This window comes from Micrasema longulum, unplaced genomic scaffold (genome assembly GCF_059751315.1).
Source record: "Micrasema longulum isolate JH-2025_06_02 unplaced genomic scaffold, ASM5975131v1 h1tg000894l, whole genome shotgun sequence".
Lineage (NCBI taxonomy): Eukaryota > Metazoa > Arthropoda > Insecta > Trichoptera > Brachycentridae > Micrasema > Micrasema longulum.
In genome coordinates, this window is record NW_028278085.1 from 59,203 (window position 1) to 169,689 (window position 110,487).

General features: G+C 33.3%; 3 protein-coding genes across 8 annotated transcripts; 2 read left to right on the forward strand and 1 right to left on the reverse strand.

Moving 5' to 3' along the window:
- The first annotated feature begins 10,055 nt into the window (after positions 1–10,055).
- On the forward strand, positions 10,056–31,617 carry LOC148278322 (regulator of microtubule dynamics protein 2-like). The gene is made up of 9 exons (XM_088231583.1): positions 10,056–10,507; positions 14,446–14,527; positions 15,884–16,145; positions 17,458–17,686; positions 22,258–22,356; positions 23,107–23,222; positions 25,034–25,170; positions 27,648–27,744; positions 31,052–31,617. Exons 1-9 carry the CDS (start codon positions 10,390–10,392, stop codon positions 31,118–31,120), a joined length of 1,209 nt encoding a protein of 402 aa, XP_088087709.1. The 5' UTR covers positions 10,056–10,389; the 3' UTR covers positions 31,121–31,617.
- An 8,953-nt stretch (positions 31,618–40,570) lies between these two features.
- LOC148278323 (regulator of microtubule dynamics protein 1-like) lies at positions 40,571–50,264 on the forward strand. Of its 3 annotated transcripts, none has more exons than XM_088231587.1 (7): positions 40,571–40,704; positions 43,288–43,510; positions 43,750–43,845; positions 44,428–44,543; positions 45,937–46,067; positions 48,081–48,180; positions 50,186–50,264. In XM_088231587.1, the coding sequence occupies exons 2-7, from the start codon at positions 43,288–43,290 to the stop codon at positions 50,243–50,245; spliced, it is 726 nt and encodes a 241-aa protein (XP_088087713.1). In that variant the 5' UTR covers positions 40,571–40,704; the 3' UTR covers positions 50,246–50,264. The 3 variants fall into 3 exon arrangements, with proteins under 3 accessions (XP_088087713.1, XP_088087715.1, XP_088087714.1); XM_088231589.1 differs by lacking the exon at positions 40,571–40,704 and adding an exon at positions 41,634–41,825; XM_088231588.1 differs by lacking the exon at positions 40,571–40,704 and adding an exon at positions 42,996–43,067.
- A 2,552-nt stretch (positions 50,265–52,816) lies between these two features.
- FAM21 (Family with sequence similarity 21) lies at positions 52,817–79,563 on the reverse strand. 4 transcript variants are annotated; one of them, XM_088231579.1, is made up of 13 exons: positions 79,370–79,532; positions 78,619–78,697; positions 77,689–77,811; positions 76,701–76,798; positions 73,611–73,716; positions 73,300–73,472; positions 72,379–72,467; positions 70,508–70,707; positions 66,635–66,769; positions 64,765–65,736; positions 60,459–60,686; positions 54,866–58,079; positions 52,817–53,149 (listed from the first exon to the last, which is right to left on the reverse strand). In XM_088231579.1, the coding sequence occupies exons 2-13, from the start codon at positions 78,637–78,639 to the stop codon at positions 53,025–53,027; spliced, it is 5,484 nt and encodes a 1,827-aa protein (XP_088087705.1). In that variant the 5' UTR covers positions 78,640–78,697; positions 79,370–79,532; the 3' UTR covers positions 52,817–53,024. The 4 variants fall into 4 exon arrangements, with proteins under 4 accessions (XP_088087705.1, XP_088087704.1, XP_088087707.1 ...); XM_088231578.1 differs by having other exon boundaries at positions 60,459–60,689; XM_088231581.1 differs by lacking the exon at positions 78,619–78,697 and having other exon boundaries at positions 79,370–79,563.
- Positions 79,564–110,487: the final 30,924 nt, after the last annotated feature.

Below are 110,487 nucleotides of genomic sequence, written 5' to 3' on the forward strand. Positions count from 1 at the left end.
ATGTTCGTGTGTTTTAGAAAGAACCTATATAGGTATATGTTCCATGCACAAACAATTATTTCATTGATTTTTGCAATAAGATAAAAAATAAATTTCAATGACTCATTCAGGATTCTAATAGTGTTCTTGTTCACAAAAAAATGTATTCTTCATGTTTGTGTACCTACCGCATACCAATCATACCACCCTTAGAGTATATACATATACTTACTCTAAGATACTACCTACATTTGTATAACTTAACACTGGCAAAACATAATGTTTTTGTCCTCCAAAAAACTCTTTTAAAAAATGTCGCTGTTTATAGGAAACACTTTTATTAATGTTTTTATACAATACGTTTGATTTAGATGTACATCATATCAAATTATAAATTTTAAGAATCCTTTTTTGTGGTAGGCACTGCGGTTGGTGGCGGATAATTAAAAATCGAAACACGCCAGTTTGATATACAATAGGTACTTACTTGACAAAAATTGAGACAGTAAAAATTGTACACAAAATTGCATTTGGAAACATACAAGACGAATACATAACAGTAACCTGACATACACAAATATAATACTAGACAACAACACCACCACATTGAAAATCAAGGACAAATGCGGGACAGTCAAAAATACTCTACAATGGACATGACTTACCTGAGACTACCTACTTGACAAATTATACTAGAGACGGGACATAATATGACTTGACATATACACGGTTTTTCGAGGCCAGACCGCAAAACTTCAGAGAAACATTCCTCATGGTAAGCTTTAAAAAAATCCTAATAAAATTTTCCAAAAAGTAATTATATGAAATGAATGTTCTTATTTATGCGTTTATATATTTTTTCTCTACTTTATACTGCCCAGTACAGTAAAATATTTTTACAAGCAGTGACACGAAAATGTACCCAAACAAATATTTGCGTTCTTATGATTTACCCAAATATTTCATATTTAGGGCCATTTTAAACGAGTTGTAAATCGGTAGTCAGATGGCAGAAGGGACCATCTGTAATTTGCAAAAATGTTTAGGAGAGCTGAAATAAGACTAAATTTCAAGACTTCAATCCACAAACTAAAATATTTTAGTGTTATTTTTAATTAACAAATTACCATTCTAAATAATGCTGTTTTTATTATTTTTTTCCAAGCGTATTTACCGAAATATTTATTAAAACTTTTGAAAACTAAAACACAGAAAAAATACCGATGGTCCCTTCTGCCATCTGACTACCGAAATAACTAGACTAGTTGGAAAATGGGAATCAATTTGGGGTATAGTGGAATTCGAACCACGGATCTTTGAGCCGTGAGTCAAAGATACTAGGCACGGGACTACAACCTGATTTAAGTTAACGAGTTTAGTTTTTTCACCGGGGCTACATTCAACGAGATGTATATACTACCAAAAATTGGAGGTTCTCATTATTGGTATATAAATAAGTTTGTATTTTAATTTTAACAATCAACATTAGTTTTCGGTTGATCCCAATCAGATGCTTTCCTTAAATTTATTATAATTTCGACCCATATATTTATTTTCACTTGATTTCGGGGAATGCAAAAATAATATTAACTCACATTTATTGTATTTTTTAATCGTATTCCTATCAGTGTAGTCCTGTAAGCAAGGAGAGCTTCGCAATTGCGCCGCCAGGCGTAGTTTGACGTTTACAAAAAACAATATTTTGTCTGAATATTAATTGTTTTATGCTTTGATAATCACTCGTGAACAAATAAGGTACACAATCCTTTTTACAATGTGTATCCGAAAGGTTTTTACGCGCTTTCATGACACCAGCGGGCATTTTGGTTTCGATTTTAAACGTAACGCCTGGCTGGCGTTCGAAGATCAACTAATTACACGTTGGGCATGACTGAGCGTTTGGACACGGGTTAGGTGTCATCATTTTAAGAGCTCAGTGCTTGTCTATGTGTATTAATATGTCAATAGTATTAGACTATGTGGTTTATTGGTTTGTGGTTTTTATTTTGTCTTGTGTTGTTTTGTAGATTAGCTATATGTGTTGTTTTCAGTTACAATTTTTCATGTTATTCAAATGTATTTGTCTATGATTTGTATGATCATATTTTGGCCTCAATAAAAAATAAAAATACATTTTGACATTTTGATTGACAATATTATTTAGACTTGACCTAACGTGTTTTCTGAACGTGACGTACTAATTTGTAGTGATGCGGTGATGCGTATAACCGGTTACAATAATCGATTACTTCGTGGTGTTAAATGTATTTTGGTTACTGAATATTGGATTATATAAGTAATTTATTGTTTTTCTTTTTCGTGATTTTTATGAACTGGTCAAAATTTTGACAAAACAAAGAGATTCAGAACAGGGAAAAAAGACTGATTATTAATAAAATTTTGAGATAAAATAAGAGATAAACGTTAATAAGGGAACGTAAAATGAACTTATAATAATTTATAACTAGCAGGCAACAGTCGGCTATCGCCGAATGTTACATGCTAGGAGATTCAGCTCTTCGAGCCTCAACTTTACCGGCCCTGTGGGCCTCAGTTGATTAATAAGAATCTCGGGCACTGTGAAATTTCAACCTTTTGAGCCTCACATTTTTTTGATGTTAGGAGCAATCTAAATATAATCATAAACCAGGATGTGGTCCCGTGGCTAATGTCACGGACCCAGGGATCAGAGGTCCTAGTTTCGCACTCCGCTCTACCACAACTTGGTTCTCATTTTCTAATAAATAAATAGTTTGGATAAATCATAAGAATCCAAATATTTATTTTTAAAAAATAATAAAAGAAGAATAGTCGGTCACTCAAAATAACTCTTCCAAAACCACAGTTATAATTTTTCATATATTTTTTTTTATTAATAAACAAATAAAAATACAATATTACAACTAAATACATTTTTTTTACAATAATCAAATACATATATTTACATTAACGTTTCCCATTACGTAAAAGAAATAAACAATTCTTGTGTACATAATGGGGAGTGACGTCTCACAATAGATTACTTCATTTCAATCAATAGTATTTTTAAAATAACATACATAAATTACAAAAAAGATGTTAACGATGTTTTCAATCGTAAAGAAGAATTATAGATGTATTTTTTTACTTCTTTCTTAAATATATTATATTCCTGACTGTACTTTTTATTATCTTTGTTCATTTCATTAAAGAAAAATATTCCTCTGTAAGTATAATGATGTTGTGCAGTAGTTGTTTTTAATTTAGGAATTAAGATATTACCACATGATCTAGGTCGCGTACTTACGTTTTGAGACCTAGAAATACTACTATTTATTTTATATTTATGTATTTGAAGCAAACAATTATTTTTATATGGCAATTTTATATCTAAAACCTTAAATTTTTAAACAATTGAACAGTGAGAAAAGTAGACAGTTTTTTCAAATTAGTTTTTATAATTAATTTTTGTATTTTTCAACCGGTAAAATATTTGTTTTAAAAGCACCACCCCATCCGATTATTCCGTACTGTAATATGGATTGGGCGAATGCAAAGTAAATTGATTTTAATTTTTCCATGGTTAATATATTCCTTAATCTAATAAATACATATATAAGCTTTTTCATTCTATTTACAATACTATTTATTTGCTCCTTCCATTTTATATTTTTATCAATTATAATGCCTAAATATTTAATGCTATTTTTTTCAGTAATTTGAAGGCAATTATCATTATGAAACTGATATCTTTCATTGCATTTTGTTTTGTGTACACAAATATTTATAGGAGGTCTAATTTGTTCTTTGAATGTAAAAGTGATGTAATATGTTTTTTCAGTATTCAGAGACAAAATATTGTCATCAAACTATTCTTTTAATTTATTAATATCTTTATTTGATTTTAAATTTACTTCGTCCCATGAAGATACCCTCATAATGAGTACGGTATCATCAGCATATGAAATAATATCACCATTCATACTTTGTATATTAATGAACATATATAATAAATGTAATAGGTCCAATTACTGTTCCTTGAGGTATCCCAAAATCTCAACAAATTATTTTATTATTAAAAGTGTCATTAAGTTACACTGTCTGTTGACGTTATCTTAAGTAACTTTGAAACCAAGATAAAATATTTCCGCAAATACCAATTTGAATTAATTTACTAATTAGTCTATCATGAGATATATTGTCAATTGCTTTTATTAAGTCAATAAAAATACCTAACTTCTTTTTACCACCGTCGAGACTTTTATATATGATCGAAATTAATTTAGCTAAAGCATCTTGTGTGCTTGTATTTTCTTTAAAACCATACTGATGTGAATTAAGTAAATTGTTTTTCTGAAGGAAATTTGTAAGATGTTTTTTTAACAGATTTTTCTTTTTTTTGCTATATTAGAGGCAAAGGATATTGGTCGATAATTAGTAACGTTTATTGAGTCACCAGATTTGTATATTGGTATAACTATAGATTTTTTATAAATTGTGGGAAACAATCCTTTCTCTAAACTTTTGTTTATTATATAAGTAATAGGGTTATTATTTCTTTACAAATTTCTTTAATGGTCTTACGCTGATTCTATCATATCTTGGACTAGCGGACACTCTCAGACTTTTGATTATGCTTTCCACGTTTTTTCGCTAATTGATTCAAAATCGGAGAATTTATTATTAACTATTTGATTACTGTTATTTTTACTAGGAGGATTTTGAGATTTATTAATTTTGTTTGCTAAGTTTATACCCACATTAGAGAAATAGTCATTGAAAATGTCAGCACATTTTTTTGGATATTTTTCTACTTCAATCAGTTCTGAATTGTGAGAAACGTTTTTGATAGAAGATGTATTTTTTTTTTGGAATTAATATTGTTAATAACATTCCAAAAACATTTGTAATCATGTCCGGCTTCTACAATTTATTGTCGAAAATATTTCTCTTTAGTTTCCTGATTATCGAGGTAAGTTTATTTCTGTATATTTTGTAGTCAGTCATAATTTTATTATTATTTGGATAATTTGGTTGGTTTAAAAATCTTTGTTTGTTTTTTATTGACTTTACCAGTCCATATCCACGTTTGATAAATCTTTTCTAGCGTTTATGTATTAAACAGAATGTACAGTGCAGTTATTGATATGTGACAATAATGTTATTTCGAAGTTTTCTGAACAAGTATCAGGATCTGAGGAGTTGTAAATATCATTCCAATTTTCCGAAACATATTTTTTTATGGATAGAGCTCTCATTTTCTAATTTAAAATTATTATTTTTAGATACAAATATCCAAGTATTGATGATCAGCAATATCAGTTTTCCATAAAATGGATAATGCTTTTTCAGTCTCGTTAATATTTGTCCAGATATGATCAATACACGATGATTTTTGGCCGTTTATTTCCCTAGTATAGTTATTTTATAGTTAAATTGTTCATCATATTAATTATCATCTATTAATCATTTTTCACATTTATTCATCACATTAATATTAAAACGGCCGAAACCGGAAATATTACGTTCGTTCCTTTATAATATAATATATTTTCTAATTATTTCACGAAACTAAATATATGGGACCCGTGTGTTCGATATATTCCGTAGATTTAAATCTTATTTTTAGACAGTTGACTCAGATTTATTTCAGAAATACAGACACATTATACTTACAGTTTACAAAGACTACAACGCCACTGTTTTTATTGATAACTTTTGTTGTTGCATAGTAAGTATAGTCAGGAATACTATACTCAAGCGCGTTATAATCGCTCAGGTGGGCCTCTGTTAACACTATGAAGTCGGGTTTTATTTCTAATAAACTTAAATGACAAGAAATTCATCAAAATTATTTTGTATGCTTTTTATATTTTGATGCATAATTGAAAAGGAAGGGTCATTTTTTCTTCAAAATTACATTGCACTCTTCTGAATTCTCGCAGATAAATTCAAGAACTTCAGAATATTGGTCGATTTCGTTGGCTATAAATTCATCCATATTTTTTTTAAGTCTATTTTTTGTAATGCGATTTGGTGCATTTTATAACTAATTGTACATTTGTGACTGTTTGTTTCATGTTTTGTGTCCAATTTAGTGTCATTTTTACTGTTAGTTTTCGTACAATTGTGGCAACTCGGGTCCAAGTTTTTGTTGGTGCATTCTTTAGTTTTGTGTTTTTCGGCACAGAACATTCATCTAGGGTTGTTCATCAGCTGTTCACATTTTACTGCAGTATGTCCTAATCCTAGGCAGTGATAACATTGCATCAACGGATTGTAGTCCTCTACATGTGCTCAAATGAATCCAATGTTTAATCTTGCTTTACTTATCAAAGCTTTTCTCAGTTCCCGGTGGTTTCAATAATAACATTTTGTAAATGTTCATATTTACGGTTTTTGTTTTTCTACTTTACGATCATAGGGTTTTCTTCCTTTGTTTGATCGATTAACATTTTGATTTCCTTGTTTTGTTCTACAATGCTCTCGATTATTTCTTCGTTTGTAAGATTAGTATCTATTCCTCCCACTATTACGCACGGTCTTTTTTTCTGAATTTCTTTGGCGGTTAAGGTCCTTGTTTTATTTATGGCTTGTGTTAATTTTTCAATGTCACTTTTTTAGGCATGTGATAATAATCTTGTTGATAGATTTTTTTTACACTGCTTACTCCTATTCCTAATTTAGTGATATTATTTTTTTGGTAGATAATTTGTTTTATTTCTTCGGCCGAAGTTTGCTTATTTTTGTTTGTGATGATTGTTGCAAAGTTCGCCTCGAAAACGTTTTTTTTTTCATTTTTATTATCTTTTATTACAGATGCATATGTTTTTATTTCACCCGGTTTTATTTTAATATATTTTCTTTATTATTTTTGGCAACTCCTTCAAATTTCTCTGCATATTCTTCACATGTTTTTACATAATTATCACATTTTAATGCATGTTTCTCACATTTATTTATGTAGTCTTCATTTTGTAAGATTATTTTTTCTTGTAGTATGGTAATTTGTTTTTGATATTCTGTAATTTCTTTTATCCATAAATTCTGTAGATTGTTAACATATTTATCAATTTCTTTTTTAATTTCTGGTTGATTTTTTATTTTTGATGTTTCCAAGATTATTTTATCAATAACTTTTTGAGTTTCCATTTTTTTTTTCATATTAGAATTTTTTTATTTATATTTATGTTGGGTTAAACGGGTTAATATTTTCAAAAACTATGTTAGCTCTGTAACACTGAAACACTGTTCACAAGTCAAGTGTTGTGACAATATATTAAATATCCCGGTGGCCTCCGTGGCGTAGTGGTTAAGACGCTTGACTCACGCATGGAAGCTTTCGGGTTCGATTCCTGGTGAGAAAACATAAATTAAATGTGATTTTTCTCAAAAAACCAAATAATCCGTAGAGTACCAACTCGATCCTCTCAAGATCTACTGATTTTGTGTAAAAATATAATTTATTTTCACGTATCGTATTATCATCGCTAAGATTTTTAAAAGTTTTTAAATTTTGAAAATCCCCACCCACCGATACTTTGAAATTATACCACCCGCAACGTCACTAATTCTGGTAGTTGAGTGATCAAAACACACATCTGAATGGCGACGTTTATTATTCGAAAAATTGCACTGACTCGCAGACATTTTACGACATCTGTTCCGGACGCGCGGGCGAATTTATAAATATATTATTATCCAAGTATTATGTATGAAATAAAATGTATCATGTATTTGAAATAAGTATAGGGCCTCGGTGTATGTGATAAAGTCAAGTGCTGAATCCTCAAAAAAGACGAGAAGTTTCACTTTCGGATTCGGCCTTGACTACACCGAGGGAAAATATAGTATAGAAATAAAGTTAAATGTTAATATTGTGTTTTTGTGTATTCATGTCTGTATGTTGCTCGCCGCGCGGCGTACTGTCGACTAAACTCGTGCGCGGGTAGACGCCGCTATTTACGTGGCCGGCCGTCGGAACAGAGTGAGTGGGGGAGGCCGGGTGAGTGGTCGTCCGTACCCCCACTCCCCGACGGTGGCTCGCGTACACAGCGGCGACCGCGCGCTCGGGCGTCGGGCAGTGCGCCGCGAGGGCCTTATAATGGGTACACTAAAAAATAAACGTCATTTCGCTCAAGACAGTACTACTGTGTTTTACTCTCCGCCTCCTGCCCTCCGCTTCCCGCTGGACTTCGTTCTTCGCTGCTCCCTTCCGCCGTGACTGCCCTGACTGCGCTCGCCTCTTTGCACCAACAGGACGCGTTGGAAAGCCCTTTTCAGGGCTACTGAGGTTGACTTAGCAGTCAGTGCTTTCTCGGTGCGCCGGGCTCAGGCCCCCCATTTCCGCCGGGTGGGCCGATTGAACGGAACCAGGGAGACGAAGCCGCCACCCCCCCTGTTACGGGTCGGTTACAACATCATTTGACATGATCGTATTAGTTTGTAGGAATGACAGTTTGTTTTTGTTTCTGACATTTAAATGTCGAACAGTTATAATTTGTTCCTCAAACACCCAAAACGTCGAAAAACATGGCTACCCCGAAAATCAGAAATCTGTTTCAATCATGATCGCTCATGGTTGCCACAACTATAAAACAACGTTTTAATTTATTGGGTATTGCAAATACACGGTCACATAAACCTGTAACCTGTTTTGTTTTCATGCATTTTCGAGAAATTTCACTGTCCAATTAAATTCTCTAATTTTTGTGATCATGTAAGAAAACATTTTCATACCCGATTTCCCATAGCGCTGAAGTTCCCCATTGCTGCATCAAGTCAAATTAAAGAATTGAAAAACATCCGATCTCTATTCTGCTTTGAGTTTTCAGTTTATTTTTCTTATAAATCTTAGACAAAACGATATTATGATGTTTGTAATTTGAACTGACGGCCCCGATTGAAATGAAAAGTCATCGGGGTTTTCTTAAATGGTCTATAAAATAAAAACATTTTATGTAATTGGTTACCGAAGAACGCATCAAAATTAACTTCTGCGCCACTCATCGTTCAAACACATTAGTAACACCAAAAAACTACGCTTCTCCGCGCTACAAAAATGCTGACATTATATTACCAGTAGTTGGCCTGTTCACTTACCATTCTTGAGATTCTGAGTTCGATTCCTGGTAGGGTAGACGTGATGTATCGGTTTTTAATGTGATTATATGCTGCAATATTTCAATATTCCCAGACTGGCGATATTTAACGTCATTGCATTTTTTTTCAAAAGAAAGCATTAACCTCACATTTAAGAAAGAAACAACTTGATGGTTGATATGCAATAATGCTTTATATTGATATTTGTTTCTTTTCCATATGTTTTGGTTAAATTTTTATATTTATTTGGATATAATTTCAAACAAATTCTTTTAATTTAAAAAATATGTATATAATTGTTATCCAAGTATATATAGTTTCTTTTTACATCTAATTCTCTAAGAAAAAAAAAACCTACTGACAATTCGATTAAGTTTCTCGGTTGACCAGTTTTTTTTTTTTTTTTGTGTAAATAAAACATCTAATACATGATTTTTTTTTATAGGAGTTATAAAAAAAACTCTTTTGGGACGGTACATGAAAAAAAAACATTTTTGTGACAATACATAACATAATATATTTAAAAATAGTAAGAAAACATAATATTAGAAACATACAACACAGTTTTGTTGTAAACATTTATATTAATTACTCTTACTATCAAATAGATTCAAGTAATACATTTTCATTTCTACACTTTTTGATTTTGTTCGACTTTTGGATTTTTTAGTGCAATAGGCCGTTTATTAAATTACGAATGGCCAATATTTTCAACAAATTTTTTGCCGATCTTTGTTAAACGAAATTTAGAAACTTACATTAATTTATTTTGAGTTTCGTGTATTGTGGTTGTGAATATCATGATTAAATGAGTATTTTAAATTTGTTTTCTTTAATTTACATGTATATTATATTCAAATAATCGTTGTGGGCATGATTTACGATCGTGAAAATCGAAGCGATAACCGAATAACGTTATTTGGCATATTTACGTTATTCGACAACTCTTAACGATATGCGTTTTCTGTCAAATCGGAAGTCGGAATAAGATATCTGTAGTCTGTGGTCGGAATTTCAGAAATCAGCAGGAAAAATTAAACTACGTATTTCGCGTATTTCGTAACTAACTAGCCTTTAGCGCGGTATTATATTATATGCTTTATTTATATTAGCTTACTAAGCGTATAATAGTCCAACGGTCCAATGTTCACTACTTAATTTTCAAAATGCCTGCATTTCGCAATATAATGCCGCCAAAAACCGAATGCAATGTAACAAATCAGTAGATTTAGACCTAATTTCGTGGCGATTAGCTAAGTATTACGTGCGTAGATGTAATCCAAGGTGTCTACGAGTGTTGTGTTTCGTTTGAAATTGTGATACTTAAAGATGAGTCAGATTTTTAGTCCGGGACATTTCTTAGGAGCAGCTCTTGTGGGGCTCATTGGTGCGGCAGGGATGTTTTTGATTGAACAAATCTACAACAACAAAAGAAGAGTTATTTTAGGTAATGACTGTCAATATAATACATCAAAATTGCATCTGCATCATGCATATAATAATACATCATCCAAGGAAGAACATTATCAGAGATTTAGGAATAGTTTTAGATTCCAGGCTTGTGTTCGATATTCACATTAATGGAATTTTTAATCAAGTATACGAAATGCTAGGTTTTTTAATGCGAATGTCTTCAAAAACATTAAAACATTTATATTGCTATATAACACATATGTGAGAAGTCAGTTAGAATATGCTTCAATTATATGGAATCCCCAATATAAAATATATATAAACAACCTAGAAAGGACACAGAAGAAATTCATAAATTTAATAAAATATAAATTTCACTGTTCACCAAATTCAATTCAAACTCTGGAGTATAGAAGAGTGATTGCATATCAAATATTCCTGTTTAAACTAGTAAACAACGTCGTAGACTGCCCTTTACTTACAAGTTCTTTAGAATACCTTGTACCCAACAGAACAAGACTCCATACTACATTTAATTTGCCAGTACCTAGGACTAACTCAAGGAAAAACTACTTTTTCTTTAGAGCATGTCATTATTATAATATGCAGACATTTTTCATCTCTTCTATATGAAATATAGAAGATTCCTTATAGACAGTACAGCCGCTTAATTATACGATGTCAGTAATTATGTATGTATGTACTCATATGTTCATTATTATATTTTGTACCTTTTAAATTATTTTTATGTAACTTTTTTCTTTTCTTATTCTTTAAATTTATCTTATTTCTATTTATTTTATTTTTATTACTGTATATAAATATATATATTTTTATTTTATTTGCAACTTCTAATTGATATTTCTTAATTGTTAAATTGCTTTTATTTTGATACCGATAATGTACTTAATCAATAGCTTACACCACTGTGGAAAATTTATATTGACTGTTTTCACCATTTTCGTTTATATATATTCTTTTTTTCTGTATTCAAATATGTAAAAACTGTTGTTTTTTTCCCAAATAAAAACAAATAAATAAAAATGTTTTTAACACATTTTATAAGGGAATATGGGAGTCTAGATGTTATTCCGATGGTCCCTATGACTACTATCGAATCTGCATATTGCGAGGTTTACAGGAGAGCAAAATCAGCTTGATTGTGTTTTAAATAGCTATCAGATACTGTAGAATTGCGAAAAGAACTCTGCGTGGAAGTTCGATTTCTTCTTTCTTAATCAGAGGCATCCAATAAAAGAATTGTTATGTCTTGGATCCCTAGCCATTGTGGTATTCCCGGTAACGAGAGGGTGGTTAAAACCTAATGTAACAGAAAAGTCTTGGTTTTACAAAGTGATTCTAAGCAAATTTGAGACATCTTCCATATGCAGAATGCGTATTGGACACTGTTGTAATGGTTCTCACCTGTTCAGAATCCATGTCCGGGACTCTGCCATGTGCGAATGTCAGCTTGAGGAGGAAGATCTAAATCATGTTTTTTTGGATGCCCCATTAATGATTGTTATCCTGAGTTCCTATCCGACCTCTCCGATACCAACGCCCCGTTCCCTATTCATATTCTTACTCTCCTGTCCCCACCCAATAAACGTGTATTTAAAATTCGGTTATAAATGGTTTTAAGCTGTAAATAAGTTATATTATTATATGTATATATTAAATTAAATACTAACTTACTAATTTGAATATATTAAAATTACTCGTTTTTTTACATATTTGTAAATATGTAAAAAAACAAAAAAACTCGACACTGGACAGAACACCAGAGTTGAGAGGTGAAAAGGCCATTAAAAACGAAGAAGAAGAAATAGCTATCAGATGCTGTAGAATTGCCAAACATGTGTCTTGAACTAAGATTGGGGATATTGGAATCTATCTTGAACAAATGAATGTCCATAAGTATACCTAGGCTTACCATAATCATGGAGTTTCAAACCGGGACAGAAGTGAAAGATTGAACAGAATAGAGAAAAAAAAATGCACATGTCTTTTCCAAAAATTGTTTTATCAAATGCGCACAAAACAAAACAGGTTACAAAAACCGTTATACAGAAAATTTAACTATTTATTATACCATTCATATTTTTCGCTTTAGTGTACCTTATTCAGAACTTCGTCATTCTTTTGAATTTTTTCGTAAAAGTCATTGATGAAATTCCAAATTTTAGCTTGCAATGCAAAAGTGCTCGTACGGTGGTAGTGTTGAGGAGTGGACGAGGTTTGAAGAATACCTCGTCCTAGGAGGAGGTAAATTTAGAGTGGACTGCATTGTTGGGGAAGGAAAGTTGTGCAACTCCACTAACTCTGGAACCCTGGTGAAGCTGGCGGTCGTGAGGCGCTGGCACAGCTTGTATGGAGCTGGCGGTCTAAATGGACTCTGGCACAGCTTGCTCGATGAAAGAAAAAAACACTTTACTCGGAGAATGTTATTTGTATACTGCAATTTTAATGTTGTTGACGGCACTCACAGGTAGAATCATTGTTGCTTGGAGTGCGCTAGAAAATGGGAAGGACGGGTAGGTAGTCGCGTGCACAGAGTTTTCAACTAGGGTAGGCAGTAGAAAAAAAGTATGTTTTATATAATATAAGTACCTAATCAATCTTACCAAACAGTTTCCTTCACTACTCACATTAGTTTGAATCACTATGCTGTAAGTAGTTAATATTGAAATTACCTAAGCTACATCAAATATCCAAATAAATGCTAAATTTATATGATATATTTCTTATTTTTAATATAATTTATATAATATATTGCTACGAAATCCTTCTTTTGAATATTTTTATATTTTCATTTATTACGGTTGCTACACTTGAAACTAAATCATTTTGGGCTCTATTTGATATTCTCGTAAATGCACTGCTAGATAATTGCAAGTGATTTTCCAAGATACTGACATATTTAGCTAGCAAATCAATAAGTTCCAAAAATTACCTTTTTTTTTTTAAATGAGCGCATAACATAAATACTCTTGATTGTCTAATTTTATAACAGAAACCAATTTGAGGTTATTTATTTGACATGACTGTCTTTTATTAAATAATAATCTAAAAAAACGCTAGATGTCAGTAACGTATTCGTTTGTTCTTTCTAAAACAATGTACCTACCAACGTAAAAGCACTGCCTACTAGCTTACACATACACGCGTAATTACAACTGAAATAAAACCCACACATACACATATCGTCTCCGCATCGCGTTATGTTCATATGGAAGAAAAAGGCATTTGTAGTTCGTGCCTCCCGACCCAGGCCGATAGCGGCGCGCTGATCGGTACAATATATTACTTAACCGAATTATCTCTGACGTGTTTTTCAAATTTTAAAAATAGTTACTAATATTTTTGACATTATTTTTTGCTATTATTTTAATGAAATTCTAGTCGGGTAGGCACTGCTTATATGCCTTTATGGAACGCACGCCACTGCGGGTAGGTATATATGGATGGTCCGAACAGGTAGACTCCAGCATGTGGCCTCGATCATCTGACCAAATGTGTTTCATCATTGAAAAAACACCGTCAAAGGGTGCGAAAGTTCCCGGGAGGCACAAAATGTACTGCAGCATTTTTATTAGATTTGGTACATCGACGTGTTGCTCATGAAAATGTTTGAATAGTTAGATCCATTTTTTAACATACTCAATTTGGATAGTCGCTGACCGTTAACGGGGACAAAATACCGAACCGGCTGGGACGCCGGGACCAATACCTGAAACTGGTACAATCCCGGTCAAACCGGGACGTATGGCAAACCTACATTTACCCAAGAATGTTGTGGAAATTTTTGTTATTATAATTATTTATAGGCAGGCAGCCTTTGCTGATGCCCCTATATCTCGTGTACTGCTTTTTGTTCAAGTTTATTTATTTATTACAATACTGTCCTATTTACTATTGTACAGATGTAAACGGCTCTTTAGAAATACTAATTATTGTAATGTTGACTTCCAGCACAAGATTTGGCCCATCTGGACCACCAAGTAGCTTGTATGAGGAATGAATTAGAACATTTAAAAGAATTACAATCTCAGTGGTAAGTTTATTTCAATTTAACAATGTTTGAGTATGTCCAAATGCTTGCAGACTGGCTGGATTTCCTCCCTAGGGAGTTATTCATATTGAAATTTATTGCAACAGAGAGGGAAAACATTATTGAGAAGGGAATATAGACGTCTGGCATTTACAGGGCTTATGACCTGTCATTGGCTGGTTTAAGTGGCCAATTTACACACTGCAACATTCACCATTCTGCCCATGTTTAAACATCCACATTTCCTCAACTCTTCCATCTGTTGGCTTTTGTGAAGTAAAGGAGCTGAAACCTTTGTCATGTGGGTGAGATTCATCCAGCTGAACCAAATCACCTACTAGGCAACGCATGAAAACAATTTTTCCAATTTTTATACTTCTTCATTTACCAGGTAGTTAATTCAACAATGTTTGAGTATGTCCAAATGCTTGCAGACTGGCTGGATTTCCTCCCTAGGGAGTTACTCATATTTAAATTTATTGCCACAGAGAGCATGATAAAGGTTTCCCGCATGATAAAGGTTTCAGCTCCTTTACTTTACAAAAGTATGAACAGATGGAAGAGTTGAGGAAATGTGGATGTTTAAACTTGGACAGAATGGTGAATGTTACACAGTGTGTAAAGTGGCCACTTGAACCAGCCAATGACAGGTCATAAGATTATTTAAGCTTTCACATTGATTCAAAAAACATATTATTTATAAAATCTTATGATTATTTAAGCTTTATGATCCAAAAAACGTATTATTTATAAAATCTTATTGTAGCATTATTTTTCTTTTTCATTATAACCTAGCTAAATACTAGTCACTTTATGTTTATGTTAAATTATTCTCAATTTTAATTTGCTATATTTATATTTAGAACATAAGGTTTTCTCACTTCAATTTGTTATCTTTTATTTGTCATTTTATATTTGTATGTTTCTTTTTTACTTTTTTGCAGTTTTAAAAAATTTACTAATTTACTAATTGTTGTAATATTTAATAGTAAATTTAAAATTTACTATTAAATATTACAACCAATTTACTAATTTGTTGTAATATTTAGTTGAATTATATAGTTATATTTCATATTGTATATTACATAATGAATTGTTCACTGCTGTGATTATTTCTGTAAAACTTTTTATTGTAAAAGGTTCTTTGAACCGTCAATATATAAATAAATAAATAAAAAAGCCCTGTTAATGCCTAGACTTCCATATTCCCTTCTCTAAAGTGTTCTCCATCCCTGCTGTAATTTGGAAATCCATTATTCTGTCTACAAACATTTGGACGGACTCAAAATATTGGAATAAATAAACATGTTTAATAATTACAAAAAATGTGATAATACCAATAAGTTTTTTTTCTTCTAGCGTACAGAGGAAGAAAAATGGACAAGCAGTTAAACGACTGCACAGGCGCCAAGCTATCAAATCTTCCGGAGTGGTCAAGGACGCTATCGACGGGAAATCGTACACCAGCGATACGGACTATACAGAATACAACTCGGCTCTCGGGACGGACTACGATGTTTCTAGCGAAGAGTTCTATGAAATGTCCACCGACTCTGAGAACGAAGGGAGCAGACGAGGCAGTTCGACCAATGGAACCAAGAAGATAAGCAGAGAAGTGGAGGTAATTTTTTTTATATTTCGCGCATTTGATCGTTTCTGAGTCCGAACAGAATGAAGTATACCGCAGGTTCGAACCGTCTATATCAGGGGTGTCCAACCGGCAGTTTGCGGGCGCCTGGTGGCTCACGACCTATATTTTAGGCGCCCGTAAACAAAAATGGACAGAAGATACTTATATCGAATCGCAATGTTTATGTTGTAATTTTTTACTTTTAAAAATACATGTCTTAAATTTATGGCTAAAGAGTGTAAGTGTAGCCTTGTAAATTTTCAGGTAAGAACATTTTTTTCTATGATATCACAAACACGAACATGGCAATAATGCGTGCGTCAATCGTTTATCCGAAGCGTTTGTATTGCAAGTTGTGTAATTAGTAATTTTTTATTTAAATTTATTTCAATAGAGAGGGAAAACATTTTTGAGAAGGAAATATGGAAGTCTAGGCATTTACCGGGCTTACGACCTGTCATTGGCTGGCTTAAGTGGCAACCAGCCAATGACATGTCATAAGCCCTGTAAATGCCTAGACTTCCATATTCCCTTCTCAAAAATGTTTTCCCTCTCTGTTGAAATAAATTTAAACCTAGGTACTTGTTTATGGTTAAATTCCAAAACTTTTAATAATTAATTTTCAAATATAGAATTCTTTTTGCAAATGTCACTCTGCTCTTCTCTCCAACAGGGGTGCACCTAATTTAGGAATGCGATTTTCAAAAATGTATTGAATGTCAGTTGATATTATTTTAATATTACCAAAAATCCAGTAAAAATAAATAAATGGGTAAAAATTATAAGGAATTTAAGAAAATAATCTGTTTGGAATCCATAAAAACCAAACGTTTGTAAACATTAAAGAACTTTTTTTTATACAGAAAAAAATAACATCTTTCCAATTTTTTTGTATGTGCATTCTCGACGAATGCAACCCTGGTGAGCGAAGAAAAATACATTTAACTGTTTTTCTACTTAATAAATTGCAGTTTTTAAAAGCTATAAATATGTTCGTGGCAAAGATCTACATTTCACTGAAAACCGGACGTAAATCGGTCCAGTCCAATTCAGTCCATTTAGGACACACATACGAACATTGCCTTTTATATATATAGATGTATGTTTAGTTATTAAATAACCCTGAAGAGGGCAACGTGTTGTTGCCGGAACTAGTCAGTTGTGTCGACAAAAAAGTGGTTCATAAAACAAAGTTATTTTATTTGTCTCTCAAAAATTTTACAATGATCCATAAAGTTAGTGCTACAAATATCGACCAAAAAAACATGCTTACTGTAAATAACAGAAATTAATACATTTTTAGATCCTCTCTGCCTCGGATGCGTTTATATCTAATGGAACAGACGGCGACGTGAATCAGGCCTTCGGAATGTTGAAGGATTTAAAGTCGGAGTTGCGCTTGTCCGCGGACGGCGCAAAGGATGAGCTGCTTGCGGAAGTATTGTGGAGGATGGGCAAATGTTGCCAGAGGATGGCCAACGTCTGCGAGAAGAATTGCGACAGCATTGGGAAAAAAGAAATCGTACTGGAAGGTAACATTGCTGGAAAATTTTCCAAATAACCTATAACTAGTAAATAATAATAATCATTTTAAATGACGATTAGATGTTTAGTATAAAACGGCATTGTTCTATAGTTGTTCGCTTACTAACTAAACTTTGTGTAGATAAAAATAGCATAAAAATACAGGTGTTCTCTAAACCCTGTCACATCCGAAACCACGGTGATCAGTATGAGCAGGAGAAGTGAGGAGGGTGGAGGGGGAGTTAACAGCGCGGCCGTGCCCCCCTCGCTTCTCCCCTGCAGAAGCTACCAACCATTTGTTTCTTTTAATATTTTATTCGTCCTAAATATTTTTTTAAATATGCTAATGTGTCTTCTGGCCCATACCGATCATTGTGGTTTCGGATGTGACAGGGTTCAAAGAACACCTGTACATCTCTTTATTTTGTGTGGTTTTGGTAGCATTATTTCGAGTGATAATGAGGAATTCCAGCCCAACCCGGAATTGAATTTTAAAAATGTTTTCGTGTACACGTGAATATTTAAACATTTCGGAGTAGGATGAAATATCTCAAAAACGCACGCAAAAATAAATAAAAAATGTTAAAAATAGCATTCATTTTAAAATCGGAAACAATGACGTCACTCCTTATATCTACGTGTAGTATTTCCGGTTTCCGCTTTAAAGCCCCGGTTTGACGTTTTGACCATAGGAACGTTTTGACCATAGAAAAAAAGAGTATAATTTGACATTTCAACCAGAGATTATGTCAACTTTCTAGGTTTTTCTAAATCGAAACGTTCGTTAAAACAACCATAACATAGAAATGAGCAAATTACGATCAACTAAATGAAGTAATCAAAGCAATATTCCATAGATTCTTGTCAGGTCAGTGAAAGTAAGAATGCCCACCGTTTCATGACGTCACTACTGAAAAGTGACACACTGATTACAGTCATTTGGCGCGGTATTTGATAAATTTAACTTTAAAAAATCATATCTTTGTAAATAACGCACAAAAAAAATAAAAAAAATTGGCTTAGTAAAATAGTACGCTAATAGAATTTTTTTTTATTAGAAAACAGTGGAATTCCTCATTGCTTCTTTATTACATGTCCTTAGTCTGGCACCTAAAGCGTAAAGCTGATCATTAGTATGGTCCCCTCAATATAATGTATATATAAATCAAATTGAAAACATCCAAAAGAAATTTATAAGGAGCCTGGAATATCGTTTTGGCAACATTGAAAATGATTACGGCGCATCTTTGATCAATTTTAATATAGAATCACTACAAAAAAGGCGCCTTACATATGATTTAATTTTTCTTTTCAAAATTCTCAATAATATAGTTGATTCGCCGTATCTTTTACAAAATATTGGTTTCCGTTGTCCTCTTCGCTATACTAGATTAAATTCCCTTTTTTATGTACCAACTTGTAAAAACAATTATACCTCGAATTCATTCATTAGACGTACCTGTAGAAATTATAACGGACTCAGTATTGATGTAGACATTTCTAACTGCACGTTGCATTTGTACAGAAAATTTCTTCATGGGGTCGATTATTTGGGATAGTTGCTGAATGTGCATCTTGAGTGGTTTATGCTATGTATATGTGCCGCATGTAATGTATATGTTTGTGTATGTTTTATATGTGCGTTCATGTGTGTGCGTGGATGGCTCGGAGTGTACATTCGGTATTTTTATTTATTTTAATTTATTACCTCCATGGAAAACGCAAATGTCAACAATTATTCTTTTCTCACTTAAAATTCTTATTTATTTTTTACTTTTTTGTCACATTTAATGTTTATATCTTTTTAATTTATGAATACTTAATTGGTCTTTTTATGTTAAAAAATTGTTGTTTTCAATACTTATTTTGTATGACTGTATGTTTTCTGAATAAAATAAAATAAAATAAATATCACCTTCATGTAACAGATGATCGGTAAACTGTATTTAGTGTACCAATGCAGTGCCTTATGCACTATCTGGTGCGGACAGGAATATAAAAAAAGATGTGGCCGTCGTCAATGCATTGATGTCTTTTCAGATTGGATTGATCTTACCGCCGGTGTGCCACAAGGGGGGGCACTTTCTCCACTTTTATTTTCCCTTTTTATCAATCCAATAACAAAAACCTCCCCTGTTTGTACCATTTATATGCCGATGCTTTGCAATTGTATATTCATTTCGAACCCGTCGACGTTGTTGAAACACATAGAGTAATGTCACTTGCACTCGAGCATATCTCTTCTTGGACAAAAAAACATGGACTTCTCATAAATCCAACAAAAACCCAAATTGTACTTGTTGGTAGCAAACAAATGTATTCAGTTTCAATGCTTCAGAGCAGCGTTTATTTTATAATTTAAAAATACATAAAAGAATTTTTTACCCACTAAGTCTAAAGACTTTTCGGTGGGAAACATTTTTTTAATTTTTTTAATTTTTATGACAGGTTTAAATTACATTTTTTTTTTTTGTATTTTACAGATTTATTTATAAACAGGCACTATAAAGTATCAAGAAGATATTTCTTCAGTTCTTTTTTTTTCATTTGAAGATTTTTCATGTTGATGATGGTTTGTGGGAGATCATTGAACAATCTTGGAACAACGCAATTTAATGTTCGCTCTCCGAAGTAATTTGTAATTCGGGGAACAGACAGGGAGCCCTTAGTTTTTAATCTAGTGTTGTGAGTGTGGGAAACTCTTTTTTTATATTCCCGATCAACAAAGTGATTTACAATCAATTTGTAGTCACAAAGTTGTTTTACCGGCAGGACATTACAGAATTTAAAATATACACTTTCGCCCATATGTTTCGCCTCACGGATTATGCTATCCGGTACGATCCCCCTCAACAGTCTCACCTGAATATCATAAATTTTACCCACGCACACGCATTCAAAAGTGAATTTTTCCACACTTCCTCTTTTCTAAATAGATGGCACAGAAATCCCATTCGTGACTTCAGTCAAAACCTTAGGTATTATCATTCATAAGCATTTAGGGTGGCACGATCAGGTTAACGAAGTTAGTCGTAAACTTTATAGCAGTTTGCACTCACTTAAAAGATTACAGAATTTCTCGCCAATTAATGTTAAGCAAACATTAGTCCAGAGCTTACTTCTTCCACTCCTCGACTATGCGGATGTACTCGTATGTTATCCAGATGCTAACTCTGAATTACTTGATAAGTTAGAACGATTGCACAATATTTGTATTCGTTATATCTTTGATCTTCGCAAATTTGACCACATAACCGAGTATCGCACGCAACTACACTGGCTCAGCATCAGGCATAGAAGAAATATTCACATTCTATCACTTCTTCACAATATTTTAAATAATCCCACTTCGCCTGTTTATCTGAGAGAGCTCATCCAACCTCTTTCACAACACGGACTATCTCTTCGTTCTAGTAACGAGAGAATCCTTTTAATACCCTGTCATAGCTCTAATTTTCTTGCCTCCTCTTTCACAGTAGTAGTCGCTCGATTGTGGAATAATCTAACCACTAATGTTAGAGACGCCCCTTCTTTATTTACATTTAAATCAAGATTGAAATGTCACTATCTAAATATTTCAATTGTTCCTTTATCCTTCTTCTTTCCTTCCCATCCCCTCTCCTCTCTTCATAGTATAGTGTTATTTGATTTTTTTTAGTATTTTTATTTTGTTAATCTTTATTTTTAATTTTTGTATAAAATTGTAAGATTCAATAAGTCCATGTATTTATAATTTTCTCAAACTGAACTGTTTGGGTATGTAGGAAGAAATTGCCTTAAGGCAATATGCCCGCCCTTATATGTATATATATTGTATATGTATATAAAGTGTCAAATAAATAAATAAAAAAACTTAACATGGCATATTATAGAACGTTGACATTTAAACATGCCTTTGTCTGTGAGCGTCATTGCTATAATGTTATGTTATATTTTTAGTCTTACGTTATGAGACCAAAAACGTGCTGCTAACTCTTGAGACACTAAAAACATGACGATGACTGTTTTCATATTAGAGTGACACTAAAAACAGCACATTAAAACTAAGAACATGTTTTTGAGGATGGGCGTCATAGCTATAATGTTATGTTATATTTTTAGTCTTGCGTTATGAGACGAAAAACATGTTGTTAACCATTGAGCGTCAATAGGTGAAACATGACATTGACGGTTTTATTTTTATTTATTTTAATTTTATTTATTACTAACAAATTAAAATACAATATTACAACTAAATACAATTTTTTTACATTAATCAAATACATATATTTACATTAACGTTTCCCATTACGTAAAAGAAATAAACAATTCTTGTGTACATAATGGGGAGTGACGTCTTACAATAGATTATTTTATTTTAATCAATAATATTTTAAAAATAACATACATAAATTACAAAAAAGATATTAACGATGTTTTCAATCGTATTTATATTTATTTTGTATTATAAATTTAGTAAAAACAGGACATATTTTAACTTTTCGTGAGCTGAAAAAATTTGGTATTCTAAAATAAATTACTCGATCTAAAAACAGTTCATTTACTGTAATTTTTTTTAATTAGTATGTTATTGTTTTAGGAATTCTACTTTGCAAAGAAGCGGTAGAGAAAGCCCCCGAAAACGCCGAAGCACACAAGTGGTTCGCGATACTTACGGGGCTGCGATCTGAATTCGTAGGCAAGTAAAATGTTCACGTAACTCTATTATTAACCCTTAGAAATTCCTTAGAAAATACTAGAATTGTCATGCAATAACAAAGTAGCTTTCTATCTATTAGGTCTATAACTTAAAAACCGGATTTAATTTAGGAAATTTGTGTGTTTATTACAGAAAATCTTGTACAATTCTGTTATTCAAAGTATTGTCTATCGGAAGTTACAATATTTCCCCATCTTTCTGGCAATTTGTGGTGCCATCCCTAAAAAACTGATTATCTTTTGAATCAAAGAACGAATCGAGCCAATTCTTGATGCCTCGGACTGAAGTGAAGCGTAATCCGGAAGTGCATTCTGCATCGACCGAAACAAATGAACGAGTGAGCGAGAACTTCCCATCCGCTATTTCAAATGTGTTTGACAGCATTTTAAAGTTGACTGTAGACTATTTTTTCAAAGAGGTCGCTGATAATAGTTAATTTTGAGATTGGACGATAATTTTTTGTATCATTTTTGGAACCAGATTTATATTTTAGCGTACATATAGGCATTTTAGTAGTTGCGAGGAGAAAAGTAGCCGGTGAACGCTCGCAACAGACTAAAGTCCGTTCTATCAAACATATGCCAATTGGCCGCAAGTTGAGTGACCATATTTCGAACGCTCATGCTTACTCTAGTTATATAACTCAGTGTGTTCACAGGACGGCAGGACAACAACGATTTGAATTTGGAAGGATGTATTACAGCCTTAATAGTTTGTATTTACCTGCAGGAATGAAGGACAAAATTCTGGATGGAGTCGTATTTAGGGAACATGTGCTAGAAGCCCTACGCATTAACCCGACTGATGCCAGTCTCTACCATCTGATTGGTCGATTTAAATTTGAAGTAAGAATGGAACATTTTATAATTATTGATCCTGTTTTTTCAATGATATACAGTAAAACCCCTTTTTTTTTAATGGAGCAACAAAAAAAGTGTAAAACTGAGGAAAACTTTAAAGTGAGAAAATGAAAATGTATGGAAAAAATTAAATTTCATCAAAATATAATTATTGTACAAGACTACTAAATATGCTGCAGAAAAATTGTAAGAACCGTCATGATTGAGGATTATTCATATTTACCCATGATAAAATTAAAAATATTTTGTATTTATTCAAACAATACTTAAATGTGTTATTTTTTATTGAATTTAAAAAAATACAAATAAGTTTATCTAGGTACTTAACCTTAAAAACACTAAAATAAAAATTTGAATTAGCATAAAATGCATACGACGATTTTTTCCCTAAATATTGGTAAATTTTATTTATACGGTATCACTTTTTTTTGTATGGCACCACAAAATTTCAACTGTCTAAAATAAACCTAATTATTAGCAAATGATGTAACCTTGTAAGAAGGTTTCGGATGTGACAGGGTTTAAAGAACACCCTGTATAGCTTGATTAAAATGACAGTTGTCAGCAAAAGTGACGACATAACTTTGTAGTAATGTCTAAGGAGTGATTTATATTGACACACGAAAAATCATTTGTATCTGGCAAGTTTTAATTTAATTTTTGTTTTAATGCTTGACATATAAATCAACATAAATGTATGACATCAGCAATGTTTGAGTATGTCCAAATGCTTGCAGACTGGCTGGATTTCCTCCCTAGTGAGCTATTTATATTAAAATTTATTGCAACAGAGAGGGAAAACATTATTGAGAAGGGAATATGGACGTCTAGGCATTTACAGGGCTTATTTAATTTCATTTCGTTTTTTTTTGCACCACAACAGTCAAGCGTCTTGACCACTACGTCACGGAAGCCACCATGGCCGCCGGAGGCTGTCATTGGCTTCAGGCGTTGCCTAGTAGGTGATTTGATTCAGCTGGATGAATCTCACCCGACTTTTGTGAAGTAAAGGAGCTGAAACCTTTATCATGCTCTCTGTTGCAATAAATTCAAATATGAATAACTCCCTAGGGAGGAAATCCAGCCAGTCTGCAAGCATTTGGACATAATCAAACATTGTTGAATTAACTACCTGGTAAATGAAGAAGTATAAAAATCCGAAAAATTGTTTTCATGCGTTGCCTAGTAGGTGATTTGGTTCAGCTGGATGAATCTCACCCACATGACAAAGGTTTCAGCTCCTTTACTTCACAAGTGCCAACAGATGGAAGAGTTGAGGAAATGTGGATGTTGAAACATGGGCAGAATGGTGAATGTTCCACAGTGTGTAAAGTGGCCACTTAAACTAGCCAATGACAGGTCATAAGCCCTGTAAATGCCAGACGTCTATATTCCCTTCTCAATAATGTTTCCCCTCTGTTGAAATAAATTTAAGTATGAAATCAGCTTTAAAACTAAAAAAACCTTATTATTTTGCAAAAATGTTAGAGATGGGACAAATTGATCGATTAAAAAAATAATTTATTTGATTTTGTTCATGAAAAAAGTATAAATGTCTTATTTTTTGGTGATTAATTGTCTTAAACACACTGTAATAGGCTTTTTTTTGCATTTTTATATCAATTTTCGGAAACAGAATTTCATGTTTGCATGAAAAAACTGCTAAAATCAATTTGATCAGTGATCAGTAATTTCCCATCACTAGTGACATTAGTTTGGCAGCTGTCATTTTACTCGAGCTAAATTTTAAGGACAATAATATTTTATCTCATGACGACATCTTGCACCGTTTCCAGCTGTCGAACCTTTCCTGGCTGGAGAGGAAATTGGCAGCCACGCTTTTTGCTGAGGTTCCCATGTCCACATATGACGAAGCATTACAAGAATTTGGAAAGGCCGAAGAATTATCTCAAAATCAATGGAAAGAAAACAGGTAACTTTAATTGTTTTTGAATTTTGTTATTTGTGCATCTGGGAAGCGTGTTTTCAAGAGATGGATTGCATTTGAAATATATTTGATTGATTTGAGAAAATTTATTTGTACACCCATATCTTTCTTTGCTGACGATACGAAGTTGTCGGCCAACCCAACCGATAATAAGCCACCAGCAAATCCGAGATGACCTCAATCAGATTTTTCAATGGGCAAAAGAATGGCTCTTAACGCTAAACCCTGAGAAATGCACCGTCCTACACATTGGCCCGAAAAATACGTAAATAATATACACCGTGGATGGAAATCAAGTGCAAGCAGTAACGTCACACAAAGATCTCGGAGTTGTGATTACTTGCGATCTTGGGATAAATGGGAATCACATATTATCCAAGATATTATTAAAGATAATCTTTATATATGTAAATCTTCTGTACGTGTGATGTCACTGAACTCTTCCTAAACGGCTTTACCGAATTACGTGCGGTTTTTAGCGAAATGTAGATCTTTGCACTGCGCATGTTCGTAGATTTACAATCGAATCTATAAAAAAATCTAGAAACATAATTTTTTTTTCATCGACCTACCATTCAACGAGAATGCATATAAAAAAAAATAGAAGGATTTTGTTTTTTTGTGTTTAAGAAAAATAAGTTTTTAAATGTTTAAGCTTTTTATATTATTGTATATATGTATTTATGATACCAATCAGATTGTTTCCTTACCTTCCTTATAATTTCTTCCTATTTTTTTTTTTTTTTTTTTTACTTGATTTTAGTTAATATTAACTGATATACAATGCATTTTCAAAAATCGCATTCATGAATTAAGTGCACCCCTGTTGGTGAGAAGAGCCGAGTGTGACATTTGCAAAAATAATTATTTTAGGTTTTGAAATTCAACCATAAACAAGTAACTAGGTACCTACTTATCTATTTTTTAAAAATCCAAGCTAATAGTAGGTAAGCCAACGTTTGGACAGAACAACGTCTGCCGGGTCCGCTAGTCTAATATATAATTTATATATTGTTTATCTTTTGTGTTTCATCAGGTACTGAAATAACTAATGGTAACAATTATAGTACCAAGATTAGCTATCGGCAGCAAACAGAAATCATTTGTTTTTTTTGTCACAGACTTGTTTAAGCATCTGGGATCCAAATCACTCACTAGAAAAACTAAGACCATTATTTACGAAACTATCCTCAGACCGGTCATTGCATTTACATTTTTTTTTTGCATCACAGAGCACCCAGGCTTGAGAAAAATCACATTTTAATTTTTGTGTTCTCACCGGGAATCGAACCCGGAACCTTCCGTGCGTGAGTCAAGCGTCTTGACCACTACACCACGGAGGCCGCCAACGATGCCGAATGCTGGGTTATGACCAAAAGAGATAAAAACAAGGTATTAGTATTTGAAAGAAAAATATTAAGGAAGATATTTGGTGCTGTCAACCAAAACGGATGTGGAGGAGACGGTTTAATCATGAATTAGAGGCACTGTACGGCAAACCCAACATTGCACAATTCATTAAAATAATTATAATGGCTGGGCCACATGCACAGAATGAATGATAACCGTACCCCAAAGAAGATTCTTTATACCACTCCGGAAGGCAGACGAAGCAGAGGCAGACCAAAATTAAGATGGCTGGATACTGTGGAAAGTGACATTAGAGCGATTGGCCCGGCGAACTGGAGAAGAGCCGTAGGGTGCAGGGGGGGAATGGAGACGGACAGATTTTGGAGAAGACCAGGGCCCACAACGGGCGGTAGCAGCACTGATGATGAAGCTTTCATAAGCACCCAATATAAATGATTGAAATTATACATGATAGAATATTGTGTTTTTAAAAAACTATCGTCCCTAATGTATGGGAGCGAAGTATGGACTTGGAAAAACAGGGATGAAAGTAGGCTGAATGCTGTCGAAGTGCGATCCCTCAGGCGAATGTGTGGTAAAACTATGTACGATAGATGCACAAATGTTGAGATCCGTACATTATGTAAGGCACTATCGACAAAATCAAGAAAGGAGCTCTGCGCTGGTTTGGACACGTAGAACGAATGGGAAGCGAAAGAACGGCTAAGAATATTTACAATGCGAATGTTGATGGATGCAGAAATATAGGAAGACCGAGAAAGACATGGCATGACCGAATCCAACAAATACTTAAAAATGGACATGTCAAAAGTCGGAATAATCGGCGCGCGTGCATGAGAAGATGTATGAATGTAGAGGAAGCGAGATCTGTATGCAAAGATAGAGTGTTGTGGCGTTCTATCCTCTCTGCCTACCCTTGCGGCGAAACGGCGTGATGCTTTGTTTTTTTTTTGTTTATAAAACTTTGATATTTTTTTAAGCCAGGTTTTAGCGTGTTTTGGTTTCAGAAGTGTAAAATCAAAGACGTACTACTGCTAAATTTTATTTGATCATTTCCAGGCAGCAATATAATAATTATTATTTATTTGTAGATTGCTGCTAGCCAAGTGCCATATAGGAAAGGGGGACTACTCCACCGGAGTCGAGTGGTTAGAACGAGTGGTGTCAGTGCCGTGTAAAACATCTGATGTGAGTTGAAGTCTTGTTTTTTTTCGTATCTTTGTTGCTTAAAGCGTGGCTTCCCAGACCATGGCTCGCGACCCACCGGTGGGTCGCGAGCGAATATTGAGGAGACCTTTGCCACTGTAAACATGAATTTAAAAAAATAGGAAGTGAAAAATTTGACATTTCATTCAGTTGTTTATAATTCCTAAAAATTGAAATAAACTTAAGTTACGGAAAATACTGTGATAAAATAATAATAATTTGAATTTATTATATAAATAAAACACGAGTGATACTTTAATCCACAAATTTGGAATATTAACACACTCACAAAGGATGAGACACCAAAAATAAAATAAAATACTTAAACTCATTAAAATATCATTATATCAATTCATTAGTTAACCTATAGAAAATTTGTTGATAATGATCCTTCAGATAAAAATAACTTTATTTAATTTACTTACATATGACTTTGAATTATGTATCCTTTCCTCTGTTCTGTACAAATACATTTGACTTTTTAATAAAGATACCAGTCTCGAAGATGTCGCGAAAGCGATGAAACCGGTCACTGGATATTCCAAATTTGTGGATTAAAGTATCACTCGTGTTTTATTTATATATTAAATTACAATGAACTTCCATCAAGAATTTTCACTTACAAATTTAAATAATTTGAATTGCCAATGCACTACAGATGGCAGTGTTATGGTTTAATAATAATAATAATTATTATTATGGATAACTTATATAGCGCCATTTTCGTAATATAACACCTCAAGGGCGCTTTACAAAGTGATTATATAAAGATATAAATTTAATTTAAACTTTTTAATTTAAGAAAAATAATGTACTTTTTCACCACATACCAAGAATTCATTCAAATGATTTAGAGAACAAGTGGGTTTTAAGTTTCTTCCGAAACATCACTTCACTCTCACAGTTTCGGATTTCTGCTGGGAGAGCGTAGGCGAGTCATTTTGCTACATTTTAAGGACTATAACTAAATTGGATTTATCTAACTCACTGTGATTAAAAGTAATTAAAGTTAAAGTTGATGCTAAAACTGTAATGAAGAAAAATAAGAAACAAATACATCCCTTCCCATTGATATAACTTTGTAAAAAAACCTCGCCGCTTAGGTATTTAAGTATTTTTATTATTTATGTTGCGTTTCTTATTTCAACAGTCTTTCATTAACTTCAATCGCACTTATCCCTCTTTCCAATTGTTCCAAGAAGCTAAACTTTTAGACCTAAGACAAATATATTGTTTTCAGTGTTTAAAATATATATTTAAGAACCAAAATTTATTTACAAGCAATTCAAATAGATCAAGTCAAAGAAGGAATCGTGTGTTAGAAATACCACATTGTAAAACGAGGCTCGCACAGAGACATGCGTATTTTATAGGCCCAAAAATTTTAAATTCTTTTTTACTGATAATATTTCATTGATTCCAAAGTTTCAAAATTTTCCTTCTTTTAAAAAGCATGCACTATCCTGGATTCAAACTAAAGATACAAACTCTTTTTTTCTATGATTTATTTGGTTGCTCTTTAATAATAAGGAATATTTTTGTGTTTTTTAAAATATTTTTTATTTCCTTTTTTAATTACCATAAAAAAAAATACCATATTATCTTTTTTTTATCATTTTATCATCATTTATCATTTATTTATTCATATATATGTACATTACAAAATAAAATATCTTAATTCATACATATATAAATAATTAGGTAAAATTAGGTATATGTAAAAAAACACATTAGTATACATAATATCCAAAGAATAATATGTTAAAAAAGTAAGAGAATCTTGTAACGAAAAACTCCCTCAGAGACGTGAAAAATGTCAATGTCCAAAGTGATATTGTTCAACATAGAGATAGCCCTTCCAACAGGCATAACCATTGGCAGGTTGGTCCTGTATATTGGAATGTGAAACAGTCTATGTTGACGCTGTCTAAGGTAATTATCAGGAACATAAAAGCTAATGCTCCGCATAATTTCAGGGTTGTCAATAATACCGCGCGATTAAATTAACTTAACAATAGAATCACCATGTAAAGCGCCCTTGAGGTATTTTATTACGAAAATGGCGCTATATAAGTTATCCACAATAAATAAATAAATAAACAATCGAAAGAAGTGCGTTGTTAAATACACATTCCTTCTAGTCTTCAAACTGCTGTAACCAAGCATACCCTGGAGAAACTCAGTGGGATAAAGCCATGGATAATATCCGCACTCCCTCATGTAGAGAAACCGAAGAAATTTCTTCTGAACCCTCTCCACCATAAGAGAGTACTTCAACTCACACGGTCCCCAAATCATCGAGCCACTCTCGAGTCTACTTCGCACCAACGAGTTATAAAGAATTCTCAGTACTCGTGTACTACCAAAAACCCTAGCAGTACGCAAGACGAATCCTAACATCTTCAATGAACTACTACAAACTGTTTCGATCTGATCATGAAATGTCAGGGAACTCACAAAAGTGATGCCTAGATCTTTAACTTTTACAGAATATCTTATTTTTTCTTTGTTATGTTACACAAAAATATTATAACTGTCCATTATTTATTACAGGAGCAAAAATTTATTAACATTTTCTTGTATACCCACGAACAGGCCATGCCTTTGTGGGATTTTTTCGTTTACTATTTTTTTAAATTTTTTATTTTTTTTAAATTTATTATTTTTTAATTTATTTATTGGGGATATCAACAGTAATACACGTAACAAAAATTAAGTGGCCACTTTACACACTGTGTAACATTCACCATTCTCCCTATATTTGAACATCTATATTCCTTCAATTTTTTCATCTGTTGATGTTTGTGAAGTTAAAGAGCTGAAACCTTTATTTATGCGGGTGAGATTCAACTATTTGAATTATTTCACCTACATACTAGGCAACGCCTGAAAATATTATTTTTTTCAATTTCTATACTTCTTCATGGACCAGGTAATTTATCAACAATATTTTGAGTTTGTCCAAATTTTTGTAGACAAGGACTGGATTCAACTCCCCGGGGAGCTGTTTATATTAACATATTACAACAGAGATGAAGAACATTTAAGAGAAGGTAATATAGAAGTCCAGGCATCTACAGGGCTTATGACCTGCAATGGCTGGTTTAAGTGGCCACTTTACACACTGTGTAACTTAAACCAGCCATTGACAGGCCCTGTAGATGCCTGGACTTCTATATTACCTTCTCTTAAATGTTCTTCATCTCTGTTGTAATTTGTTAAAATAATACCTTATTTATTTTCTTGTATTGTGGCTATTTAATGTTTTTAAATTTTCTTTTATTCACAGGACCATGTGGCAGAAAGGGAAGCTCAAGAATTATTGCTGAAGTACGCCGGCTATAAAAGTTCATCCTGAAGTCGCGAATGAATAATGTATTATAAACTTGGCAGTTATTCATATTAGATCTTTACATCGAATATATGGTTATCGATAGAACGTCCAGCACCGAGGTCTACTGGAATAAGCCAACTCCAGCGTAGTGCGGTGCTGGTAACGTCATATGTATCTTTTTCGGGTCATGCCGTGTAAGTTGGATTCGTTCCGACGTTTCGGCTACCATTGCAGGAGCCATCTTCGGGGCAAACTGTGTGTTGTATAGAAGAAAAAAATGGAATAAAATAAATAAAACAACTTTGTTTTTAACCACTAATTTTTATTTTCCACCGACCGTTTCGAAGCAAACAAGCTTCTTCGTCAAGGTTTACACGTAACTAATGAATTGATTCCTTTTTTATTTTTATCATGTTCACTAAATACTACACGCGGACCCAATAAATATAAATAAAACCGCAAATCATCTGATAGAAAATAATCATAACTTCAATAAAAACACTGGATTAAAAGTACTTCATGTTGAAAATAAAATATTAAAATTAGACAACTTGGAAATCTTAGAAATTAAAAAAGCGATTCATAATAAGAAAACAATAATTAATAACCAAATAAACTATTTTTCTTTTAGTCCTCTCCTGTCTTACTTTGAAAATAATGATATCAAATTACCACCCGTGTAAGGAAAAAACGACTTGATTTATTGGGTCCACGTGTAGTATTTAGTGAACATGATAAAAATAAAAAAGGAATCAATTCATTAGTTACGTGTAAACCTTGACGAAGAAGCTTGTTTGCTTTGAAACCGGTCGGTGGAAATTAAAAATTAGTGGTTTAAAAACAAAGTTGTTTTATTTATTTTATTATAATGAATAACCACAAAGTTAGTGCTTCAAATATAAACTTTATATATAGAAAAAAAGTGTGTTTATGCACAAGTAATTTGTACCGTGTCGCAGTCAGCGACAGGCACATTCCGAGTCATTTTCGTAGTGCGTAGTGCCGGGAACCATATCGAGTTTAATTTCAGCCTGTCGTCTTCGTTTATCTTATTTGGGTGTCTGTGTATTTCAATTGCCTCTTTTGTTATTCGCGCACTGTAATTTCTAGGTTTGTGCTAAATCTTCGGCTCAAAGCCGAAAAAATGTCCCGTGTCTATTTCGATATTGCCGATTTTTCAAGGTGCCCTAGTTTACACGCTCTTTTATGTTCATCAATTGTTTTTTTCGTTAGTTTATAAACTGCTTAGTTTATAAACTGCTCAGTTTATAAACTGCTCAGTTTATAAACTGCTCAGTTTATAAGCGCAGCTCTGTTTATAAACGCAGCTCAGTTTATAAACGCAGCTCAGTTTATAAACGCAGCTCAGTTTATAAACTGCTACAGCTTCCAGAGTGACACGGTACAAATTACTATCGCTAGACCACAAACAAAAGACTGTTCCCTAATGTCATCCGGAACGAAGGGGGTGCGGGCGGGGAGTGTCATATTGCAAGCCCGTATTACACGTGGTACTCTCAACACACTGACTCCGGAACGAGAGGTCGGCTTATCCATTTGACAGCAAAAATATTGTGCAACGCGGGCTTTAAGCGTCGTGTCACAGGGCTGTCGGCTGCGAATGCTAGCAAACTACGACAGGGTTACGAATGAAGAAATCATGAGAGTGCAAATCTGAAACACGTATAATTATAAAGGTCACTGAGATGGTTTGGTCATGTAGAACGAATGGAACAAAAGAATGCTAAAACAGATATATATGGCGAAAATTAATGGTAATGTAAGACGAGGTCGACCAGGAAAGACCTGACATGATCAGAAAATTAGATAATTTTGTCCGCAAGTTTTTAAATTTTTTTTTTATTAATAAATTTTGTAAAAGGACAAAAAGAGACTAACTCTTGTGCTTGGAGAGTGACTTACTCTGTTGTAGTTGTTTATTTATTAGAGTTTATATAATTTTGAATATACGAGGAAAAAAAAAAAAAACATCGAATATATAAAGAAAAAAACACAAAATAATAATACATTCATACTAATTAACATTTAATACAGTTTTTACACAAAATTTCAAAAAATTTCTTTGGATATACTGTAAATTTATATGAATATTTTTTAATGATTAGGGTTGGCAGAAAGGAGACAGAATGGACCACCGCACACGTCTATCCTGGCATTCATTCCCAGCTTCTTCCACATTCATACATCTTGTCATGCATGGCCTTTGGTTCTGTCTGTTTTTGATATAACCAGACTTAAGATTTTGGTTTATCTGATCATGCCACGTCTTCCTTGGTCGTCTTCATCCTATGTTACTGTTCACTCTTGCCATATATTTTTTATTTATTTTTTTATTTAATAAAATATAAAGTTATAACATGTTAACAAAAAAAATGCATAATAAAGCAAAAGTACAGAAAAATATCTGTTTTACCATTCTTTCATCATCCGTTCGTTCTATTCGCATCATTATTTTGTTCTGCATGACCAAACAATCTCAGAGACCCTTTCTTAATCTTATCAATTTATACATGTCTCAGATATGCACTCTCGCCAATTTCATCATTCGTAGCCCTGTCATACATTGATTTCCCACACATTTGTCTAAGAGATTGTATTTCGACTGCGTTCACTCTGCTTTTATCCTTCCTCGAACGACACACGGCATAAGAACTCAAAAAATTCATTGTGCATCTTAATGGCCTTAAAAATCTAAGATTTTTTTCTCATTATCTCTAAACTTGTGATCAGAAAATGTCTGTCTATAAATTGGACGATTGATAGGCCAGTTTAATTGTTAATAACTTTGTATAATTTATATTTTGTAATATTAGAAATGTTGACTAGTTAAGAACTAAGGTATTATTCATCATATTTAATGCTCAACAAACGTAGTTTCTAGTTGTGCTGTCTTGACCCCTCCGCATCCAGACGCCACTAGCTATCTGCGCAATGTCATCGGTCCATCCCTTCGATGGCCTTCCAGCACTTCTTTTACTCTCCTCTCCTGTCGTCGCACGACAAGTCTAGGATATAAATTTACATTTGCATCCATCAAACAGACCAACGATGGGTCATAAGCTGTTTAGATGCCTAGATTTGAATTTTCCCTTCACTTACGAACTCTCCATCAATAATAATATGCGAGGTTTGGCTGGTATAATGAGTTAGAAACTACCCTAAATATATCTTCTCTTCAAGACCGTCGAAATAAATCCGACCTTATAGTCCTATTTAAAATTCTCGATTCACTCTTCGATGCGCCTGAACTACTGAGCTCAAAAAAATTAAATATCCCAACTAGAAACCTCAGACAAAACTTACTCTTTCATACCGATAACCATAGAACTAACTATGGTTTTCATTCCCCTATGCCCAGAATTCTTAGGTCTGCCAACAAATATACCAGTCTTGATTTCTTTGATAACAAGTTGTCTTCTTTCAAACGATCACTGAATCAAATTCAAATTTAAACACCTCTCTCCCGCTTCCACTCCCACCAAGTCTACTATATACCATTGTGTCTTTCTACTTTTTTAATAATAATTTTCTATGCATAAATATGTCCTTAAAAATGCCCATTGGGCATATATATAAATAAATAAATATGCTTCGGGCCTGACCTATTTCGAAGTGGATGAGAGTTTTTTATACCTTATTTTTCGACATTGTCTCCCTGGACTTGTACAGCGATGCTCAACATTTCTATAGTTTCCTGGTAGAATATTTTTCCGACCCCTACCAACCGCTCATCTACGTTACTTGAGCTTTGGAAATAGCCGGTAATCGCTGGTGGCTAGATCAGGTGAATATAAAAAACTATTATTTTGGCTACAAAATGAATGACCAGAATCTGATACGAACATCAAATGTTAAGGATCTGGGCGTTAGTTAGATTTGTGAGCACCCTGACATTTCATGAACACATAGAGACAATCAGTGGTAATGCATTGAAGATGTTAAGATTCGTTCTGCGTACTGCCAGGGTTTTCGAAAATACTCGTGTACTGAGGACTCTTTACAACTCCTCGGTGCGAAGTAGACTCGCCAATGAACTGTATTTATTTCCGAGGAAAACAAAAAACAAACCAACGCTAACGTTGACTTATGACTGCGATAACTTAAGCATGTTCATTATTGTTCATTTTGATCGCTCAAATGCTTAGCATGTTTTTAAGCACGTCGATAGTTATTTGTGGTTGAGCAACTGGAGGCCTTTTGAAGAGAGATGCCAGTTGCTTTTGTCTCCGAGTCTGTACATCAGTAGGACTTCTTCCGCGAGACCGAGTTCCCTCGTTGCTCAGGCGCCGAAGTTGCTCGGGTGATTTGAAAAATTATTATTAATGATGGAAATAGTATTTATCTTGCCAATGGTGTTTCATTTGTTCAAAACCAACATTTTATTTATGAGTCGTATGCGTATTTATGGAGCTGGATCATTTTTGCTTAAACAGATTTTAAGATTCTTAAATGCAAAAAAATATATTTATTATCTTGCATCATCATCATTCAATTTACACACCTAATTGTGCATAGGGCACTGCATTGGTACACCTATTGTAGCGTATCCAGGGATAATTTAGAATTATTAGCGAATCTTGATCACTTTGATCACTTTTGTTACATGAAGGTAAGATGATCAGTTTTGGGCTTCAGGTGTCAATCTAGGGACTAAGAAATATTCCAGTGTGAAAACACAATTTTAAATAAACATTTGGTATTTCGGATTCCTCAGTTTCAAAAATAAAAACATTTTCGCCAAATACATTCTCACGTATGTCAGAAGACAGACTTTGTTCTGCCGTAGAATCGTAATAATATGAAGCAGACGGAATATTTGCATTTGCACTATTGCTGATGCAAAAAATTATATTACGTATCTTTTATACGAAAACATTTTACAACTACATTGAGACCAAATATCATTGGACTCTTTTTGCAAAATGTAAAATTCTAGTATTGCATTATGGACCGTGTTTTAAAATTGACGTAAGTCAAAAAATTACTACGTAAGTGTTTGTCGAACCAGATGGATCTTTTTTGTTTAAATATAAATGAGATATTCTCTTAAATCTATTTCAACAGAGAGGGAAAACGTTTTTGAGAAGAGAATATGGAAGTCTAGGCATTTACAGGGCTTATGACCTGTCATTGGCTGGTTTAAGTGGCCACTTTACACACTGTGTAACATTCACCATTCTGCCCATGTTTGAACATCCACATTTCCTCAACTCTTCCATCTGTTGACTTTTGTGAAGTAAAGGAGCTGAAACCTTTATGATGTTGGTGAGATTCATCCGGCTGAACCAAATCACCTACTAGGCAACGCCTGAAAACAATTTTCCAATTTTTATACTTCTTCTTTTACCAGGTAGTAATTCAACAATGTTTGAGTATGTCCAAATGCTTGCAGACTGGCTGGACTTTCTCCCTAGGGAGTTGTTCATATTTAAATCTATTTCAACAGAGAGGGAAAACGTTTTTGAGAAGGGAATATGGAAGTCTAGGCATTTACAGGGCTTATGACCTGTCATTGGCTGGTTTAAGTAGGTTCTCCCTAGGGAGTTGTTCATATTTAAATCTATTTCAACAGAGAGGGAAAACGTTTTTAAGAAGGGAATATGGAAGTCTAGGCACTTACAGGGCTTATGACCTACTTAGACAGGTCATAAGCCCTGTAAATGCCTAGACTTCCATATTCCCTTCTCAAAAACGTTTTCCCTCTCTGTTGAAATAGATTTAAATATGAACAACTCCCTAGGGAGAAAGCCCAGCCAGTCTGCAAGCACTTGGACATACTCAAACATTGTTGAGATATTCTCTATTGATTTTTACAATAAATTCAAAAAAGATCCAAAGTGAGTTGGATCTTTTCTGCATATACACATCCAATTGTCAAATAAATAAATAACTATAGGTGCTTTATAGAATATTGTATCTGTATAGTGGTTTTAAGTTTGTATTTTTATATTATATTATTTTTTACTAAGACTTAAGTATGATAAGGGTATTGGGTTAGTATGAGTATTTTAAGTGTTAATTTTGTTATCAAACATTTCAATAAATATTTGTATATAACCACTTACTGACTTTTCAATGGCAACCCACCAATTCCTACCAGTGGCAAGCCGTGATTTATTTTATAGGTAATCTACAAAAAATTATCATTTATTTGTACCTACATGTAAGTACATAATGTGTACGTAATATAAATAATCGACAATATTTTTAGTTTGTCGCAGGGTGAATGGTGGGGCACGTAGCGCGAACAGTATATAAGATGCACATTTAATAATAGACAATCACTTCCTCTCTGACGTTTGGCTTTTACTCATCTCTACTCGCTACTCCCCGACCCGGCTTTCTACTCGACTCTACTTCACTTCGCTCGACACTTTCGCTTCACCCTGGACTTGGATTTTGGACTTCTCTCGGCAACTTCAATCAGAAGTAAGAGGCCCTTCTGAGGACATCTCCGGCCTTGGCGAGTCAGCAAGATCGCCTAGCCTCCTCTGCCTTACAACCCGTGGATCGGGACGTGCGCTTTAGTGACTGCAGCGGAACCACAACACGACGCCGGTAGCGCTTAGCTACAAAAGGCTTGTTTTTGCGTTTATTATCAATTTTTGGAAACAGAGTTTCATGTTTGCATGAAAAAATTTATAAAATCAATTTGGTCGGTACATGATCAGATACGTCTACGGCGAGAGGAAAAGTTATTATACCTCTACGCAAACATTTCACTAAATTTAGTGAACGCGCATTTGCGGTCGCAGGCCCTATGGCATGGAATGCTCTCCCAGCAGGCTGTGAAAGTGAAGTGATGTTTCGGAAAAAACTTAAAACCCACTTGTTCTCTAAATCATTTGAATAAATCCGTAGCATGTGACAGCAAAATAAATTGTTTTAATCAAATTATAAATTTAAAAGCTTCAATTAAATTAATTTAACAATAGAATCACTATGTAAAGCGCCCTTGAGGTATTTTATTACGAAAATGGCGCTATATAAGTTATCCATAATAATAATAATAATGATCAGTGATCAGTAATTTCCCATCACTATTGACATTAGTTTGGCAGCTGTCATTTTAATCGAGCTATATAGCTATAGAATCGGGTTGTGGTCCCATGGCTAGTGTTGCGGACTCACGAATCAGAGGTCCGAGCTTCGAACCCCACTCTACCCCAACTTGGTTCCCATTTTCTAATAGTGAGTTATTTACAACTCGTTGAAAATGGTCATCAAAATTGAAATATTTGGGTAAATTATAAGAACGCTAATATTAATTTTTTTAGAAAAAAAAAAATTTAAGGACCATAGACTTCCATATATCATTCTCTAAAATCTTCTCTATCTCTGCTGTAATATGTTTTTTAACTGACTTTTTTGTGCACGGCCCTTAGTGCAAATGTAAAATAAAACAAAACATAAACTTCCTTTTTAGAATTACATAATTAGATAAATAAATATTTTTCCGTTTCAAGAATCAACAGTTATCATAAGTTTATAAAATAATCATAAGTTCAGAGGTTATAAATGATAATAAGCTAACCTCGTACAATTAGATCATCTCAAAGTTTATATTTTCAAGTATAGTACAAAATAAACCCATCAAATTAAAAAATGTTTCGAGTATGTCCAAATGTTTGCAGACAGGACTGAATCTCCTCCCCAGGGAGTTATTTAGGTTTAAATTTGTTGCAACAGAGAGGGAAAACATTTTCGAGAAGGCAATATGGAAGTCAAAAGTCAACAGATGGAAGAGTTGAGGAAATGTACATGTTTAAACGTAGGCAGAATGGTGAAAGTTACACAGTGTGTGAAGTGGCCATTAAAAAGGCATTTACAGGACTTATGACCTGCCATTGGCTGGTTTAAGTGGCCACCTTACACAGTGTGTAACACTCACCATTCTGCCTATGTTTGAACATCAAAATTTCCTCAACTCTTCGTCTGTTGACTTTTGTGAAGTAAAAGAGCTGAAACCTTTATCATGTGGGTGAGATTCATCCGGCTGATCCAAATCACCTACTGGGCAATGCCTGAATTTTTTTTTCCAATTTTTATACTTCTTTTACCAGCTAGTTAATTCAACAATGTTTTGAGTATGTCCAAATGCTTGCAGACTGGCTGGATTTCCAGAGTTGAGGAAATTTGGATGTTCAAACATAGGCAGAATGGTGGATGTTACACAGTGTGTTACGTGGCTACTTAAACCAGCCAATGACAGGCCGTAAACCCTGTAAATGCCTAGACTTTCATATTCCCTTATCAAAAATGTTTTCCCTTTGCGCAACAGTGCTACAAATATATATATGAATAACTCCCTAGGGAGGAAATCCAGCCAGTCTGCAAGCATTTGGAAATATTCAAAACATTTAAAAATTACTGTTTTAATTTTAAGCAAGCAGATTAAAGCCGATTTGCTTAATTCTATTTTAACTAAAGTCAGTTGTTGGCGAACTTTATCCTTTCCGAAAACAAATCTAGTACATTTTTAAACATATTGAGACTACATATTGAGACCAGCTCTTGTGGCAGCCTATTCCAACCATCAACAACCCTATTGCTCAGGAGATGTTTCCATGGACTTGAATATGGTTTTCTCCAGCTTGAGACCGTGGCATTGAAGCCGAGCATATTGTTAAAGCTTGAACATAGGATCCAAATTTGGACAGCTATAGTGACTATTGAGTATCTTGTATGTCTTTATCGGGTCTCCGCTTTCTCGCCGTTCCTGCAGCGTTGTGAGACCGAGAGTTTCCAGTCTCCGCATATGGAAGCCGCTTTAGGCTCGGCGACAACTTTGTAGCTCGTCTTTGGACTCTTTCCAACAAATTGGTATCCTTAACAAAATAGGGATTTCAAATCTGAAACCGTAATCAATATGTATTAAATCTATATAAAATTGTAATAAACTTAAAAAGACAGTTATCATACGAGGGCATTGGAAGCAAAGATAGCAACCTCCAAAAAAATTTTTTTTTGGTTATGATTTCATTCTGTAGTTTATAAACTTTATTTTTATAAAAATCATGAGTTGAGTTGCAAATGTAGTTTAAAATCATCCTTCTGATGGTTTGAAAATAGTGTTTGGAAGCAAACATAGCAATATTTATCAGCCATTTTATTCGACCAATGACAGGCTTGAGATTTAAATTAAAAATGGCCGTGCCATACAAATATTAAAGTTTTTAGAATTCGTGTTTCTAATAAAGCTAATTTATTAGTATCTTAAAGTTTAAGTTCAGTGAAAATAACATTTCTAACATGAAGACTCTTTGGCATTAGTGTAGCATTTTTGTTATTTTTCTCGAAAACACCAAAACGGGATCTTGCTATCTTTGCTTCCAATGCCCTCATCTATATGAGGGGATCCTATGAGAAAAAAATATCTAATAAATTTTTTAAAATTTTAAAATATGAACACTACCCATTTCACTCCACAGTTTGAGAATTATTAACGTGATAATAAGGTCATTTTAGGATTTGACTGATATTAATATTACTGGACTAAGTTATCAGTTTTACAATTCAATAGACATAAATTATTTTGTAGTTTAGAAGAATTTTTCGTATTTTGTGACTAGTTGAAAATTGAAAATGTAAGTATGCTTAAATTTATTTCAACGGAGAGGGAAAACATTTTTGAGAAGGGAATATGGAAGTCTAGGCATTTACAGGGCTTATGACCTGTCATTGGCTGCTTTTTTTTTTTTTAAAAAAAAGAAATATTTGCGTTCTTATGATTTACCCAAATATTTAATTTTGAGGGCCATTTTCAACGAGTTGTAAATAACTCACTATTAGAAAATGGAATCAAGTTGGGGTAGAGTGGGATTCAAACCACAGACCTTTGGTCCGTGAGTCCGAGACACTAGCCACAGGACCACAACCCGATCAAACTTTTAAGTGGCCACTTTACACACTGTGTAACATTCACCATTCTGCTCATGTTTGAACATCCACATTTCCTCAACTCTTCCATCTGGTGACTTTTGTGAAGTAAAAGAGTTGAAACCTTTATCAGGGGGGTGAGATTCATCCGGCTGAACCAAAAACCACCTACTAGGCAGCGCCTGAAAACAATTTTCCAATATTTATACTTCTTCTTTTACCAGGTAGTTAATTCAACAATGTTTGAGTATGCTTGCAGACTGGCTCCGTTGAAATAAATTTAAATATGAGTAACTCCCTAGGGAGGAAATCCAGCCAGTCTGCAAGCATTTGGACATATTCAAGCATTGTTGATGTAAGTATGCCTTTAAAATTATAAATATTTTTCACGTTTACACTGAGCAAAAACAAATTATTGATTCAAAATTATTAACTTCATAACACCATTGAATTCACAAATTGAACTGTGCTCACGTAGAACGGCATATACCATACAAATGAAAAACAGTTTTAATCAAATGTAAAATGGCGTATGTATACAGCGCTGGAAAATAAGCAATGTTTTATTTTTAAAAAAACTATAAAATTGACTTAATAAAACTTTGTCTAAATGTATTTATTGAACTACTTTTTAAAATAACAATATACTTACCCTTCTTACGTGGGCATAATTGAATGCATCAATAATTTCATTATGTTCAAATGTTTGTAGAAGAGGTTGGATTTCACTCTCTAGAGCAGTGTTTCCCAGCTTTCTTTATGCCATGGCCCACCGTAGTCTTTTCAAAAGTCAGATGCCCCACCGGCATCTTTTTAAAGTAAACAGCAGGTAAATTTTCAAATCATATTGTAATGTATTTGTAAACATATAAACCCCTGAAACTGAAATGATTACAAAACACAAATTGAAAATGTAATTAAGTAGAATAAAATAAAAATGAAAACAATAATAAAACACGAGTGACAATTGAATTCGAGTACAAACACACATATCTCGATGCTGAATTCATGATTAAATTCAGTTACACTTGCTACAAAGAAATTTGATGTCCGGATCTACCTTGGTTAATTTCAGTCTTAGGTCCCCTCTATACCTCTATTAGTTATATCCAATCGATTTAATTTTTAAACGAGTAAATTGCTTATGACGCTAAAACCACATTCACCAAATACGATGAGGGAAAGGGTAATAATAATTTTCTGTCATGCAAAGTAATATTAGGATATTTTGCGTTAGTTTCTTCGCAAATCCATGCCATTATTCCTACATCCTGCACAGTTTCTGTGTTTTCAGATAATTATTGAAATTGTAATGGGTTTCATTCTATTTTAAGTACAGTTTGGCGTATATTTCAATTTTGTACATCTCAGGCATGTTTTTGTATGAGTATTCCCCTTTATATGTGGAAAGCCGACGTGTCTCATCTCTGATGCGTGGTGCCCCACCTCTGAGGCGTTATGCCCCACCAGTGGGGCGTACAACCCACCGTGGGAAACACTGCTCTAGAGTTATTAATTAAATATAACTGAACTCTTTCAACTAGAATCCTTCAACTCAATTCATAAATTAGCCACTAATGTAATTTTAGACGAAAAACTAAAACTTGAAAAAAAATGTAGTAAACATGGACACAATACGTGAGTATCAGAACAGATAGTATTATGAAGCCTACGTAGTATCTAAAATGGCATTCTTGTCCTGATCCCGCCCAATTTACAGTAACTTAATGTTCTTAAAATAAATATTTAAAAATTCTTTGATTATTGAGTACATGAAAATATAATTTTTATATGTATAAATTGTATGTATTTATTTGATATGTAATATATTTTCTTAACTAACTTTGTATACTATGTGGAAATCTGTTATTAGTTCTGAGTTTATACACTATATCTGTTTGTTTACTAAAAATATGCATGTAGAACTGTTGATTTCCCAAATAAAATAAAATAAAATATCAACAATATTTTGAGTTTGTCCAAATTTTTGTAGACAAGGACTGGATTCAACTCCCTGGGGAGCTGTTTATATTAACATATTACAACAGAGATGAAGAACATTTAAGAAAAGGTAATATAGAACTTCACAAACATCAACAGGTGAAAGAATTGAAGGAATATAGATATTTAAAAAAATGGTGAATGTTACACAGTGTGTAAAGTGGCCACTTAAACCAGCCAATGACAGGTCATACGCCCTGTAGATGCCTAGACTTCTATATTACCTTCTCTAAAATGTTCTTCATATCTGTAGTAATATGTTGATATTATGTTTTATTTAATAATTACAGATGCTGTCCAATGTAGATGAGCTCTTAATTAACGGCAGAAATGAGGACCTAATCACGGCCGTGAAGATCCTTAAGGATCTCGAAGCCAAATTTCGAAGATCTGGCAATAGTAATCCAGAGCTCGCCGAAGTGCTTTGGAGGTTAGGACAATGTTGTCAGAGAAAGGCCTACGTCTGCGAAATCAACAAAGACATGGATGGGAAAAAAAGGGTTATATATGAAGGTTATTGTATATTTCTTTTTTTAAAAAATACTGTTCCTCTCCGAAAAAGAAACAAGCTCTTGTGTTTGAAAAGGTACTTATACCGAGTTAATAGTAGGTACAAGTTTTATATATTACATTTATATTTATCATTAGTCTTTGTAAACTATCAGGATGTTTTTTGCAAGGTGTTCATTTTCTTTAGGGAGGCTATTAAAAGTTTTTATGCCTAAATAAACGTCATTTTTTTATATTTTCAGGAATAGAGTATTGCAAAGAAGCTGTGGAACTATGTCCCAATGCCAATACCCACAAATGGTATGCCATCATGTTGGGAATGAGATATGACTTTATTGGTGATTATTAATATATTATTTCTAATTATAGTACCTATTTAACCTTACGATTGCATATGAGGCGTGTGGACCCTTTAAAGGACACTTATTTTGTGAAATTTAATTTGAAAAAGCTTAGTGATAATGTATTGTGTGTTTAAGTATCGCGCCCACTTCTGTGTACACTGTTGTAAGTCGAAATTTGGCTAAATTTAGGAGAACACTCAAGTATCTCTAAGATTTTTTTGAGTTATACAACAAAATTCAGTGTATTATTGAGTAAAATATTGAAAAGAACATTGCAATAATTATGATGCTACAGTATTCTCATGTTTTAACAGTCAAATGAGCAAATTACCACAAAAATACTGGACATTCTAATATATATGTTTGGATAATTTATATAGCACCATTTTTGTGAAAATCACCTCAAGGGCGCTGTCAGCTGCTACTGTCAATATACTTTAAGTTACGAGCATTAATAAATTTGAAAAACGTTGGTTTTTTTTTTAAATTTATTAATGCTCGATAATAAGTGGCCGATTTCGGTGTACAACAGTGTGCGATATGTTGATAATTAATTTATTTTGTTTATTTTCGTAGGAATCGTTGAACGGTTGCAAGATGGAATCATATTCAGAGAACATTTAATGAAATCTATGGAAATTTGTCAAAATGACTATATAATACAGCATCTTAATGGACGCTTCAAATATCAAGTGATTTATTTAATTATTTATATTATTTATTAATGTGACAAATTGAAGTCTGCATTACATTACGGGCTGTTTAACCCATCACGTAATGCAGACTGTAAATATAAGTTAGAAGTTAATGAATAGAAAGCAGATAGCTGCTAAACTGCCGATATGTACAGAAAAATACATCCATATTATCCGCATTAAGCCGTATTCAGCCGTATTCAGCAAGAGAATTGACCTATTAATGGGTGAATTTCTGTGGCTTCTGGGTGTGTAAAACAGTGCAGAAACAAACTCCCTTTTTAAACACGAGTTTTCACTTTATTAGAGAGGTAGAAACGTTATATTATACAAAACATTTATAACTTTATACTTACTTTATCAAAAAAAAAATCAGTAAAAAAAAGAGATCTTGCTCTAGTATGATTATTGGGAACATACAAACTGATCTCTTTCAGTATATTTGAATAATTTTTTTTTAAATATATTTTTTTTACAATACTCATAGCAATGAAATACGTGTTAACAGAAAGAATAGTAAACAAAGGCGTGGCTATATACTTCCAGAAATAATATTATAGAAATGTTTCCCATGAAAAAATTGACAACGAGATTTGGGGGTGTTTTAATCCGGCAGACTAGAAGTAATGATGGATAAAAGAACGAATAATTGTGATTTTGATGAGATATAAGTATCATAAAAATCGCTTTAAACCTTCTCCATTTCAAGGATGTGGTTTGATTCAGAAGAGTCCCAAATGATAGAACAGTATTCTAGTATGCTGCGGACTAATGTATTATACCATGTGCAAATTGCGGTAGTATTATTGAAATATCTAGAGTTTCAAAGTACAAATCCATGCAATGTACAATCAATTATGTGGACATATGTCCAACTAATTCCATGGGACTAAAGTCATGTGTTGAGTTAGGACAAATCTCCGAGTAATAATGCGCTCCTGTTTAAAGAGAAGCCCTTTAGCTCTATCGCATAGAACAAAGGTGTTTCAAATTTAAAGTTTAACAACAAACGTGTATGGACGGTTTGTGATTCTTGATGTGAGTAATTGCGGCCCGTTGTATTGCTGTTAACTGTAGCTAACTTCGTGGACGACTCTATTAGCCAGTAGCGTTTTATTACTTTAAAGGGACAAATAGTACTGATTCAACAAACATCATTCGATAAACTATATAATACAATCCTTGTAACTGGCGGGTTCGATTCCCACCAGTTGCAATAAAAAGATCCAAGAAAGATTTTTTTTTAATTGGTCTGGGTGTTGTGGTGTATTTTTCATATTATCTCTTTCCCATCTGCTGACAAGCCTCTAAAATAGATGGGCTATTCCTTTAAAATAAAACAAAAACGCTAATTGCTAATTGTAAAATGCCGCTTGCTTTACCATTGCAGTTTTTAAACTTATCGTGGATAGAGAGGAAAGCAGGGACAGTACTATTTGGGAAGCCACCAAATTATGACGAAGCGCTCAAGGATTTTCAGAAAGCAGAAGAACTCTCGGATTATGACTGGAAAGAAAATAGGTAAAAACAATGACACACTGTACTTTAGAGCAGCGTTTTCTAACCTTTATCAGCCACGGGCCCCTAGGAAATCAAGCGCAATTTTCAAGGACCTCCTTAGTAATAGCCCCGCCACACTATGCTCCTTGCGCTGCTCATGCTCATGCTACTCGCGCTGCCGCCCTCTCGCCCGATGCTGCCCTCTCCGCCCACACACTGCTCTACTCGCGCAATTAATCGCACTTGTCATCTTCGCTATACAATGGACGATGAAACTGTGGCAGCGTGCGCGCTATACATTTTTAGTACACCTAATTATATCAATGTATATTAATATGGAATAATTGAATGTTTTATTGTTTTTTATTTCCTTTTTTAATTACTATAAAATAAAAAAGTACCTTATAATCTTTTACAGAATATTTTCTTTTCTCTTTCTTATATAACACAAAAATACTATACCTGTCTATTTATTATGGGAGTGAAAATTCATAATCATTTCTTGTATACCCACGAACAGGCCATGCCTTTGTGGGATTTTTGTTTACTATTTTTACTGTTAATATGTATTTCATTGCTATGTAATTATCCTCAATTTTTTTTAATACTTTGTTTACCTCTTATGTATATTGGAAAAAAAAAATGTCATACAAAGAAATATACATCATTCGAAAATGACGCGTGCGTTTCGTGTGAGCGCTCGATGCGTACTGCGATCGCGCCGGTCCTTTGACTCGCGCTCAAAAACGGACAAAATAGGGAGCAGTGGGCACAACGAGGAGTACGACGTGCGGCATGACGAGTAATTTTGCCACACTACGTCTCTGCCTCCTTTCCTCGCTACTTCCCATGCCACTCGTCGAGTGTGTGGCAGGCCCGTAAAAAGAGTCACGGCCCGCACGCACTTATTCCTCTAATTAACCAGCGATGCCATCTTGACGGATTCCCCGTCATATCTGGCGGATTGGAGTGCTCTTAAAGCGGGAAAATTTCGTATTTACCGAGATTTTTAAGATGACGGAATTCTTGGCGGATTTGAAGAAAAAGTGTTAAAGAGCCATTTCAAAATGACAAGGTGGCAACTGTAATTGACTCACTTCACTTCAGTCAGTCTCGCACGCTGTTCGCTGTCGCGCGTTCGCCATGTTAAGTAAGCGCAGCGATTACGAGACATTTTATTTATTTATTTTTATTTACTTTATTTTATTTCATTGGAAAACCAACAGACATTTATAAATTTATAAGATACAATTATATTATAAATGCATATCATAAAGTCCAATTAGAGGCTTCCACATAATATTGTTATTGTAAATGTTGTCACATCAAAATAATACTCAACATAAAATAACCGATCATACAAAACTTATAATATTACTAAAAATGTAAATGTAATACATATTATTAAAAATATATCTACTTTTGAATATTGGTCACACAGTTGCACATTATAATATATAATACAACTATAGTTGACCATACAGTGTACATTTATAATGTGCCTACATACAGAACTGCACATAACCTGCATAATATAGGCTGCGGATTCAAGGCGCGACATCATAACTTAAATTATTTTTGGAAATTTCACTTTTAAAGAAGTTAAAGGTATGTTATTAATATCAATACAATTTAATTTCTGATTACACAGATTGCAGGTTCTAGTTACAAATGAATTTTGAAAAGATTTAGTGGAACTTTTGGTGGCATTTATTTATTTTTGTTAAATGGTCCAGAGATGAGACTGCGGACCCCCATAAATAAATTCGTGTACCCCCAGGGGTCCGCGGACCACAGGTTAAGAAATACGGCCTTAGAGGATAAAACACGGGAGTCCACTGTTTGCTGTTTTGAAGTGAAAAATGCAGAAATTATCGCAATCAGCTATTTTACACGTGAATAAAACATCTAAGTCGGTCGGCACATCAAATTTAATTGGGTGATATCACACAAAATCAACGCGGTTAAATTATTTAACCTGAAAATTTTATTTCTATATTTCCAGTTATTAATTCTGCTTATTTTTTTTTATAGATTACTGATAGCAAAGTGTTACATCGGAAAGGGAGAATATAAGGAAGCAGTAAACTGGCTTAGTAAAATTGCCTTTGAACAGCCAAACAAAAACTCAGATGTAAGAGAATTATTTTACATTGATTTTCAAACAATTTGAATTTTATGAGTGAGGACATTTTTCAAATATTTTTGTATGGAGTTGCATTTGCACTTGCTTATTATGATTTTTCTGCTTTTAATAAGCTTCTATTTTATAAGTGTTGAGGAGGGATATTCTATAGTGGGCCAGTCATGAACTTCTCTAGCATTTGCTCTTGTTACGAGGAAACCACTTAAAACTCTTTAGAAGAAGCCGACCTGTTGACAGTTATCGACTGGCCTTTTATTCCACTAGAAGAGTGTTCGGAATTTTGAGTCCTACTTTGGATTATTATTTGCACTAACTTGATCATGTAAGATACTACCTCTCGTGTGAGTTCTTTATGAAGTATCACCGATCTTCAGAGTTCTGCATCGCGCCTCTGGCTGTCGTCTCTGAAAGCTGAAAAGGGGGCAATGCATCAACAGGTAGACGTGTGTGTGAGGACATCAGTGCTGCCCTGAAAAAATATTTTAACAAGTTTTTAATGATGTTATAACAATATGAACATTATTATAACGAGCTTGTTCAGGTCAAAGGCACCCACAATTCTGGAAAAAGTTATTTAAAATACCTACATATTCTGGCAAAAGAATTTAAGTCAATAGACGTTTGCAGATCAAATCCTTTCGCTAGATTGTATATACGGCCTACGCGATTGGTTTAAAACACATATGAAATAGTGGAAACCGATTTTTCCAGAATTGTGGTTTGTTACCTTTGACCTAAACAGAGTCGGTATGATAAAATTGGTAGAAACTACGATGCATAATAAAGTTAACTGTGTAACATATGGTGCCTTGGTGCCCAAAACCCCTTGACTCTGTCAAACAAAGTCATCGAAAGGGCCGAGAGTTTCGAATACCTGGGAGTATATGTTACAGAAAATGGCAGCATTTAAAAATAGCTAGGAGTGTGACTAGGAATAGAAGGCTCCGCATTCGACAGTATGAAGGCTGTCTGAAAAGATTTTAGTCAGTGAAAACCATATGCCTCTTATATAACGCCTGTTCACCTCTCGTGGCACCTCACTAGTGCCCAGATCAGCAAAATACCGAGGTTTGAAAATAGATGTTTCAGAAGAATCTCGGGCGTGCGGAGGTTTGACATTGTAATGAATAAAGAAATAAGAAAACGGATGCAGTCCGGTGACAACTGTCATCAAGTAAAGGCTGTACGGTTGGCTGGGCCATATACTGCCGATGCCTCCTGATAGCCTTAATCACGCTTGCCTACTTTATGAGGCATCAAGTTCTCGACGTCCGTTGCTGACCGTTCGTCGGCAGTTCATGGCACGGAATGCAAACTTGGCTTGGGAGGATGTACAGGCTCTTTGTGGACACCATGAGTTCCAACTAGGGAGCGAACATGGAATGATGATGAAATTTTTATTCATGTTTTTATCATTGACAAAGAAGTTTTCCTGTCATAAAATCCTTCACAATTTTCTTGGAACAACAAGAAGGTAATAAGCTAGAATTCAAACTGTCAATACACTTTAAATAAAAAATAAAATACGATTATTCTGTGTCCAGACAGATGAAGAAAACAGTTCTGAGTCTGAAAAGAAACCAGAACTCTGGACAAGCGTTCTGACAAAATAGCTACTTTAAGGTAAAAATCCTAAAAAAGAAAATTAATGGAGATAAGCTCACCTCGTTGTGTAGTGGTTAGCGCGTTCGCCTACCATTCTTGAAGTCCTGAGTTCGATTCCTGGCAGGGTAGACAAGAAATATTGATATAATAGATTGTTTAAACTGCATTTCATTGTTCCTGGACTGGCAGGTGCCCAGTCAGCAGGTGATCAGTCCTACGCTCAGGTAAGCGTAGGACTGATCACCTTATTTCATGTAACAGATGATCAAAATACGCTGCATTTGATTTACAAACGCAGTGCCCTATGCATCACTGGGTGTGGGAAGGGGATTGACGATGAATTCAGACAAAAATATTACTTAAAATTATTTATTTAATTTTTTTACAGGACCAAGTAGCTGAAAGAGATGCGAAAGAACTTCTTGTGAAATATGCAAAATATAAATAAAAATAATTATCAATACTGCTCATAGTGTGTTATTACTGTTCGCCTAATTCAATACTGATTTTCTATCGAGTCAGAACAAGTCCAATTTTAGTGAGACAAATAGACACCTACGATTTTAGTTCTTAAAATATTACTTGATTAGAATGACAGTTGTCAGCAAAAGTGACGACATAACTTTGTAGTAACTTCTAACGAGTGATTTATATTGAAACACGAAAAATCATTCGATTCTGGCATGATAATTTATTTTTTTAATACAATGCTTGACATATAAATCAAAATAATTATATAAAATCTGCTTTAAGACTAAAATAAACCATATTATTAATGATGTTCTTACAAGGTTTTTGAAAAATGTTAGAGATGGGACAAATTGATCAATGTAAATTGATTGAATAAAAAAATAATTTATTTGATGTTGTTCATGAAAAAAAGTATAAAATATCTTATTTTAGTTGAATTCAGCCAGATGAATCTCACCCACAAAATAAAGGTTTCAGCTCCTTTACTTCACAAAAGTCAACAGATGGAAGAGCTGAGTAAATGTGGATGTTGAAACATGGGCAGAACGGTGAATGTTACACAGTGTGTAAAGTGGCCACTTAAACCAGCCAATAACAGGTCATAAGCCTTGTAAATGCCTAGACGTCCATATTTCCTTCTCAATAATGTTTTCCCTCTCTGTTGAAACAAATTTAAGTTTAAAATCAGCTTTAAAACTAAAATAAATCTAATTATTAACGACATTCTTAAAAGGTTACATCATTTTGCAAAAATGTTAAGAGATGGGACAAACTGATCAATGTAAATTGATTGAATAAAAAAATAATTAATTTCATGTTGTTCATGAAAAAAGTATAAATGTCTTATTTTTTGGTGAATAATTGTCTTAAACACACTATAATAGGCTTGTTTATGCGTTTTTATATCAATTTTCGGAAACAGAGTTTCATGTTTGCATGAAAAAACTGATAAGATCGATTTGATCGGTATATGATCAGTGATCAGTAGTTTTCCATCACTAGTCACATTAGTTTGGCAGCTGTCACTTTAATCAAGCTATATTTTAAGGACTATAGTGACCGACTGAAACAAGATTTTCAGCTCAAACCGAAGCTAAGTTTCGGCTTCTGTTCTATTTTCGGCCAAAACTTATTTAAATAAGTTAAAAGCCACTTGAAAATGCCCAAAATTAGGCATTTTTAAACCTTCAATCACTCCCTTTCCGCACTTAATGGTGCACAGGGCACTGCATTGGTACACCATCGCAGCGTACCTTGATCATTTTGTTACATGAAGGTAAAATGATCAGTCTTATACTTCAGGTACCAGTCCAGGGACTATGAAGTATTCTACTGTAAAAACACCTTTTTAAATAAATATTTCATTTTGACCATGCCGGGAATCGAATCTGAGACTTCTTGCATAATAGGCTAATGCGCTGACCATTACACCACGAGGCTAACAAGTTATTTTCCATTTTCAACGAGTTGTATATAACTCACTACTAGAAAATGGAAATCAAGCTGTGGTCGAGTGGGGTTCGAACCTCGGAACTTTGATCCGTGAGTCCACAACATTAGCCACTGTTTTGTCCCATAGCACTGAACTTCCTTTTAATTATGATTGTATGACTTTGTCTCTTCATAATAAAGTTTATTTTGTCTAAAAATAAGAGTGCGTCTTATAATTGAAGAAATACGTTCGATCACGCCACTTGCCAGTTAGCAGATGAACGTTCGAATTACTGGTTCGCGGGATGTGTTAATCCTTTATTTACTTTGCCACAGAACCCTAAATACAATGACTGCAATTCCTACCTTATTTTGGGTTCTGGCACCTTTATTGTATGGAACTTCTGTCGCAGCAGTCAGGATCAGATCCTATCTTGTTGTCAGGAAGGAGGGGCACTTGACGAATTATACAACACAGTGGATTTAATTGAGTGCAAAATATCTTCTTTGCGATCGCGGTGAGAGTATAAAAATCACATGTACACACGCCCAGTTCAGTTGTTGTAATTATAAATACTTAAATCTATTTAAACGAAAGTTAGCTGTTAGCGCACTATAACCTTTCCCAAGCAAATCGAGTCCATTTTTTAATCCATTGAGACTACACATTGAGATCAGCTCTTGTGGCAGCTTATTCCAACCATCAGTAACCCTATTGCTCAGGAAACGCTTCCGTGGATTTAGGTTAAATCTCGTTGTCTCCAGCCTGAGACTGTGGCCTCGAAGACGAGCATCTTGTTTAAGCTTGAACCTGGAATCCAAATTTAAGCAGCTATGGTGACTGTTGAGTATCTCGTATGTCTCTATCGGGTCACCCCTTTCTCGCCGTTCCTGCAGAGTTGTGAGACCGAGAGTTTCCAGTCTCTCCACATATGGAAGCCGTTTTAGGATCGGTGAAAATTTTATAGCTCGTCTTTGGACTCTTTCCAACAACAAGTTGACATCCTTAACAAAATAGGGATTCCATATCTAAAACCCGTACTCGAAAGTAGGTCTGATATAGGTTTTGTATATTTTTAGTAGCATATTATGTAACTATAAAATAAATCCAATACAATTTTTTACAAGTAGTTATTTATTACAATAAAGATAACAAGAGCACTTAGAAAAATAGTCAAATAAAATGGCATCGCCATTTTAATTCAGCCGTTTACAATATTTGGAAAAAATTGCAATTTTGGAATAGTGGCGTATTAATCGCCCAGTGCCTGACGTCCCCGGAGACCGACGACGCTCAGCACCGAGGACGAAGACGCAGAAGAACGTTAGTTTAAGTCTCGAAACGCAGAGAGAGGATCTTGCTGAGCAACTTCCGCACTGGACAATATTACATTTTGAGTTTTTGTTTGTGTCCGTTGCCCTGAAGACGTTGGCGCTTTCTTGGCTATGCCTAAAAATGAAAAAAACATACGAGGGCATTAGAAGTTATTTACCTACCTACCTAAATAATAGCGTAATTCAAAACCGTCTCTAAATCTTGCAAAATCAGATTTCAACTATACAATAGGGTATTATCACTCGGGAGGAATATCGGATTTAACCTACTCTTCAAATAAATGATTTTTTAAAGATTCTCCTAGTGTTTATATAAACCCTTATAAGGAATATTTTCATTCATTATTTTCGTTTGGCAAATAAGGTCTCTCGAAAACGATCGTTTCGTAAGTTGGTAATAAATTTTGTCACAGAAGTTCACGAGTAATGCAATCATTTTAATGTTGGTAATGTCACAGGCCACAGATAGAAATATAAGGAGAGTAGTCTTTGCATATTATCTTAAGCCCCCCCCATACCCAGTCCATACTCAAGTTCCAGGCACTGACAGATGAAAGTGAAAACGGATTACATCTTACATACCGAATTTCTTTTGTTATTTTATGGTTTTCAACCTCTTCTAAATATTAATTTATTATGATAATGATAAATTTAATTATCAATTTAACATGAAAATTATAAATCACAACTTGTAGCGTTTGATAAGTGACAGGACGCCGTAAATGTAAACAAATGACACATAGAAAAAGGAAGCTATCTACAATACTCTATAAAATCCATAGACATGGATGAAAAAAAAATCCGATGACGTCACAAAACATCCGAAGACGTCATACTTGATGACGTCACGAATTGTTTGTTTTTGGCACCATTCAAATTACTAGAATTTAATCCTTTATATCTCCCTTATTTCTTAACAGATTTTAATAAGATGATTATGATTTTTTAGATTAATTTATTAGCTAATAATAAAAAAACCTGATAATTGCCCATTTGACACCGCAAACTTAGCATTTTCCATTGAGTTGGTGAAGCATAATTACAAATCTCGCAATTCTTTTTTCAAAGTTTTTCGCAAATATCTCAGTAACTCCTTCCTACCTAATTTTATTGAACTTTAGGAGAAAAAAATGGCACGAATATCTCGAAAATCAAAAAGACGCAATGAGCCTGTTTCAGCCGTGTACATTTCAAATACATTGCAAAATTTATACAATGATATTAAAAAATTATATGTTATATAAGTACAAAAAATATTTTTTTACTCCAAGGTATTTTGTAGACCCTTATTAATTTAATTTGAAAGAAAGATATTAAAGAAGATATTTGGTGCTGTCAACCAAAACGGAGTGTGGAGGAGACGGTTTGATCATGAATTAGAGGCACTGTATGGCGAACCCAACATTGCGCAATTCATCAAAATAAGAAGATTACAATGGTCGGGGCATGTGCACAGAATTAATGATAACCGCACCCCGAAAAAGATTCTTTATACCACTCCGGAAGGCAGACGAAGCAGAGGTAGACCAAAATTAAGATGGCTGGATAGTGTGGATAATGACGAACTGGAGAAGAGCCGCAGGGTGCAGGGAGGAATGGAGACAGATTCTGGAGGAAGCCAGGGCCCCCGACGGGCTGTAGTGCCACTGATGATATTAATTTAAAATTGTAAAAAAAATAGGTGATATTTCACAAACAAACAAACAAACTTCTGCATTTATAATGTATGAAATGGATATACCAATTCCGTGTATTTTTTTTATCAAACCTCATAGAGAATAAAACGCCAAATACAATAATGAGAAAATAAAAGCACCTGTAAATTACTTACTTGATTTTGATTTGAAGATATCGCCTTCATCATCATCATCAAACAAAGACCCTGATTTGTTTTTGCTGCTCCCGATTTGTTTGACATGCGCTACCGGCTTAAACAATTCATCCTCCGAATCACTTTCTCCAAACAGCTTGTTTCTTTTCCCAACATCGGTCTGTTTCCTTTTATCACTTTTGAACTTTCTTTTTTGATCAGTCTTGGATCCGAAAAGGGCAGAGTCACTGTCCGAATCATCGAAAACAGCTTTAGAAACTATCTTCTTAATTGCACCTTGACTCTTCACGCTTTGCACACTTTCGATCTTTTTTTTCTCCTTGGGTTTCGAACTTAGGAACAGATCTTCGTTGGACCCATCGCTGAACAGCGATTTGGACTTAGGTTTCAGCTTTGTAAAAAGATCATCCTCATCGTCATTTTCTCCAAATAACCCAATGGCTTTTTTTTGTTTTGATTTAGCCGAAGCTTGTGCTATAGATGATTTCGGCTTGAATAATAATTTATCCGACGTTTTACTTATTTTTTCTTCAGTTTTTACAAGTTTTTCATCAAAATTTAAATAACCAGAGCCCTTATCAAATACACCAGTTTTTTCTACTTTTGTACTGTCAATTTTACTTTTATCAGCAAGTAAATTTTCTTTTTCTTCAACTTTGGCGCCAACACCATACGAAGAACTTAAAATGTCAATACTTGGCGTGATGTCCTTATTGACTTCTATAGGTGATGTAGGAAGAGATGCTGTGAAATCAGAATCGATATTATCTGCTTCATCAAAAGAAAACAGAATGTCGGCAGTCGATTTACGAGCCGATTCCTGCCTAGCCTTCCGCGAAGGAGGGCGTCTTTTGACTTGGATTTTAACACGGTCCTTTGACAAACTATTGCTCAACACAGAATCCAGAGAATTTGGTTCATCTTCAAAACTGACGCTGCTATTCATGTCTATTCCCTTTGCTTCGTGTTCGGTTACATTACGTTCTTCATTAATTTCTTTGACTAACTTTGGTGAAACTCCAGGAATTAGAGCTTTGACATTAATATTAAAATTATTTTGAAGTTTTCCGACTGTTTTTGTTGGCGATGTATCCTCTGATTTAATGTTTTTAGATGAACTAAAAATACCACCATCTATTTCTTCAGTCGTATCTGAAAAAATCTTTGCTTTTTTCGATAATGTGGCTTTTATATCGCCAATAGAAGAACTAGTCACAATATTTGTAACTTCTTTGAAATCTTCTTTGACCGTATCCGTCTCGGCTTGATTAATTAGTTCAGACACATTTTTACTTTTTATTTGTTCAGAGAAATCACTTTCTAAACTTGAAGTTGAGGATGCAGCTACAAGTCTTGAAGGATCTGGCATTTTTTTCGCTAGTGGTTTTTCTTTGTCTTGATTACCAATTTTTGGTTTTCCGGTCAAAATATCAGGTTTTGGTTTTGAGGTGTCATGTAAAGACAATTCTTTATCTTTTTTTATAGCAATATTTGGTTTCGATACATTAGCTTCTGTTTCATTTTTATCAGCCTCTGTTTTTTTTTTAACAATATTGGGCGTGGTTTTCTCAATGTCTTGTGTAGGTTTAACAGCCTCTGGTTTAGCTTTGATAATTTCAGGTTTAGATTTTACAAATTCTGGTTTAGTTTTATCGATCTCTGGCAAAGGGGTCTCTGTATTAACTTCAGTAATTCCAGATTGAGGTTTAACAATATCAGGGTTAGGTTTACTAATCTCCGGTTTAGGTGTTTCGACACGAGGATTACTGTCACTCATGTCTGGAGTAGGTTTAGTTTTACTTATTTCTGGCTTAAGTTTGTCAATTATTGGTTTAGTTGTGCTAATCTCCGGTTTATCAATGTGAGGTTTACTATGAATTTTTGGGTTCGATTCATCAATTTTTGGTTTAGGGGTACTAATTTTTGGGTTTGATTCATCAATTTTTGGTTTTGTGGTACTAACTTTTGGTTTAGATTCAACTTTAGGTTTATTATGACTGATTTCTGGTTTAGGTTTATCAATTTTGGGCTTTACTTCACCAATATTTCGTGTGGCTTTATTATCTAGTTTAGACTTTAAATCAATATTTTCATCCTTTGTCAAATCTGGATCATCTGATAATATTGATACACCTGTATCGGGTGGTGAAAATTCTTTGATTTTATCTTCTACTCCAGAACTAAATAACGTTGATTCTGGCTGTAATCCAAAATCTTCAAGCTTTGAAGAACTAACATCCATTTTGTTAACAGAAAGATCCATGAACACTTTCATAGAAGGATCTGTTCGGACTTCAAATGGCATTTTGAAATCACCAACAGGTTGTGATAAAGTTTTTGAATCAGCAACGGGCAATTTGCTTTTTGACAGCGTAGAAAACAAATCATCATCATCAGAAATATCGTCAAATGGCTTTTTAACATCAGATTTTAATCCATCATTAGAAACAGTTGTTGTGTTTTCTTCCTTTTTATCAGTTTTGATGACATTCACCGATTTGTAATATGGGTAATCATCAAACATATTCGTGTCATTCTGTTCATCTTTAGCTGGGTCATCAGGAGCATCATCGAGATCTGGCGGTTCGTCATCAAATAATCCGACACTCGCAGATTTCTTACTTTTCTCATTACTTTTGGTCACAGTGTCTAAGAATCCACCCGCATCTGCCTTAGTGGTTTTCGTGATGTTTCTTATGGTGGAAAAGAGATCGTCATCTTCGTCATAATCGAACAGAGAATTGACGTTTCGCGGCTCGGAAATTGGGATCTCATCATCCAACGGAGGTGGGACATTGTCAAACAAACTGCTGTTTTGCACTTTTGGTACGGATATATTTTTCACAGGGCCGAACAAATCATCTTCTGTATCATTGGCAAAATCATCAAACAAAGAACTACCCTGACTTTTGTTTTGGTTTCCAATATCATCATTTGATTTAGCGTCAAATACGCTTGATTTAATCTTTTTGATACTATCAATATTCAAATTACTATCTCGTTCATCATTTTTGGCTGTTTCTTCTCGGTGTTTAAGTTTCTCATCAGTAGAATCTGCATATTTTATTTCACTGTCACGCTTGGGTATTTCTCTGTCCGATCCGCTGCTAGAGGAATCTCTTCTTTTCTTAACAAAATTGCTGGCGGCCATGCTATTCAGACCGGACATTATATTGGGATTATTCCCAAACATTGAAACTCCACCAGGTGGCTTCTGTATGGGGAAAGAGAAATATAATTGAGCAAAAAAAATCGAAGCATTCTTTCTAGTTAAATAATTGAAAATATAATATTAATATTTATTTACGCTAAGAAAATGATGAAAACATATTACAACAGAGAAGAAGAAAATGATGAAAACATATTACAACAGAGATGAAGAACATTAAGGAAAAGGTAATATAGAAGTCTAGGCATCTACAGGGCTTATGACCTGTCAATGGCTGGTTTAAGTGGCCACTATAATGGCTGGTTTAAGTGGAACATTAAGGAGAAGGTAATATAGAACTATAGACTTCTATATTACCTTTTCCTTAATGTTCTTCATCTCTGTTGTAATATGTTAATATGAACAGCTCCCCAGGGAGTTGAATCCAGTCCTTGTCTACAAAAATTTGGACAAACTCAAAATATTGTTGTTAAATGATGAAAAGTTTACTAAAAACAAACTATTATTTCTATACGTAACACGCAAACACAGATAATCGGAATGATGTACAGTGAAACCTCTTCGTTCCTCGAATAATCGTTTTCTCAGATGTGTCATTTATTTCTTCCAACTCGGAAATAATTTCATATAAAACATACAAAAATTGATCGCATCGATCGTTTCTCTATCCACCATTTTACCGCATTCATCGTTTGAATTACGATGCGTATTTGACATATTTTGTGTATGTTCTAATGCGCAGAACGTTCGAAAGAGGAAGAGAGATATAATGACAATTAGAACAAGTTAAGGTTTCTGAAGATTATTGGCTAAGACTCGATACACAGACGAATTTCAACAATTTTGTACGAATTTCAACAACGTATGGGATAGAAACTATTGAAAGCTTGTGTGACGCAAGGTTGAAGGAGACAGCTGAAGAGGCCGATATTGATGAAGAGGAGCCGCTGGTCGGACCTTCATTTTCAGAAGCATGCACTATCTTCGAAAGATTAAAAACATTCTACTACTCGCATTCAATAACTGATGCCGAAAAAAATATTATTTGCAAAGCCGAAAATATAATGTTGACTTACGGGAATAAAACAGTAAAAAAAAACGTCGATGAAAGATTATTTCCAATGCAATAAACTTGAATATTTTTTTTGTTTTTGTTCTGCTTTCTAATTTTGTTAAAATACATTTATTTACACCTAAAACTTGTATCTTTTTTAGAATTGTAACCCGCCAATGGTAATGCAGATTGCCAGGGCGGTGTCTTCACCCGATCTTATCTCCTCGTGTATTGACCTCTTATTCCCGCATTCATAGTTTATTTCAATAAGTCCCTTTAAAAACGATAGATAGAGGTTTCACTGTACTAACTTATATTTACATATAAGTTATTAATTTAATAAAATACTCGGTACACTTCCACTTATTTATTTTGACCAATTAGCGCTTTCACCCTCTAATGGGCATCTCCAGACTGGTGAATATTATACAGTGTAAGGATAATTTATATAAAACTTAATATTATCTTAAGTGTAGGTACATTTAAAAATAAGTTGAGAAAGATACAATACGCAATATTTCAATGGAACAGAGTGAGACCAATTATTGAAACATGTGTTGGCGGTGTATTTTAAGAGAAGATTCTATTCTATGAAAAATATTTATTGTTTTATTACAATGTCCAGGGTCCAACTGAGGGGGCTAATAAGGGTGAGTTTTTGAATTCTATCTGCTGATTTATTAAAATTCTATCGCTATTCTTTTTTATCCTATTTCTTTCTAAAATTTCCAATCTATCAAACTTTTGACCTTTATGTCCTTCACAACAACAACAACAACAACAAACCATCACGCCGTTTCCCCGTAGGGGTAGGCAGAGAGGATAGAACGCCATAACACTCTATCTTGGCATACAGACCTCGCTTCCTCTACATTCATACATCTTCTATGTATAAGAAGAAGATGTAAGAAGATGTCCTTCACAACAATAAAATTTCAGCTCTTTAACTTCACTAAAATCAACAAATGGAAGAATTGAAGAAATATGGATGTTCAAACATAGGCAAAATGGTGAATGCTACACAGTGTGTAAAGTGGCCACATAAACCAGCCAATGACAGGTCATAAGCCCTGCAAATGCCTATACTTCCATATTCCCTTCTTTAAGGTATTTTCCATCCCTGTAGTAATGTGTTAGCAAAAAAGTTCAGTTTAAAAAGTTTAAAGTCAAATAAATGTTGCGTGTTACTCAAAATGGATAAAAAGGTTGTATGAAAAAAGCAAGATAAGACAACCCATTTTTACAAATACGCAATTTTTCAACTAAACAAGCGCCAAATGCTAAGATTCTTATAATACTTAATAACTTTGGGCAGTACTGAACTTCTTCATATATATTTTGGAACAAAATGGCAGTTCAAAAATATTAACCTTTGGAATCTCTTCTACAATATCTTCTTTAGTTGTTGTCTTTGGCAGAACCGGATTCTTCTTAACTTCTGAAGATTTCTTCGGCGGCATTCTCATGGAAGCAAATAGATCTTCAGCATCTTCTATCGGTTCAGTAAACAGTGGCTCGGTTTGGATTGGAGAAACAATCGGTTCCACTTCAATTTTTGATTCAACTTTTTGCTTTATTGGCTCGCTGAAGATGCTGGCCTGCTAAAATATAGAGAAGTTTAGCTATCTACATATTTTTTTTTCTTATTAAAATCAAACAAAAGGTAAAATAAAATTGTAACTGGTTCATTATCTGCATCTCGGCGTACCATGCTGGATATGAGCTTTCTATACAAAATTGTTAATAACGTAATTGATAGCCCAGAAATTGTTGGAGGCATTTCATATCGAGTCCCTGTCCGTAGAACTCGTCAATCTGTACTCTTCGACATTCCTAACTCAATGACTAATTATTTAAAAAATAGCACTCTACGAAGAATACAGATTACCTATAATGACAGTTTTAGTGACATCGACATACTACATTGTAAATACCATATTTTTATCAGATCAGTTAAAGACATTTTAAATTTATCTCCTGCTTGACTTTTGACTTTTAATTTGATTTTTAATTTTGTCTTTCAATTTTAACTTTTTAATTTTAATTCTTAATTTTAACTTTTAATTTAAACTTTTAACTTAATTTTAATTTAAACTTTTCATTTTAATTTTAACTTTTACTTTTAATTTTAATCATTTGATTTCAACTCTTAATTTATTGTTAGTAGTGATTTTTTTAACTATTAAATTGAAATGTTCATGGAGGCAGAGAGAGAGGGAGTAAAGTAGAGTAGCTTTACAATGTCTTCTCCTTTTTATGAACTTTTTATGTAATATTTTTATTTTTACTTTTTTAGAATTAAATTATTTTTCCCCTCTCCTCCTGCATTCATAATAAATTAGTGTGAAATCTGTAATTGGTCTTACTTTTTAAAATTGTTCTTTTGTACCTTGTTTTATATAAAGACTGTATGATTTCATTAATAAATAAATAAATTTGACACATTTGCAGACACATTTTTCTCAAAGAATCCACTCGTATGGACACATATTATGACATTATTATTTTTTGGAATATTTTATTTCCATTTGCAATAACTATTCTGATGTTGCTGGTAAATTTAACATTTATTTATTTATTTATTATTTATTTATTTATTTATTAACGGACATTGTCCATGTATACAATTTATAAGGTTTAAATATTACAATAAAAGAGTAGTTTAAAACATTTAAAGAAAAAAGAAAGAAGCATTGACAAACATAAGGGACATCGAGACAAGATCTGGACTATTTATTTAGTGCTCGTTTAAATCGTTGTAAACTTAAACCAAAAAAGTCCAGATCCTGTCTTGAGTTAACAATACGACAAAGGCGGATCATTGGAGAATTTAGGCCATAGTTTGTTCTATGCTGATCGATGAACAGTACTTCATTGTTTCTCAATCTACGAGTCGGAATATTGAATTTTACTTGTCCCAGTAATGATGGAACATCGATTATACCATTTAGTATGCCGAACATATATATGGAGTCAATATTAGTTCTACGTTTTTGTAGACTAGAAATATTTAACATTGATTCTATTTCAGCATAAGAATAATTATCTCTCTCTAGTCCAAGCATCAACGCTATTTTTCGAAGCAAGCGATGTTGGACTGATTCAATGTGATTTATGCGATTGACATAGAATGGAGACCAGACCACTGAGGCATATTCAAGAAGAGGGCGAACAGTTGAGCAATAAAGAGTTTTGATTGTACGGACATTAGTAAAATCAGAGGATATTCTGTTAATGAAGCCAAGTAATTTCAGTGATTTATTTACTGTATTATCTATATGCTCGTTGTATGTCAGTTTATAGTCCAAAACAACTCCTAAATCTCTGATGGACTTGACTACATCAATTTTGGAGTTTTCTAATAGGTACTCGAAGGAAATTGGTTGTTTTGTTCTATGAAATGACATTATTTTGCATTTTTTAATATTTAGTTCTAATTTATTGACTTTACACCATCGGTTAAAAGAATTTATGTCTGATTGAAGAAGAAAGCAGTCTTGTAAAGTTTGAATTATTTTGAGAATTTTGTTGTCGTCCGCGAAGAGCCAAAAACGAGAGTAAGAGAATGATTTAGCAACATCATTAATAAACAAATTGAAAAGCAGGGGTGCCAAATGAGCAACATAAAGTATAGTTTATATAAATCGACTCTTTTTAATTATTTCAAAGATGGTGAAATGTAACTTACATTTGTCAAGCTATAGTTATTTTAATTATTTATTTTATTTTATTTTATTAACATAAACGGCAAATCTGCCTTTTACAAATATTTATAATACTAACGTATTTGGCTTAATATTTTTTTTAAAAACATGAATTTCCTTATACCCAAGATTTATAAAAAAAAATTAAACCTTAAAATTATACAAGATTAATATTTGAAAAATTAACCTAAAAATTATACAGCATATTCAGTGGAAAGTTTAAATAATAAAACATTCTACAGTAATACAACAAGAAAATCATAAGTACTGTTTAATACAGCTGGACAAAGTGAACAAAAAACTGTATATATTATGAAATGCATGAATAAATAAATATAATTACCATTCACCATCTTTGAAAAAGTTCAAAAGGTTTGTTCTATAGGAACAATACCCTACACTAAATATATCAGATACGTGAGAATAACTATTGCCGAGTTCATGAAGTCTGTTTAATACGGCATTACAAGTATACACTGTCTGTGAATTGTTGCTACGAAACGGTGGCACCTGTCTAGTCATTCTTCCAGGCACCCCGAAGTTAATGAGAGATAATAGTTCAGGGCAATCCCATATTGAATTTACAATTTTAGTTATGTACCTATACGATATTTTTTAATTTTTATTTATTTAATGCACAAAATACACAAATTTACATAGACACAATTATATGTTTTTTATGTCCCGACTTGTTAGAAAATTCCGTGTTAAGTCGGGACTCTTCGATATATAGATCAAAAATATTTATTTACATATTAAAACAATATACAGGTAATCAAAACAATATGCAAAATACTCAAAACAATATGCAAAATACTCAAAACAATATACAAAATATACAAAATAATAATAGAAAAATATAAATAATAAAAATTTATACATGTCGAAAAATGGAATGTACAAAAGTTACGTATGACAACATAATACATACACATATACGTATATGGGTAATAATGAAGACAGCAGCAATGTTATATATTTATTCCCGAAGCAATCTCATACAGTGGTCTCTACCCCTCGATACAATCCAATTATGGATCTTCATCTTAAATATAGACGTTGTTTTGGAGAACTTAATATGTTCATCCAAGACGTTGAACACTCTCGGAGCTATATATGAAAAGTGTCTCCGAGCAAACATCGTACGCGTTCTCGGTATTAAGAAGTTTAGGTTACGCGAAAACCTCGTGTGGGCATTCTGTTGGCAGTTGGGACCTCCTTGGGCGTTGCTATGCGTTATCTTTATTTACTTTGCCACTGAACCCCAATACAAATTAATGCATTTGCCTACCTTGTACTGGGATTCTTCAAACCTTAATGTTCAAACTTCTCTCTGTTTGATCGGCATTTGTCGGTTCTTGATTATAGATTCATACGATAACATGACACAGTGGATTGGAATGACTTATTGATGGCTAAAATAACTTGTTAGCGATCGCGCTGAGTACTTTCGGTGACAGTTCAATTGTTATAGGGCCAGAGAAAAAGATTGTACCCACAGTGGCGGACCAAAGGTCTGTGGTTCGAATCCCACTTTACCCCAACTTGATTCCATTTTCTAATAGTGAGTTATTTACAACTCGTTGAAAATGGCCCTCAAAATTAAATATTTGGGTAAATCATAAGAACGCAAATATTTCTTTTTTACATAAAAAAAAAAAAGTAGTTTAATCGCAACATTCACACTAGGGCTCAGTAGGTAGCAATAAACTTGACACAGCAACCTAGTAAATGTGCAATACACAATAAACATAGTACATGTGGCGCAACCAATGTTCGTCGGTGTTTACATTTTGGCACAAAAAATTCGATTTTGTCTAATGGAACAATTGAGGATAAATCTGTTAACTTCCTATTGCAATCGCCCCCCTGGAGAGCAGTGATGAGCGAGGAGCCTGGTATTTAGGTAAATTATATGAATGTTTATATGTCTTTTTAAGTATTAAAAAAAAAATCCCAATAAAAGGCATACCTTTTCTGTAGTTGGTTTCTTCTTAAGAGAAGCAAAAAGATCATCATCGCTGTCGTCATCTCCAAAAAGTGACACTTTCTTTACAAACTTGTTCTGATCTGTAGTTTTTGAATTGACCTCCTTACCCAGTTTATCACTGGGAATATTTCTCTCTTCAATTTTACCACCAAAAAGATCAGAATCATCAGTATCATCATCAAATAAACCTCTACCAGCCTTTTTACTGGCAACTTTTGGCCTATCATTTTTAATATCGTCCGTTTTCTTTTTTATTTCAAAGCTGGCATCGAGATCATCAGCGCTGTCATCGAATAACCCTTTACCTTGAGAAAATTCACCGCTGCTTTCATCGAAAAGGCCTTTGGATTTAGTATTAGCATTATCTGCGAGTGTGGATTTGATTTCAGCTTTTTTAGGAGGTTGCTTAGAGGCGAAAAACTCGTCGTCTGAATCGTCAAAAGCACCTTTTGGTTTTGTTTTAACTGTTTGTTTTATATCTTCGTCTGATTCGTCAAAGAGTTTTGATGTATTTTTAGATGACTTAGATGTTTTTTTAAAGTCAGTATCTTCCTCACCTTCGTCGGGTAAATCATCGAAAAGGCCTCCGTAGTTGGACTTCTTGGTACCAAACAATCCAGACTTGGTTGCAGACTTGGCAAGGGGTTTGCTGGAAAATAGTCCAGTATCTTCTTCATCGTCAAAGTCAGCAAATAAGTCTTTATCTTCTGAATACGGTTCATTATCTTCTATTGGAGGGGGTTCGTCTAAGAATATATTACCCGTGATTCTCTTTGTTGGTAGATTAAGCACAGGATTGTACATAGATTTTCTGGCATCGCGGCTTGTATTAGCAGACGGCTTCCCTGAATCGTTTTTGGAACCAGCAATAGTAGACGGTGGCTGAATATTTCCTCCGAGCTTTCTCGCCAATTCCGCGGCAAAATCAGAAGCATTTGGGACCTTTTTTACTTCCTGGATAAAAAAAACTCATGTTTGTGAATTATTCTGATGAAATTTTTGTTTATTTATTCAGGATAACTACTATAGCGCCATCTTTGTGAAAATCGCCTCAAGGGTGCTGTACAAAAAACATCGTAACAAGTCTTTCATTTATTCATTGGTTTTTATTCAGATATTTAGAACATTTCAGAAAGAAAACCCAATTAATTCTAAATACAATAATAGATCACAAATTATAGTAGATAGTTATGTTATTAAAATAATATAATCAAATGTAAAAAGAAATTAAAAGTTAGAAAGTGCTATCCTAAGGGAAGGCCCACTGCTGTGAAATATGTCGACATCCGAGGCGATGCGATTAAGTAGCAAGATTGCTCTACCAACCAGCATAACCATTGGCAGGTTGATTCTGCATCGTGGTAGGTAAATCAATCGATACTGTCTTTGTCGAAGATAGTTATCAGGTACGAACAGACCTACATCCATCAGAATTTCTGAGTTATGTATGCGACACCCAAATGAACGTCCCTCCTCCTCCATAATGACTGACAGCCTAGCATCCCCAGTAAAAAGTCGGCTGGGAAGAGCCAAGGATAATATCCACACTCTTTAAGGTACAGTCTTGCAGCTACAGAGGGCATGGGCAGTTGGGATTCAGTTCCCCGTTTCCAATGATACAAAATTTCAGTTACATACAGAAGCTACTACTTCACAAAAGTCAACAGATGGAGAGTTGAGGAAATGTGGATGTTCAAACATGGGCAGAATGGTGAATGTTACACAGTGTGTAAAGTGGCAACTTAAACCAGCCAATGACAGGTCTTAATCCCTGTAAATGCCTAGACTTCCATATTCCCTTCTCAAAAATGTTTTCCCTCTCTGTTAAAATAAAATTTAAACACTAAATTACCTTTTTATTATGAATAGAGGTGGTATTTTCTGCTGAAGCTGCATTTTCTTCATCTAAAGGAGATTTGGGATTAGAATTTATTTTTGCGACTTCAAAATCGGTTGTGTCTAAACTATTATTTGTAGAAGTAGATGTCTGAAACACAAAACAAAATAAATAATTATTCAAAGATTGTTGCACCTGCTTGAGTCCTTATAAATTTTTCACATTGCTTTCGTATTCTTAAAAAAATTAATTATTACTATTATTTATTTATTTTATTTATTTATTTTATTTATTTACTTTATTTACTTTATTTATTTTATTTATTTTATTTATTTTATTTATTTTATTTATTTTATTTATTTTATTTATTTTATTTATTTTATTTATTTTATTTATTTTATTTATTTTATTTATTTTATTTATTTTATTTATTTTATTTATTTTATTTATTTTATTTATGTTATTTATTTTATTTGTTTAATTTGTTTTATTTGTTTTATTTGTTTTATTTGTTTTATTTGTTTTATTTATTTATTTTATTTATTTTATTTATTTTATTTGTTTTATTTGTTTATTTTGTTTATTTTGTATATTTTGTATATTTTGTTTATTTTGTTTATTTTGTTTATTTTGTTTATTTGGTTTATTTTGTTTATTTTGTTTATGTTATTTATTTTATTTGTTTAATTTGTTTTATTTGTTTTATTTGTTTTATTTTATTTATTTTATTTATTTTATTTGTTTTATTTGTTTTATTTGTTTTATTTGTTTATTTTGTTTATTTTGTTTATTTTGTTTATTTTGTTTATTTTGTTTATTTGGTTTATTTTGTTTATTTTGTTTATTTTGTTTATTTTGTTTATTTTGTTTATTTTGTTTATTTTGTTTATTTGGTTTATTTGGTTTATTTTGTTTATTTTGTTTATTTTGTTTATTTTGTTTATTTTGTTTATTTTGTTTATTTTGTTTATTTTGTTTATTTTGTTTATTTTGTTTATTTTGTTTATTTTGTTTATTTTCTTTATTTTCTTTATTTTATTTATTTTATTTATTTTATTTATTTTATTTATTTTATTTATTTTATTTATTTTATTTATTTTATTTATTTTCGTTAGTTCTATGATTAACATAGTCTAATATATATTTACAACTCAATATTTACATCTATACTTATTCTAACATTATTTATCACTATTATACACTTAATATCCTTATTTATAATATTAACTGTTTCATATGTACATTTTCATTAATTATATTCACTATTTACACTATATACTACCTAATATTTTTCACATATATACTTTTTACATTTAATTTTAAATATATTTACATTAATTTCATTTTTTATGCTTTCTGGCATTTCCTCAAATAGTTGTGTTCCCTTGTACATAAGGCAGTTCTGGGACATTGCTTTTGATTTGTTTAATTTGTTTAATTTTAAATTATCTTTATATACATAATTCTTCTGTACCTGTGATTTCACTGAACTCCTAAGCGGCTTAAACGATTTACGTGCGGTTTTCAGAGAAATATAGATCTTTGCCCTGTACGTGCTCGTAGATATTAAAATCTTCGATCTAATACGCAAAAAAGAAGTAAGGAGCATAAATGTTTTATTTATCGATCTACCACAGTTGCATTCGAGGAGAATGCATTTACAAAAAGATGTAAAGATGTTGTTTTTTTGTGCATAAAGAGGGTTGTTTTTGAATTTACAAACAACATTAGTTTTTTGTGGATCTCAATCAGATTCTTTCCTTAAATTCCTTATAATTTCTACTCATTTATTTCTTTTTACTGGATTTTTGGTAATACTAAAATAATATTAAATTCAATACATTAAAAAAAAAACATATTCCTACATAAGTACACCCCTCTGTTGGTGAGAAGACCGGAGTTTGATGTTTGCAAAAAGAATGCCATATTTAAAAAATATTTTTTTTATGTTTTGGAATTGAACCATAAACAAGTACCTAGGTACCTACTTAAATTCAATATTTGAATATTATCAAATTTTAGTTTCGGAACTTAATCACAAACAATTACCTAGGTGCCTACTTATCAATGAGTCTTTTTCCAAGGTAATAGCAGGCAAGCCAAAGTACGGGCAGGACGTCTGTAGAGAGCGCTAGTTATTTTATAACTTATCAACTACCATTTTTTTAAATCTCCAAATTACTTAAAAGGATAACCTTGTTGATAGGATGACACTCTTGTGGTCCCACCACACGCATAGCATCACCTTCTTATTCGTCAATCCTGGCTTTGCGACTGTATCTGGAGATTCTGATCGCTTCTTCCTCGACTATTTCCGCAGCACATTGTCGTACGTGATCCATTTCTCATCTCCAGTGACCACTCCTTTTAACAGTTGCTTTTTTAAAACTTTTTCAACGGCTCATTTCGTGCAGAAATTCGGTTCATTAAATTTTTAGCACTCAGTTCATGCGGCACCCACTTATCAAGCCTCTTGACCAATCCAGCGGAGTGTAAATGGTTTAAAACAGTAACATGACCAATGCTCAACTCCTGAGCAATCTCACGAGTGGTCGCATGTGGATTTTAAGACTTTTTTTATTATTTCGTCGACTTTTTCCGTGATGGGCCGCCCAGAGCGAGGTGCATCTTTGACATTGAAATTTCCCGAAGGAAACGGCTTTAGCCATCGTTGCGCTACACGTGTTGTTAGAGTATCGTCACCATAAACTGAACAATTTTTTTCACGGGCCTGCGACACATTTTTGCCTTTCAGTAAGCAAAACTTCAAAATACCACGAATCTCCTCGCTCGACACGTTCATTTTCAAAATGGAATAACTTTTACACGATTGGTCAAAGCGAAGTTTTATTTCCGTTAAAATTATTATTTGAAATGTCACCTTCCCAACGCGAGCCTATTTGTTAAAATCGGTACAGTGTTGCCAGAGCAAATTAAGTTCAACCCCATCTTTTAAAAAATATTGGTTTCCGTTGTCCTCTTCGCTATACCAGAATCAATTCCCTTTTTATATACCAACTTGTAAAAACAATTACACCTCGAATTCATTCATTAGACGTACCTGTAGAAATTACGAGTATAACGGACTCAGTATTGATGTAGACATTTCTAACTGCATGTTGCATGTGTACAGAAAATTTCTTCATGGAGTTGATTATTTGGGATAGTTGCTGAATGTGCATCTTGAGTGGTTTACGCTATGTATATGTGACGCATGTAATGTATATGTTTGTGTATGTTTTATATGTGCGTTCATGTGTGTGTGCGTGGATGGCTCGGAGTGTACATTCGGTATTTTTATTTATCACCAATGACAACCTGCTTCGAAAACGCAAATGTCAACAATTATTATTTTCTCACTTGAGTTTCTTATCTATTTTTTTTTTTGTCACATTTGGTGTCTTTTGCATAATTTTTGAAAACTTAATTAATCTTTTTATGTTAGTAAATCGTTGTTTTTAATACTTTTTATGTATGACTGAATGTTTTCTGAAAAAAATAAAATTAAAATAAAAAAATTACAAAAAAATAAAATCTTACGACAAAATACAAAACTACTTTTTAAACAACCTAATACATAAACACATTAATGAAATTGAAATTGAAATACTAAAGTTGCCGCATCTTTGCGGACACATTTGTTTCGTAGCATCTACTCATAATGGCACATGTTTTGAATTTCTTATTTTAAAAAAATATTTTACTTCCAATTAGCCTGTAATTGATGGTTTGAAGTAAATTTTATTTGATTAACATACTGGGATACTTTCGCTGCGGACTGATTTTTATAGCGACACAATATTACGTAGCCATCTCTTCACTACCAATGTTTTTTTAACTGACAGCAATAGCCGTCATAATCGAGCTCGCCTACTTTGATAAACGTACCATTGACGAAACAGTTTCATCTTTCGGCGACTTTTTCGGAATGGACAAGGACATCTGTCCCTTTTTGTCGGCGACCCTTTCGTTTCTCGTCCGCTCCGTAACTTGAGATTCTTCTTCAGAGCTGAGGAATTCTCCGTCATCTTCCGGTTTCAACTTTCCCTCGTCCTCGGAATCACTCTCCGAAGAACACTCTTGAAGACCTGAAAGAAGAAAAGACATGATATCTGTACCTCAGAGGCAGACGGATGCAAATCCAAACGCCAAATGTTCAACAATAGCCTAAAGAATCTACTTTCTCTAAGAGATTTCTAATAATTCAGAACATTAATTTGTATTTTCAATATCTTAATACATTAATTCTTTTATTGTAAGACTTATATTTCTTCAAAATTAATGTACATGATCATAAACTACACTCCTTACTACAACTGTCACCAAAATTCTCTTGAAAGAGTCCAAAAAAAATTCTTACGGTTTATAAATTTTAAACTTAGAATCAGTCATGAATTTTTAAATTACGATTTTTTACTAAAAACATTAAATTTGTTAAAACTTAACAATAGAAGAAAAATTATAGACCTTTTAAATTTATTCAAAATTGTAAATTCAATATGGGATTGCCCTGAACTATTATCTCTCATCAACTTCAGGGTGCCTGGAAGAATGACTAGACAGGTGCCACCGTTTTGTAGCAACTATTCACGGACAGTGTATACTTGTAATGCCGTATTAAATAGACTTCATGAACTCGGCAATAGTTATTCCCACGTATCTGTTATATTTAGTGTAGGGTATTGTTCCTATAGAACAAACCTTTTGAACTTTTTCAAAGATGGTGAATGGTAATTATATTTATTTCTTCATGCATTTCATAATATATATATTTATAGTTTTTTGTTCACTTTACCTAGCTGTGTGAAACAGTACTTATGATTTACTTGTTGTTTTACTGTAGAATGTTTTATTATTTAAACTTTCTACTGAATATGCTGTATAATTATTAGGTTAATTTTTTTAATGTAAATCTTGTATAATTTTTGGTTTAATTTTTTTTATTTTTTATAAATCTTGGGTATAATATGGTAATTCATGTTTTTAAAAAAAAAAAGAAAAAAATATTGAGCCAAATATGTTAATATTATAAATGTTTGTAAAAGGCAGATTTTCCGTTTATGTTTATAAAATAAAATAAATAAACTGGATATGAAAATCTAAATGTCATTTCATTGAATTCTGGATTTGCATCCGTCTGCCGCTGAGGTACAGATATTAACAGCAAAAAGGCTCAATGTGTCATAAAGTCAATTTTGCAACAGAGTTTTTAAATGAAAAATCAGCATAACGTTTTTTAAAATCAATTATTAAGACTATTTTTTTCTGCTTATCGATTTATTTATTTATTGATGGACTTATGCAGTCCATTCCAACGATGGTAAATACAATTTCTTATAATAAATACAGGTACTTTTCAAATAAAATATACTAAACAAAATAAAGTTAGGATAAAAAATAAAAAAATTACTACCTCAAGACAAGATCCGGTCTATCTTAGTGATTTTTTAAATCCATAAAGACTTACACCAAAAAAGTCCAGATCTTGTCTCGAGTATATAATGCGACACAATCGGGACATTGGTGCATGCAAGCCATAGTTTGTGCTGTGTTGATCAAGGAACAGCACATCATTGTTTCGCAACTGGCGGATAGGAACATTGAATGCCACTTGTTCCAGCAACTTGCTTATAGTCAGCATTACACAGTTTAGTAAATCTCTAATAAAGTTTCGCAGTCAGACCCTGGAACACTGTGTATATGTATGAAGAAAACTTTAAAAATGGACCAGTATATTTATATCATCCGTATACACTTACCTATGTGCCATTTTTTCTGCCATTTTGTTGAGCCAATGAGGTATGGGAGAGATGTTTCCGAGTATGTGTCTTTAGGGCGTAAAACAATTCTGAAAAAATGTATACAAATTGCATTCATTGTATATATTATAATATAATATATTGTTGTTTAGCTAACATCACCGCAAAAGTTAATTTTACTATATGACAAAAAAATCTTAGTTTATTAAAAAGAAGAGGAGTTTATTTATTTATTTATACAGGAACTTTAACTAATGAACTATACACAAATTACAAAAATACAAATATGAAAGATCTTAGAACTACTAACTATAGTTGACAAATTACAAAATCAGTCTTATTTTTATTTTTTATGTTGTAAAACCATCTTTTATTTTTTATTATTTTATTAATTTTTCACGCCCTTTTTACATACATAAAAGTTATACAAAACATGAGTAGATAAACAACATAAAATTTTAAAAATACGATATAAAGAAATAAAAGTGTTTAGAAGTAGAGTTGGTATAAAAAAAGAAGATGAGTAAATAAGAAGCATAAATTTAAAAAAATACAATATAAAGAAATAAAAGATAAAACAGTGTTTACAAGTAAAGTTGGTATAAAAAAAGAAAATTTAATGTCGACCTTCCCAGGAATCGAACCCGGTACCTCAAGTATGGTAGGCGAATTCGCCGACCACAACACTTTTTTTAGGATTTTAACCTGAGAGCAGCCATCGAGTCAAAAACACTCATCCAGGATTCAGGGTCTATTTCATAAAGAGAACTGTATTTTACGTCCGCCAGGACACGGAGACACACATACATTCTCATTCAAATATTCCAGCCGGTTAAATTTTTTCACGTTTCATCTTTCGAGTTTTAGACTGCCATGTACATTTAAAAATTCTGAAATTCAAATAATTAAGCATACAGTAACCTTTGAGTGGTGTCTTCTGGTTCACTATCGGACTCGCTATCACTGTCCGGAGATATATGAAGGCGTTCGCAGAGCCCTTCCAATTTCTTACAACTTCTGCTGACGGCTTGCAGTATGAGCTCTCTTCTCTCCGCTTCTTCGACCTCTTTGTTCTTTGTCGGAGTCGATTGAGGCTAGAAAATAATACGTATATAAAAAATATGTATCTCTGCTCTCCCTTGTGTCAGGGCAAAACAAAGAATAGAATTATGTGTGTAAAAACTCAGTCTCCGCTGATCTGTTATTGATCCAAAACTAAATAAATTACTTACATTTATTATTGAAGTATCTTTGGTAATGAGATTTTCCGTAATAATTTCTACATCGTCTTCTTGCACCGAGCTCTCCACAAACTGAGTGTTACTAAGTCCCATAAACCTGAAATAATGGCAGAAAAATACCGATAAACACTTACAGTTACGAACCGGGGGTTTAGGATCACAAAAATACGTATTTGGGGGTTTTGGATTACAGGGGTAACTAACATCCACAGGTTTAACCCGTGGTCCCCCGAGGATGCGGCTTCTTTTGTGAAATAAAGCATCATATTCACATAGAATGTGTATAGGTGTTTCGTCATCTGCACTGCAAAACCTACATATGCAGGATACAAACTTACACAAATCCTAACAGGACATGGTGGATTCATTAGCTACTTGCACAGATTCAAGATATCTGAGATCAAGACCTGCCCATGCGATGAAGTTACTCTCCAAGACGTCTCCAATCTGTTGATGCAGTGCCCCTTTTTCAGTTTACAGATAATGCAACTGGAGGCGGGATCCAGAAGTCTAAATGAGGATTTACACAATGTTCATGTAGTAATTTGCACTCACTTAAAAGATTACAAAATTTCTTGCCAATTAATGTTAAGCAAACATTAGTCCGTCCAGAGCTTACTTCTTCCACTCTTTGACTATGCGGATGTATGTTATCCAGATGCTAACTTTCAATTACTTGATAAGTTGAAACGATTGCAGAATGTTTGTTTACGTTATTTCTTTGATCTTCGCAAATTTGACCACATAACCGAATATCGCACGCAACTACACTGGCTCAGTATCCGGCATAGAAGAAACATTCACATTCTATCACTTCTTCGCAATATTTTAAATAATCCCACTTCGCCTGTTTATCTGAGAGAGCTCTTCCAACCTCTATCACAACTCGGACTATCTCTTCGTTCTAGTAATGACAGAACCCTTTTAATACCCTTTCATCGCTCTTATTTTCTTGCCTCCTCTTTCACAGTAGTATCTGTCGGTTGTGGAATTCACATTCTATCACTTCTTCACAATATTTTAAATAACCCCACTTCGCCTGTTTATCTGAGAGAGCTCTTCCAACCTCTATCACAACACGGACTATCTCTTCGTCCTGGTAATGAGAGAAGCCTTTTAATACCCTTTCATCGCTCTTATTCTCTTGCCTACTTTTTCACAGTAGTATCTGCTGGGTTGTGGAATAATCTACCCACGAATGCTAACGAAGCCCCTTCTTTATTTACATTTAAGTCAAGATTGAAATGTCACTATCTAAATATTTAAGCTGTTCCTTTATCCTTCTTTTTTCCTTCCCATCCCCTCTCCATTCTTCATAGTATAGTATTAATTTTTTATATTTTTTTAGTAAATCTTTGTTTTTGGTTTTGTATTAAATCGTAAGATTCCATATGTCCATGCACTTGTAATTTTCTCAAACTGAACAGTTTGGGTAGATAGGAAGAAGTTGCCTTAAGGCAATATGCCTGCCCTTATATGTATATATATTTCATATGTATATAAAGTGTTAAATAAATAAATAAAATAATTAGTCATAAGGACTTGTCAAAAGAGGTAACATTATACATGACAGATATAGTAAACGCAATAAAAGGTATCAATGACAGCAGGACACCAAATGCCGAACACTCTTCAAGTGGATCGGAAGGTCTGTTGACGAATGACTACAGTCCGCCTTCTCCTGACGAGTTTCCTGTGGTTTCCTCGTCACTAGAGCAAATGCGGAGAAGCTCCTGAAACAGGCCACAGCCGAAACATCCCACCCAATCTTTACATGTTATAAACATACCAACTAAATAATGTTTTTCATTGAAGTAAATTCAATAGAACATTTTTTTTTGAAGTAAACAAATAAATAATGAAATCACTTTGAAGTAAATATAAACTTTGTACAGTATACTGTACAAGGTTTATAGGCAAGGCAAAAAATAATGCAACTCCCATATATAAAAATAAATAAACAAAACCTAAATCTAAGTGTTTCAGAAAGGTTCATTCATTGCAATGCCCTAGGCTCTAGTGATAACCCTCACTTGGTTACGGCTAAGTTTCACTAGGTCAAAATCAAACCTTTGTGAGGACCCCTTTATTATTTTACTATACAGTGGTGCCTCACACAACGAACTTAATTCGTTCCAGGAGCAAGTTCGTTATGCGAAAAGTTCGTTATGTGAAACGCGTTTTCCCATAACAATACATGTTAAAAAAAATAATTCGTTCTGTAGCATAAAATATGGTAAGATGACATAAAAAAAAGATAAATTTTTTGTTATTATTTTTATTTAGATACATCTAAAAACATAATGAAAAAAACACACATTTTTTAATTTTAAGAAATAATCGAATCTTGCACATCTTCATCCATTTTCCGCTTTTTGGCCGATGGTGCAGTGAAAAACCTGTCCAAAGTCGTTTGTTTCTCTCTTTTCTTCAACATCTGCCGGAAATAACGGACAAGAGTATCGGAGTACAGGTCGTTGATCCTGTTTGCTTCAGCGGAATCCGGATAGTGGGCATTGGTAAACTCCTGAACTGCTTTCCATTTGACCAGGATGTTCTTGATGTCAGCAGTTGGAATTGGTTGATTGTTTGATTGTTGCTCCTCGTTATCAGATGACGCTTCCCTTTGAGCATTGTCCTGCTGTTGGGCCAGAAGTGTTTGGAGCTTTTCAGTTGTCAGCTCTTCTTTGTGTTCCTCAATAAGCTCCTCTACATCCTCTTCAACGATTGCTGCGACACGTGCGTAAGTTAAGCGTACTGCTCAGTGACTAACGACTGCCTGCGCGGAAGGATGCAATAAATCGGCAGTGATCGTGTGAAGTGGGCGACTTCGTTGTGTGAAGCGAAGTTCGTTGTGTGAAGCGAAGTTCGTTGTATGAATCGTGAAATGAACGAAAAGGGAGTTCGTTGTGTGCAGCGTTCGCTGTGCGAGGCGTTCGTTATGCGAGGCACCACTGTACTAGAATAGACTCACGGGTATTATTTTCAAAACATTGTGAAATTAATTAACAATTAATGCTCAAAATTTTAGATAGCAGTGAAAATTGCCAACCAGTTATTTAAAAAAGAAAAATACCTTACCTATTATTAACATTTTTCAAAGACACGGACGCCTTACATAATTCTGTATTCAGGTCTTCTAGTTTGCTGGCTGTAATTTTTGTTTGTGTGATAATTGTCTGAAAAAAAAAATTATCAATTGAAAATGTTTTACAAACGGGTACAATTTTTTTATATAAATAATACACTAAGAAAGGTACAATCGAAATAAACTAAACGAAACACCACACCCAAAAGGAGACGACATCTAATGTTTGTTAACTAAAATACAATCGAAATGTGTAGCAGGATTATAGTCAATTAAATAATATTAAAACACCACTTATAGAAATTGTTATAAAAATGTTATCAGGTTCAACATTATATGGGATACGTAGAGGGAGTGCTTGTTTAAAAGTTTGGTCATACTCAAAATATTGTTGGTAATAATAATGGTTTATTAACAAAAAATTACAATTTATTTATCTACTACATACATAATTAGGTAATAGATTTCTCTGGATTATGTCCAGTCTGCCTAACTAGGCAGAATCTGTTTTAAGGCAGACATTTTTATGCTAAATAAACAATAACATGACTACATACTAGTAAATTTATTATACAGTTATTCAATATTTAATTATACCATTTATTATTTAAGAATGTTTTTAAGTAAATTTTCTGATTTTTCTCGACCTAACCCCAGTAACTAAATTTTTACAAATTTATTTAGTTGAATCCGGGTCATGGTTTTGCAATGTTCGGATAACATATTGAATATTGTGGGGCCCAGAAACCTGAAATTTCTTTGCCCAAATTCAGAGTTTGCGGTAGACCCCATGAACCATCCTCTAGTTTGACTTCTGGTAGTGTGGGAGTGTTCCTTTTGGGATTTGGCAGATTAATTTGCTTTCAAACATAATTATTCTAGAGATATATAATTGCCTTATATCCAAGATCTTGAATTCCTCAAACAACTTGATGCTGGTGTATCTGAAGGGCTTTTTAAAAATGATTTTAATAAACTCACATTGTGAATGTTTTCCAGTATACCAAGAAGAGCTGCATCACCCTCTAAGGACCAGTTGGTTGATGACATCCGGAGATCTTGTAGTGTCCATACTTTGGAAGGAACAGAATCCCCACTCACATCCTAAAAAATTAAAAATGCATATTTTTAGTATCAATTTTTTTTACATCGTATTTGACGTCCATGTATACAGTGGAACTATGGAAGATTTATACGCAAGCAGCGAGGAATAAATTAAGACGAAAACAAACAAACTAAAGACATAATCTCAACAATATAACACATACAAATAATATAATCACTAGATCCTCAACACAAAGACAACTTAAACAAATACAAACTAATACCACTTTCGGAAAAGGGGATTTTGAGTATTATGCAATTAAAATCTAAAATCTACTTTAATTGTCCATTAAAACAATTGGTAACGAGAAAATGTTCTAAAAGGCTATAAAAAAATGGATAGTGAAGCTGAGTAGAAGTAAAATCGATTGTCTTATTCGTCCAAACCAATATCGAATCACCTGTTCCACAAACGTATACTTTATGTTATATTTTTGTTTTTTTATTGTGCGTTTTATAATATAAATAAAAAGGTATACATAAATTAAATACAAACATAAATACGTAACAAATTACAACAGGGATGGAGAATACTTTAAAGAAGGGAATATGGAAGTCTAGGCATTTACAGGGCTTATGGCTTGTCACTGGCTGGTTGGCAAAAATTGGAAAATTGTTTTCAGGCGTTGCCTAGTATGTGAAATAATTCAGTCAGATGAATCTCTTCACAACAATAAAGGTTTCAGCTCTTTAACTTTGCTAAAATCAACAAATGGAAGAATTTAAGAAATATGTATGTTCAAACAAGGCAAAATGGTGAATGTTACACAGTGTGTAAAGTGGCCACCTATAAGACTTCCATATTACCTTATTTAAGGTATTCTCCATCCCTGTTGTAATTTGTTTATCTTAATGGCTTCCGAGGGGGTGAAATCCAGTCTTTTGTCTACAAACATTTGGACAAATTAAATATTGTAATAAATACGTAATGTTTAAAACTGTCTGAACATTTTGTAATTTCTCTCTGTATATTAAGTCTTCTTTGTATATTCTCACATGTAAAAAAATTATAAAGTATATTGTTAAGTGTCCTCGGCACGGGTAACCCCAGCAAGGTCGAATTCTTTTTACTAATAATTATTGTTTATGTGGAAAAAAAAACAACAAAATTTAAAAAATTTTTTTTTAGAAACCCTCAAAATGCAATGCAGAGTAGAGAAAAGTGAGCATTTTCGACACCTTTTCTGTTCGCGTTCAATCGAGGAAATAAAGCTATTAAATTTGCTCGCGATATTTGCGCAGTGTACGGCGAAGATGCCTTGAAATATTGAGTAATTTGTTGTAAAATAACGAAGGAGTATGGAGTAATGAAATTAGTTTTCATTTTAAAAAATAAATAATTTTTCCGCTAGCCTAAAATAATTGTTCGTTCTAAACTAATCAGCATTTTCAATTACCAGCGAAATTGTTTGAGGTAGGCCATTCGCCAATTCGCCAGCAATACTTTTAAGAAACCTTAAAAAAGTGCCAATAATGTGATCTCATAATGCATATTAAAATCATATGACAAAATTATACAGTATTACGTGTTTCAAACTATACAAATGTTGTAATTTACCATTGTTTGAAGGTTTTCCAAGAAAAAACATTAATTTACGAGGTGTGGGAAATTGCTCAACACAAAATCCCAAGAATTACTGTCAAATTATCAAAATAAATATTGAAAACAGAAAGAGAAAATGCAAACACGTCTTTGCAATAATATGTCAAAAATATAAGCCTCTTCCTTTTCTTTTTGGATACCTTTAAGGCGATTAGTTATGATTAGTGAGTCAAGTACTTCACAGCTTTGTGCATGTAGTTAGCAGTTTAATCAATAGATGGCATTGCGTAAATTTAGTTGAAGATGGAAAAAAAAATATTGTTGTGAACATCGAAATCGTGAATTCTTGAATTAATATAAGCAATACTAACTTCACTTAGTTTTTGCTAATTTTAATGAAATAAGGATGAATTTTGCAATAAGAAAGTTGTGTTTTTTTTTTGCGTGTCGTGTATTATCATTAATATGATTTTTAAAGCCTTGTATTTTTTATATTTCTCAGCCCGTGACGTCAACAAGGGGAAGCGTATGTCACGGTACACATATCTACGCTTTAAAATAACGTAGCTTCAGTATGATGTCATAGTTGAAGATAAAATTCTTCCGACCGAATGCAAAGATATACTACCGATCCCCCCACCATCAAGTTTTGATGAACCAGAGCCCCTCGATATTTTATTTACGCATTTTAAGTGACAAAATTTTTAATTACGATTTACTTCAATTTATTTTCATTTTGAGGCTGGCACTTTTTTTCTTAAAAGCCTATTAAAAATATGAGAGAGAAATAAGTACATTTTGAAGTCGAATTAAATTTTGACATAACTGTCAGTTTCCGAAACGAGTGGCTAGATCCAAAAATAATGTCGCTAGAATCTTAAACACATTATGTACAAAAAGTTAAATACATAAAAAAATAATTAACGAGAAGAAAAAAGGTACAGTAAAATAAATTAAATTATAATATCATAAATACGTACCTACGTTTATTTAAAATAAATAAAATACAATGTTACAAGATTATGAAATGATTCCCATTTATTTAAAAACGTGGTTTTTCATGAGAAGTTACTTCGTAATGAATCCGTGGAATTTTCATCATAATCTCGATACATTATTCCGTCAGACGCCCCATTTTTTATTTCCTAGAAATAACACAATATTATTTGGGTAACTGGTTTGAATACTAAAAATATCACGTAACAACAATACACAATCTAACTCCAAGTAAATATCCTTGAACTTTTTTATTTTAATTCGATAAGTACTCACCTACTCGTAATTTGTAAATCTCATTAAAATGCAAATAATAACAAAGGCAAAGCGCTCTGTATTTGGAAGCCGGGCTGAACAAAATCGTAATCTGCTTGAGAACATCCGTTTTTAAAATAACAGGAAATTAAAGTCAAAATAATGCTCAACTAATTAATTACAATGAATATTTCAACACCTCGCAATTTGAACATAGTCACAGTAAACGAAATAATATAACAATGTTTACTATTTCGCCTACCTTGGAAGTAAGATCACCAGTGCCTCGATTATGAACGCTATCTTCATCTGTATATATTGAGACGGTATACTTAACTTCTGTACTATCTGCATCTTACCTCGGTATGTTCTACCTACTTGTCATATCGACATCATATGATCGAAACAAGCCAATGGAATGACCGCAAACTTAAAAATTTAAATATGCTTCTGTAATAAAAAGTGCTCACTTCAAAGCGATTATAAACTCCAACAAATCCCAATTCAAGCAAAAAATACTCGCTTGAACGTGAATTTTTCATGACTTTTGGAAATCACCTAGACGGTACGCTTAACGATAGTTTGTATGTATCTACCGATCGACTACAAAGCCGGCTCCTATAACGTCTCGATACATACACTCGGAAAGATAGTAAAACAGGTGGAAAAAATATAATAACTAAATTATTTTTTTAGAGTGGTAACTTTCTGACGCATATAATCTGTGTCTGGCGCCTAGGCGTATCTAGATAATTTTATTTGTTAATAGGAGAGAACCTAGCGACATTATTTTCACATCTAGGCGTTCGTTTTATTAAAGTGACAGTTATGTCGGAATTTAATTCGACTTCAAAACTTATTTATTTCTCTCTCATATTTTTAATAGGCTTTTAAGAAAAAAAGTACCAACCTCAAAACGATTAAAATTTTTAATAAATCATAATTAAAGAAAAAATGGCTCGGTGGAACAAAATTTTTGACACCATTGAGGCCTAGGACCTCGATTATGATGGGAAGATAAAGACATCATACCTTCGCCTTGACGGTATAGTTGAAGATAAATTCCCTCTAGCGATTATAAAGATATGCTACCGACCCCCCACCTTAAGGTTTTGGGTAGGTACATCGATATGAAACAAGGGGAAGCGTACGTCACGGCACACATATCTACGCTCTAAAATGACATAGCTAGTGGCTCAGAATAGCACCGCAGGTAAGTGAAATAATTCAGCCGTATGAATCTCACCTACATTAATTAAGGTCTCAGCTCTTTCACTTTTAAAAAGTCGGCAGACAGAAGAGTTAAGAAAATGTTGATCTCGATGTTTTTTTAATAAATGTTAACGTTGATGTTTTTTTCTTATACATAGTACAACAATAACTTTTCGTGCGCGCGTACTGTGTTTTTTTTATCTGCAAAACGTTTACACATGAAATGGATTAAAAGTGAACTTATATCATGTTTTAGTGATTAAAACAAAAATCTAAGTGTGTGTGCAAGCGAAGAACGATCACGGTGAGATCTTTTATATTATTACTTGAGAGTTTATAATCCTCTGTTTATGTCTGAATTATCAAATTTAAAATACAACATATTTGACAGTTTTGAAGTGGGCAGTACGTAAAAATTCGACATTCAAGAATGTTTTATTTATTCATTTATATATTTATTTATTTTATTAGGTAAACAAACAGTGTGTACACAAATATTGCCGATTTCTTTGTATAATAGTGTAAGAAACTCATGCACACACCAAAAAAATTGTTTACACTTAATACAATAATTTAAATTATGTTCAATATAATAAATGTAAAAGAAACGAAATGAAAAAATATGTTTATAATAATAAAGTTAAACATCTGCTTCTCTCAAAATTTCTATAATTTTTTACCTAAATTTATATACATTGTCACAAAAAATATCAGCCTCGGCAAATCTAACGTTATATTGGACGCATATTCTAGGTATTGAAGATTGTTTTAAATGTTTTAAGAAGCAGTCGGTAGATGTGAATTTTTTGAACTCAAGCGAAAATAGTTTAACAATGTTTGATTATGTCCAAATGCTTGCAGACTGGCTGGATTTCCTCCCTAGGGAGTTGTTCATATTTAAATTCATTTCAACAGAGATGGAGGAAATCCAGCCAGTCTGCAAGCATTTGGACATAATCAAACATTGTTGAATTACTACCTGGTAAAAGAAGAAGTATAAAAATTGGAAAAATGTTTTCAGGCGTTGCCTAGTAGGTGATTTGGTTCAGCCGGATGAATCTCACCCGCGTGATAAAGGTTTCAGCTCTTTTACTTCACAAAAGTCAACAGATGGAAGAGTTGAGGAAATGTGGATGTTCAAATATGGGCAGAATGGTGAATGTTACACGGTGTGTAAAGTGGCCACTTAAACCAGCCAATGACAGGTCATAAGCCCTGTAAATGCCTAGACTTCCAAATTCCCATCTCAAAAATGTTTTCCCTCTCTGTTGAAATGAATGAAAATAGTTATTTTATAAATTTATTGCACATATAAGAATAAATATTTATTACAGGGGAATCTATATCAAACTGGTGAATAGAAAATGACAACGGAGTGTTCTCTGGTTAGGATAGTCTTCATCTAACATGGCTCAGCCTGTTATAAGATAGAGATTTTTTTATCTTTTAAAGTATAAGTATTTCTACATTAATATAACAATAACAAAAAAAGTAAAACAACTGAATTATAAATGCAAAGCTTATCAAATGTAAGAAATTAATAATCGTTTTTATTTGCTTTTAAAGTATGTACTCGTATATGTGCTAAGAATGTATAATATTACTTAAACAAAAATAATAGAGTATAATTTATAATAAAAAAACAAATATAAAGTAATGTTATACCAAAGAATTAAAAATAATCCAGAAACCGTATACGCGCATCAAACAAAAAAAGACAAAACATAAAATCAAACACATAAAATATTACAACTGTCCATTATTTATTATAGTGAGCAAAAATTCATTAACATTTTCTTGTATACCCACGAGCAGGCCATGCCTTTGTGGGGTTTTTTTGATAACTGTTTTACTATTAATACGTATTTCATTGCTATGTAATTATGCTTTATTTTTTTAATACTCTGTTTTACCTCTTATGTATGTTGTAAAAAAACAAAAGAATTTAAAAAATAAAATAAAAAACAGAAGGCGACTTAACTACTCTCAAAGGAGTAGTTTTACGTTTTGACCCATTAGTTTCTTTGTAGACGTCGCTCAATACGCAACTCCCGATTCGAATTCAACTATGCCGTGCTGTGTCGTTTTAAAGTGTAGAAATACTGCTGGGGTCTTAAAGAAACAGTCTGGGATCACATTTCACGTGTGAGCAGCAAATGTATTACTTATTTCACGCGTAAGCAGCAAATGTATTACTTAAAAATGTTATTATTTTTCCATCGGTCAGATTGTCCAAAAAACAAAATAGACATTTTGTTAGTGTTGCCAGCGTAGTCAAAATTTTTACGCTACTTTGCTCATCTAATGAGAGAACTAAGTTTCTAGTAATAGAAAAAATATTAAAAAAATATTCGATACTACTTTTGACCCTCAACCAGGGCTTGAAGTTTTCGAAAATGTCAATTTTTGGCGGTAAACCGGCTGTTCGTATTTAAGTCAGAGAATCAGTTCAAATAAATTTTATAATGTGCAATAAACATTATCAAATTAGCATCTAAGGGCGTGAGTTGCACTTTGTTGTGCAAAAAATAGGTAGCATTGTTTTAATGAGACATTGTTTTCGTCAATATACGGCAGGCGCTCAGCGGAATCAGTTCCGCGGAGTGTAAACTTTTTGCCTTCCGGTAGTTTTAAAACTCGTTCGAATGTATAATGTAATATCTTATAATTTGTAATATCTTTACTGACAAACAATAATCTTACCAATGGGTATAGATAATTAACAAAATGTTCAGACAGTGATAAACTTCAAACCTCGGTTAAGGGCCAAAAGTAGTATGGAATATATTTTTAAATAATTTTTACGTTCAATGTGATCCAAAATGCAACTTTTGAGACCCCTTTCACTCGGATGTTTCTAAAAAAAATAATCATACATGATCGGCCCACTCTACTGTGTCTAAAAAAACAGATGCAAGAATTTCTTTTCAATTAATACATAAAATTAAAAAAAAACATTGGCAGAATGGTGAATGTTACACAATGCGTAAAGTGGCCACTTAAACTAGGCAACGATAGTCGATGTTGCCTTCTCAAAAATGTTTTTTTTTTTTTTTAATTATTAAAAGAAATATTTTTGAGAAGAAAATGGGAATCAAGTTGGGGTTTAGTGGGGTTCGAACCGCGGACCTTTGATTCATCCATTGATGAGTCCGAGACACTAGCCACAGGACCACAACTCATCATTTTTCTCTCCATGTTGCGACAAATTTAGGTATTCTCGGGTATTTAAACTCTCGTCCTATTTATTATATTTATTTATTCAAATTTTTTCTCTTACAAACTATAATTAATAACAAAAATAATGTGACCTCACTGGGGTTACCCGTGCCGAGGACACTTAAAAATATACTGTTTTTAAATATATTTATATTTGAGAATAAACAAAGCAATCTAACTTAGTAAATAGAGATAATGAGGAAGTTCAGTGGTTTTTTTCAAATTTTTTATTTGTTAATAGACTGTTAAACTAAGTAATTTTTTTTTTTAATTTTTACATATCGTATTATCGGCGCTACGATTTTTTAAAGTTTTGTATTTCTGAAATAACTCCGCGTGTGACGTCAGAGGTTCATTTTCGCTTATTCTCATTCAGTTCTTCCCATTGGTCCAGAAGCGACAAGCAGACCGGACATCTTCCATAGCTCTCAGATCATAGGTTGATTCACATGAACCAGTGACGTCATTTAAAGTAGTGCGTTTTTATCAAAATATTTTTTTAAATTTTTTCTGTACATTTTCAAGAAACTTTGCCGTGCAATTTAATGCTCTAATTTTTACCCCGCGTAAGAAAACATTTTTTGTATCCAATTTCCCGTGGGGCTGAAGTTCCTCATTAACAAAATGTTCAGACAGTTTTAAACACTACGTTTATAATTAATTTATGTACATCGATATTATTTATATAACAAAACGCACAATGAAAGAACAAAAATCTAACCTAAACACAAGCTATACACTTGTGGAGCAGTTGATTCAATATTGGTTTGGGCGAATGAGACAATCCATTTTACTTTATATTTTATTCATTTTTTTTTTATATCTGTTAACTTTTGTGAAGTAAAAGAGCTAAAACCTTTATTGATGTGGGTGAATTTCACCTACTTAGCAATGACTAAAAATGTTGTTTATTTATTTGACGGACTTAGCAGTCCATTCTAACGATGGTAAATACAATTTCTTATAATTACTACAAATTACGACAAAAAAATAAGTTACTACCTCAAGATAAGATTCGGTCTATCTCAGTGATTTTTTAAATCTATAAAGACTTGCACCAAATAAGTCCAGATCTGGTCTCGAGTTCACAATACGACACAATCGGGACATTGGTGCATACAAGCCATAGTTTGCGCTGTGTTGATAAAGGAACAGCATATTATTATTTCGCAATCGGCGGATCGGAACATCGAATGCCACTTGTTCCAGTAACGATGGTACATTAATTAAGCCATTTAGTAAATTAAACATAAATATGGAGTCAATGTTACTTCTACGTTTTTGTAGACTTGCGATTTTGAGCATTGACTCCATTTCTCCGTAAGTGTAGTCTCCCCTCTCGAGGCCAATCATCCATGCTACTTTTCTTAGCAGACGGTGTTGCACCGATTCGATATGATTTATCCGACCTTCATAGAAGGGAGACCAGATCACGGAGGCATATTCTAAAAGAGGACGAACAAGTGAGCAATATAATGTTTTAACCGTGAACATATTAGTAAAGTATATTAGTAAAACTAGATGTCCCGCTAACAAAACCTAAGAGTTTTAGAGACTTGTTGATCATAGTATCATTATGTTCATTAAAGGTAAGTTTACAGTCCACGATAACTCCGAGGTCCTTAATAGACTTGTCTACATCTAAATTAATATTTTCTATTTTGTAACAAAGGAGATAGGTTTTTTCATTATATAAAAATACTTTATTTTACATTTTTTAATATTTAATTGTAGATAGCTGGCTTTGCACCACATATAAAAAGAATCAATATCTGACTGAAACAGCAAACAGTCATTCAAGCTCTACGCTTTTTTACCGGTTATTTTATGAAATCAGCAATAAATTTCAATACATTATGATTTTAGAAACGAAGATATAAAATAATATAATAAATTTAAAGATACTGTCATTTCTAAAAATAAATCCAAGCATTGGGTTTTCGTGCGACGACATTTTTACGCTAAATTACATCTTAGCTAGATTTATAATATATATTTTATAGTCGTGTTTCAAATGCATTATTTATTGGGGTTATCGTATTTCATGTACGTTTTTCGCCTGGCACCTCCGATAGCATAGAGTCATAACTCAAAAACCTGGTTTTTAATTAAGTATAGGGGAGCGTAGAGAAATACCGTGCAGCGGCCAATTCCGTTCAGCAGTTTTAACACATTGTATCCCGGAGCCGTGTAAACACGTGATTGTGTAACCTCGCATTATATCCCGGTCTAAAAATGTGCATTTTATTGGCATCAAGTGAACGTAGTTATGCAGAAAGCCGCCAGTCCATAATTTTGAAAAAAAAATATTTTGGTATTGTCGGATGCAGTTAGGTCTATTATATGTTCTGCTAAAAACTGCCAGGTCGCTTTCGTACAAAAAACTGTAATAATCACCTTCTGAAAACGATACACTAAAATCGGCATTTTTCAATTTACAGAAAACACCCACAGCACTAGAATAATCTTATGGTATTTTAAAAATCATCAAATACGTAATTAGATTCTTGTTTGTAACATTAAACAAACTAATGTATTTATTTTATTTTATAATTAATAAAACATATAATGCAAAAACCATATAATATACTCCCAGGATAACTCCTGTATGTATTAATATGTATGATATTATGTATTGTCAAAAAAAAAATTGACAACACATAATATCACACATATTAATACATCCGAAATAGAAAGAAAACATTACTGTATAAGAAACAAAAAACACAATATTTTACAACATCTACATAAATTACATTATAATGATCACTATCAAAAAGATGTAAGAAATATTTTTTAATTGCGACACTTCTAGATTTTTTATTAAATTTTTAGGGCTCATCGGGCAGTTTATTATATTCGGAATGGCCAATATTTTCCAAAGACCTACTGCCAAACTTTGTTGAGGGAATTCATTGTTTATTCATTGTTTATGTTGTCTACATTCGAAGATTCACGTTTTTCACAAAAATGCTATTATCTCAGTTTTACTTTGCTATGCTTTCCGTGTAACTACGTTCAAGTGACTTTTATTACAAAATTTTTATTACTTCTATGAATAGCAAATACTCGAACCATCCCAAAGCTCTCATCTGATTTGCAGTATCGATAAATACAGGGTTCTCCTTTATCGATTGAAATCATTTTTTTATTCACGGCTGATTGTGGCCATTCGCCATTTCGCTATTTGCCATTACGGTTTCGCTCAGTTTCACTTCCAGTTGACGTTTGATTTTAAAGATTGAGATTCAGATTAGGTTTCAGTTGATTTGACCCAGCATTTTTATAATTATAACCCTTCACAAAACATGAAGTTTCACAAAAATTGGCCATTGGTACTAGGCCGGTGCTCTATGAGTTAAGTTGGAAGAAGCAAGTTTCATATGTTTGCATCTGTCATATTCGTTCGTTTAGTGTAGTCTCACAGCCTCGCAACGTATTAAATCAGGCAGCGGAGCGCTAGGGATGCCATCAACTATTTAAGAACTAGGCAACACAGACCATTTGTTCTTCCTGAATGCAGGACAAATTTACCTTTCATTGATGCCTGTGGGGAGAATGATCGGTCTGTTGAACGGCCTACCAAGAGAGGTGGATCTTTTTCATGCAGGAATTACCAGTTTTAGACTCTTCCTCTCTAACAATGTATCATAATGTGTATTAGTGACGTATGCATCTTTGTTTACTTTTGTTTTTATGGACCTTAATAATCTCGTGGTGCAGTGGTCCGCTGCCTGTTTGCCTACCATGCAAGAAGTCTCAGGTTCGATTCCCGAAATGGGTGACATGAAATATTTATTTGAAAAGGTGTTCTTACACCAGAATATTTCATAGTCCCTGGGCTGGTACCTGAAGCGTAAGACTGATCATCTTATCTTCATGTAACAAAAATGATCAAGATACACTGCGATCAATGCAGTACCCTATGCACCATTAGGTGCAGAAAGGAAATGATGATGGTGTTTTTTTTTAATCATGTTTTTGTGGATAACTGATATCATTTACGTACATTGTAATTAGCAGCAGTACTGTATTGTACATTTAAATCAGTAAATAAATTAGATACGACGTTATTTCACACTCGCTATTACAATATTTTGACATGGAAAAAATAAGCCGAAAGTACATATCTTTACGAAATTAGGTAATGACGATATTGAATTTCATTTTGTTAAAATATTCAAAATAATGTTACCGACGATGTAACACTTAATTGCGTATGTTTTTGTAACTACATGACGTTTTCGGTTAATTCCGTACACCATGCGGTATTAACCGCGATAATTTTTTGCATTTATTTACATGTTTTTTTCCTTTATAAACAAAGATTAATAATAAAATAAACTATAATTAATAACAAAAATAATGTGACCTCACTGGGGTTACCCGTGCCGAGGACACTTAAAAAAAAAAAATACATGTGAGAATAAACGAAGAAGACTTTATATACAGGGTGTTCATTAAATCCTGTCACATCCGAAACCAAGATGATCAGTATTAGCAAGAAGACATATTGGCGTATTAAAATATTTTTTACAACGAATAAATTTAAAAAAATAAAATATCAAAAGAAGCAAATGGTTGCTTACTTCTGCAGGGGAGAAACGAGGAGGGGGAGGGAGTCTGATACTGCGCCGCGCTCCCCTTACTTCTCCCCTGCAGAAGTAAGCAACTATTTGTTTTTTAAATATTTTGTTTTTGAAAAATTTATTTATTCTAAATATTTTTTTTAATATGCTAATCTGTCTTCTTGCCCATACTGATCATTGTGGTTTTGGATGTGACAGAGTTTTAAAGAACACCCTGTACAGAGATACTTAACAATATGTTCAGAAAGTTTATATTTGATTTATGTACACCTGTATTATTTATATTATAAAATGTACAATAAAATAACAAAAACAAAACATAAACTATACATTTGTGGAGCAGTTTATTTAATACTGGTTTGGGCGGATGAGACGATCTATTTTACTTCTACCTAGCTCCACTATCCATTTTTTTATAGCCATTTTAAACATTTTTAAAGTAAACTTATGCCCTTGACCTCATTTTTTTTTTTACCAAAGTTTATCTTAAAATTGCCAATGCGAAGAAAGAACATAAGTAAAGATAAGATAATGTGAGTAATATGCGAAGAATTTGGTAAGAACGGATAATTGTGGCACAGATGTGTCATGCGGAAAGTGTGCACATGCTTTATGCAGTGGCGAGACTTCTGCGGATTATTTGTGAATGAATGTACAACTATGTAAAACTATAATAAATGTTTTATCGATAAAATCATTTTTTCGTTTGTAAAAATACCTTTAATGGTGCTTTTTGAACCTTGAAGGAATGAACGAAATTGCACTCAAGTGTCAGGTAATGCCGTACTTCCTACTTTTTCAAATTTTTAAGGGTTCCTCGCTATTCGCATATAAAAGAGCTTCGGTCATACAAAACTTAACTAAGTTAAGGGTAAATTGGTACATAAAAAATAGCCTTGTACCAATAGATTCCATGAAAGTAAGATTCAAAGTTAGGTGTACGGCATTACCCTCCGCTTCCCTAAAGAATATCTGTGTCCAGGCGGATTAAAAATTCATTTCTGTGTGTGAAATACATACATAGAACCAAAATCCTGCTCGAGTGTTTTCAACTCGATGGCTGCTCTTAGATTAAAATCGTGAACATGGAAATTGAATAGAGATGAGTCCGCCTTTCATTGTTCATTGTTCCTGGACTGGTAACTGAAGCGTAAGACTGATCACCTTACTTTCATGTAACAGATTTAAAAAATATATATTTGCATTCTTATAATTTATCAAAATATATGCATTTTTGGCCATTTTCAACGAGTTGTAACTAACTGGAAATGGAAATGGAAATTAGAAAATGGGAATCAAGCTGGGGTAGAGTGGTCTTCCAACCTTGGACCTCTAATTGCGAGTCTGGAACTCTATCTTTGAATACATATTTCGATTCCTCTAAATTCATACGTCTTCTAATGCATGCGCGCCGATTATTCAGGCCTTTGACATGTCCATCTTCGGGTATTAGTTGGATTCGGTCATGCCATGTCTTTCTCGGTCTTCCTCTATTTTTGCATCCATCAACATTCGCATTGTAAATATTCTTAGCCGTTCTTTCGCTGTCCATTCGCTCTACATGTCAGAGCTCCTTTCTTGATTTTGTAGATAATGCTTATCTCAGCCTTACATAATGTACGGATCTCAACATTTGTGTATCTATCGTACATAGTTTTACCACACATTCGCCTGAGAGATCGCATTTTGATAGGATTTAGCCTACTTTTATCCCTGTTTTTCCAAGTGCATATTTCGCTCCCATACATCAGGGTCGGGACCGGGACTCCATTGTGAACTGCTAATTTTGCCTTTTGCGACAAACATTTATTTTCTAATGTTGATTTAAGTGCACCGTTCTCTCTGTTCCCGGCACTCACCCTCCTTTCAATATCTTTCTCGATCATTCCATCCCTCGTAAACATGCTTCCCTCATACACAAATACCTCTACTAAGTATCCAATGTGATGAAAACAAATAATAAAACAAAGGTATACATGGTTAATTGGCGGATTTAATGCCACTAGCAATTTCTTACAGCCTGGCCAAAAACAAATAAAAAATACACTAATAATAAAAATTAATTTTAAAAAAAAAAACAAATAAATAAAATGTTAAGAAAACACAAACAGTTGAAACATATTTTTATATTTAATTCTTCTGTACGTGTGACGTCACTGAACTCCTCTTAAACAGCTTAACCGATTTACATGCGGTTTTCAGCTAAATGTAGATCTTTGCGCTGCGCGTGTTCGTAGATATTAAAATTTTCAATTGAATCTGTAAAAAAAGTTAGAAGCATAAATCTTTTTTTCATCGACCTACCAGGGATACATTCGACAAGAATGCATATACAAAAAAAATGGAAGGGTGTTTTTTTTGTGTTTAAAAAAAGTTTGTTTTTGAATGTTTACAAACAACATTAGCTTTTTATGGATCCCTATCAGATTCTTTCCTTACATTCCTTATAATTTCATCCCATTTATTTATTTTTACTGGATTCTTGGTAATGCTAAAATAATTAACTGACATTCAATACATTTTTTTAAATCGCATTCATGAATAAAGTCTACCCCTGTTGGTGAAAAGAGCTGAGTTTGACGTTTGAAAAAAGAATTCTATATTTGAAAATTGGTTATTTTATGTTTTTGAATTCAACAACAAACAAGTTCCTAGGTACCTACACAAATTCAATATTTAAATATTTATAATTTTAGTTTTGGAATTCAAACATAAACAAGTACCTATGTACCTACTTATCAGTGAAAAGCCCTTTTTCAAGGTAATAGCAGGCAAGCCAACGTTTGGGCAGGAAAACGTCTGTCGGGTCCGCTAGTTATATTTTAAGATTACGGTGTCTATTTCTTACATTAATTAAATTATGGTAAAATAATGGTGTATAGGGCACAACATTGGTACACCAATCGCAGCGTATCTTGATCATTTTTGTTACATGAAGGTAAGATGATCAGTCTTACGCTTCAGGTACCAGTCCAGGGACTGTCAACTGGCCGCATTGTTCTAGTAATTACTAGTGTTGAAAACTAGCCGCGTGGAGCGCTATATGTCCTGCAATATGACGCAGGAAAGCAATTATAGTCTTATGTCAAAAGTACCATCTCAAAGAAAAATAGTCCTTAAGAAACAATATTTGAAATGCTGTTTTCCAAATCAAGAATCTTCAAATAATTTGTGTAATCTGCAAGTTTTATCTAGGAGAAAAAACCCGCACTGGGGTTAAGACATTCAAAATACAGTATACTTATTTGCATGAAAAAATATGCTGGAGTAATCGGCTAGTTTCTTGACTCACCGCAGGCGCTGGGCGCGCTTTATTAAAATTTATATTTATATTAGGATGAAAATACAAACGGTGGAAATGATTTCAAATAAATGGTAATTATTTATTTGTTTTTCTGTAAATAAAGTTACAATAAAACATTATTATGGTTAGTCAAATATAATGGTAAGCTTTGCATAATCGCTTATATACACGGTTCGCCCCTGCCACGAGGCCCTCGGTTACTATTATCGATCTTAATTCTTTCCCGAAACAATCACCACAGCTCTCTGATCAATTGATTATGATCTAAAAAAACTCAATTGATTTGTTACTATCTAAAATAATTTAAGACAAAACCTTTTTTTAAATCGAAGTTTTTGCTTTATGGCGATTTGCTTACACGTAGCTACATTTAAAATAGAGATAAACAACCTAAAATCGGCGTTCAATTGTCTTTTATTATTTTAAATCTTAAAATAGGGCACACATCAACATTTATTTGAATGTGCTGTAATAATAGCAATGTATATGTACATGTGGCGGGAAAACGAATTCCCACGCGGGTGCGGGGCGAGAAATAGCGGGGGCGAAGCCCTGGGCTTCTACGATATAGTGGACTGTATTTTTTAATTTTGATATATATGGTGAATATCTTTGATATGCGGTATGCAATGTCAATCAGTCACAACCCCAACAAATAAAATGGATCAGGAATGGAAGCCACTAACCTGGTTCGTTCTTGGTGGAATTGCGGTCCAACTGGTCAATAGCGAGCGGCACCAACGCTAGGATGGCCCCCGATCTGGAGCTGAACACTGGTGGTTGGTGGAAACGAATGGTGATGCGGCACACGTTTGGCGAAAAAATATACAACACGAGGTCTTGCTGTGGCGGGTTATCAAAGGATACTGGAGGTGGGAAGTGAACTGTTGTTGTGGGTAAAGGATATTGTAGTGTAACAATAATCGTCAAATGCATATCCACATAATTCGCAACCAACATGTTTTATTGATATATTCAGTAGAACACCGTTTATACAAATTTAAGTCATCGGGATTGCTAAATATCCAGAACGTTTTAAGGAAAAAAAAGCGTTTTTAACACGTATCTTTTTTGGGCGTGATCTCGTGTATGTTGGATTTGTTCAGACGTTTCTGCCACCATCGCAAGAGCCATCTTCAGGGTAAACTGTGTGTTTTGTAGAAAAAAATATGTGTATTTACCAGGGGCAAATAATGTTTTATAGTAACCATGTTTATGGGAAAACAAATAATAAAATGTTATTTATTATAAATCGCTACCACCGATACAAAAAAATATTTAAAAATTGCACCCAGTCCGTTCTCAGTGAACTATGAAACTAGCCGATTACCTCAGCTTATTTCTCCATACAAAAAAGTAAATAAAAAAAGGAGATAGTTATTTGTGATTTGACTACTGGTTAAACCATTAGTACCCCGTGGATAATTATTTTGTGATATAAAACATCACATTTACACATAATGCGAATAGGTAGTTCCTCATCTGCACTCCAGAACATACATCTAGAAGTTCGTCCTTCTCTATAGCCCAAAAAACTCTATTTTTTCGCTACAAAATGAACAACCAAAATCTGATACGAACATCGAATTTTAAGGATCTGGGCGTTAGATTTGTGAGCACCCTGACATTTCATGAACACATAGAGACAATCAGTGGTAATGCATTGAAGATGTTGGGATTTGTTCTGCGTACTGCCAGGGTTTTCGGAAATACGCGCGTACTGAGAACTCTTTACAACTCCTTGGTGCAAAGTAGACTCGAGAGTGGCTCGATGATTTGGGGGCCACATGAATTGAAACTCTCTCTTGATAGAGAAAATTCAAAAGAAGTTTCTGATATATCTCTACATGAGAGAGTGCGGGTATTATTCTCGGCTCTACCCGACCGAGTTTCTCCAGGGTATGCTTGGCTACAACAGTTTAGAGACCAGAAGGAATGTGTATTTGACTACACATTTTCATCGATTGTTACGCGGTATGGTCGATAATTCTGAGATAATGACGAGCATTGGTTTGTATGTTCCTGATAATTACCTAAGACAGCGTCAGCATAGATTGTTTCATATTCCAATACACAGGACCAACCTGCCTATGTTTATGCCTACTGGAAGGGCTACCGCTATGCTGAACAATATCGCTCTGGATATTGATCTGTTCCATGTATCCGAAGGGGTTTTCCGGAGCAGGATTCTTCTACTACTTTGACATGAGTCTTTCATGTATTTTTTTTATTTTTATAAAATGTACGTATTGAATATATGTTTGTAATGTATATGTTATATTTAAAATAAATTAATTGAATTAAAAAGTTTCGAAAAGTTTTTTTTAAATTTTTTAATTTAACTTTTTGTACATAATGTTATTTGTACATTGGCGGGCTTATTGCCAAATGGCAATTTCTTCCAACCAACCAATAAAATAAAAGTATTATTTTTATAATTCAAGTTACAGAACATATTGAATAGAAAAAATATTAAAAAGCTAAAGATATATTAAAATAGAAATAAACGTAATAAATTACCATAAATCAGAACTATTACTCAATGGGAAAAGGGAAAAAAAGATGAAAGAGGAAAGGAGGAAAGATTAAGGAAGAGAAAGGAGATGTTTCTTCAGACGTGATTTCAACAGAGATAATGTAGTAACATCTTTGATGGTGGATGGAGGATGATTCCACAGTCGAGCCGCATGGACACTATATGAGTTAGAGAAGAAAGAGAAATTGTGGATGGGTATTAAAAGAGTGCCCTGAGAATTAGAACGAAAAGGTAAACCATGAACTGATGAGCGTTGGAATTTTTCACGGAGGTATATAGGAGCGTTAGGACTATGAAGTACATTGAACAGAAGTGAGGGGGAGTGATAGTCTCTCCGCTGTCTAATTTTGAGCCATTTCAGTTGCCTAAGATAATCAGAAGTGTGGTCATATTTCCTAAGACCAAAAATGTACCTTATGCATGTATTCTGAAGTCGTTCAAGTTTATCAAGTTGCTCACAACTTAAATCAGTCATGGAAACATCAGCGTAATCTAGAATGGTTCATTGTAGCAAGGTGTTTATTCAATTTGCAGTGCCCTGTAAGGGGTCTAGTGATAACCTTCACTTGGCTTCCGCCAAGTATCATCAGATCGAAAGCAAACGGATGATTTTAAAATGTTTCCCAGTCATTTGACAAGGTTTTTGACCGCTGCAAAAATGCAGAATATTTTTTTGTCATTCAGTGGTTTAAAAGTGAAAATGTGATTCGTTCTACGCCAATCAATCGTGACGACCTTCGTGGCTAAGCGGTAATGAGCGTGACTGCCAATCACGAGGACGTGGATTCGTTTTCTGACTATGGAAATCAGAGCGTGCTATCTTCAAATCCAACTGTTTCGCCTAGTCGAGTGAACAAAGCGAAGACAGCCAAAAATAAATTAGACATTAAAACCTCTCTGCTGATATTTAAGAGTATTATCGTTCCCCACATTGATTATTGCTCCGGTATTTTATATTTAAATAATGAAGGAGATCTAAAGAGACTCCAAATAATACAAAACAAAGCGATGAGGATAATATTAAGATGTGGGAGACGAACAAAAGTTAAGAAAATGATTCAACTTCTAGATATCACGACAATTGATCAAAGATTCAAATTCAATGTTGCCAATGAAATAAACTAAATTATTAAAGGAATAGTTCCGAGATATTTTCAAAAAAAACTAAAAAATAATGAGTTCTTTCATAGAAACTATGCAACAAGAGGATCTAAAAATATAAGACTGGAAAAAAACTCAAAAGCAATGTCCCAGAACTGCCTTATGTACAAGGGAATACAATTATTTGGGGAAATGCCAGAAAGCATAAACAATGAAATAAATGTAAATATATTTAAAATTAAAAGTAAAAAGTTGATATGCGAAAAATATTAGGTAATATATAGTGTAAATAGTGAATATAATTAATAAAAACGTACATATAAAACAGTGAATATTATAAATTAGGATATTAAGTGTATAATAGTGTATAATAAGAAAAGAAAACCGTTTTTTAAGAAAAGTGGCATGGTTGCTCGGATTACAAAGGGGTAATTATTCTTATTTTGAAATAGAGCAATTTCTTAATCTGTCTTCATTGAAGAGACGTAGAACTGAGATGGACCTTATATGCATTTTCAAAATACTTAATGCTTTAAGTGATGTCCCATCTCTGTTGCAATAAATTTCTTTTCATGTTCCCAACCGCATCACCAGAAGTCAAAATCTGCTATTTATAAAATCTTCTAAGAGCAACTTTGATTTTTATGCCCCAATGTCCAGAATGTGTAGATTAGTCAATTCATCACACGACTTGGAATTTTTTGGGATAGATTTTCCGGCTTTTCGTAGATCTCTTCGCGACTAAACAGTGTGAGATGAAGTTGGATTGGCATTGTTTAGCTAAAAGTTTTTGGTCTTTCGTTTTTTTTAATATATTGTATACTATTATTGTTTTGCCCTTGTTTGTCTTTGCTAAATAGTTTTATGTTCTTTTTGTTCAGTTTCTTGCATTTATGTTTCTTCATGTAACTGTTGTAATTGGCTTAGGCCGTATATATAATAAATAAATTAATAAATGAATAATAGTGATAAATAATGTTAGAATAAGTATAGATGTATATATTGTGTTGAAAATATATTTTAGACTATGTTAATCATAGAACTAAATAAAATAAATAATAAAAAAATAAAAATATAAAACCGTTAGCACGACTTCTAAAACGCCCTTTCTATTTATCTATTTTTATTATCTAACAACAAAATTAATACAAATATAAATAATTTGTACAAAACAGCATTATTTATTTTTAAATTCTATTGTTGAAAAAGCTTACCAAATGCTGGGCTTCGTTTTAAGAATTTCCAAACCCTTTGAAAAACTAAGTAAATTGAAATCTTAATACAACACTTTTGTACGCAGTAATTTGGAGTTTGCATCCGTTGTGTGGAGCCCACAATACATAACAAACATTGAAAGGATTGAAAACGATCAAAGAAAATTTTTAATATACCTAGATTATAAAAACAATAAAACGCTTTGTACTTACAGCCAATCTGCCAAACAAAATGCATTTTTTATTCTTGAAAATAGACGCACTGTATCTGAATTATGCTATTTACATAAATTATTAAATAATAAAGTAGACTCTTTTAACCTACTCTCCAATTAATTAATTTTAATGTCCCCTTTCGCGTGACAAGAAATAAGTATTTATTCCATCTTCCAGTCTGTAGCACTAACTATGCACAACACTCTTTCCTCTATCGTTCTTGCTCAAACTATAATGTTTTTTTTTCATCTATTGATACATTTGACATTCCCCTTAAGACTAATTCTATCTGGCTGCGATACGCTCCCACTTGCTTTTTAATGACGCTGATGATTACACGCACCTAAACATTTACTTCTAGATAAATACACACAAACACACCTCTACACTTACTCTCATACAAATACACATAAACACACCCCTTTGTTGTACCACGATTTAATACGTATGATTCTTATTTAGAAACTTCGCTGGCCTGTCTTTGAACCGTATTTTTTTAAATGCTTTTATATTATTGTCAACTGTTTGTTTCTTTAAAATAAATAAATAATTAGGTTAACTTTAGTTGTGTCCGTTTTTTTCCAAATTTAAAAATGAGCGCCAAATGTAAATAAAATGGTAGTGGGGAAGATGTGTGATTTATTATTTGTTAAAAGATTATTGAACTAAGCCAAAAATTTTATAAGTCGTATTATCAGCGCCATGATTTTTAAAGTCCAAAAATTTTCATTAAGTTTCCTAGCAGATCTTAAAAGAATTAAGAAAAAAATAACTCAATGCTCAATGTGTAACAAGGCTTTATATTGATTATTATTTTATGATAAAATTCTACTATTTAAATATTTGTACATATTTTGAGTGAAAAATACGTATGCTTATCATCTAGTTCTTAATTATGTTAATATTTATTTTTTAATTTTTATAATTTCTTTAACTTTATTCTCCGTAAAGGAATACAAAAGAAAACTGGTGACAAGCCGGTTTCACGGTTAAGTGGGTTTCATTATTTTTCTTTATATCTTATTTATTTTATGTTAATGTATCATCTTTAATAAAAATTAATGATTTTTTTTTTGAATAAAAAAAATGCATTCAGTCCTTTCTTTATCAGTAGCCACCAGCCGCCACTGGTTTGTGGATAGCGCCATCCCTCTCCCTCTCGTGTATGCTGTTCGAGTGCAAACGAGACAGCAGTATAATCCGGAAAAGCTCCGAATATCATGTTGCATTCTGTACGTACATGTGTGTATTTGTAGTTATGTTATCATGCTTACGTAAAATGGCGACCCGATTTCATACCAGTGTCGCAACACTATGAAGAAAAAGAGAAATGGGTACCATGCCCGTTTTATATGGATCAGAAATCCTCTGAACCAAGAGAATACATATTTTAATTAAATCAAATATATATTTTTTATCATTGAAGCCTTAACATTGTGGGTTTTAAAGTACCGTTAAGATTTTTCTAAAGCTGTGGGTGTTTTCTGCAAAATGAAAAATGCCGTTTTTTAGATCGACACTATTTTTAGAAGATTATTATTACAATTTTTTTGTATAAAAGTGGCCTGGCTGTTTTAAGCAGAACATAGAATTGATCTTACTGCACCCGATAACACCAATATTATTTTTTTCAAAATTGTGGACTAGCTGCTTTCTGCATAACTACGTTCAATTGTACTCTGCATGCATTTACAGTTACAGTTTAACCCAACACGTAATGCAAACTGTAGACAGGGGTCGGCACTCGAAGTGTTACCAATTAAAAGTTCTGTAATTTGGACAATTTTGATTGTTTAAATTTAAAAAATTCAGGATATCGTAAAAACATTTCAATTAGCCACCTTTAGCGCGGATAAAAACATCGAGTCTGTCCAAGAAGGCTTCACAAATGTGGGCTGGTGGTATTTTGTCCCATTCTCGGCGAAGAGCGATCTTTAAGGCGTCGACCATCTCAATTTTTTTAGCTGGTACTTTGGCCTCTAGAATGAACTATATGGAAAAGTCCATTGGGTTTAAGTCCGGGAAATATGGAGGCCACTGTTGCGATAAAATGTAGCTGGGAACATTTTCTTGTAAAAAACGTTGGGTTTCACGGACTTTATGGTATGTGCCGAGTCTTGTTGAAACGTCCAATGGTTTCTACCGATTTTTTCGTGCCCAAGTTAACAACGCATCATTTAATCTTTTCACGACAGATTTTCTGATTTACCTTTTTGCTCTGTTCAATAAAAACGAGTGGTGAGCGTCCTGTGGCAGTTACCGCTGCCCAAACTATCACTGATGCAGGCGCTTGCTTTCGCAAAGCAATTCGCTGGTCGAAATTGTCTTTTAATTTGCAATGTAACCTTACACGATCGTTTTGTTTGTTCACAAATTGCTGAACCCAGAGAATCAGTAGCTCTTTGACTGATTGGTTCGGGGTTTCCACTGGAGTGAGGCAAGGCTGCGTCCTTGCACCGTTCTTATTCATCATACTGATGAATTTTATCTTATGCAAATCAATACCACCTGATTGAGATATAGAAGTGAACTCCCCCCTAAAGTTGTGTGACTTGGAGTATGCAGATGATGCAGTTCTTTTTTAAAAGTCTGTTGGTGATTTTCAAGAAATTGTTGACATACTGCAGGAAAACTCAACTCGTCTGGATCTTAATATAAATACAAAAAAGACTCAGATTATGTGCAACTTATCCTATCCTGACCCTGATCAACCTCTCTATAATAATTATAGAATATGAGAAAATTGACATCTTTAAATACTTGGGAGTTCACATAACTGAGGATAGAAGCATGCACAAAGAGCTCGCAATCCACCCTAGAATTGCTGGAGCAACTTTTAACATGATGCGTGTTATCTGGAACTCAAGTCTATACTCGGGCAAAACAAAATGACGATTATTCAACTCTTGTATAATGCCAGTACTCCTATACGGGTGCGAATCTTGGCACTTTACCAAAGCTCAAAACACCAAACTTTGTCAATGACGATCTTTAAACTTTATTCGAGGGAATTAAGGGGCGCTGGATTGACATGGAAAGAAGCATGAGTGCTGGCTGGTGATAGGGTCTCCTGTAGGCAACTGGTGATGTCCACATGCTCCACTTAGGAGTGGATGTGGAAAAGAAGAATAAAAGATCACTTGAAGATCACATTTTTTGTTGTTGTGATATTTAAAGTAGTTGCCGAGATATAAATGAATTAAGTGCAATTTGCAACGCAGGTTACATCATAGGAACGGGGGGGTTAACTTTAAATATTTTTTTATGGGAAAATAAGCCTTGCACATATTAACTTTAAAAAAAGTACAAGAAGTGAGTTGATAGAAAGCAGATAGCTGGTACACATGTTTTTAATCAATTTTCAATGGCACTGAACTTCCTCATTACTTGATCCGTGTTACGCAGGCATTGCAATGATTCACCCAACAAGACAACGCGAAAGCATGACTCTTGTCCATTTTTGAAAGTGAAAAGATAATAAATCGTTCAAGAGGAGGAAACGGGGGATAAACGGCTCAAAACTGGTTAATATCAACTTTTTTGCATAGTTGGGGTTTTACCAGGAGCCAGAAGTCTTGACATTCCAGGCAAACAACAGACACTAAATTTATTACAACAGACAGGGTAAAGATTTTTGAGAAGGAAATATGAAAGATTTGGCGTTTTCAGGACTTATACATTATTGACTAATTTGTTGTAAAATAATGAAGGAGAATATATTACTGTCTAATTCGTTGTAAAATAATCAAGGGAAATACATTATTGACTCAATATGTTTCTTTTTTGGGTAATACCGTGTGTGTTGGATATGTTCCGACGTTTCGGCTACCATTGCAGGAGCCATCTTCAGGGTAAACTGAGTGTTTTGTAGAAAAAAAAAATGTGTTTAACTACTAGTAATTTGTACCGTGTTGCAGTCGGCAGCAGGACCATTTGTATTATTTGTTGTAGTATGTAATGCTGGGAACCATGTTGAGTTTAATTTCAGCCCGTCGTCTTTGTTTGTTTTTGACTAATTGACAATTTTTAAATATGAACAACTCCTTATGGAGAAAATCCAGCCAGTCTGCAGGCATTTAGACATACTCAAAACACTGTACAGTCTTCCTTAGAACAGGTTTTCCTAGTGAGAAGGACATAGAGTGGAATTGATTTTGATTGTAATAATTAACATACTACACAGACATGAAGAACATTTTAGAGAAGGCAATATAGAAGTCTAAGCATCTACAGGGCTTATGACCTGTCATTGGCTGGCTTAAGTGGCCACTTAACACACTGATTAAAGGCCTAGACTTCTATTTTTTTTTATTTGTTTATTTTTCCATGCATATATTATTTACATAGAAGTATAATTATAAAAATACACTTTAGAAAAATACATCTTAAAATTAAGCTACGACATAATTCGGAAAAAATGCACACAAAGACTTCAGCGTCTGAGCGTGGGCCATTCCTTTTTTGTTTATTATTTTTATTTTTTATTATTTAAATCTTAAAGTAGGGCACACATATCATACATATTGTTATGTGTGTTCTAATAATAACATTGCAAATATATTTAATTTATAAATTGTTTATCACATATGTCTTGACCATTATTTTAAATTTTGATATGTTTTTTTCTTCATAAATATTTTTTTCCATTTCGTAATACTTTTTAATTGCTTTAAATAAAATTGAATTTTGTGAGTTTGCCATTTTCCTAAATGGAAGTCTAATTTTGTTCTTTTCTCTAGTATTGTGATCGTGTTCATGCTGGTTCCGATCATTTTTTTTCCAAAATTCTGTTTTTTTATTAGAGTTTATAATTTTATGAACAAATATCATTGTATTGTAAAATATTCTTTGTTTATATGTTAATAATTTCATAAAGTTTTTAGCGTATAAATATGGTACGACATGACCATGAGAAGAAAAGAATAGAAAAATAAAAGACAAACCAAATTAACAAATGCTGATATTACGAAAACATGATTTCTTTGCAGTATTATTTTTTTTAATTTTTTTTTAAGGATGTGAATCTGTTCCTTCCATGCTAAACCAAGACATCAAACCTACTTTAAACTGTACCAGTGATTAAATGGTTTGTAGTTCCTTAGTCAAAAGATTGAAGGATCTTGGACCAACATGTGAGGAGTGCCTCTGTGCGAACTTAGTTCTGCATCCTGGAACTGACAGTACACTATCGGATCTATTACTAATACGATTTAAATTATTACTAAACAATGAGGAACTTCAGCCCTACGGGAAATTGGATAAAAAAATGTTTTCTTACGCGGGGTAAAAATTAGAGCATTAAATCGTAGTGCAAAGTTTCTTGAAAATGTACAGAACAAATAATAAAAAAATATTTTGATAAAAACGCACTACTTTAAATGACGTCACTGGTTCATGTGAATCAATCTATGATCTGAGAGCTATGGAAGATTTCAGTCTGCTTGTCGCTTCTGGACCAATGGGAAGAACTGAATGAGAATAAGCGGAAATGAACCTCTGACGTTACACGCGGAGTTATTTTAGAAACACAAAACTTTGAAAAATCGTTGCGCCGATAATACGATATATAAATTATTATTTTTTTTTATTTAGTTTAACAGTCTACTTACAAACAATTTTTTTTTAAAAAACCACTGAACTTCCTCATTCCCTATTCAAGTAAACATATTTTATGCACTGAAATAAATATAATTTTCTAAAACTAAGGAGTCCACTCTCTAGGTATAATTCATTACTAGGAAATAGTCTTTGTTTTTGTAAATTATCTTAGTTATATTTTTCTGTGCACTTTCTACTGAGGGACTATGCGCGTCTTAGACTCCTCCCCACGCTATTATACCATATGTTATTGAAGATTGAATTAAACCTTATTTACACTTTTTAATTTTTCTTTGCTTAAGATATTTTTCAGTATTTGAAAAACATAAGATAAATATCTGAGTTTATCTGTTAGTTTAGTTTAGCTATCTATGTATACAGGGTGTTCTTTAAACCCTGTCACATCCGAAACCACGATGATCAGTATGGGCAAGAAGACATATTAGCATATTTAAAACAATATTTAGAACGCAGATTTTTTTTGTAAATAAAATATTAAAAAAACAAATGGTTGTTTACTTCTGCAGGGGAGAAGCGAGGGGGGCGTAGCCATGTGGTTGACGGTGTATCAGACTCCCCTTCCCCTCTCCTCGCTTCACCCTAACAGAAGTAAGCAACCATTTGTTTTTTGTAAATTTTATTCGTTCTAAAAAAATATTTTAATGTGCCAATATGTCCTTTTGGCCGTACTGATCATCGTGGTTTTGGATGTGACAGGGTTTAAAAAACATCCTGTATACCCAAATATTTATGGCTTTCCCCTGAACTTATTTGGTATTTCTATATTGCCTTTTCTAAAATGTTCTTCATCTCTGTTGTAATATGTTAATATGAACAGCTCCCCAGCGAGTTGAATCCAGTCCTTGTCTAAAAAAATTTGGACAAACTTAAAATATTGTTGATTGTAATCATGTTTGAAAATGTGTCATTTTTAGTAGTGATCATTTTATGTTATTGTTATTCCGAATTCGTTAAGAACAAATTAATAAAACCGTCACTAATAACCAGACCCCGAACATAATTAACATAGGCTCACGTACAATAGTTCGCGTTAATAACTTCACCTACATAGAATCCATAATAGTGACTAATTTCACTGAGATCGATCGCTGAATATTTCATGGAAAATAGATGTTTTTTTGGTTTGAGGAGACATCTCGAGTGCTATCGAGAAAAACAAGAGTTACTACGTCCGAAATACTCGGCAGCTAACTAAATTAATCTGAATAAAATGTCAATATGTTTCTTTTTTGGGTGATACCGTGCGTGTTGGATTTGTTCTGACGTTTCGGCTACCATCGCAGGAGCCATCTTCAGGGTAAACTGAGTGTTTTGTAGAAAAAAGTATGTGTTTAAATACTAGTCATTTGTACCGTGTCGCCGTCGGCAGTAGGCACATTTCTATTCATTTTGTAGTATGTAATGCTGGGAACCATGTTTCATTTTCATTTCATTTTTTTGCACCACAACAGGCCAGGAGGCCCAATTTTAGTGGTGAATTACATTACAGAACAACCAGGCTTGAGAAAAATCACATTTTAAAATTTTTGTGTTCTCACCGGGAATCGAACCCGGAAACTTCCGTGCGTGAGTCAAGCGTCTTGACCACTACACCACGGAGGCCGCCATGTTGAGTTTGATTTAAGCTCTTTTTAGTCATTGTTTATGTTATTTGGGTGTCTGTGTATTTCAATTGCCTCTTTTATTATTCGTGCACTGTTATTACTGGGTTTATGCAAAATTTTCGGTTCGAAGGCGAAAAAATGTCCGGTGTCTATAAAGTGTTCCGCTATTGCGGATTTGTCATGGTGCCCAAGTTTACACGCTCTTTTGTGTTCGTCAATTATTTTCTTTGCCATGCGCCCTGTTTGACCTTGTACACTTTATCACATCCTTGGCAACTTAGTTTATAAACAGCTTCCGTTTCCCGGGGATTCTTATCTTTTGAGTTCAACAAATGGTTCTTTATTTTCCCACAGTCCCAAACGTTGTTCCAATACTATGTTTCTTCATCACTTTGGCTATCCTGTCAGTAACATTCTATAAATGTGGTAGGTATGCAGTTTCTCTGGTAATATCTCCTTCCTTGAACTGTCTGCGACACGGTACAAATGACTAGTACTTAAAAACACACTTTTTTCAACCAAACACTCAGTTTACCCTGAAGATGGCTCCTGCAATGGTAGCTGAAACGTCTGAACAAAGCAAACACACACGGTATCACCCAAAACGAAACATATTGATAACAGTGGCCGTGGAAACCTTCGCACCTATTTGAATAAAATGTGTTTAGCTAAAGGCTGCTGGCTCTTGCTAGAGCATATGGGACATGCTTGACGGATGCACTCCCGGTTCCAACGCTATTGTCCCCTTTGGGTCTGGGCCTCAATTATGATGGGAAGACAAAGACGTCATACCTTCACCATGACGGTATAGTTGAAAATAAATTCTCTCTGGCGATTACTAAGATACACTACCGATCCCTTCTTTTTTCTTTTTTCTCAGCTGCATTGGCATGTTTTTATACTTTTAAACTACTTTTAATTACTTATATTATATATGTAAATAAAATCAATATATTGCTGCTCTTACTATAATGTGTCATTTATTTTGAAGATGTTTTTTAAATTTACTGTCTTATATTTCACTTAAAGATTCTTCTCATCGTTTCTTTGAATCCCTAAAAATAAATATGTGTAAATTTATGTTTTTCCTTTTTTTTTTTAAATTTTATAACTATTTTATTTTATTTTTACATCTGAGCATGTTTTTCATTCTTTATTTCAATTCTTAATTTTTAATTACTCTTACAAATTTTCTTCGTTTTTAATATTATTTCCATTTGTAAATACTCACTACAAACTACAAACTTTAAAATATCTTTTTTTTCACTTTATTTTTAATTTTTAAACAACTTTCATTTATGTTTTTCTTTTTCCTTTTCTTTTTTATACTTTCATAATTAACCTTACATATAATTGCTTTATAATATGGTAACTTTACTGGTCCATTAGAATTAAGTCTAATTGTGTAGAATATTTAACTTTGTAACTGTACTGTATGTTTCCTGAATAAAAGAGAATAAAAAAAAAATTTAAAAAAATGAAAATCCCACCTTCAAGTTTTGAGTAGGTAGATCGATATGAAACAAGGGGAAGTGTACATCACGGTACACATATCTACGCACTAAAATGACATAGCTTCAGTATATTGTCATTGTTGAAGATAAAATCTCCCCAACCGACTTCAAAGATAAGTTCATCGGTTTATACTGACGGGATCCCTCGATACGTTTATCTACGCATTGAAAGTGACAAAAATTTTAGAGTATTTTTTACTTTAATTACGATTGACTTAAATTTTTAATCATTTTGAGGTTGGCACTTTTTTTCTTAAAAGCAGATTCAAAATATGAGAGAGAAATAAGTCAATTTTGAAATCGAATTAAATTCGGACATAACTGTCAGTTTTAGAAACGAGTGACTAGATGCAAAAAAAAAATCCCTAGATTCTGCCCTATTAACATATAAGAGTATCTAGGCGTAAGAAAGTTGCCACTATAAAAAAAAAATATTTATTATATTATTTCCGTCTGTTTTACTTTCTTCCGGAGTGTACGTATCGAGACGTCAAAGGAGCCAGATTTGTAGTCGCTCGGTAGATAAATACGGACAATCATTAAGCATATCGTCTTGACAATTGTCAAAAGTCTTTTAAAAATCATTTTCAAGCCAACATTTTTTGCTTGAATTGGAATTTATTGGAGTTGATCGTTTTGAAGTGGGCATTTTCTATCACTGAAGCCTTTTTAAAATATAAATGAGATCTATTTTAAATGTTTACAAAGTAACTAATTTTTGCGGTCATTCATTGGTTCGTTTCGATCATATGATGTCGGTATGACAAGTCGGTAGAACACACCGAGGTAAGATACAGATAGTACAGAAGTTATGTATACCGCCTCGATATATACAGATGAAGATATCAAACCATAAATATTTAATGAAGCAGTTAAAATTAATATGTATTAGTGATAGAAGGGAAATTTCAGATTTAGTTCTGCTTTTCAAGTTATTAAATAATGTTCTTGACAGTCCCGAACTTTTAAATTTGGTGAATTTTTATGTGAGACAGCGTGGGACGAGACAAAACACTTATTTTGCGGTTGATTTGCATAGTTCAAACTATGCTAAATACTCACCTATTCCACGGCTCCACATGTTAGCTAACAAACATGGACACTTTGATTTATTTCATTTGTCTTTCTACAAATTAAAATCATTACTTTTTAATCACTTCTTTCCTAAATTATAAAAATGTACTAAGTGTTATACTTGTTTTACTGTTTATGCTATGATACATCGCCTCTGTTTCTTCAATACTTTTTATATTTAAACTGTTTGTTTATTGTTAATGCCGCATACCCGTGTTACAATTTCTTATTTAATTTTCTTTTATTATTTCTTTACTTTCTGCTGATTTTATTTTATATATCTATATTTTCTATACTCGTGTACAGGTGTTTTGTTTCATTATAATTGTTTTTAAATTTTATTTTATACTTTGTCAAAGGCGTAAACCGTCAAAATAAATAAATAAATAAAATAAAAAATATAATCATTGAGGCCCTGCAGGTCCAGCGACGATCCGCAAATTTCCACTTTTTGATTTTTTAAATTTTTTTTTTTCAAAAATATTTACAAAATAGTCTTAAATTAATGTCCTGCTGAGTTGCACACATACAACTCGTCAGCAGGTTCTTATAAATTACATCGATTATTTACACTTAACCTACATTAACAATAATTTTACTTGAAAAACAATTACAGATTACATTATGAAAAATGACTTGAAAAATTGACAAGAAAGCGTTCCTCAATCATTGGTAGCATCCGTCTACTCCCAACTGAAGGAATGCCTAGATCGAATATATAAAAAAATATCTCTAAATGCTCTTCTTGACGCTTGGCAATTGCCATGGGAATCTTCCCCTTCAGGGAGGGTTAACTTTTTTTTCCCTTCGATCCGTCAGCGCTTGAAATTTTCTTGGGTTATCCTCGACCACTGGACTACGCAGTTTTTATCATGTCATAGTAAATTGAAATACAAATGATTATAAATATTTTTTTTTATTTAAGAAGAGTTGCATGAAAAAAATAATGAAACCCACTAGACCGGAAACCGCGAATTAAAAAAAATAAATTCTTGAGTCCCCTTTCGCGCTGCTGCGGATATCTTAATCAGTCTTCTGAACACATCCTGTGATCGTGTCTCTTTTCCCCTCTCTATGATTACCGAATGTTGCTTTTCGCTACTACCCGTGGCCCTGTTATAGGTCCTGTCGGATACACATATCTGGCGGCTTCCAAAAAGAATTTCAAGGCTTTCAAAAAGTTTTGTCATCATTTCGGCCAATTGATCATGTTTAAATCAGTGTAATCCCAGTCAGTGAAGAACTTCTTTCAGCACAAAGATCCTAAGGCTCACATAAATAAAACACTATTACATATACAGGAAATCTATAAATAAAAACTAGGAGTACTAATAGATGTAAATCTATGCTGGCGATCTCATACTAAATAACTAACGAATTAAGCCTCATAATATTTTTCAGTCTACACTCGCTTAGACGCTTGCAAAAATTCTGACCCATTAATGCTAAATGCACTCTCGTACAAGCATTACTACCACCCACTCTAGATTACGCTGATGTTTCCATGACTGATTTAAGCTGTGAGCAACTCGATAAACTTGAACGACTTCAGAATACATGCATAAAGTATATTTATGGTCTTAGGAAATATGACCACACTTCTGATTATCTTAGGCAACTGAAATGGCTCAAAATTAGACAGCGGAGAGACTATCACTCCCCCTCACTTCTGTTTACTGTACTTTATAGTCCTATCACTCCTTTATACCTCCGTGAAAAATTCCAACGCTCATCAGTTCATGGTTTACCTTTTCGTTCTAATCATCAAAGCACCTGCTTAATACCCATCCACAATTCCTCTTTCTTCTCTAACTCATATAGTGTCCATCAGCTCCACTGTGGAATTGTCTCTTATCCACCATCAAAGATGTTACTACATTATCTCTGTTTTAATCATGTCTGAAGAAACATATCCTTTGTCTTCCTTAATCTCTCCTCCTTTCCTCTTTCCTCTTTTTTCCTTTTTCCCATTGAATAATAGGGTAATTTATTTAAAAATACAGTTATTTCTATTTGTGTATGCCTTAAGCTTTTTATTTTATTTAACTAGATATGTAAGGCGGTAAAATTACCCCGCGGTAATTTAGGATAATTTTACCAGATTTCGGTAACATACGGCATTTTGTGGTAATTTTCTGTAAAAAACGAATATGACATGCTTGTTTTTATTTTTAGAATATATAATTAATGCCACTACCTTCGATTAACTTCGACAAGCTTTATAAGCTTTAAAACAATCCTAATAAAAAAATCCAAGAAGACAATTAAAAACAATTATAATCTCAAAATGAAGTAAACCCTTAATTTCTCGAACAAGCAGTTCCTCCACAAACCCCTACCCCTACCCCTCTCCTACCCAGCCGCTTCCCTTGTCCGCGTCTGGTGCGTATCGCTTCGTAGGTCAAATGCGTTTTTTTCGCTTTTTTTTTGTCGGAGAGGGGTAGGGGTGTACGGAAGGGATGCTAGTCCGAAATATGAAAAACTTCCTCCATTTTAAGATCATAAAAAAAAGTTTTTTTTTAAAATGATTTTTTGGGATAAAAATATTAGGATTTTTTTTAAAGCTTACTATGGGGAATATTCCTCTGAAATTTCACGGTCTGGCCCTGAAAACCCGTATGTTAGAAGGAGGGTATAATAAGCAAACTTAGAAATCTCCATTGAAGGAGTTACCTACTGA

Excerpts from the sequence above, each read along its gene's own strand:
- LOC148278322 (XM_088231583.1), top strand. The coding sequence starts at position 10,390 with ATGAGTCAGATTTTTAGTCCGGGACATTTCTTAGGAGCAGCTCTTGTG. Across the intron at positions 14,528-15,883 it reads AAAGAATTACAATCTCAGTG|CGTACAGAGGAAGAAAAATG; the intron begins GTAAGTTTATTT and ends TTTTTCTTCTAG. Across the intron at positions 22,357-23,106 it reads GCTGCGATCTGAATTCGTAG|GAATGAAGGACAAAATTCTG; the intron begins GCAAGTAAAATG and ends ATTTACCTGCAG.
- LOC148278323 (XM_088231587.1), top strand. The coding sequence starts at position 43,288 with ATGCTGTCCAATGTAGATGAGCTCTTAATTAACGGCAGAAATGAGGAC. Across the intron at positions 43,511-43,749 it reads AAAAAGGGTTATATATGAAG|GAATAGAGTATTGCAAAGAA; the intron begins GTTATTGTATAT and ends TTATATTTTCAG. Across the intron at positions 44,544-45,936 it reads ATGGACGCTTCAAATATCAA|TTTTTAAACTTATCGTGGAT; the intron begins GTGATTTATTTA and ends TTACCATTGCAG.
- FAM21 (XM_088231578.1), bottom strand. The coding sequence starts at position 78,639 with ATGGAGAATACCTTAAATAAG. Across the intron at positions 76,799-77,688 it reads TACTGGAAAACATTCACAAT|ACAATTATCACACAAACAAA; the intron begins GTGAGTTTATTA and ends TTTTTTTTTCAG. Across the intron at positions 70,708-72,378 it reads GCAGAAAAAATGGCACATAG|GTCTTCAAGAGTGTTCTTCG; the intron begins GTAAGTGTATAC and ends TTCTTCTTTCAG.